At 32.8% G+C, this 125,538-nt stretch overlaps 1 protein-coding gene across 5 annotated transcripts; it reads right to left on the reverse strand.

Annotated features, from left to right (window-relative positions):
* Positions 1–27,450: 27,450 nt before the first annotated feature.
* On the reverse strand, positions 27,451–121,200 carry LOC146539062 (transcription factor hamlet-like). 5 transcript variants are annotated; one of them, XM_085185705.1, is made up of 9 exons: positions 120,832–121,200; positions 89,987–90,034; positions 58,402–58,832; positions 44,456–44,584; positions 43,565–43,664; positions 35,738–35,855; positions 30,834–30,990; positions 30,381–30,524; positions 27,451–30,166 (listed from the first exon to the last, which is right to left on the reverse strand). In XM_085185705.1, exons 1-9 carry the CDS (start codon positions 120,869–120,871, stop codon positions 28,466–28,468), a joined length of 2,868 nt encoding a protein of 955 aa, XP_085041831.1. In that variant the 5' UTR covers positions 120,872–121,200; the 3' UTR covers positions 27,451–28,465. The 5 variants fall into 5 exon arrangements, with proteins under 5 accessions (XP_085041831.1, XP_085041830.1, XP_085041834.1 ...); XM_085185704.1 differs by having other exon boundaries at positions 30,381–30,551; positions 120,832–121,199; XM_085185708.1 differs by lacking the exons at positions 89,987–90,034; positions 120,832–121,200 and adding an exon at positions 87,071–87,195 and having other exon boundaries at positions 30,381–30,551.
* Positions 121,201–125,538: the final 4,338 nt, after the last annotated feature.

A 125,538-nucleotide genomic window follows, 5' to 3' on the forward strand; every position in this document is an offset into this window, starting at 1 on the left:
CGTAACTGTACCATATTTATAGCTGACGACAGCTTAAACAAACAATATATTATAATAGATACAAACGTTTAATTAGCTGACAAAATAAATAGTTATCTAATCTAATTAATAATTTCTGAAACTTCTAAGTATATTTATAAGATTATAAATTTATTTATCGAATATTTTTATACTAAATAAATATAAGCCCAGAAACTAATATAGATGTTTAAGATCACAAACGCCCTAAACATATCGCTCAGATACTAGAATGACTCGTAAAAACGACCTAATTAGGAAGTAATAACATTGTAATTCTATCCAAATTGAATATCGACTGGCTGTTCTGTACAAGTAAATTGAATTCGTTCCGAATGTACTCAAGGTCAGTGGGCATACTATAGATAGCACCTAGCGCAGGTTGCCAACAGCTATATATCCATATAATGATAACAGATATCGCTGTCACCGACAGGGCGGTGGCTGGCTCTAAATATCGGCAGTGATATAGAGTCCACGCTTGCGAAATTAGAGCGGCTGCGCGCGCGCACCGAGCTGCGCGTGCGCGTGCGTACGCCACTAATAAATCCAATAACGAGAACATAATGAAATGATGCTCGAACGATCTCGTTCTGAAGCAATTTATCAAAATCCGCACAGCACTGTTATAAGATAATTTGTAATATTAACCTATCAATCAAGCGAAACAAGAATTTTAATGAGCTTGCCGAATTTGAAACTGCATTTGGGTATACATTTAAGTTACTTTTTCATATGTCAACGAAACTAAAACTATCTTTTTACATTTTGGGTTTTTTTTATGAAGCTAGATATTTTATTAAATGTTTCCTAAAAGAAATACGTTAAAAAGAACATGATATTTCTGCAAAGATAATATTTTTGCTGCCTTTAAAAATGCTCTTCCCAAAATTAATAATTTCCAACAATGTGCAATTACGTACAAATGTTAATTAACATGAATTGATGAAACTAAAGGTTAGGACACACAAAACAATTAATGCTATAAAAACGCGGGGATAAAGGATTGAGGTCAATCGGATCGGACCTTTCACATCAGTTTATGAACAAGTGATTTAAGTACCGTCGTTCGACAACGCAAGGCTTCTTACGTTGCTTTTTGCAAGGTGACCCGACCTCAGGCTCAAAAAAATTTACAAACTCGTTTTATTTTGATAGCCGCTTGTTTATATGTATGTTTATGTTTAGAAATTGTGAAGTTCACCATACTTTTTTAACTGCATTTTTTAACTGCCACATATGGCATACATATATAAATACTTATGTAAATACTCTGTTTTTTAGTATCTACCCAATCTTCTCAATATTACGAGCTGACAGGCAGAACTGAACGTCGAGCTTTGTCTTATCACCAGAACGAGGCAGTGAAATGAACTCATTCTTCAAATAGTGACAAATGTCATAATTATATGTCTATGGGAAGTGTACATTTTGATGTCATGAAAAGCAATAACGATGTACAATTTACATAATATATATGTATCTATCTTTTGATTGTATTGACTATAAAGCTTAATTTGTTCTGTGCTCTAAGGGATTGGCTGACAGATAACACAATGTTCCTTTAAGGGTTGCGTCGTTCTATTGAGATACACAACCCTCTCTCCACTAATATTTTCGGAATTTTCTCCACTATTATTTTTCTCAAATATCCTGAAATATTTTATAATAAGCATTTATTTATGTACATAGTAAATTTTCTTACTTTTTGCTACATTTTTCATAGATGTCCTGCTCCTATTGATTATGATATTGCATTATTAATATTATAGCCTTTGCTACATTCTGACCATGCAGCCTTATACAGATGAAAAATTATCAAAATTAGGTAATTAATTTTAGAATTTATATATTACAAAAAAAAACCAATGTACATATACTTAAAAATTTTTACATCAATTAAAAATTCCAATTCACATGAATCATACGATTTTAGAATTCGAAAAGCAAAAACTATCACCGTACCACTGCTTTTACCAATAATTCTCCCCAAAAGACATACAAATGACTCATAGAACAGTCTATAGATTGCCAGAAAATTGCAATATTCTACTGAAGAGGCCGTAAGAGGTACGCTGCAGTGTACCATTACCGTAACATAACATAAGCCACTAAACGTCAAAGATAAACGAGCGTACGTACAAATTAAACACCCACGTTGATCGATCGGCTCTCCTCATTTTTGTGCTCATATTAATCATGTACGCGGTAATCTCGTGAAATTTATTACCTCTAAGCGAATCTTACTATAGATTTATCAACTAATTGTGTGGGCCAATAATTGGAGCTAGAAACGTCTGGACGGAAGCAATTTTGGTATATTTTAATTTAGATTAGCATTTTTGGGTAAGATGTGGATTGGAGGCTTAGCTATAAAATGTTTTAAGTACAGAAATAGGTTGTTATATGATAATTAATATGTATCTATATATATAAAATCGAAAGGTCACTCACTCATCGCGAAATCTCAGAAACTACATGTGCTAGAAATCTCAAACTTTGCATAGGAGTTATTTATAGGACGTAGGTGCTCGCTAAGACGGGAATTTGCAATATTCGACTTCTAAGGGGTGGTTTTTGGGGTTGAAAGTTTGTATGAAACTTCGTTACTACAAATTCTAGGAGTCTCAAATTTTGCATGGACGTCACTTATAGGACATAGGTACTCATGGAGACAGAAATTAATAAAAACGTAGTTCACGCAGGCGAAGCCGCGGGCGGGCCGCTAGTTATAGATAAAAACAACTATCAGTCGAACAAATTTTAAAATATTGATAATAATGATTATAAACTTATTTCAAAAACTCAGCCAATTTTTTGCCAAAATGATAGCTAAACTTATGCTGTTGCCATTAAGTTTTTGCTCTACGAAGACTTCCTGCCACTTCCAGACTAGCTACAAGTACTCTTGCAGCATAATAGACATGAGCGACCGACAATTAGCCTACGCGCATTAATTACAGAATAGGCACAAAATCGAGACGTCCGGCTTTCTAATTTAATTTAGAACATAAAACTGACGTCGCAAGAGTGATGACAGTGGGTGAGACTTTTTTTTTGCTATTTTTGCAACCTGTTAAAATTAATTTCTATGAAATATTACTCAGTTTTTTTTTGCTTCATATAGTAGGGTAGGCAGAGATTACGGTGTTTTGTCTTATATTTTATTTCAGCTTCTTCAGCTGGGAAGTAAAGATGGTTAATTAAATGATAACATTACTATTAAATCGAACGTAGTGAGTAATAAAAAAACTAATTAGATTCATCGTTTAAAACCTCATCAAAATCACTATAATAAACATTGAGAAATGAACGTTTTTTTAAAATTGTACAACCAATAATAGCATGAGACTAATACAATTTCCACGTTTATCAATTATGTAAGACACAAATTTGGCTAAATTTACAGCATTGAATTCATATAGCGGTAGAATCTACATAATTTGAGGCTTTATGGAGGATTTGGAATTGGAATTTGGAAATTCCCAATTTTCTTGGCCTCGTAAACACTTAGCAAGAAAAATGTTCATAATGATACATAGTATGCAATATTTCCAATTACTTAATAAAAAAGTGACAGAAAGAGAAAGAAAAAATTTACGATGACAAATATATACAGATACCTAAACTTGTCCTAGCTAGATATCGAACCCATGACCTCTGCCTCCACACCAGTCTCAAATCAACTAGTCCTACTTGCAAAATAATAATATAAACCATTGCACTAAACGATAGAGAATTAAATACATTTAATTTTAACTTGGCAGAGCTGGGGGCATCAGAGCAATCGTGGCTTAGGGTCGCCATTGTAACTGCATGTTAAGTTAGACTTAAGTTATTATTAAACTGTCGGTCATTCTATGTCATTATTTATATACCATAAAATGGCAACTGTAGAAAAGTGACACTATAATAACATGTGGGATTCGTTTTGAGGATGAAAACTAGAGTAGCTAGATCTATGTAAATGTGGATTTCTATTAAATGTCTATATAAATGGCTATAAGTTCACTTGTTTATATCTGGAATAGATGTTTAAAACTTCGATTTCTATGTTTTTAAAAATTATACATCTTGGATATTTTTTTCTAATATTTGACAACATGTGGATATTTTAGTATTCACTAGTGACGTGCGGCTTCGCTTGCTTGAAATACACATTTTCTTTTGATTTTTTAATTAACCTGGATTATTTACATGTTCAAATAACATTTCAGTTTAAAAGGAAAAAACGGCGCAGCGTTCCACTGTAAGCACGACGACTGTATACTCGGAGGAATGAATTATTTTCAAAATAATACAGATGTTAACTCCACTCAAAAACTGGGCTAGTTGAGCCCAAAAGCTGGTACTCAAAAAAAATAGAGAACAAAGTGTCTTAACGCATAAAAAATATAAAAATTATTTTTTATAGGCTATAGATATATTTTTAATTGAAATTAGTAATTAAATAAAAATATTATACGCATGGGAAATACTTCCAGTAAACGTAATCTCTAAAGAAGTGAGATGAAAAAATAGAAACCCAGTATGTCCAGAATATTTCTAATACTTTACAAATAAAATTGGCAAGATGCACCTAACATTCTACAACACAATTTCAATATATCCAAAAAACTGAATCAACTAAAACAAAAATCCAAAATAAACTTATATATTTAAAAATAAAAGATCTAAACGGCCTGGACCTGGACCTGGTAGTCCGCTACCTATACTCAGAGATGTGGTAGCATCAGATACCCCGCGCCATCAGATAGCCATAGATCGAACACTTGCAAGCGCTATCGCACCCGCTATCTCCCAGTTGGTTGTTTATTGTATGAAATCACCACTACCTGCTCTCCCAGTATGGCTTTCTAGTCATAACTTAAATATTATGTACATATTTCAGTATGTAATATTTAAAAGGTAAATAAAAAGATATGTAACTGAATTGTGAGTTGGGGCCAGGCGTGGCGCAGGGTTCGATTCCCACTCGAGGTAATAAACTATTTAATATTTCCGTTTTTTTGGCTTTGGTGTCAAGGCAAAGCAAGACTATGAGATTCTTCAGTCGACACGAAATGCCTCTGGAATTCGGCGGGAAATGGGTAACGCTAGGAACGAACACTAGGTTCCCTCTGCTTACTTTGCTGTGTATAAGATACAGTATGACGCTAAAAAAATTGTCAGCAAAAACCTTAAAAGGCATTTATTAATTAATTAATTTATTTATTTATAACTTTGTTTTTAAATATTTTTTATAAAAAATACATATGAATTCGATAAATTAATTCTAACATGTACATATCCAAAGATTTTAATTAAAAATGTAAATTAGATATTATGTAACACCAAATAAACGGTAAATTGGCATAAAATCCACTACGCAATTCTAAATTTAGGTTGATCGATCCGTTCAAGAGGGCCAGCTGATGATATAAATCTGTCAAACAAACGTAAGAAGGAAGGCTTCAATACCACTCTAACTAAGATAACATCTATTAAGCTACAGATGTTGTCCCTTGCTTAAATCACTATTTTTCTCCTACATTTCTTTAGGAAGTGTATAAATATAATGGTATTGCTATATAATATTAATATGAATAAGAAAATATATGACCAGTTAAGGCCAGTTGTGGTTCGCAATAGATAAATTGATATTTGCCGATTCAAAATGCGGTGTAGAGTTCCGCCACCCAACACGCAATTCCTCCAAAATTCGACGAAAAATGGGGCGAGTGTTATAACACTAGAATCCCTCTGCCTACACTCCTATATGCAAGATAGCGTGAAGCTGCTTATGTATTTTGAATAAATACCTTTACAAATGTGATTAAAATTCTGCATATTAAGTAAGTTCTGTTTATGACATTCAAATGATATCTCATGTTGATACACCCTGGTCTCCACTCTTAGCCTACTTTACGTATTCTAGATAAGTATATCACCATATAATTAAACAGTTCTTAACCCGCCATGACTAATAACCCTATCATCGATTTCATAACGTAAATAATGTATTTAAACCAACACAACAGAGTTTAAGCGAGAGGGATTTATCAAAGCCAGGAGCCGTGAAGAGGTTGAGAATTATTTATATTCTGTACAGCATACAGATGTGCGCCGCGGGACACTGCTCGGTGCGCACGCGCCGACGTCTGTGGACTGTGGATTGATTTAGGTCTTCTTTAAGGAAATGGTGATTTTTTTGTACTTAGTAAATACAAAAATTAACACAAAATAAATTATCATAATTCCATGATTATGGCTTTCATAATATTTTCGATTAAATGAGATAAACTGATAATTACATAATTATCATATATATCATATATCTTCACGCCGTATCCCGGACACAACAGGGTAGGCAGAGGGAACCCAGTGTTGAGACACTCCGTTGCCCACTTTCTGCCGAATTCTGGGGGCGAGAGACAGAGCGAAGAAATGAAAATAAATATTTAATCTCTAGTGGGGATCGAAGCCACATCCAGTAGGTTTAACAGTCACACTTTGGGACCCCCAGACCCCCGCGACTGGTGTTTTTTAATTTATTTTTCTTAGTACTTTCTATTTAACTATTTTATTTATCGAGTAATAATTTTACACAACTGCTTATAATAAAATTAAACAATTAAATCAATAAATTTCACAAAGTGACGTCAAAAAAATACTACACAAACCACACGACCTTCGCCATACAAATGCAAAACCACATTTTTCATTACAACTCTTACATAAATCCATCAAAATTCATCCGATATACGGGCGCCATAAATTGGCATCGATGTCTTTGAAACTTCTAATATATTTACAAGGAACAGTTCCCACATTCAATACACTCAGCTCGTTACATAGCCCACTTGGTTGATAAGTGATAACCCCAAGAATAAGCAATTACCTTAACCCCCACTTTTGTCCTGCTCTCCTGGTGCATCTGTCGCGTCCATACTAGGAAGTACCTAACTAACAATACCATAAACAACACACGAGTGGTACTTAAATAGTTTATCTGTGCGGTATTATAATAATACAAGGGAACAGTACCGCCGTATTTGTACAGTCTTTGTTGGGTTCTATTACTGTGCTATAAAAGATGTTTTCTCATTTTTTTTATTTTAAATTATATTTTAATATGAATTTTTATGAAGCGCTTGGAAATATTTTTCAAATGTCATAATTATATATTTTTTTAATTGTGATAGCTATGGTAACTAGAGAGAATAGAAGGTAATTTTAATTTTATCTCCTTTTGGAGTAGGCAACAAGAACTCAGAGTTAAAACACTGCTTTCCACAACTTCTGCTCATTTTTCGAGGCATTGCATCTTAAACGACAGAACATAACGTTGCATTTTGCCTTGTTTCCATAGCGAGGAAGTGAAAATATTAATAAATAATAAAACATTTCTCCAAGTAGGAATCGAACCTACAATCGTCGCGTTCACAGCCACTCGCTTGTACCACTGCACCACGACGGTTTCAATTATTCTTATTTAATTTCCCAATATGTGGTTCACTTGCCCATTAAATACGTCTATATCACTATTAACAAAGCTATAACTCGCGCTTAAAAGAAATTAAGAGAAGCCCACGCATCAAATTAAACTTGGCCAATATAAATTACGTAAAGTATGTTAGAAAGAAGATCTAAGAAGCAATATCACTAAGAAAGAAGAAGAGGAAGAAATACAAAGGCTAGTCGTGGCGAACACCACAAACTTATGACTGTAAAACACGACAAGTTATGGGTTCCCACTCGAGGAAATGAAATATAGAGTCAAGGCAAGAGCGCCTCGTTTAGTTCCACCACTCAACACGTGATGCTTCCAAAATTCTCCGGAAAGTAGGAGGCAGAGTGTCTTAAGTGTCGTGTCTTAGAGGCTCGCTCTACCTATACTGCTACATTCAAAATACAGCGTGAAGTTAAAACAAAAACAGAAACCGCCAACATACCACAATTGTCCAATATAAATTGCACAAGACAAGGCAAGAAGCTCCAAGAACCAATACAAACAAAACAAACAAGCTCTAAACGTCCCCAAAGAGACGGCACGAACGCGAGGCTATTGAGATGTTACCTGGAGCCCTACTGACGTGCGTATAGTACGAACACACCTTTCGCAGGCCTAAGTATGTAACCTACACATTGAATAGAATGTTAGTGATGTTCTCCAGACGAAACAAAGAACGGCCACAGACGTTGAACGGCCTACTGATATATTACATGATACAGTCGCCTATGGTGCGCGACTAAGAAACTTAAGTGAAAATATTGTTTGGAGGATGCTGATTTAATATTGCTTTTAATAGCTACGAAGGTAATCTTTTTTATTAATTTATCTAGCCTGTTACTCTTAATACAATGCTATATCTTTGTGATTTAATCGTAACAGGTTCGATTCCCACTCGAGGAAATGAAACAGTTTTTAGTATTTTTACCCAAGCTCTTGTTACGATGTAAAATCGAGGCGTTGAGTGCTGCTACTCAACACGCATTGCCTCCAGAATGCGGTAGAAAGTGAAATTGGGGAACAGAGTGTTTTAGCACTAGGTTCCCAAGTTCCCTCTGTCTGTCTTGCTATATGCGGCAACAGCGTAAAACTAAAAAATAATTACACAGATGAAAAAAAAATTGTACAATTCTTTAAACAAAAAATTAGAAGACGTTTTTCACGTTATTAAAAATTCAATATCATGTTTGGTCATTGTTGTTTAAGTACTGTACATAGTGACGCAGTATTCCTAATTTGGCAGAAAAGAATGATATGACAATAAATCATTAGATTTTCTATACAAAAATAAAAATATGTACTTAATAAATAATTCTATGATTCATAAAGTAAAATGATATATAACAAGAACTGGGATGTAGTGATCTCTACACGTTGTACAATACATTCCGCTACGGTTCTTTTTACAATACCGTATTTTAATTTTATATAAATATTTATATCACGTCAAAAGCTAATATATTGCCTTATACTTCCCACCTTATACTTCCCACAGTGACTTCTAGAGTAAAGCCATAAAAGAAAATGAAAATTATTATTTAGATATTCCTTTGACTGACAATATGTCACAATTTTCTCACGTTTGACTTATTTATGAGGCGGCTAATGGTTTTAATTGTATTAATTTTGCTTTTAACTAGGACCGATTTATTGTTGACTATAAGAAAATTGGCTTATGACATGGTGAATTTGTGAGTGTTCCTGCACTTCGGAGTTCGTTTTAATGACTAAGTTCTGTCATTATGTTTATTGTGATTCATATTATTCTACTGACTTTACGACAGAAACATAGATAAATAAAGAAATCTTAACATTATTTGTTTTGTTTTTGTTTTAGCTTTACGGTAGCTCCCAAAAAAAGTAGGGAAGGCAGATAGAACCTGAAAATCTAGTGTGAAGACCCTTAGTTACAACTTCTCCCCCACTTTTCGCCAAATTCTAGAGGCATTGAGTGAGAGAATTTAATGCTGCAAGAAAAGTTAACATTATTTATGATTGACTAAACTTATTGCCTGCCTCAGATATAATAGCTAGTTTTGGATTGAATGATTCAGGTCATTAATATACGCTGCATTTTATGTAGCATCGAAGGCAAGGACAATATAGTGTTTGAACACTGTTCTCCGCTTTCTGCCCGAATTTGAGATACTCATTAAAATATTTCATTCCTCCGAGTAGTATCGAACCATTGTTTTAGCAATCAGATTCTGTCCACTTTTCCACAAAAATTGATATATCTAAATAGATCTAATTAATTTATCACTGCTCTACCTAGTTGCAGGCTAAATTAATATGAACAACTCATGTTTAATGATAATGATTTATTTATAAAAACTCTGTGCAAACAACAAAAAAAACAACAAATTAAATGACTAACACATTTCATAATTGTACGAGCAGAATAAGCTTTGAGCATGACTGTTTGTAAATATCAAATAAGCTAATTTTATTAACACGAAGTTTAACACCAATAGAAACCAGGCCTTGAGACGCCAAGACAATCGGCACCTCATGTCAGATATTCGCTAATTTCCATAGCGTCACCTTTCACACTGATATCTACCGATGACACATCCAATCGAAATAGAATTCTTAGTACGAATCCTTCGTTGAGGAATTTGCACGTCTATTTGGGAAATGTAATATGCTATATCATAGGTCCTAAAGGTTATATTAAATTCCTATTTATGTTTAGTGATATAAAATGCTTTATCATGACTTATTTGAGAAATACCTGATGGTTCTGGTTACAAATCTTGTTTGGGGAAGTTTTTACAATAAAAATGTTATTCTTTAACTTGTTTCTCCATCTTTATAAAACTGGTCTGAAGCTATATTTACTAACCCCTAACTTATCATATAAAAATACTACTAATATATAAATATAAAGTATTATATGAATCTAGTACACATTAATACAAAATAGAATCTTTCATCAAACCGTCACACAGATTTATAGTCTAATGAAGTCACCCACTCAACAACATGCACCTCAGAGTACCTCCAGAGAAATGTCATCTTTATCATCATCCTGGCTCCATCCAAATCATATTGACGTGTTCTGGCGCTAAAGTTGACAATCGCGTCTCCAAACCCTAAAGAGCTGTCTTTAGATGCGTTAGAAATTTTGCATACAAAGAGATATAAATATTTCCTTACGACGGCTATGAGTTTTGAAATCCCGGGCGGATGGTACAGGCGGGTTGATACACTCTAAGATGGTTTATAACTCGAGGTATGCAAATGTGAAACAATGTCATCTTGTTGTGAAATATGTTTTAAGTTTGAGTACAATGATATTCAAGGCAGCACGGTAGCGCGGCTACTGAATTGTATGGGTTGAGTGGTGAATTGATAATCATATTTTTTACCGTCACGCTTCTCGTCCCGCTAACAGCAAGTTAGGCAGAGGGAACCTAGTGTTAAGACATTCCGTTCCCCCCTTTCCGCCGAATTCTGGAGGCATTACGTATTGAGTAGCAGCACTTTGCCATGTCACCAGAGTGAAGAAATGAAATTATTAAATATTTAATTTCTTCGTCAGGGAATCGAATCCACAACCTATTGTTTTCAAAACAAATTATAGCTTAAAAATATTTCCAGTTGCGATGTAAATATTTCTCGGTTTAAAGACCACGTTTACCTTAATTAATAATTTCTTAACTTAATTTATAATACTTACTAAAAATAAAATAAAAATTAAATAACCAAAATATACTTTATCTATCAAAAAAATATTTAACAAAAACATAAACATCCTTTACAGAATTTTTATTCACGACAAACCTAAATAATACCAACTTATGCACAAACCTTAATGCAAATGATCATTCTACAGGAGACAACGCCTGGCCCAGCAACCTGTCCACTCTAACATTAAAACAGCGTATATTCGTGTCCAGGGTGCCAGAAGGCAGGATTTAAAATTGATTTTAGCAACCAAAACACTTGCTCGATTTGACAAGTGATAGTGCACTAAAATATTGCCGTTTTCCTCTGTCGATACAGCGCGGGCGCAGCTGGAGCGATTGTTCACAGTAGGCGACAACGAGAAACTTACTTAAATATCATCTTGGAATACTATTTGTAATGCCTATATTTTGTATAGGAATATTTAATATATATAAGACTAGAGGACGCGCGCAGCTTCCCTTGCTTATTTAGGGGTGAATTCTAATAAACCACGAAACATGTGTTCAATGAAATATATTTAAGAGTCTAAATTTCAAATTTTATAAAAATCGGTGGCTATTTAAAGATTTTTTCATACAAACTTTCAACCCCTTATTTGCACCCTTAGAGGGAGAATTCTAGAAAACGATGAAACACGTGTTCAATTTAATACTATTAAAAATCTAAATTTTAAATTTTATAAAAATCGGTGCCGATTTAAATTTTTTTCCATACAAACTTTCAACCCCCATTTCACCCCTTTAGGGTTAAAATTTTTCAAAACCCCTTCTTAGTGAATGTCCAGATAACGAAAGTAAACATTTGTCCAAATTTCACGTTTCTACGCATAGCGGTTACGGCTGTGCGCGCGTCTTACCTCAGTCAGTGAGGACAAGTCCTTTTATATATATAGAAAAGAGTTTTTAGAACTCAATATAAAAGAACAGTTTTTTTCGTGTATTGTGGGTTTTAATTCGATCCTATCTGAGAAATAAATGAAAATTAATAAGATAGTTTTCCCTGTTTTGGTGTATGCCGAAATGTAAAGAGATTTTTAAAGTGTTACACGTGTACCTATGTGTAACCTAGCACTGAATATTAAACATTGTTCAATAATGATCGACAAATCACGGCGTTTAAATCCGCTAATCTACTCGACTTACCTATAAAATAAATGGCAAATGCAGAGAGATGTATCATGAGGTTCAACTTACCTGTCTTGCTTTACGTAAGAGATGAAAGAAGATCAAGTATACTTTAATTTCAACTTCACTCCATATCGAGTATCGTGGCATATAACAGTGTGACAGAGAAAACCTAGTGCCAAGAAACTCTGTTCTTCATTTACCGCGAATTTGATGGCGCATATTGTAAAAGTAAATATAACTTATACATATGTATATACCTAATATAAACTTTCATATTAAAATCAACACCTACTCAATACATACTAATTGCTGTTAGGTGACATCTACGCCTTTGGTTACTTATATGGTTTAAATTTGCAATTTTAATCACTCATTATGTCTTAAAATGTTCTAAAACAATCAAAAATGTCTTTCAATATAAATACAATTACCAAATTTATAAAGAATAATTATTTTTTTTAAAACAGACTTAAAATAAATGACTTCTAAAATTCACTTATCCACATATGCATTTTGTAATTTTAATTTATTTTAAATAAAATTACTTAACTATATTTATTTTACATAGATAAATTTTATTTTTAACTGGCATCCGTCTATTTTTTATGTTTCCCTAAATTAAAGTTCACTCCGGCAGAGTAATGTTATAACTACAACGGCGATTAAAAGTTTAAAGTGAGTCATTTAGCGTGAGAATTATAACACGGTATAAAGTTGATACGAGCAATAACGACAAAAATTAAATAAACTAAATTTTTTGATTAGTTCCTAAAGATAATAACAGCCAGGAGCAATTTGAAAGTTATTGCCCAATTTTCAAATTAATTTTAATAATAATAATAACAATAAATAATTTAAATAATACATTTTAATAAAGGAATTTTTCAAACATAGCACAATTTTTTTTCAGTATCGCACTTTATCGCTTGCATTTAGCAGAATTGGCAGAGATAACGTTGTGTTAAGACACTCCGCTTTCCACTACAAATATAAAAATGCCTACTGACCGGAACCAACGCAGCGCTTGGTCTTGCCAAGGGGGTGAAGTAATGCCTATCAATCATTGCTCTTCATCACGCTGCATCACGCACACAGCAGGGTAGGCAGAAGGAACCTCGTATTAAGAGACTCCGTTCCCCACTTTCCGCCGAACTCTGGAGGCATTGCATATGGAATGGCGGAACTCAACGAAAATTGCCTCGAGTGGGGATCGAATCCACAACCAATCGATTTAGAGTCACGTGATTGGCCTCTATTATAAATAAAACATGCTATAATAATAACATGAATGTATAAAAAATAATAATCAATAGAGAAGGTACATATTATTCACTTTAAAGCTGATGCATATAAGAGATCTTTAGACAGGTAAAAGTACGCGCACTGCTCCACAGCCCTAACAGGACTGGTTGGACCAGCGGTTCTCTAATTTAGAAGCACACCGTGTTAAGATTTCTCCTTTTCTTATGTTTCGCCAGCTCGTATAATTTGTATCGCAACAAGGGGCATTTTCGCAATGTTTCAATCGAATGGACCACTTAGTTAGATAAGTGAAATTTATTGTTACATTCACCGTCTTTCTATGTTATGTTATGGAGTTGAAGATGGTATTCAGGCACATCCTGGACTCTGCATTCTTCTAGTAATAAAAACTCTATTACTTGACTTTTCTGTTTTAGAACAATTAAATAACTATGCGTCAAATGAGACAGTTAATTTAAAGGATAAAATTGGCAGGAAGGAACCTGGGAACCTAGTGTTAAAACTCTCTGTTCCCATCAACACACATCTGTCCTCACTATCCGCTGAATTTTGAAGGCAATGTGTGTTGAATGGTAAAACTCAATGCCGTGTTTTGCCTCGTTAACGAAACGAGGAAAAGAAAATATTAATTTTCTCGAGTGGAAATGGAATCCAGAATCTGTCGTGTTTACATGCTTGTGCACCTGCTCCACAACAGGCCTACTGGTAACATAATAGGTAACGAGCATATAAAATTTTCCATAATTAGAGAATTAAAAAGACAATAATACTATCAAAGCTCACCTAAACATTAAAAAGTAATGATTTATCCATAGAAAATGGCGATCCTCAGCAAAATGTATCAAAAGTGCAATTTTTAAATTACCTGAGGCACATTCAGCCTCATATATCAATGGTGGACCAGTTTGGTCACGTCACATAGTTTATCGGTAGCTGCATTACGTGCTTTCGCGTTTATCTTAAAATGCTGTTCCAAATCAATTTTCTTTATTTATGTGGTCGTCTTAATTTGTAATACAAACTTATGTAATGCCATACCATAGACCAGTGATTTTGTTAGAAACGGCATAGACAAGAATTAAAATCTATAACTTACTATATTTATATACTTATTAGTTATTTTATTTAATATTTTATATGATTCTTGAAATATTTGAGTGAAAATGCCATTTCTATTTCAATACATGCTCTAACTAAGTTCAAATTGTTATTCTTATATCAATTTGACACATCACAGCGATCGATCACACGTTCTACAAGTATCGCATCGAATGTTTTAATGAAATATTAATGTACTACCATATTTGGGCATGCTGTTTTGCAATGCACTCGCCTTACCTTATACGTGAGGAGTACGAAGCAACAAGATTTTTTTCTTTAATGACACAAGCTTACCTCTTAATAAGAGTGTTTGTGAAGTAGAGCAGGTTAGAAAGAATGCCTTCATCTTGGTGATATTGTTTTTGTTTGTGTGTTTGTTTGTCTATATTTTGTTCGTAACTACTACTGAAAAAAATTCGATTAAGCTTTTTGTTTTATATTTAGTCTAGCACATTTAATGTAAAACTCCAAAATCTTAAAAGAATAGTAGGTGGACTGGCTCATGCAGCGGCTGTCTATAAATAGAGCAACCCCAATAAATAAAAAAATAAAAACATTAACTTTAAAATTTTTACTTGGCACAATAAAAGATACAATACTTCACTAGCATTTTTATTTATTTTGTAACTTTACGCACAAACGTTATAAATTGCATGTGAACGAAGTTGCAGACGACAACTAGTTCATTTATAAAACAATTAAGGTGAAAAGTTTTAAGTATGGTTTCAAATATTAACTCAAATCTGTCGTGGTATAGTCAGGATGTTGTTTCAAGCGGAATATTATTTAAATTATGGTTAGTTGAAAGTTCTTCTACCCAATAAACAACCACAAGTTTAATACAATAAATGGAGAACAGAGAGAATCAATTGTATATTGTATTTAGAAAAAGGAAACGGTGCATGCGAAGCCGATAGTCTAACATAAGGTTCCCTCAGCCCACCCTGCTAAATGCGGGATACAGTGTAATACTAAAAAAGATAAAAAATTTAACATACAAATATACTTCCTTAATAGTACCGTAATTAGCGGAAAAATAGTAATTATTAACATCCACAAGTTACGCAAATGAGACTCCGGCAAAGTAATTGCAATCAATTACAAGATTGTATATGACCATGTTTGGACCCTAGTAGGATCTTCCTCATTAAAGTAGAGCGAATGCTAGTTAGCTAAAATGTTTCCTTATTACATAATTTAAAAAATAATTAAAGCATTTTTTGTTGCTATTTTAAAGTGTTATTCCGGACTTAGGAGAGGAAAAAAGTTCCCCGAGAGGCGCGGGTTCAAATCCCGCTGCATTAATATTTTTACGCAGTTTTGATTAATGCAAAATTGAGACGTTCTCCGTTCTCCACTTATAAACATTATGTATAAAGTGCCAGAGATGACTTCATTTAAAGAAATCCAAACACTAAATTAGGCGGAAAGTGATGAATGTCTTAACACTAGTTTTTCGCGTGAATAAGCGTAAAAGTATTTTCTTATATTGTTGTGAGACAATAGTTAAATATTTCCACGTTTACTAATACAAGTGGCAGAACTTTTATGTTACCAGAACGACGAAATGAAAATATTAAATCTTTCATTTCCTCTAATGGGAATTGAATCCACAACCTGTCGCGTTACTGTCACATCCTCGTTCTCCTGCGCCAGAACTGGCCTAAACGTTTTATATAAGAGAGAAACGATAAATGTTTAAAAAATGCTGTATGCGGAGGATGTCACATACATACAAGAATCTCCTTACATATCAAAGGCAATGTGTAATTACACGCTGCCATGTTTATTTACATACATTTGGCTAATTAAAATAATATATTTAAAAAGGATTGATACTAATTAACTGTAATTGATAGTGAATGAGATATCTATAGAAAAACGTCTATTTTTATGTTGTTTTAGGATTTCAATAAAAAAATCAGTTTCTAGCGAAGATAAAAAAAATATAGATTTTTTTAGGAAAATCTATAATTTAAGTTCACATTTTTAGACCTCTTTGGGCTATTTTCAAGATACACTGGTTCAATTATCTCCAGATTTAAATTGTTAAATCTTTCTTAAAAAATATTTTTCATCATTCAGTATGTTTATGACTAATATTTTTATTAATTTATATAAAATATAGACCATTTAAGTTAAAATACTAGGAATAAAACACGATGATGTATGTATGTAGGTATTTCTTACGTGACGTTCAATGTCACTTTCGATGATGAATAAGATCCTAGGATGCCCGGAACTATACTGTACACTAATACCGACTCATATATATATTTTATAAAATAAAAAAAGCATATACAAAGTACTATATATAAAAAAATACAATATCTACTAATAGTACTATACTAATATCAGCGACATTTAGACAAATGTTCCTGATCTCGCTAATGGTGGGTGACCGGGATCTATGATCTCAAAGTTGGGAACCTCAACTGAACAAATATGCACATATTTTTTTTACCGTAGATAGAGGAAAGTAGTGTTAAGGCACTCTATTCGCCATTTTCCGGAGAATTCTGTAGGCATTGTATATTGAATTCAACTATACAAATCAGTTGAGTTAAAATAATATTTTTTACCTTAAAGTTAAATATTAGGTATACTGTAAATTACGTACGTAATACGACAAATTATTTATCGTTGTTATTCAATTGAAAATTATCAATCAATTAATAATTCTAATTAATAAAAAAAAGCATGAAAATTAATTATTTTAATTAATAAGACAAATATCTTATTTCTCAATGTCCATCTACCTCATACCTCGTATATTACAACATCTATTAGACAGACATGTTCCTCGACGAGACATTGCAAAAAACATAAATGTGCCATCGATTTTATAGAGCAAGTTTTTACATGCAGCGTGGATGTGGCATACCTGACATATCGGAGTGGTTACCAAGCTCGTGATGCTGCATCAACCATGTGTTCTCACCATTAAGAAAATTACGTTTTTCTAGCAATTCGTTCGAATATAATATGTATTAAAACAATGAATTTGTTAATAAATATTTGTTTTTAATAAAAAAATATGAATTTGTTAATAATACATATTGTTTTAATAGCAACAAGTATTTTAATTAATAAGTTCTAAATCGATGTTCTAAAATAGTATGAGCAACCTCATACTTTAAAATCTTCAACCTGATTGTTATTTCTCAAATCCATTCTGGTTTGATATTGCAATGTTATATAATTGCTAAATAAATCTATATATTAAACAAAAATTGTAAATACACTTATATTAATTATTATAATTGATGCAAATTATTCAATTCAAAGAATTCAGGTTAACGTATCATTCTTTAAAGAAGCCTTAATAGATCTAAAAATGCGAGGTTAATGTTGTGACATCGTTGAAAATGTCTTAAAAAGTTTAAGCTGCATTTTTGTCCATCCATCTATCCAAATCTCTTTGGAGACTATCCTCAATTAAGTAGTTTTTATGCATCCGTGCCAGTTAGTTTTTATTCACATTTCATTTGTAAATAGTAAATCGTCATCTGGTCCAATTACTCATTTATTTTGCAATATCAATTATTTTTACTTGCGCTATGTAAAAACCTATCATTTAGATTGTATAAGTCTTCAATTTGAATTTGTAAAATCTATGTAGAAATTCAACCCACTATCGATCACTCCCTTATTAATTTTCGAGTTAGTTTAAAATTATGCTGTTTATATAGAACATATACAGAAAGAGGTGATACCTATGGTTAATATTAGAATCAGCAGAGTAGGCAGAGGGAACCTAGTGCTAACACACAACACTAGGTTAACAACACAAAAAAAAAAACAGAATTATTTAGGTGTTTTTTATATAAAATTTAATAATCATTTTTAGATGCAGGTCGCTAGTTAATTTAATAACTCTTGACATTTAAATGACCCATTGCCGTCACGTACTGAGGTTTTATTTTATTTTTATTATGCAAATTAAGTTTTTAGTAATTTTTTTTTTCACACAGCTACCGGAGTGCAGTGGGTTGCACATTCCGCTTGCAAATTTCCTTAGTTACAGCAATTATCATTTTATGGAGCATTTTTACGAGCTCCAAATTGTATTGACTTTCACCTTCAAAACTGTCGAGGTCCTGAGAAGCATGTGACTCAAGTAGGAAGTTGTCTTTAGATATTAAATATTCAACATAAAATATTATTTATGTATAAAATATTATTAGATGTATTGAAATATTTCGTACATATTATAGTTTAGAGTTTTATTGAACTCTATACATGCACCTGTGTTCTTCTAATTACTAAATTTCTCAATTAAATGTAAAAAAAAAAATGCAAGCTGTCTTTTCTGCTGTCAAAAGACTAGTGTTACAACACTTCGCTCCCCATTTTCAGCGCAAAATGGGTAACGAAGTATCTTAACACTAGATTTCCTCTGCGTACTCTTCTGTGTGCGGGATATAGCGGAAGCTAAGAAAAAATGCCAACTTGTATTTTTTGTTTATATTTAATAGATTAATTTAGCAATAAGAAGAATATATTTTCACAACATTATATAAACGTTTACTTTTTATTAACAACCCTATGTTATTTAAATAAAAAAATATAAGCCTTATATATTTTTACCGGAATTCGGACTTAATATTAAATGTAGCTAACCTACATACTGTAACTATTTATCAATCAATTAAATAAGCCTGTTCTGGTCCACTGCTGGACATAGGCCTCGCCCAGGGTGCGCCAGAGCTCCCGATCCTCCGCCTTCTGCATCCAGCCGAAGCCAGCAACCTTCTCCAGATCGTCGGCCCAGCGAGCTGGACTATTTATACTATATGTATATTTAAATGTCATTTTAATGTAAAATAACTGCATTCATGTGCATAAAAGCCTGCTAGCATAAAAATTATGACATATAATAAAAATAAAATGTAACAATTGTAATATATTTTATAATAAAACAATTAAATAAAGATAAAATTATAATAATAAAACAGTTATGACCATATTCTCCGCGTATCATGTTTGCTCACAAGTGTACGGTAGAGAGGAATCATAAATCATAACTTTTGCTTTTCAAGGTTATAGAAAACACATATAAACTACACATATACTGTGGTTATTTCTTTTTTTATATATATAAGAATTACATTTTATTTTTGTAAAAAAATACACTATTATTCTTATATTTATTTTTTGTAAGGAGTTTAATGTATGTGTTGTTTTTTATTTTAGTTGACATTTATTTCCTAATGCATGTAAAATTGTCATACATTTTCTATAAATTTCCCAAAAATATCCTTTTATATATAAAAAATCTATTCACTTTAGAACAGAACAATAAAAAATTAATTAAGTAATTCATCAATATTGCCATAACATCTGATATCCTTTGAATGAACGATTCTCATAAAACTTTTAAGGTAAAAATAATTGCCTATAAAAATAACTTAGCGATTACCACACATCGGTCGCCCAAGAAGGCTATTTTCTTTGTAATCTATTGTCATTATGAAGTATCAATATCATAAACCTAGTTTATACGTATTAAATTGATCATTAGTACATTTGTTTTATCATTGGAATGTTTCTATGTTTTCTTGTTAATTATGTGATATTTGTATTTATATAATGAAATAACTATAAAAATGCTTACAATAGACAAGTAAGAATCTACGGAAGAGAAGAAATAAATAAGAAAACCCTGTACTCAGCAGGATATGGAAACCAAAACTAGTGTTAAGACACTCAGTTCTCCATTTTTCGTCGAATTCTGGAGACATTACGTGTTGAGTGCAAATTAAAAACAAGCACGAAACAATTCCAAAGTTTGAAGACAAATAATAAAAAGACCAAATAACCTTTACCTATTACATACCTATACTAACAATCATTGATCAGATATGAACCCACTACCAAAGATACCTACAAATACACACAAAGTAAGAATTACAACACGGAAAACTAAAATGGGAGCAAAAATGGTGGAAACAATTCGAGCACAATGACAAGATCGCAACAAGCTCGACTGCACACGAGTTCGCGTGCCCGGGTTGCGACATCGACCGCGCCCAGCTAGTGACGTGCCACACACTATCGCTTATATCGATATATAATCGATTTATATTCGACTTCCGGTAAAGCGTGACGGTGTACGTAACGATTGGGGTAGGTTGTATTGGATAGTGATGTAATTTCGATTTATTTGATTGTATGTGGTAAAAAGTAATGTAGTGTAAGTTTTGGTTGTTTATTATTATTACATTAGTGTTGAATAATATGTAGCCATACCTTTATCTTAGTAAGTGTAGTGTGAAATTAATTAGTGCATTTAATTATAAAATAAAAATAAACTACACATTTTAATATTAATAAGTATTAATATCAGTTACTAATGTAGAATATTTTATGTTGTAAAATAACAATTATCCTTTAAAAAGGATTTTATCCTAAATTCATAAAATTATTGCACTTGATTTTATCATCTGTAAGTGTTAACAAGAATAAATCTGAATAAACAGTAACAAAACAAAGAAAACTCTATTTAAAAGAAAATTATTGCGCAGTTGCACAAGAGTGTGACTGTAAACACGAAAGGTTGTGGGTTCGGTTCCTACGAGAGGAAAAGAAATATTTCATATTTTCATTTTCTCGTTCCAGTATCGCGGCAAGGTTTCTCGCTACTCAACACGCAATTCCTCCGAAATTCGGAGGTAAGGGTTACAGTAGGCTCTCAGGTTGTCCATACGTACCATAAAAAGTGCGATGTAAATTTAGCTTCATCTGCCTTAAAAAGCAAACAATAAGTTTTACTTAGAAATTTTACATACTAAAACTATTAATAATATGAACCTACTACCAAAACACTAACCTTCTAAAAACAATGTATAAATAAATAATGGTTATTTAATTATGCAAGCTAACATCGCATCACTGGTCGCGATAGCACAATTAGATGTTTGTATTCCAAAGCTAAGGCAGCGCACGCGCCGCTACACTAACTCACCTACAGCCCTATACTTACCTACTACTGACACAAAGAAGCTTATTTATAACTTACAGTTTTTTTCATTTTTTAACTTTCCAAACGATTTTTTTAAATATAAATATTATATATGTGTTATATAGATAATTTAGATACTTTATAAAAGTGTAGGCAAATATAATTTTGCGATTTAGGCATTATATATATTTGAATAGCCTATACATATATATAAAATAATATATAATTATCTTTATTTAACACATTTACTCTTTATCTAGGGAAATAAAAAAAATATACTAGAATTACCTTCGTAATGTAGGTTAAAAACACACGCAGGCACATAATCACATAAGAAAATATTTAGGCAATTTAATTTATTATCTTTTAACTTTTTAAAGTCTTTTTTCTTCCATACAAAGATTTTAGTCAAAAAGCACCAACTAACAGGATCACACCAATCCGCTTTCAACCACCTTTTTTAGAATACTTGCTAAACGGCATGATACTTAAGTACTTCTCTCAAGAAAATATATATAAATAAATATACATTGTGTATGAATCTTGTATCCATATACGAGATATCTATAGTAGTAGCCCAGTGGGAGTGATTGAATGTAAACACGATGCTTGTGGATTCAATTTCCATTCTACAGGTCATTTTGAATTGGTCCCTTCTGGAAAAAAAAAACGTGAAGTTCTAGTTCTGGCACAGATCACCGGAATTTCCTCTCAATTTTAAGACATTAACTTTAAGACATTACTGACTTAACACTAAATAACGTTTACTTTGTCTATCCTGCTATATGCGGGATACAGTGTTATGCTAGAAATAACTAAAATTAAGATTAAAGATCTAAATATATTAAAAAGCAAATATTCTTCTTGGTAGGTACGCATTGATTATTCTACATATGTAGGTATGTTAATTTTTTACTTCGACATCCGTGGGGACAACCCAATACAGACGTATCCTGATATAATTTAACGCATCCGTCTTTATAATTAAAGAAATATTTTTAGTTCTTTTAATCATGATTCATACAATTATTGTTAATAATAACAATGTAAAACCCTGTATATTCGATATTCATATGTAATTGACTTATTGACGCGTGTAAATGAGCTGTTGAGTCAATCAAAACGAATGAAAGCAGTTTTTTCGTCTGTCTTAATGTTATATTGAAGTATTTTTTGATAAATATATAACTTCAATCAATATATTTTTGTTTTATTCCCCGCTGTGTCCGACGAAATGACGAAAACTCGACGTTTTCGAGTTCCTTCTCTCAACACACATTTAAAATTAGTTAGAAAATAAGAAAAGAGTGTCTTATCACTAGATTCTCTCTACTTACCCTGCTTTGTGGATACAGTGTGAAGCTGATATATTGAATGATCAAAATCAATAATGCAATGTAAAAAATAAAGCAAAATAAAAAAATAAAAAAAATCAGCTTCACTCTGTATCCCGCACATAGCAGGGTAGGCAGAACGAACCTAATGTTTAGACACTCCGTTCCCCACTTTCTGCCGAATTCTGAAGGCATTGCGTGTTGAGTGGCAGAGCTCAACGCCGCGACAAAATAAAAATTTAATAAAATTTGAAACGTGTGTACAATTCTATTGAAATTAGGTACAATATAACATCCGCAATGTCATAGGTGACGTCACTAAAAACAGAACTAATTAAAACGGATATAGCTCTATCATTTCTGATTTATTTTATTGTCATAATAGTGGGTAGAGCCCAACGCTAGCTAGCATATCGTCCACCAATCGTACCGCACTTGGAAGCCGTTACCTAACTTCGTATTAAAATAACGTTAATAAATCATATATATATACTATGTTAAAATTTTAATACGATATCTATAGAGAGCGAGGTTATCAAAAATATTCAAATTAGATTAAACTTGTCTGTGAATAACATTAGGTATATTTTATATTTTGTAATATGATACTCGAATAGTGCCTCACTAAGTTATTATTTGTCGGAGGTGTTTATATTTATATTGATATAGGTAAGTGCAGTATATATTAATAATATATAATAAATAAATAATTTTAATGCCTTATAAAGTTTGTTGGTTAATCATGTGAATTTATAAGTGAATTACAATGTAAAGAAAATGACTGATATATACTTATGAAAAAATAACATGAAGTCAGTACATATAAAAAAACGTATAAGAAAGCAATTACTAAATATTACAATAATAAAAACTAAAGTAAAAATTAAGAGGCCGTAGTGGCGCAGTGACACAAGCTTTTAACGCGACGGTTGTGAGTTCGATTCCCACTGGGAGTAATAAAATATCATTCATTAATATATTCATTTCTTCGCTCTGGTAATAAGGCAAAACATGGCAGTGAGTTTTACCAATCAACTCGCAATGCCTCGAAAATTCGTCGGAAAGTGGGGAACGGAGTGTCATGACACACACATACAGTGTAAAGCTGGAATAAAGCTAAAAATTAAAAACTAACTAAAAGGTATGAGGCATAGCAAATATATTAGAATTGGCATTACATGCTTTTACGCAAGAAACACATCTACTCGTACTACGTCACTAAACAAGTATGAGTAACACGATTTAATTGCAAGAAACATTGACTTTTGTTCATTTCGCTACACATATGAATCAATTCTCTGACGTTTCATCACATAGCGATGTCGATATTAAAATTCCTCGAGTTCCCATTCTCATGGTAGCAATTTAAAAACCCAAGCGACACAAGAGTTAATAAAGTCCTTAACAACGACCAGAAAAGCAAGATTTATCGCACTAGTAATGACAACTGCGTAAATGAAAAAACACACGAAATACATTCAGAAATCGTATTTAATTATATGAAGTTCGTTCCATTCGTACAAGTCACGTAGTTTATAAAAAAGGGAAGGCGAAGGGAAGTGAGGCAATTGGTATCAACGGAATAATGGAATCCAAAAAAGAATATTTCCTCTTAAGCTTTCGTTCGGATCATATTTTGTTGACGATTTATGATGTTCGTAAATGGACACCGAATATGTGAATCAAAGAATGTGTTAATAACTTTATTTAAAATTTTTACATTACTAATTGAATGCATTACCCTAATTGTTTTGCAGATTGCTTTTGTTTATTATCAGCCAGATAATAAAATAGGGTGCCTTTATTAGAATATATGTAAATTATTATCATCACAGCATCGTAGACAGAGGGAACCTAGTATTAAGAATAAGACACTCCGTTCCCCATTATCCAATGAACTTTGGAGGCATTGTATCACCTTTCTTAGTGACGGAATTCAACGCCGCGCTTTGCCTCGTCTCCAGAGCAAAAAAATAACGATGAAAATATTAAATATTTAATTTCCTCGAGTGGGCATCGAATCCACAACCTCCCTGCGCCACGATAAGCCTCAATGCTATATTTTACACTTAATTAAAATTGCCTATTTAAATTCCTTTTCTAATATATGTTCATACTAACATATATTTACTAAGGCATATTTAGGGTACCATAAAGAACATAAAATATTATGTATTACATATACTACATGTCTATATTTACATGAGACCTCGTTTCATGTATGTTCGGACACGATGGCGGCTCCATGCATGGAACAACAATAATCTATTTCAAACTAGACTAAGGCTTTAACTAGAGTGTACAAGAGTTTATTGCGATATACGAAATATATTATTGAATTATATTAGGAAAATGTTTCATATATTCATTTCCAAAACACCGATTGGTCCTGTATAGGGCCTAGCTTCGGCCTCTTATGGATTACTGTTATCACTCCTGGGCTGGTGCAACCCAGTATCAGCTTGACCCATTTGGGGACCCAATGATCACTGAAAGGCTCGGCACTTTGGCTTTGCGTAGAGACGTCTCCTCGCTGTGCGTTCTCTACCACATTTACCATCAGGTGAGTTTTCTAAAGAATTGTTTCTGTTCACCGAACTGAACTGAACCTGTTTCTTATAGTTTTCACTTACAATTTCAAATAGGAGCATAATTATAATGCCGCTCTTTATAAGAAAATGCGTACGTTATATTCATCTATTGAGTCTAAGCTTGCACAAACAGATATCTGTAATAGCTTTTTTAAAATATAGATTAGGCACTAATATACATATTATTAATTTTGTGGAAACTTGATTAGTATGTATAAAAAAATATTTTTGGGTGTATGTTAATGTTTAATGTACCTATTACTCTAAGAAATAAATAGAGAAATAAATAATTATGTACATATTATGTGTATTTTGAAATATTTCTTCAGGTGGCTGGTATGAGTGGGCAGTATTGCACCAAGTCACGATATGTACCAGACGATGTATGTGGCACCTTCATATTCTTACTATGAATAAAAAATGTTAAAATCTTAATAATTTCGGCTATTGATCACGATTCCCCCCACAATCTAGCGGAAAGTGGGGGACATCCTGGACTCCCAGATTCCCTCTGCCTACTCTTTTGACCTGGTGAAAAATATTATCTTCTATAAATATAAAATATTAGCTTGCCACCACCACACTGTAATCCTCTATAAAGAAAATAATAAATAGACCTTAATAATATAAGCATATACATATTCAAAAATTTGTATTATATATATACCAATCTATTATTAAATAAAGTCAATTATAGTGTAATAAGCACAAATCGTTATATGACCACAAAAATGTCACATTGACGGACAATCACCGCAACGGCGTCTCAAGGCTATATAACATTTTCACAATACCGAATTAATTTGAAATTCGCAATAGGAGTTAAGGCATAAAGATGTCACAAACGAACACATAAATTAAGTTTATACCTACGTACCTACAAGAGGTTGGCCATTAGCCACGATCTGTCACGGAGCTCCATCGCCCACTTGGTCCGCCATTACACGGTAAGGATCCTATATTCTCAAATATTTGTACAAGCAAAGAGAATAATAAATAAAATATGTTGTTATTAATAATATTTATTGATTCTCTTAAACTTATTCTCAAACTTTACATACGTACATGATATCTCTCACTTTATGAGGACAAGACGGAAATAGCAAGCGCGGAGTTCAGTTCCGTTACAACACGCACTGCATAGAAAATTCGGCGGAAAGATTGGATCGAAAATCTTAAAACTAGGTTCCATCTGAAAAGTTATTCCCACCGAAAAGTTATTATTTAATGCATTATTAATATAAAATTAATATGAAATGCAGAAAGTTAAGTTAATTAAAATATGCTTCTCATGCATTAATAGAATTAAAAGATTTTATTTATCCTATAATTTACTATTTTTTGCAAATAACCCCCCCTTTGCCAACCCTGTCAAGTAGTAGCTGCTTAATAAGAGTTATAACAACTAACGCGTCCTTGCTTTCACTGATAAGAACCGTTAGCAACGGTTATCTCTTACGTAATTATTAATTTATTTAATGTTACTTGATTCGTTCTCTTTTGATTTAAGTATATCAGTTTATAGATTAATTGCATTCCTGTATGTTTTAAAATCTAATACTAAAATAGTAACTTATTCAAAAACCTTACTTAAAAGTAAAGGCCTTTTGTATTTTTTTCTTTTTTTATTTAATAATCTATATCTATTATCAAATGTTTTATTTTTTTTTACATCTGAAATATTTATTATTATTATAATGTTTTTCTCTTATTATTATATTTCTTTATATTTGACTGATGTTATATCATTATAATCATCGTTGTGGACCTATTATTTTGGCATGTCATTATTATTAGAGCAATCTAAGCTTTCGTAACAAAAGTTACAATGACATATATAACGACATAGAATAAATGAAACAATATATCAACAATAGAGGCATTTATTGATTGTGTGACAATTCTTATTATTACTAGTGCCACGAAGTGATATGATAACAGTAAAACTATCTATCTTGAAGTATTGCGTTGTCCAAACATATGTATATGTTTGTTTGTTTCTGTGACTTTATCTCCACAAACGAATAAATTTACATTTAAAATTTCTATTTTATGTTCATAGAAAGCCAGCAAAGTTAGGAAAATGTTAATATTTGAAAAATAGTTGATGTGTTCTGTAGCGTTATTAAATCAATACCAAAAAGATGTGGATATGTTTAAAATTTATTAACAAACGTGATATTTCTTAATAATTATTCTTAGACCAGACTTAATATTAAAATTTATTAATAATATAATTTTATATGCAGAAGATAAGAATTTATTTCAATAGCTAAATTTAGGATCTTATACAAACATTATGATATGTTCGCTTTTAATACATTTAATTATATTTACAGTAACGTAAATAACAAATTTAACACAATATTTTAAATCGCATAGTTACTTGTTACAAACGATTAAATAGCGCCAATTTATATTAATTTTTATACCAATATCATTTATCAATTCCGAACCTTATACGATTGCTTTGGTAGATTTTTGACTAACAAGAGATCGAGGATCTCCAATTTTAACTTTCGCCAATTATATATGTGACAAATTTACAAATGAACTTAATAATATAATTATTTTAACATATACTTCACTATTACTTTTTACAATTTACCTAGCTACGTGCAAAATATCGCTAAAGCGAAAATTAAATTACATCTAGTTACATTTACCTAAACTATTTTTAGAAACTACTTAATTTACAATATTACAATTTAAAATATGCAATGGATTATAAAAATTTATAGTAATATAATACGAACGAACTAATAATACTAGTTACTATTGCTATGAGTGTTACTTACGTACGTAACAAGCGATATCAGTTCACCCACAATTTTTTCAACTCACTAGAAATGCCATTGCGGATGGAACGAGGGCGCCCCGGGCTATGTAGATATAGCAAGTGGAGGTCGATGAGGGTGAGGGTGTGGTGGATGAGGGGAATTCCCTGACGGTGATCCAGCACTGGGAGAGCAAGTCACTTTTTCCATGAATGATCGAATATCATCGAAGCGTGTGTCTTGTTCAGTATCAGCTGAACTCGGGGAGTCCCCGCCCTCAGTGTCGTGTTTCTTCAAATGTCGATCAAGATTGGTTTGTTGGCCGAAGCATCTGTCACACAGGGTACACCGAAAGGGCCTCTCTTTATTATGAATGTTTCGTACATGACGTTGTAAATTGGATGATATAGAGAAAGAGCGCTCGCAGTACTTGCATTTGTAAGGTTGCTCTCCAGTGTGCGTCCGAAGATGACGTGTCAAGTTTGCGCTCCTCGGGAATACTTTACCACAAAACTTGCAAGCGTAACGATCACGAAGCTTTCCCGAAGCTGAACTGAGTTCCCGAAACTTTGCGTATGCGTTTGTCTGCCGATCTGGTCCATCAGTGCCGAGAAGAGGGGATAAAAAATTAAATGGACTAGGAACGTATGGGGAATGCGACGAGCTAAGAATTGATTCTGATGTGTGAAATTGAGGGAATCGTGGGCGGTACATTGCGTCGATTATGTTATTATGTTGTGGATGTACCGGCATCGGGAACGCAATTGGAGGCGAAACTAACGGTTGCGGAGAATCTTCAATTTCAACTGCTTCCACGTCAACATTAGTTGTCTCGTTCTCAGGGGTCTTGTTGTCCCGATCAATTGGACTTTCAGGAGGCGAATATGATTTTACTGATGAGTTACGAAGGGAATGATCGTCATTTTCCATGTCAGAATCTTTGTCGTGTTTTCGTGAAACAGATAAATCAAGTGGTTGGTCATTCTGATCTTTTACTGTGTCTTCCTCTAAATCTGAATATCTACATTTTTTCTCGATATCATCTAAATTTTTAGATATATCTTTCGACAGTGCAGGTGATACAGACTTGCTCCCTAATATGTCATTATGTTTCATTGAAAGATTGAAGGGAGAATTTTGTTTCATTTCATCCCTAACATAACTATAGGGTGGGACTGCAGTCGACATTGGCATAACTGGAGAAGGCCGTTGTTTTGAGGAAGCTTCTTCGGCAGATGGTGGAGATTGTTTTACATACAAACTCGATTGTTTCGGAGTAACTCTGTCTCCATCACCTTTTTCAATATCTAAATCTTTCTTCTTTATATCATCCAAAGATGTTGAGCTATCAATACTTTTAACAGACATACGTCCTTCTTGTTGTTTGGCTACTAAATTAGCGTTCATTGCCATGTCATGTTCCATAGCAAGTCTAGCTCCTTGAACGTTAAAAAGAAGAGGGCTAAGAAATTCTGGTGGACACGCTGCGGCTGCTGCTGAGAATATAGCTGGATAATGTGCGAAGGTGTTATAAGGCAGAGGCAATCCCGGTCCTCTGTACATTGGAAATGGATTTGTATTGTTTGGAGTATTCATGACGTTTGGTAGAGGCGGTATTTGAGGAAGACCTTGGGGCAATTGGCCACGTAAATTCACACTAGCTGTGGCAGTATCACAGAATCTCTTATGCTTCGTCAAAGAGGCATATGATGGGAAAGACTGACCGCATTTGACGCATTCCACTAACGCTCTACACGCCACGTGCATTCGCTTGTGGCGACACAAATTTGAAAATTGTGTGTAAGCCTGAAAAGAGAAAAGCAATGATTAATAAAATTTTAGCATATTTTGCAAATTATTTACATCATTAACTATATATACGAGTATTTACCATGATACTAAACCAGTCGTGAATTAAGTTACTCTATAATAATAAAAATTAAATCATTGTTATAAAATAAGAGAGATTCTAGATTTAAAATATAAAATAAAAACAAAAACAAAAGAAAGAGATACTCACTTTATAGCAAACTTTACACTGGAACGGCTTCACGCTGGAGTGTATGTGGGTGTGCTGCTTGAGGCCGGAGGACGTGGCGAAGGTCTTGCCGCACTCGGGGCAGGCGTGGCTGCGGGCGCCGACGTGCTGCGCGCGGATGTGGCGCTGGAGGTTGGAAGGATCGGTAAATACCTGAAAACATCAGGTTTCGAAGCACGTGGTAAATTTATATTGTTTTTATTGTGATCTCTAGTTTTATAGTGCTCTTATAATTGAATAGCTTTTGAGTTTGATTGAAATTGAACTCTATATTATTATTTTTTTTTAATAGAGAATAACATTAAAAAATTATAAAGCTTACGATTTTAAAAAGGCACGTAACTTTTTAAAACTATATTTTCCAAGAAAAATAATAAACCTAGTAAAATGTTATTCCTATCTTTAAACGAAATTTTTGACGAATCTTAAAAGTACCTTTGGACAATTTTCACAAGGATATTTCCTAATATCGGTGTGCGTTAGGGCACGGTGCCGCAGCAGCAGGGCTCGAGTACTATAGGCGCGATTGCAAAGCTCACAGTGAAACGCCGAAGCTGGCTGCGCGTGCGCTTGTATTAAGTGACGATCTAATCTGAAAAAAGAAGAGAAATATTTAACATTTTGGACTCACATACAATAAATATGAATTATTTGACGAAAAATAAAATAAAATACTTTACTATTTTTATTTCTTGTATAGTGAATACATAAAACCATTTATAATTTAATATACGCTTCGTTATTAACGCGTAACAAGTAAGTCATTTCGTGTAGAGCCATCTAATTCCGTCAATATCCATAATAGAAAGTGAAATTGTGAGCTTAACGAACTGGTATCTGTGTTGCATTAGGCGACGACTCGGATGCCAGTACAGGAAGACAAAATAATATCTATATCTAGAACCGAGATCGCCTACGCAGACAACTTATAGCCACTCGACCCATACATAATTCAAACGTGTTTAAGTTCCACACAGCGAATGTTCCAATTCATTTTTGCTATAAATTCTACATGTTCATGTCAAAGCAATATCATAAGCAGAATTACGATCATTTTTTATTCAAATATATAATATTTCCATTTTTTGAGGTAAAACGCGGCGTTAAGTTCCGCCACTCAACACGCAACTCAAAAGTGGGTTATAAATTAAATGAATCAAATGCCTTTTAAAAATCTATTCGGACACACTAACGGATCATTTGTGAGAACGATTTTAGTAACTGTGACTTTTAACTGGTTCACCGCACGCAACCCTTACCGCCTCTGGCTACTAGAAACGTTACACCTGTTCTCCATTACATAAGAGACATTTTGATTGACCAAATTACATTGCGGGCTGTACAAACATATATTTATTGTTGGCTTTAGAGAAAGGCCGTTCGACGTCGCTTGTACGATACCCTCGTGCTTGTCAATATGATAAGACAGCGTTTTCACTCTCGGCCGACCGCCCGCCGTATCTTTTAATTAATCTTAGAAATAAAATCTAACGTCAGTAATGGTTGTATCTCTTACATGTGAGCCGTAGATTGCGTAGTTTAGTCCTGTACTGGGCAGTCGTAAGAGCAACAGCAAATAGGTAATTTAACTGCTTGCTACCATTTACTTATCGCAATTATTTCTTGAGAGATTTATCTTCTTTCATTCGTCACTTTAGTATTTATGATTATATCATTTATGATGTAATATAAGGATATAAGTATAAATGTATGTAAAGTTTTAACCAGTAAAAAGTGCACATACAATTAAATTATTATTTTTAATAATGAAGAGACAAAGCGTCTGCCTGCAATGCCTTCAAAATTCGGCAGAAAATGGAGAACAGAGTGTTTTAACACTAGGTTACTTCTCCTTACCTGCTTTGTGCGGGAAACAGCTTGAAACTAAAAACAAAATAATAAAATTCTATATATTCTAATATTAGAATTAAATGGATTTCTCAGTTGCAAAAGCTCAACAACGCCATGACGTTTACAGAACGCACCGCTATAGCCGCGGGCACGCGTCTCTATCTGACCAGGCGATCTTCACCAGATGTTTTTATTACAACCTACCAACATCCGAGTAAATGTTCGAACAGATACCAATTGTGTTCTTCTTAATAGCATATTGCATAAGTTACTTTGAATTTGTGTTTTTTTTTAATGATTGTTTAGATAAAATATCTATAAGACGTCGGCTGGACGTGGTACTGTAGGGTGTGACTGTAATGGGGTTTGATTCCCACTCAAGGGAATTAAGCGCAGCGTTGAGTTACGCAAATCAGCACGGAATATCTCGAAAATTAGGCGGAAAGTTGGAGATAGAGTATTTTAACATGAAATTGATAAAAAAGAACAAAACTTCACGTAAAAATCGTTACATAGATGTTTTTTCTTTGTTTTCTTTCATAAAATGAAACATTAATGGAATTAGAAGCAATAAAAATATAGATAACGAGAAGATTTACGATCAAAATTTTAACTTGCAAAATAAATTATCTTTAAATATAGCTATTAATTAACTGTGTGATGCAAATTAGAGTTCAAATATACAATAGTCATTATAAGATGCAGATCTCAGCTATCTGCGTGTTCTCGAATTGATAACATCCAATGAACAACTTTCGTTCGGAGCTGGCCATTTAACTCCACCCACATACGCCACTGATTCTTGGCGAAGTGCTAAAATGTTACTAGCTTTACTGTATTTTCATATAAAAATATATATAGCTTATAGAAAATTAATATAAACTGATAAAATAATGATAAAAAAATCCAAGTATTTGTGAAATATCTATATCTTTTTTATTTTTGTCAATATAATTTACGTCTTTTGTTGTTAAAAAAGATAATCTTTAGATTATTTTCTATTTGAAACAACCAGACATTCAAAACAATTAAAAATTATCTATTTCTATTTAAATAATAACATTTTAGTGACTCGGTCACTTAATATCGCACTACCGACGCAAAGTTACATTTCAATAATCCATTGTCGACTATTAACGTTAAGTTATAATAAACAAAACAGATTTCATAAAGCAAACAATTCAACTTGGCCTTGGTCTCTATTTGTTGACAACTAATTATGACAATCTACGTTATCCTACGTTGATAGATTGAAGCTATTATTCATTAAAAAAAATGTACTAGGATGTTAGATTGGATAGATATTGAAATTAATTTTAGAGGTAGCAATTTATCAGGTAGGTATAATAAATAATAGGTAGGTTAGCTTTGAGGTATGGCGTCAAACAAAGTCTTTGTCTTTATTTACAAAATAAGTTTGTAGGACACTAACGATAATGACGTCTCTGTGGCTCAGTTGGCATTGTAAATAGTGGTTACAAGTTCGGATTTCTTTCAAAAAATTTTACAGCCAAGTTATTTTTAAGGACAAGTACTTTAAAAAGAATTATAAAAACTAAATGCTACGAAAAAAAGTGTTTTTTTATGTTTAAGTACTCTATGCTATGAGGTAAGAAAGATATATGACATAATATAATAATTATTTACGGTCATATTTCCATTTCTTCGCTCTAGTGTCGAGGCAAAGCGCGGTGTTGAATTCTGCCACTGCAGAAAGTGGAGAACGTAGTGTTTTAACACTAGATTCCCTCTGCCTACTCTGCTGTGTTTGGGATACAGCGTGAAGCTGATTTTTTTTTGATATAATAAATATTTATTTTTACATTACGTATTATTTAAAATACGTAGCTGGTATACAAATTATAGCTAGCACAGTTTATTTTACTTTATTGCCAATAATAGAAGTAAATCACGATTCCTTTTGATATTTCTTTCGCTATTAGTGACGAAACTGCGGTTTTGGGTAACTATTTTTTTATTAAATTGCATCGTTTTGTAATCTTTGATTTAAAAGTCCCAGTTAAGCAAAACTTTGGCAATGATTTTGAATAATATAAACTTTATTGTTATTTAATTAAAAAAAAAACTCTAATATTGTACTAAAATTATATTTTTAAATCTGTAATAACTTTAAACGTATAAACTAATTTCAAATAACTTTCAGTGATTAATTTAAAAAATATTTCATATAAGATCGCCTGTTTTTTTTAATTTCCAAGCTTTCTCCATACCAAATTTAGTCATACAAGAGCAACATACAAACATAAAGGAAGTTACTTTCACACCTACAATATTATATTTATCATATATTAACATAAATATTAATAGTTTAAAATCACATATAAATATCGATATTTTAAATGATAATAAAATGTTTTCTAACACACTATTAGGCACTGATAACACGATAACAGCAAGGATAGGTTAAAATGGTGCATGTCTATAATCTAGATCCTGCATTATTAATGACTGTGATAGCGCATCATATCACCTGTATGTGATGATACACGCCATTAGAACCATTGCTTGTTATTAAAATGATATTGTTTTTGTGGTATATTTTAGAGTTTTTTTATTCGTTGTTAGCTGGCGCCTTTTTTTAATGAAATTCTTGTATGAAAATTTAATTTCTATTAAAAGTTATATAACAAAAAAAGAAAAACGATCAAAAACTAAAGATAAATTAATTAAATTAAACAGAACATTAAGATCGTATCAAACTTCGTGCATTCAGAAGTAAAAACTAAAGAAATAAGTTGTATACATTTTTTTTACTTTAGTTACCTAAACCAAAGTTAAAAAATGATCTTACGACGTCGCGTGCCCAGAGCGAGTTACCGCGTGTCTTATCAACAGAACACATCTCGAGATAAATCTCAAGCAGACCTCGCCTTGGAAGACCAAATAGTAAATGATGCTGGATTAATGGATCTGAAGACGTTTGAAATTGATTGACTTCTGTTAGCTTTGAATGAATCGACCGAGCACAGATAAAATACAAACGAATAATTTGAATTTAATCGCTATTATCTGTTTTGTTGCGTTATTACAATAATTATGAACCGTTTTATTCTAATGAGATGCATTTATATCGATAAATAAGATTTAATAGGCATTTTGTTAGTCTCGAACATCGATTATTGTAGCGTCGCGCTGTGAGAAAGATTTCTAGATGATATTGCGTTTGATGAATTGGTTCATATATTTGCTGTGTAGAAAGCGGATAGGCGTAGAAAGCGGATGGTCCGTGCCCATCCCAGAATAGTCTGTTCCCATCCCAGAAATTTTACTAACAAGAAATGTGCCACGAAAAATAAAAAAGAAACTACGTTTACACGAACATCTATAGTATCTCCTCTAAAAATGAGAAGAGGAATATTTTTAGGGGAGCAATATTTAAGTTTAAATCTATGGTTCTGTTATTTATTATCTTCTGAAAATTATTTTGAGATATTTGCTAAAATATTTAAAATATTAAAGAAACTTACGCATCAATGTTGGGGTACGGCGCGTCGCAGAAGGAACAACGTGGTTCAGTATCTTCTCGTTCTTCGTCTTCGGTATGGGTTTGGGAGTTCGATGAGCTCAAGTTAGAGCTATCGCGACCTGTAAATGTAAGAAATATATGGTTATAAGTATGGAATTAAAATCATAGGACTTTTTTTATTTAATATCTATCGATGCACCTATAAATTCGCTTAGTCCAAAATATCGATTTTGACAAAATATATTTTTTATATAAGAAAAAAAAATGTTATGAAAGAAATAAATATTTGTTTCTTTTTCTATAAATATTATATTATATTTTATTTAAACACTTTTACACATAAAAAATACTTTAGCAACCCCATAAGCTATACTCAACGACCACTGTATTGACTTGTAAAACGATAAGAACACTTTATAACGCAAAAACAAAATCTAAATCTCGATTTTATCTATTCCATAGCCAATAACGTCATGTAAATCAAGCTTGTAGGTACTAGGAGAGCAGCAATTAATAGGAGACTTTCATAACAGGATGCATAAACCTCCGCAGACAGCCTATGCAGCATCCTGACACGAATTAATTTGTTTTATTAGGTGTTCCATTTAGAAAGCTATAAGTGCGATTACTTATATCTATTCAAATTAATAGGAATACGGTAGCAATATGAGGCTTTAAATTGAAATATTAAAATCAAAATACCTAATAGAATTTTTTTTTCATATTTTAGGCAAAAATTTCAAAAAAAAATACAGAAAAGTAGGTAAAAGGAACACCTCGGCCTCGACACCAGAACAAGCAAATTAAAATATTAATTTAAATAAATATTTCATTTCCTCGAGTGGGAATCGAATCCACAACCAAGTAACTTTTACAAACACACTTTTTTTACTTTTAACCCTGGGCCACGACTGACATCTATATAATAGAAAAAACCTAAAAAAACCCTATTTTTTAAACCTTTAAGACATTATAGAATAAGTTCGTGCCCTAATTGGCTGCTACAAAGACATCAACCAGCTACATCCAACATGATTCGAAGATCACGAGCTCGCGTCGGAAGTATGAAATATGTAACATTGACACATGCAGAATTAATTCAAGTCACGACAAGCGGAGCCACGCCTCGAGCATTGTATAACGAGACGTCCGCGATAAGCCCGCAAGTATAGTGATATCATCGGAATAAAATGAATAAGGAACAAAATAACTAATATTAATAAATAGTTTTACGTTTTCATAAATATTTATTTCAAATAGTTGAAATTAATTTTTCTTATTAGCGTCACACTATATAACGTATACCGGAATCTAATGTTGAAACACTCCGTTTTCCATTTTAAGCTGAATTCTAAAGTGTGTGTTAAGTGGCGGAACTTAACGCAGCGCTTTGCCTCGAAAATATAATATACTACAGTTCGTCAGGTGGGAATCGGGAATCCCCAACTTCTCTTGCGCCACGACTGGTCCTAATTTTATTATTATAATATCAAAATCTATACTTATTAAAGAATATTTATTAAAAAAATATCAAAATTTATATTGAAATAGACATTAAAGCTTTAAAGTTAAATAAAAAGTAAAACTCTTCAAAACTCACCTGTTCTAATTCGTCAATTATATTACTAGGCACTAGGATACCGAAGGTGAGAGGTCAACCGGACTGTATATGATGTCAACGCGATACTGAAGTGTTGGTACACTACCACCCCCACCCCGAGGGTAAATGCTTACCTGACCCATTCACATTGGAAATCATCTATGCGTGACACCGCGCGCTTTTATTAAATTTTAAATATGTAATTTCTGTTTTAATATGCTTTTTTTATGTTTCTTTGATAAATTAATTAATGTTTAATTAGTATGACACCTAAATATGATCCATTACATTTTTTTAGATGTGAGACAGTTATTAATTATAATTTCTTGAAAAAAATGTAGAAATCTAATTCTTCTATCTATCTATTTCTAATTCTTATGTTAAATGATTCTAATTCTTAAGTTAAATGATTCTAAGACAAATATAGTTTGAAATTTTTTAACTATTATAATATTATTTATTTGTAACTAACAGGTTAATATTTAAATATTATAGACGCGTATACAATGTATACTTTAAAAAATTCCATATATTTATTACGAATATATCAGCCATCACTAACGCAGCTATGCTTGGACTTAATTGGGACTACGACATAATAATAGTAAAATATCTAAAGCATTATTTGTTATTTGCTTAATAGTATTGCATTCCATAATATGCAATTATTAAAATATTTTTATTAGAAACTAGTGGCCCGCCCGCGGCTTCGCCTGCGTGAATTACGTTATTATTAATTTCTGTCTCCATGAGTACCTACGTCCTATAAGTGACGTCCATGCAAAATGTTAGACTCCTAGCATTTGTAGTAACGTAAGTTTCATACAAACTTTCGACCCCCAAAACAACCCCTTAGAAGTCGAATATTGCAAATTCCCGTCTTAGCGAGCACCTACGTCCTATAAGTAACTCCTATGCAAAATTTCAGATTCCTAGCACATGTAGTTTCTGAGATTTCGTGATGAGTGAGTGACCTTTCGATTTTATATATATAGATAGATTATCATACAATTGTACATGTGAATATTTATTTATTTTGTACCATTTGTCTTTAAAATGGTTTATAGTAATTATTTCTATTTATTAATATTTTAAAATTGAAGGTATTAATTGAAAATGATAATTTCTATATAGATTAGTACACTAGACAACTCTACTATAGAGATACTGTAGAGCGAAGACAAGTAAAGTCAGTGTATTCAGCTAGTCTTAGTATATATGGACCACACAGGGAAGCAATATATATTCGATATCCAAAGCAATAAAATGTTTACAGAATTTGCACATTAAGAATACCAGCCATACCAACAACCAATTGGCGATGGAATCAGGAAAGGACGTTTTTCATTCGTACCGCGGATAGAACGGGTTCAGCAAATTGTTTTTGTTATCTAAAAATTTATAGAATTCTTAACTTTATTTTTATTGTTATTTTATAGCAGTTACTTGGACAATAAGTTTAAATGGATTGCAGCAATGTATTGTGTTTTACTAATTCACTCTACATAATGTTTCTTTTATGCGTTGTTAGAGCAAAGTATAAACAAAGATGAGATTTGTAAGCTTTTTTTAATATTATGATTATTATAACAATAAATCTATCTATCTATCTATCTATCTATCTATCTATGGTTTTGATCTAGATCCTAGACCTTTAGTTAATATAGAACTTAATATGCTTAAATGTCTGAATGTATAGCAGTTTCAATATCTAAATGAATATCAGTTTTCTTTAAAACATACTGCACTAACGATATCTTAATTTTTATTTTAGTATATTTTATATTAATGCTAATATTCGAAACTCATTAGAGTAACCGTCCACAGGCAGCGGGTGCGTTAAGTTTTCCCACGACGTTACCCAAATGGCGCAAATCGGGGAGCGTGACGGTGACTTACCGATCTTTTGAATTAATTCCACTCCCCCCACAAAACCTCACCTGTTGTTTCAAGAGACTTATGGAAATGTGTGATGTGTGTTGTAAGTATTTATACTTTAAGTTACTTTCACTGTGGGAAAAATGTTTAACCTTCAAAAATCCCAAGGTTGTTTGTAACGTAAGTAGTTTTCATATACCCAAATGTTATAAATTATATTTTATTATTTGAAATCTTCCAAAATTCCATGAAACGTTCAATAAAATTGGTTGATTTACGTATAAGAGTTATTTAATTAATTTAATTGTTAAATATACTAGATCGTTATATGAAGCAGAGGTTTTTTCCTTTGAATCAATTTCTTAAGGTAAAAATTAAGCATCTAACTGAATGCAAAATTATTATTTCAGTAATTTTAGTCTCATTTATAAATGCAGATTGCAAACGCTAGAGCTGTCCCCGCTCGCGGCGTCTCTGAACGCGTCAGGTGCGTCGCCGCCGTTATTCCCCGCGGTGCGAGCGGACCTTTACCGTTGCACAGGATATCATATTAGATGGAATCTATAATAACTAGATTAATTCATACTGTTTCTGTAAACTGGTATCACTAAATAAATAAATATTATAACCTGGTATCACTAAATACATATTATTAATTTTTTTTTTTTTTAATTTCAGTATAATAATCTGTTAGATTAATAAAATAAGAAAAAATAAAATGAATAGAAATTATTTACATTATTATCTATAGTAGATTAAAATTGTTAAATTTTGCGTTTAATCTAGATAGCGAAATCACCGATTAATCTTCTAACAAAAGTCTCGGCAAATGCTCCTGTACCAGATTTAACCCTTCACCGGGGGCGGGAATATTAAATTGAAATATTTCTATTTTATTGTCCGTAATATTTATTTGATTGTTAAATAAATACGCGATGTGGGACGCTGAGCGATTGTACTGGGTTTAATGGAGGGTGAGAGACTATTGTCGTTAGTTAATTTTTTGATTAATCATTCAATTTGTGGGGGGATCGTTGCGTTTGTTAAAATTTTCGATCTTTGCACAATGATACGGATTTTAATAATTGTAGATATTACATATTTTGGAGTAAATATAACTTTTTGGTAGCAACATACGTTAACACAGTTTAAGATAATGAGCTAATTACTAATATCTTATTATTTTCAGAGGTATTTTTTTTAAATAATTACCTAATTTTAGATTATTATTTATTTCTAAATTTATTATTTTGACTATAATTATAACAAAATGTGTTTTCTTATATATATAAGATTCTTTATATAAGATTCTTTATTGCACTAAATAACACACATAATAAAACATACATTAAGAAAAGACATACACAACGGTGGACTTATCTCTAGAAGAGATCTCTTCCAGTCAACCCGTGGAAGTGGATAAGTGCAAAGTAGCGGGAAAGACAAGATAGTGCAGGGAAATTGAGAAAGACAAAAACAAAAAAAATCATAAAATAAAACTAATAGTAATAATAAATATAAGAAAATAAATAATTAGGCATGACATACATACACATAAATAAACATAAATATAGTTATACGAAATAAATAATATATTATAACATCTAAATATAAATACATATATACTATATAATAAATACATATTCTTTATAACTTAAATATATACCTATATAAAAAGGAACAAAAAGAAAATTAAGCTTCACTATATAAGATAAGGAAAGATTTTATAAGTAACCACTATATTAAAAAAAAAAGGTTAATTGTCTAACGATGCAAGAAGATGTAGTTTTAATTGGGATTTGAAGGACTTTATGGAAGGGCTTTTCTGGATAGTTTTAGGGAGTTGGTTCCAAAGGGATGCGGCGTATACAGAGAAGGATTTCTGAAGGAATTTGGTGTTGCTCTTAGGTACGTTAAGTGTCGGTATGACACCAGACCTCCTTGAGCGTGTAGGGATAGGGAGAACGTCAAAGCGGGATCGAAGATAACAAGGAAATAAATGTCAATAGTAGTGTCATATATAGTGTCATATATATATAAATGTCATAGGATTTCTTATCAGATTTACAAAAAGATTTGAATTCAACAGCGTGATAATACGCTTCTACCCATAACAATGGCGCATGCGCGGCGTTGGACAAAGCAACGTCATCAATTTTAATCTGCGCGACAATTGCACGATGACAAATGTCAACGCGCGCGACACTCATTCATTACTCGCACGAATGCACGCGGCCAATTTGAAAAAAAGAGAGTAATAAAGGGTTAACTTTACATTATTGTTATTACGATTAACGGCAACCAGATTATCATATTTTTTTTTATTTGACATAATTACTAAGACATTTTTTTCATATAATATGTATCGTAAAACTAAATAAGCTCAAGAGCAGGTTTCTTAATAAATTACCATTGAAAACTAGTTTACTATGCTAAATATAAGGATAGATGCGAGTAAATTGCTAACAAAAACAAAGATCAATCACCAGTTATCAAAAATCTGTCACTCCAGCTTTTACTTTCCGAGCGCAGGCATTTATCTTGAACAGATGACGTTGAATTTATTAATCCTTTAGCCAAAGTTTGTGTTATCGAATTATTGAATGAAAGGAGCTATAGGTGGCCTCTCCATCTCTCGTGGGCCTCATCAATCATGTCTTGCGCAAGAGCGCCCGCAGCATTATGACAAATGCTTCAATGGAGCCACTGCAAATCGATTCTAATTAGGGATCATATTTAAGAGTCATTGTGGAATTGTGTTGCAATATTGTAATACAAGAAATGGGTGCACACAATTTAGGGTGATTTGGGGAATTGTAAAATTTATAATTTTACGTACAGTATTTTATATAGCTTATAACATTATATACATACACATATATGCATCGAACTATGTAGATAATGAGGCCCATCAAAGATATCAACGTCACGTAAGTCAAAGGTGAATAATTTTATTTGAAGTCAGTAATTATGGATAATTTGAATAGCATAAATCACTAACAACGCCGGCTGCGTCGCCGTCTACCGGAAGCCTGTACAGGAAGCTTTGAAGACCCCGGTTTCATGACAATATAGTCGACTGGGTATGGCATTTTCAAAAATATGGTAATATTTTATACTTCATTAATTAATTTCTTTATATTATTTAATGTTTTTACAAGTTTTTTTTTATTTTATAAGTCAATATTTATGATATCGAAAATAGTTTATGTTTAGCGAATCTATTGACAGAATGATTGAAGTATGAAATAAACATACATAATCACAGGATATCTTATCTACATACAAACAAAATTTTCGTGACCAAAATTATAGAAAAACCATATTAAATATCTATCGCTTCCAGTAAAGCACTATCCAAGTATCCCACCCCTGTTATGGTAATATAACATATGCGTGATTTTTCACATCGGCCGTCGCACGTCGCGATTTATCTAAATTAAATATCGCAGGCGCGCGTGCCGCCGTGTGCTCGCGCCCTATCAGTTTTTACATACAGTGCGAGCGGGTTAACGTTGTCGTTGTGGATTACGAATATCCATATGAGCTCGTATATTAAGTTATTTGTCTTCATTTTGGATATTAGGTATAGAAAAGAAATAAGTATTTTTTTTTTTTTTCATATTAAATGAGCAAAAACAAATTTGAAACCGTTTATTTTTACTTGGAATAAACTCTACTAATTGGAAAAAAATATATAAATTAAATAATCAAATTATTAGATTATAATTATGTATATAGACGCTTATTACTTTTAAATCAAATGCATATACTTATGGGGGCAGGAGTCACACGTGGAGGGCAGGTGACTCCAACTAACTGAAGCAAGCGGAGCGTGACGAGACAGTGATTCAACTATATACAAATCCCCATAGCTATGTGTAATATCTTATGTACTATATTGGCATATAAACTACTCATGAATTAGAAAATAAAGCAACCCTATTGAAATTATTTGCTACGAACTAGAAAATGTGATCGATTCCTAGCTTTAGTTGCCAAATTACGATTTCAGTAAGCGTTAAGGAGAAATTACTATTTGAAACTAATGTTTACATCAGATAAAAATTTTATAATCTTATACAAAAACTGTATCAGGTAAAGAAAATATGAAATAAATATCTCAAAATTAAATTAAATATTCTATCTCAAATTGAAGAACATGCCAATCGTAACTCAGGAACACAAGCATAAAAGTAATTGCGGCAGGTTTTTCTTTCGATTCCCTTTCGAGGAAAAGAAATATTTAAATTTTTATTTGTCTACTATGCAGTCGAAAATGGGAAGCGGAAGAGTCTTAATGGGAACGGTGTGTCTTAACACTACAACGCTGTAAGAATTTAAACTTACCACTAGAAGCTGTAAAAACATCTTGTAACGGCAGTGGCGTCCGTGGACCTAACAGCAACTCTTGTCCTGACGGAATATCCCGCGTCACTTTGTACCAAATCTGAAAAATACCAGCGAAGCTTATAAGACATTTATCTTAAATATTACATTGTTTTTAAATGGTGAGCCTTACAAATAAAAGAAATCAAATAGAGATTTCAGTAGAAAAGTAAGATTTTACCTATCAATTCTATTATTAACCCTTAAATGCTTAATGAATGTGCATTTAAATACATGAAATCGAGATTTGGATATGTAATTCTTTATTTATAAAATAAAAACAAAACATGGCTGGCTGAATGTTAAAGATTTTACCAATATCTATACCTTTATTAAACCTAAATGTTTTTGTTTTTATAAATATATGTATAGTTTATACATCTCGACACAACAAATAACAGCTATTATTTAATATTTCCAAAGCGATCAGGAAATCTCAACCTTTTCAAGCAACAAACCCAATATTTTTATCAATAAAACAATAAGGCTATGGGGTCAAAATATCAAACGGTGTTTAACCTGGGGGATCTAATCACATCTGTTGCCTGACCGGAAGCGACAACTGTTCAACGATTTTCTGTCACCGGAACTTGCGAATGCTCCACATTTATTGGGGTTGCTCTGAGATGAGGGTTGTGATTCGTCAGTTACTACATATTTGTGGTTGATTTTGGACTTTTTTTTGCTTGTTAATTTGTTTTTTTTTTATTATGTTTGCTTCTATTATGCGTGATATATAGAAATTTGATTTTTTTTGTTCAAATCGTTTTGACGATATTTTTAGTTGATGTGGAAAGTTACTGTGGAATCTAATTAATTTTATAAAATTAGAAAATGTTAAAGTTTTCATACTTGTCCTGCCATCAGCAAATGTTGAACGTTGACGTCATGGGGATACGTGGTGGACCTGACGAACTTTAGCCAGTTTGACTTCTCTGTTGTTCCATCAAGCCATCCGCGAACGCCATTTTTTCCAAGAACCTAGAGATATAAAAAAATGAATAAAATTATTGTTATTATAGCTTTTTTTCTTTGCAATATTATCAGTAAAATAAAGCTAAAACTTGATATTTTTTCTATATAGCAAGGTAGACAGGTATAAAATAGTCCTACATTTTCAACCAATATGTTGCAGAATTCAACGCCGCGTAATGTCTTATTGAAGTGAGAAAATCAAAATTGTTTAAGTAAAAAAAAACTACGAGTGAGAATCGAACTCACGAACATCACGTACAATCAAATAAGTTATTGCGCAACTATAATGGTAACAAAAATCATCTATTTATTTTTATACAAAATAAAAATATAGTATGTCGCTTGTAGTATAATATAGAATGTACATAGTTGTAACATACATTACATACATTTTATATCAATTTATAGGAAAACTGTAAAAGCGCCATCTTATGGATCATAATGGAACTTCTTAGAAGTATTAAGTTAGCCCCAACTACAAGAAAAGTTTGTACATGCTTTATGAGAACTAATATAAACTTTTAAAAGATTTTTGACATATTTTTTCTTTTTTAAAAAATACCTAGACGGTGTAATGTTTTTATTCACTTATTTTCATTAAAAAAATTAAATAAAATGAAATATATATTTTTTTAAATTCGTTACTAATAAATATGTTTATTTTATTATTACCCACAATAATTAATAATTATAAAAAGTTAAATCTTTTATAATCTATAATATTATCCCAAAGCGTCATCTTCTGATACCAGCACGCACTGACACCAGCGGTTGCACTGGCCTCACGATAGATGGCACTATTAGTCCGTGTCAGATCGTCAGCTTGGACATTTATCATTGACCACCCCCCATAATTTAATTTTCACATGAGGATATTTATCATGTCACCATTGGTAACATGCGTTTAAAAAAATTATGAATTATATACATATAATATTTGTCATAATTTTCTTTACAAAACATTTTTTTTAATTTTTTGTTTTGGACGTAGTCGTTAAAAATATATTTTACCTATACCTATATATAATTTTAATTGAATAGTTATGAGAATCCTTGTATTTAAATATATGTTTATTATCTAGTTTGTTTAAGTTAGTGCCAGTATTAATGCAAAAAGTAGAATATCAATGACTCTTTTCGAGATATCCATTGAAAAATTATAAACCCGATTATACAAAGAGCATTGCTCTAACTAAACTTAATTTATCCCCATAGAAAAACAAAGGGCCTATTTTACTCGCTATGAAAACGAGGGGTTCTAACCTACAATTTTTATCAGACAATTTTTATTATAATACTGCGAAAGGCCTACGTTAAAAATGAAATTCAAGCAATTTATGAACCTATAATAAAGATATTAGAAGTCAAATTTGATATGGCGTGTAGATTGTTTACTGATAGGTAGTCGATTGAGTCATAATAGTGAAGTAATATTTTACGAAGATGTGTGTTTTCATGTTAAAGTGGGATCTAAATTAGGGTAATTCGGCTTGATCTATTGCTGGTATAGCTTGGTCAATACATTAAGGTCCTTTAAGTATTTGTTTATTATATAATTAAAGCCTAAGCTAAGCTTATTTCTATTTTATACGCACTAAAATATAAATAATAAATTAAATATAACCTTTAAAATTGTATAAAAGAAGCAACATCTTGAAGTAATTGAGATACCATCGTCTAAAGTATCATAATTTATCTATAAGGGCCCGCAAAAGGAGGGAAAGAAATCATCATCTAATAGCGTCAGCAAAACAAGGTGCATCTAATCGCGTGTGAAATTAAAATAGATCCCCAAAAACGCGAAGAAAATTGTATGAAAAAATATAAAAAGCATCTGTTGCACCAAGTAAGGAGAACAAGTAACAAGTACATTATTAATCAAAACTAAGTGAACCCTCCTTCCGCGTCACCGGCAAGCTTTCAGCATTTATCACGGTATTAGAACTGCGTCGGGTGCGTTCAGTAAAAAAGATAATTATCTTAGCAACCCTCGTCTTAGGCAGGGTTGTTTGCTCAATTTGTTCTAACGTACGATTTGGCACTTCAAGTGTTTATAGCTCTTTGTGTGGGGTTTTTTTTAAACAATTATCTGGTATATTTTGCTTGCGACTAATGAGATTTAAAAAATAGGTGTTTTTTTAATAAATTGACTATATTCGTTAGATTATGTATATGCGAGACAATTTTATTAATATATTTTTATACTTTATTATGTTCAAAATAGTTACGAGAAATTATCTCTATTTTATTATTTTTTAATAGGAAATCCTTTAATTTAAACTATAATTTAAAGACGGCGTAGGAGCTATATTAAAATAAGATATTAACTACTCCATCCTAGCAACCCTATCAGGGGTCCAGAACAGCACATGTTCGCAATCACTCATCGATGTACTGCCCAGTGAAGGATGCGAATTGAACATATTATACAAGGGCCACTTTTGAGATATATATATGTAGGTATATTGTTATAGAAGATATTATATTTTCAAACAAGTTTCTATCTCCTCTCTTCTCTCTCTTCTATTCGATTTATTGGGAAAAAAATATTATCGTCATCTTACGAGCATAATTTTCTTTTAAGCATGATTATCTCGTATTTAGAAGATTAAACAGTGTAAATAGGTATATACATTATACAATAGTACCAATAAAAATTAAAATCTTTACACATATTTAGGCACTCTACACACGCCCTATTTATTCCACGGAATATACGAATAAAGAACGAAATAAACAGATTATTCCGTTGATTTCTTCAATAATGCAGTATATTAAGCAGAAGTAGGCACTAAGATATGAGTGGTTCCATGAAATACTAGAATGAAATGAAAACGTTCCACTCACAATAAAAAATAATGCTCTAAAAACAGAATGCTATAGAAATGTAAAGCTAAAAATCATTTTTACAGGTGAAAGGAAAATGTAAACCCATCTTTATTTGAAAAAAATTCCAGGCAGATATTTATTCGAAATTTTCGGTAAAAGCGAAGCAAAACGACCGCAGTGCAGATTATTATAAAATTGTGTGTTTGTAATTTAAGCGAACTGCGGCAGATCTCATATTTTTCAGCGCAGAGATCGCAATTTCCCGGTACACTCGGAAAAGCTACAAATGTTCGCGAGCTAGCGTCGGAAAATTACATTTCAGAAATTTTAGTGATGTACGACTGGTTTATCGAGGGTTTATACTGTCACAAATTCAAATTCAAAATATTCTTTATTCAAATAAAATAAACTATAAAATCACCTTTGAATCGTCGAATGTACATGTCAACAAAAAGCTACCACCGGTTCGGAAGGCAGTTCTGCTGAGAAGAGCCGGAAAGAAACTCAACAGTTGCTCTTTATTTGCACAAATATCCCTAGTAGTGGTTTACCTTTTGGTTGCTGTATAGAGTATGTTCTTTTTTATTAACCACTAATAGACTTAGTTTTAATGATATTAGGTAAAGTTGATTTCTACTTCTTTCATTAAAACATTTATTCTTTCAATAATTTGTAGAATTTGAAATTATAAGTCAACACTTAAATCATAAAAGCAAGAGTAAACTTTAAAACATATTTTCAGAACTTAACTTCCAAATTATTTTTATAATATAAAAACACTATAAGGCCACTATATGAGGCCATTATATAAAAAAAATAAAAACTAAATATCGATATATTAGTATAAGTCCGATACATTCCACCACTATCCCCTGAAGAGCGCTCCGCACCGCAGTAGCGGCGAGCACGCGTCGTTGCTCGAATCACACGTCTCGTTTCACAAGATAACAATTTGCGCGGTTATTTACCCATAGCTGGCAACCCTGCGCCAAATTGGAACGTATGCTTTAGTATACATGTTTTAGTAAATGTCTTATGTAATGTTGTATTTAGTTACTGGAATTGTATGTATTATAGTAGTTTATTTAGTATCCCGCACACAGCAGGGTAAGCAGATCGAACCTTGTGTTAAGACACTTCGTTCCCAACTTTCTGCTGAATTCTGGAAGCATTGCGTGTTCAGTGACAGAACTCAACGACACCCTTTGCTTCGATACCGGAGCGAAGAAATGCGAAGAAATATAAACGTAAATAAATATTTAATTTCCTCGAATGGGGATTGAACTCACAACCGTCGTGTTACAGTCACACCCTTGTGCCGCTGCGCCACGAGGGCCTTGGAATTTTCAGTTCAAATATTCAGTTTCGGTTATGAGTAACGGAATATAACGCTAGATCTATCAGGACGATAAAATGAAATTAATTAAATATCATTTTTGGTCTTGAACCCATAATCGTCACGCTGTCAGTTCAGACTATGCGCCACTGTGCCAATACGACCAGAAAATAAATAAATGAATTCGCCATTACCATTCCTCTATTTCGTTGTAAATAAAAAAATGTACAAATCGATATCAATAAATTTTCAATAAATATTCCTTACTAAATACTAACTAATTACTGAAAGAAACATACAGGCTGTTATCAAAGAAAAACACCTAAGGAATTAACTATTCTTTTAACACGAATTTTCACTTATAAAACTGACCGCCCCATACTTGCCATATTTCTTTTATTTCAGGCTCTGAAGAACACTTCCTAGTGCTGTCTTCGCTATCAGCAGGAAAAAGAACGACTTCCGCCGCTGTCAGCAGATACTACCGCACTTTTATAGGGAAATTTTGTTTTTTATTGCCTCTTTATTGGATAGTCGAGGGTATCAACAGATTGTTTATTCATTTAAGTGATTTTCCTGGCGTGTGTTGCTTTTAGTGTTTGGAGGAATATATTATAATAATCTACCCACATACATGTTATATATAAATATATGCATATAAATACGTTTTAAAAAGTATTATTTAATTTAATTGTATATTTCATCGCTCTGGTGTTGAGGCAAAAAGTCAATGTTGAATTCTACCACTCAACACACGCAATGCTTTCAGAATTCGGCGGAAAATGGAAAACGAAGTGTCTTAACACTAAGTTTCCTCTGCCTACTCTACTGTGTGTTGTATTTTTTTATATAACATTAAAATATGGCATCTTCTAGCTATAATTTTTTTGCTGCTTTGCTCGCCTTGTGATTCTACATGCCGTTTTAATATTTTTTTCTAATATTTCAATAAAAAACATCACTTATCGCACATATATATATATAAAGGAGAACATTAATCTTTGAGTTCCCATAAATTATGTTAAGCAGTTATATCTGAATAGAGTCCGTCTGTTCATTGTCACCGCATCTCGAACAAAAATAATTTATACAGAAATTAGGATATCGGCCTTCGGTCACGTTTGGACCATTAAACGGAGACAAAACGGCTTAATTCCTGACGCGACGGAATATTCACGAACCGGGCGGTGGTGGTATCATTGCGCAAAAAACACGAAAACTAACTTTATTTTGCTGTTGATTTTGTTTATATTTCTGCATTTTCAACCTTATTCTTATGCTATTAAGGATAAAATATGATTTATTGGCTCCTTTTGAAGCGTAATTGGGTGTAACTCGATGTCGCATTGGTCTAGTATTAACGGCACCCCATTGATTGGTACAAAGAATCGGCTATCGTTTGTTTAGTGATCGATGAACAATTGTGCCACGTTTGCTGCACTTTTTGTGATGGCGTTTAGACATCTATTACGTTATTTAGATTGAGTGAATTAAAATCGGCTTCACGCTGTATCCCGCATATAACAGGGTAGATAGAGGGAACCTAGTGTTAGTACACTCCGTTCTCCACTTTCGCCGAATATTTCAAGACAGCGTGCTGAGTGGAAGAACTTACATTTTACTTTTTTGCCAGAACGAAAAAATCCAATCTAACCCACAAACGTCGCGTTACAGTATATATAATTTCTTAAAAATATAATTAGTTTCATAATTGCAACCAAACCCATAACTTTTCATCAACCCAAAACATAAATAATCATTATTATAACGCTATAGAGTTATACTCATATCGATACAGCATTCAACAATCAAATGTCTCAAAATGCAGTCTCACATCTGGTTGCATTAAAAGAGATTAGCTGAAGATTACAAGAGAAGCAACAAAGACACCGGCGGCTGTCAGCGTGACAATTGCCGGGATCCGGAATTATTCGGTTGCTTACAAGCTTTTTTTTGGTGGTTTTTTTTTGGTGGAATTTAGAGGAATGGGGTGAACGTTTGTTTTGGTAAATTTTTGTGTTGTGTTGTTTTTTGATACTACTTATGAGGCCGTGGCGCAGCGTCATAAGGGGGTGACTGTAACGCGATGGTTGTGGGTTCGATTCCCACTCGAGGAAGTTAAATATTTATTTACGTTTATATTTCCCTTTCTTCGCTCCGGTGTCGAAGCAAAGGGTGTCGTTGAGTTCTGCTACTCAACACGCAATGCCTCCAGAATTTGGCAGAAAGTGGGGAACGAGGTGTCTAAACACTAGGTTCCCTCTACCTACCTTGCTGTGTGCGGGATACAGCGTGAAGCTGATTTATTTTATTTACTTATGATAAATTCTTTCTTCATAACCATTATTTTTCACAGGCGTATACAGCGTGCGAGTGTAAGAGCGCGACAAATTGTGAGTTCGATTCTCACTTAATGAAATCGATTATATAATATTTTCCTTTCCTCGCTCTGGTTATCAGAGTAGTATTTGTTAGATCAAGCGCGGCGTTTAATTCTGCCACTCAACACGCAATTAATTAGAATAATTTTAGCATCTTTATATCATGTTTACTTTGTTTCCTCTAAATTAATATACGATAGTAATCCACAATACACCTACATACTAGCTACCGGAAATTACAGAGATGCTTCAACCACTTGTAACCGAAATATAGTTTATGGCAACCGCACGTTCTGGTCTCAAAACATTTTGACATTCAATAGGAACCTCGCGATGCTTATTTAAAAGCTTTACACCAACAAAGTTAGCCTCTTGGCATCTGACGCATCAACACTCACCTCTCCTGACTTCTCTTTGAAAACAACACATAACCTAACCCAATATCGTATTGCTTTCGGAGTATTCCAATATTTTGTCTACATGGATGCTGTCGATGGTATATGGGCAACCATTTAAAATTGAGCTCGTTCATGTTAACTTTTAGTATTTAGTTACAAGAAATTTGGTGAGAAAGGAGAGGTCATCTTAGAACGGTGGTGGTCAACATTGTGGGGCGAACGTGCCGTGGCTTCCACTCCAAGAGCTATTATTGTTCTGGCCAGCTAAGATGAAATATTGCAGTACTGTGCACGCCCGCACTGTTTTTGCTAATGCGAATTGTTGTTGAAAATATTGGTTGGAATAAGATGCTGGGAGACACGTTGTGAGTAAACTTTTTGAAATATAGCTGATGAATAAAAGTTAATGTAGTTAGAAAATAAACTGTAAAAGCGACAAGTTCTGGGTTCGATTCCCACTGGACAAATGAAATATTTAGTATTTTTATTTCTTTGCTCTGGTGTAAGTCAAAACACGGTGTTTACTCCCGACTCCCAACACGCGTTGCCTCGAAAAAATCCGCGGAAAGTAGGCATCGGAGTATGCGGGATACAGCGTAAAGCTTTTGTAAGTTAGAAAACAAACTAATAATCACATTTTATAAGTATATCGTATAAAAACATATCTTAAGATAAGACACTTAATAAAACATACAAAAATAACACCCCAAATCGCCAAATATTTCTCAAACAACCGCTGGAGGGGCGAAGTGACAATGAATGTGATACCGAAGATAAATTTCTATCACGCCTGGAGATTAGCTGCTATTGTGGAACGGTGTAAGATTAACTGATAAGTGTCTCATAGTTAATAATAAAAATGTTTGGATAGTATCCCCCAAAAAAGGGGGAGAGGCCCCTCGTTTAATATTATTTATACTAGCGGTTTATCGATACGATATATTGCAGTAGTCGGTGCTTGATTTAATTAGTAAGTACTTAGATAGGATGTCAAATATCTTATAATATACGTAGGAATGTAGGTAGGTATATATATCTAAGGTTTAGTTTGTGAAATGATTGAAAGAGATATAATTTGGAGATTTAACTAACAATTAATATCACTTTTAGCATTTTTTAATATAAGAAAATACGAAAATATTCATATATACTTTAATCTCTACGAATTTATAAATAGTAGGGTAAAGGTACCCTACCATTTATAATTAAATAAAAACAAAATATAAGTTTGCGTACTTACCTACATACCTACTTCCTTTTAAGTCATTGGACTTAATTAAAAAAAAAACATGTTTAATGTCACTAACAAAATCCTTATAAATATGTAATTTGTATAACATTTGCCTTTCATATTGAAACAATACACGACATTAAATTACCTTTCATAATTGATAAGGCATAATTAACCATGGCCGATATTTGTAGAATAAATTTTGGTATATTGGAGCTAAAAGTGATATAGCAGGGTAGGCTGAGGGAACCTAGTGTTAAGACCCCAACCTATCCCCCCCTCCCCCCCCCCCTTCATTCCATGGAACTTTATGAGACATCGCGTGATGAGTGGCGGAATTCAACACCGGACTATTACACAACGGTTTCACGGCACTTACATTGCTATATTACAGCTTAATATAGAATTTATATTACATTGCTATACTAACAAAAAAAAACCTGTATTTATAAATGTCAGACAGCCGATGTCATATCGACGGCACATCTGCACTGTAAAAGGAGATGCGCGGATCGTATAAATAGTATCAATCGCTATAAACGTTACAACAATAAAAAATATTATTATTATTAATATTATAATACACAATAGAGTGACAGCCGCCTACCGTAATGAAGATGTAATAGGGCCAAGTTAATCCTTTGCCCGGGACAAGGGGGGGACAAGGGGGTGGCCATTTGTAAAGATGTCACGCGAATATGACAGATATTTTGACATTAATGCAACGGATTTGAAGCTTTGTAAAGTATAAACACAATTAGCACTATTCTAAATTAAATTTTAAAATATGACGATGTAACGTTTTTCTCATATTATAACTGTATAAATATAACACAGCAGGGTAGGTAGAGGGAATGTAGTGTTAACACACTCCGTTCCCCACGTTCTACCGAAATCTGGAGGCATTTCGTGTTGAATGGCTTTAACTCGACACCAGAGCGAAGAAATGGAAATATAAATTTTTCACTTTCTCAAGTGGAGATTGAACCCATAGTCGTCGCGTTACAGTCACAGCCTCGCACCGCACGACGGCTGTGTAAAAAATATATATATCCTCAGATATACTACTTTAATATATCTAAAAATTAATATTACACAAAAATACCTAATTTGTCGTTCTTATAGTCGTCTTTATTTAATATTCACAAAGTTTTTATTATCCTCGCGCGGTATCGTATTTACATTCAATAGACATTTCAATAAACAATAAAAGTCCGTACTTATTTATTTGATAGAGTCAAACCAAAGGTCGATAGAACATTAAAACTCAGCTAAAATCGCATCGCACAAACGTGAACGCCCTCGAAACGTGTTTAAAATATTGTTATTTTAAAAATTAATAATAAATATTACAAATATATTAAACAAGCTTCGACGCTTCGCGATGAAAAATAAACAGACGGCCATAAAACATTCATATTGGGTTCCCTTTGTCAAGCCCAACGCTACGTTCCCGATGTCACGATGTGAAATTCATTTTTTTAAAAGTTCTACTAAAATTGCAATCACAATTAGTGGAATCCATTACGTGCCAATTCGGCGTCAATTTTGCTATCACCCTAGCTATAATAGATTTTGCATATTAAAAAATGATATTTTTGATTGACATTTGTCGAATCTATCCTATTGTACTGGAACTGGTTGGTGTCATTAGATATTCATCCACTGGATGAGCTTTCCCAGAGAATTAAATAAATAATTCGTTATCTAATTATAATAATTTATTACTATGAGTCGTACCTACTGCATTTAAGTTGTCTACTTTTTAAGTTAAGATGGTAAAATGGGTACCCATGCTCTTATGAAAATAAGCATAATATACTGGAACATGTACGAATCAGAAATAACCTTTAGATACGCCTTTTTATTTGTATCTTAATAAGATTATATTATTACTATTAATTATTATTATTAACTTCCAGGTTAACTTTTAAATCGGTGAGAACCATTTCGATTTTAACGTAATTTTACTAAAAAAGGGAATCTTTCTCTTCAATTCTCAATACGAATTGTAAAGATAGAGACATCCGATTCAAGAGATTCCTTGACAATTTTATTCAATAAACTTGCCAATCAAGTTTTAATTTTTAAGTACGAGCGCCCATTGTTAAAAAGTAACGGTAGAAGTTACTTTCGTTTTTTTCTTCAAAAAAAGTGTAAAATTTTGATTAAAAAAAAATTGTTGACGGGGGTCACGCCTAAACCAAAATTAGGATTTATTTGTACGTCACCTTTTATTGCACTTTGACACAGGATGATAATATAAAGAATTTCTTGATTACCCCGATAGGTTTTTTTGGGTGAAGATTTTTATTGAGATATCAAAATTGTTGAAACGGTGGTTTGATACAAGCATGTCTTCAATAACACAATAACATCACCCTTTTAGTTTACGTAGACATGTGAACACGGAGTTCAGGCTGATCCTTTTATATTATACCGCATTTTGGAAACCCTAACGCGAATTTGCCAGAAACGTCAAGAAATGACAAAAATAAAATGAAATGTCCTTACATTACCTACATAAATAATGTTGAAAATTAAGATTATTCAAGTATAGGATTTGTATTTTTTGTAGAGCCTGTGTGAAATATCCCACTGAAATATATGCTTATATTTTATTTTTTTTAATATTTACTTACAAGGCGGCAAAAAAGATGAGGACCTTATAGAATTTATGCTCGATAGCGCGGAAGTAGCGCGGTCAGCGTTTAAGCTTTGTCTTAATGACGTGCCCGAATTGGCACTTTTACCCTGATGTCACGTACTGTGGTTTAAGATCAAACAACAATAAATTGCTCTATTATTTACTATATGTAGTAGTAAGAACAATAAAGGTTCCCATTATCTTCTTGATGTCTATTTGATTTTTTTTCATAGTGACAATTTATTCTTTTTTTTCTCTACCCAGAAATATAGGCAAAATTTTCAACTTCTATAGCTAATATATCATTAATACCCATATAAATATTAAAGATATGAAACAATAAAATAATAAAGAGAAATTTGACATAACATATCAAATAACGTATAGTAATCCTCCATTTTAAGGCCAAATAAAGAAAAAAATGAAAAGGACATCCATCAACCAGTGTCATCGTCTATCACTACAATATTTGTACATCCCAACACTGGAGGACCGGAACTGATCGCCTGGTCGGATCACAATAGCATGGTTTGACTGTAACTTGACACCCACGATATTGGTAAGATCTCTTTCTCTCTCTCTCTCTCTCTCTCTCTTGATATGTTGGTAAGATCTCTGAATATACTTTTTGTAATTGACAATATTTTTGGTGATTTTAGAAGCTTTATAAGTATTAAATAATATGTAGGTATAAGATGAAATAACTAGTGTAATAAATAAATAAATAATAGTAAAAAAGTAGTTAAGATAATTGATAAGGATTTTTTTTTTGTAAATTTTGAACTCGATAATTTTGTAAATGAAGTATATTTTGCATTACCATTTAAATATATATTTGCTTTAATAATTTAACGTTACAACGTTTAATTTAGTCTCTCAATTGATTTTTTTTTTCATATCCTATATCTTATAAAACAAAGTCGCTTTTCGTGTCTGTCTGTTGTTTCTAACTCTTCTTCTTCTAAACCACCCAACGGATTTTGTTGCGGTTTTCACCATTAGGTCGAGTATTTTTCGTAGAAGGTTTATATATAGTTTATTATTTGTACATTCTTATGTAAATTAACATAAATACGATAAATATGAATAAAGTCCTACCCGTTGAGACACTTTCGCGCATGCGCTGCTTTAATGGTAAGTACTACATGAAAAAAATGTACTGGAGTATTGTTCCTCTTAATAAGATCTACAAAAAAGTCCGTGAGAGCATATTTTTATCTTTTAAGGATAACGTGTAGTGATCATTTTTCTAAAAATAATAATTTCAATATATTTTTTATTGTGAGGGATATTTTTCCATAATGGTATTAATCCTTATCCTTTAAAATACTTTATTAACTTTCTACGTTAAAGGAAGATAACATTTGCTTTTTACACAATTTCGAAATTGCGAATAGTTTTACAGAAAAACGCATTTAATTGTTGACACCTCCCGCCGTTGACACATCAGCTGTATGTTACTCAAGTTTCACTTATTCCTTACTCTCAGCATATAAATAAGTATATTAGTTACGTTGGCCATTTAATGTAGATCAAAACTGTCTTTTCTGTTTTTCATTTTAATAAGTACTTTAGAAGTTGTTACAATATCAAAAAATCCTTGCTGGGAAACGGCTCGCCACTCGCCATGCGTCCGCCGCGCCCGCCTACCTTACATGCATCGGTGGTTCAGTGGTAGAATGCTCGCCTGCCACGCGGGCGGCCCGGGTTCGATTCCCGGCCGATGCATTCTATTTAATTTTCCACCAATTTTCCAATAAGCCACGTAGTGCTTGCTTTTCATCAGGGACAGAATACCCTCTTCATCATTAACCACAAGGAAAAAAAACCCGCCTGCCTTTATAGCAACGAAGATTTAGATGCGTTTGCACGTATTGGATAATTGAAGTTGAATGTATTATTTCAGCGCGATATATTTTTTGTAGTAGTTATTAGTAGGTAGGCTTTTGTTTATAATTTCTTCCGTTTAAAAATAGTCATTTAACTATCTAAAAATAGTCATTTAAATATATTTTAATAAGTACTTGAAAAGATTAGTAGCACAGATTTAAAATTACGGTACCTACTAAAAAATCCTTGCTTTGTAAAACAATTGGAAAATCCTTATTGAAAATGCGGGTTGCATTAGGGTTTAATTAATTTTCACATTATCTTAAGTGCTTTGCAAACATACATTATATGAATAATCCAGTAGTAAAAGCGGGCGAAGCCGCAAGGGGGTCGCTAGTTTTAAATAAGTATAAGTAATATTTAATTTCTCTAAGTAGGTAATGTATGAATCGCAAAAAAAACTAAAAAGAAGATACCCACACAAATCTACGGATTTTGCAAGAAATCTGATATTTTCTGTGCGTCGATCAAATTCGATGTAACCCAGAAATTGCGACAGACAATTGATTTCCGTTTCCTATGGGCAGATAACGCCACACCCCGCTTTCCGAATTTTAAAATGCATTCATCCATTGCACTGATGTCCTCATTCATAATATAAAGATTGCGAATCTTTAGTTGAAAACTTTTGTGCAAATTAAAATTTACAAAAACACGTTTAATAAGTAAGAATATTAAATTCTCATACTTTAATTTATATTTTTTCAATCTACTTTCTTTATACAAATTACTTAAGTGGTTAGTTATTTACGAATTCTGTCTGAGAGCTTTAATAACGTTTAAGAATACAAAAGGTATATTTGTTCGAACTTAATGAAGTGTGACACGGCCAAGAAAAAAATGTCACTTAAAACAGAAGACGAAAAAACACCAGACCTCAATAAAATAAATACTTTACGGCTAACGTTGACACTTGTTCCAATGCTTCAATATTGGGCGATTATTTATTATCACATCCGTTGATGTTTACCACTTAAGAATAATATACAAGAGGTTTTTTCAATCCTCAAACGCCACCCCAATTTAGATATCATACCTTATTGGTAGATGTCAACACAACATTAGAATAAATTATGAAAATTAAAAAGTATGTGAAAATATTTAAACTTACCTCCCAGGCATATCTCCTATCCAAAGGATGCGTTTCCCATTTGCCGTTGAAAGGACCATATTTAGTTCCAATAGGAATGCTAGCTCGTGCGTATACACCACCTGACTTCAGTGTCAGATCAGATGGCACATTAAAATCTATTTTATCAATATCATCTTTACAATCATCGTCGTTTCTGTCTGGACTTTTGGAATCTAGGAACCTTTGGTTTGGTAATTCAAGTGGCCTGGATAAGTAGTTCCGTTCATAATCGTAGCTTGATAGTAAATATGGATCAGAAATACCAAAATCTAAAGCATTATAGTATTCCTTCATATCTGTTCCGGGGGCCATAGTTTCTTGTTTGATGTGAACTAGGGTGGGCGCTGATTCTGATGCTGCAGAGTCAGTCGGGCTGAGTGGGGGACTGCCTGATTCCTGGCTGTCGGCTGCTGTGAAAACAAAACAATGAATATATATAGGTCCATGTACAAATGCAAAGAAATGACTTATCTTGATTTCTGACCATCAAACAAGACTTTCCAGGCAAAATTTAAAAAAATCTAGAATCAATGTAAATAATACTAATAACGTGATATTAAATTAAGTTTTAAACACTGTAAGTAGGTATTTTACAAAAATTAAATTCGCTTCTGTGCCTTGACAACGCGAACCTGTCTTATTTAAAGACATAAAAAAATGATGGAATGCAAGATGGTGATCGCATTATGCCTGGTTTCCGCTCACCACAAAGAACTTCCGCTTGTCTCTCGTCTCTCAGAGCATCCCTCCGAAATGCAAATCGACGTGAAGATATGTCTTTGTTTCTTTTATTTTAAATTCATTTGCTCTACAGAGTATTAGAGGAGAAAAGGTAAAAATACATATAATATGTGTAGAATGATAAAAAAATATTTTTTAACAAATACTGTATCCCGAACACGGCAGGGTAGGCGAAGGGAACCTAGTGTTAAAACACTTCCTTCCCCACTTTCTGCCAAATTCTGGAGACAGACTGTCAGAAAACAACACCGCGCTTTGCCTCAACACACTCAAATAATAAAAAAAATATTATTAACCAAATTAAATAATAAATCGAATTATCACTACATATTTATGATAATTTATCACTAACTTCCACTATAATAAAGTAGAAAGACAAATAGCTAACAATAGTGTTTAGCGAAGGAAACAAATTCATTACAAACTACGCAACGTACGCGTGTCATCAATAAACTGCATCCCCCAGGCAAATACAGCTGAAAGAGACACTCCATAAATCATAACCACCCCATCACTACTAATATAGTTGTTAAAACAACCCCTATCTTGTCCATTCGTCTTCCAGCACGTGGCAGTGAAAAAACTCTCTTTAAAATTAGACGCTTCATCAAACTCTAATACAATGAGATCGCGAGAGAGGAATGATAACTTCTTAGCATTATAAAAGTGCAGTTTCGATTAACAAAACGCAGGATGTGCGTAACGTGTCTAAAGGATCCCTTTTGTGAACCGGGTTTGGCGAGGACTGCGTTCCTTAGCGCGGTTGCTATGCCGGTTCCACCTGTCTTCGTCATAAAAAAATCAGCTTCACGCTGTATCCCGCACGGAACGTAGTGTTAAGACAGTGGGGAACGAAGGTTCTCCACTTTCCGCCGAATTTTGGAGGTTTTGCGTGTTGATTGGCGGCACTCAACGCCGCTCTTTGCCTCGACACCAGAGCGAAGAAATAAAAATATAAATGTAATTAGATATTTTATTTCTTCGAGTGGGAATCGAATCCACAACCGTCACGTTACATTCTCACCCTTGTGCCGCTTCATCATTTGTAATAAATTATTTGAATATTTCGACTATTTTTAATTGAGAACGACACAGTTTATGTTGTTGACCGACGGGGACGGGACCGCGACGGGACGGGACGGGACGGGACGGGACGTCGTAAAACGCGTCGGATATCGAATTCAAATTAGCCATCATGAGCTTCATTTGAGGTTTTAAAAGTGTGGTTGGTTCGTCAACCGATAACTGTGATAAATGTTTGATTTTTTTATAAATCTTTATTTTAGACCTAATATTAAAAAAATCTTATCACCATTTTCTTCATATTTTGGCTATAGATATGTATAATTTAAGAAAGAATAATTCGGCCAAATTAATTACTAGCTTATTGGAATAGCGAAATCTAACCGGCACTATGTGTAACTAGACCAGAAAAAAAAATATATATAAGAAAGTCAATTCTGAACGCACAATCACCGCGTTTTAAGCTCATAGAGTATAGAGAGGGAAGTTGGGAACCTAGTGCTAAAACATTTCCGTTCCTCACTTTCCGCCGAATTGAGTGACACCAGAGCGATAAAATAAAAATATTATAGATTGAAATCTATAATTCTATCAAGTGGAAATCGAACCTGCAACACGCTCGAACCTCTACGCCACGAGGCCTCACTCATTAATTACTAATTCATATTTAGTAACTTACCTATACATTTAAATGCAAAACAAAATCTAAATATATGCGCACATCAAAATTCACATTCGAGGACCCCACGGAAAGTCAATTTCACGTGTTAGCTACGCCGACTGACAATAACCATGTCTTACGTGGCTGTGTCACTTCACGCGGCCTGTACCATCATAAAACACACTTAACGTGACAAAGAGACTCGCTATAATAAACGTAGCTTTGAAGCTTTGAAATAAGATTCAATATGGCGTAAGCGGAGAGCGGAGAATTAAGCAGGCGTGCAAACTGCATGCCTCATCGTCGTTGCAAAATAGGTATTCATTTGAAGACTGACCGATGTTTCGTGGAAAGCTTGGGTTTCTGATGTTAAAATATCTATAAGCTTCATTAAAGAATTTAATAGGTGTTTGCAATATTACAGCTTATTTTTTTTTTTTCCATCGAGATAAAATCTGGCAACGGTGGTAGGTACCTACCTAATTCTCATACCCACATTAAGTATGTACTATGTACGTTTCTATTATTTATAAAAAATAAACATGATTTGATATAAAGTTATTTGTTTAAACTTTTACCATACATAGGTATATAATTAAATTGTAATCGAGCGTTGTCTGTGAATGGAAGTTCTTTGAGAATTATTGGGGATAGGTATATACCAATATAAAGGAGTAGAACAAAAAAACGATAATTTTTAAAATGCAATGCAAAAATATGCAACAAAGGAAATCTTAGAAACGGCTCAGCTGATTTAACTGCAGTTTTCACTATTGTATTTTAGCAGACTTTTTTAACAGTTAGTGTTTATTTTATTTTAATCGGTTCTAAAATCAAAAAAATATATGTTGTTATATGTTGTCAATATAAAATGTTTGTGTATTCGACAAAAGGACTAAAAAATATGTGTTTTATTGAATTAGCTGGAACTTTAATAATCAGTGTATAGATATATATTGCCTTAAAAAAATAATTTTGTTGGACATCAAAAATAATTCATATTAGTAAATAAATAATTATGTAGTTCAAGCTGGCGAAGCCGCGAACGGACCGCTAGTTTTATGATAAAACAAAACCTAATTTTTGTTTAGCACCCATAACTTTAAGCATCTTGACTATTTTTTGGAAAAAAAAAAACTAAATAATATAAAACATTATTGACACAGGTCCCAAACCACAGAAAAAAATTATTTATCATGTCAATCACGAAAACAAAAACTTAACAACTTAAGCTGTTTCAAACAAGAAATGTAAACAGTTCCAAGCCGGCGGCGCCCGCCAAAAGACCACACCGCTATATAACCACAGATAAATAATACAATCTATTTGAACTATATTTCGCACACCCTTAACATTTTTAGATAACACTTGATTAGTTGACAAAAAAATTATAACCTTTAAAAAAAATATATGACAGTTATTTTTTTTAATTTATTTATTGTGTTATTTTAAAATCGATTTGTTTATGACAAATAAATTTTAATCGAAATTTAATCGAATCGAATCGAATTGCATTCGATGCTTTATTCATAAATTTTATATTGTAATATCTGGTTTGAGGAAAATTTTACATATCGGTATTATGATATGCGGTATATCAAATGAGCACATTTTAATCATTCAATATATTAATTTAATAAACACATTTACTATGTGCTAATTAATAAATATGTTATATAAAACTGCTAGTATATACCTATTTATAGTTGTTTATAAGATTCCTAATTTATAATTTCTTCTAAAAATTATAAAATATTTTTTTTTTATTTTTGAAATATTTAAGCAGCATTTTTCTATAGGTATTAAAAATTTAATATGACATATTAAATAATAGTAAATTTCCTATTTAGCTACTATTTTAATAATTTTCCCTATAAATGTAATTTTCATACGGTATATAAATATCGGTATTAGAAACAAAAAATATTTATTTGATAAAAAAAGAAATATATATGTGAGTTATATATAACTTTGAATAGATAAAAATTACCATAAGGTATGTAATAAACTCACCGGACATCTTCATTATAGGTCACCCAAATATTAACAGCATTCAATTTACGTTTCTAGTCCAAAAACACATTATAAAATTAAAGAGAAAAAAAACATATTTAATTCACTTAAAAAATAAACATAAAATCCTCTATTATAACAATTGCAAATATTAAATCACAGCACGAATAGAGATAAGATCGCGTTACAATTATGCGGTGTTAAGATACGTAACGCCGAGCTACGCGCGGTTGTCAGCTCGGGAACGTCGAGATATGTGCGTCGGCCGCGACGTACGCTCCCAGAATAACGAGAGGAGGCGAGAGCTCATCCCTAGAATCCCGAATCATACCCTCGCCCGGGCCGCCCCACCCCCCTCACACCCCGCCTTGTCTTTTTACCGCACCCTTCTCTTTCATGCCGGCTTCGGGGACGTTTGCACAAGGTTCCCATCTAAAATATCATATATATGTTTTGATGGCTTCATTTTGATATTTTCTTAGAAATTCAGGTGCCGTTTATTTTGTACTAAGATTTCCTTTGTTCGTTTTGATACGCAAAGTATATAAACGTTACTATATAATGTCAATCAATGTTTCTTCGACGTAAGCTATAAACACCATTACAGTATTTTATATCGCGACGCTCAAACAATGGCCCCACAGTTATCGACAACGCTTATAAGAAATTAGTTGCGCTCGTACCCATGTTTAGTTGACCTGTAAGAGCTGGAGATATGATCCTTTTATGAGTTCAACGGCTTCTGGTTATGGGTAGAGTGGCTTAAAGCAAATGCTTAGATATCTTGTATCAACAGGCAGCTTGTCTTATCGTGTAGGGTTTCATTATACGAACCGTAGCTACCTACCTAATTTATATTAGCCAATCAATGAAAGAAAACACATTGAGACATTAAAATGTAACTTTTAATTTAACAAAAAGGTTCAAAGATCATTTACGTTAAATAAATTAAATACAAAATGTTACAAGACAAACACAAGAGCCATATTAGAAATAAATAAAAGTTCTATCGTTTATAGTTCAGCATTTAATATTGTCTGAAAATAGCTATTGTGGCAAGTGAGACGGCAGATAACTAGATAATATTAAAGATCTGCGAGCGAGACGGTGATTGGTCGTTGATTCGAGGGGGCGGGGTCTCGCGACGGATGCACCAATGGGATGCTCCTTATTATCTGCGTCTTTGTCTGTCAGCGGAGTCTGTGGTACAGGTGCCGCGCGCATCGTGGTCTGGTCGCTCTACCTAGACTATATCTACCTATAGGTAGGCTCTATCTACCTATAGGTAGACTCTAGCTACCGGTAGGTAGTCTGTAGGTAGGGAGATAGGTACTTGTGGAAATAAAAAATGCATTAGTTACGGTATTCGATTCACCTTTGATCTCGACTCTACATTTGCTCGTGGTTTTTCATTTCTCAGTATCAGTACTTACCTACTAATAGAATATTTTTCTATTTTATTCTCTTGAAATTTGCTTCTTGTTTTTTTAATATATTTTTTTTTAATATTTTTTTTTAACAATTGTTTGATTATGGAGTTGTTTAATTTGGTTTAATGATTATTTAGTTTATTTTGAGATAGAGTCTATGTCAGTAAAGGCGATGGGTGCAGGTTTGATTGCCACCCGAATAAACATTATTTTCGTTTCTTCACTCTGATAAAATAAATACGGCGTTGAGTTTCGCAAATTTCAAAAATTGAAATTTTACTAGATATTAATTCATAGCAAGCACTATCACGCTAGCAACAGAAAATTTATTGAAAAATTAATTTCAAATCCATTTTTCTGTATCATTCGTGAAGGCGACAATCGCAATTGATTTGCACAGACACGTTTGATAATCGATTCAAATAGATGCAATAATCGATTTCACACTACGTACATTTCAAATCGTAAAACTGTTGAAATGTGCGAACAACGACGTTAAAATTTTGTTTTTTAATGGGATTTTATAGGCACTTGGATGGTTTCCAATTAGATGAATGCAGGTTTGAATCTTGCTATGTTGAAATTTTAATACGTTTTAACCTAATTTGTGTTTCTAATTTTGAAGCAAAGTAAGGACAGGGAACCTGGAAACCTAGTATTAAAACACTCCGTTCCTATTAAGATATATTGTTGCGAAATTCTACAGGCATTGCTTGTTTAATGGCGGAACTTAACGCTGTAGTTTACTTCGACACCAGGCCGAAGAATTAATAATATAATTATTAAGTTTAATATCATTGAGTGGGAATCGAACCAATAGCCTTAGCGTTTAAAGTCACAAGCTTGTGCATCTATGCCACGACTGGCTTCATTGATGCAATCTGTGGATTGATGCAATTGTATATAAAATTTTATTACATCATACGTCGTGCGATTGTAAATACGACAGGTAGTGGGTTCGATTTCGGTTCGAGTACGATTGGGATTGAAGCTGAGAATAAAAATATAAGTAGGTATATCATACGTATGTGGTACCTATTTCTCTATAATGTTCGAAATATTTTTTTAATACAATGAATTACAGTAAAATCATGGCCGCGTATTTACAAGAGGTAAACTAATTACCGTCTACATAGAACAATAATTTACCAACTAAAATTAACATAGTCTATTTCCAGTCAGAATGTGGCAACATTCATATGCAACATGTCTGCATACATATAACATATATATATATATATATGTATATGTATATGTAATATGAAAATTTATTCCTAGTAATATCGCTCTACCGAAATTAGTCTGTGACACAGCACTGCAGCTAAATTATTTAAAATAGCTGTTTGGTGCCATCGTATATCATCATTTGCAACATAATATAGGAGGAACGTAACTACAGTAGTATGTTACGTTGATTCGTGAAGTTTATTACTATAGGTTTTTGGAACAATAATGTATATTTATAGTTTGTATCGTGGTTTATTTGAAAAATGTCTGATATAAATATAAATTATGCAATGTCTCAAAAAAACTGATAATAGAATGTCTCATCTATAAGTTTTCTGTATAGAAAATACGGTACGAAAAATAACGTATTTTTGAGCTTTCATGAATTTCTTTGTAAGTAATGGTAATGTCTCTACAATTCCATTCAATTCTATCGACAAAATAGAAAACCAACCAATTAAAAGTTTCCATAATAATCACAATTTATTACAAAAGAACTCACATAATTATAGCAACGACTCACCTATAATATAACGTTAGTTTATAATGTAGAGAAATCTCATCATGATAAGCGAATTTGCACACCGTGAAGCCATTGCCGTGGTCCGCCATCTTAGGCGGACAAAGGAGTGGCCGGTGGCTGGTTTCTCAATAGAGGTATATCAGCACGTTAGACGTGAATGTAGGACTATAGTTATATATAAGTATCTTGATATAGCACACCTTTTGTTAATATTTAGGTATATATGTAGATTATAGTGTGAATTAATGGTTTTTTTTCTCTTATAACAGGGTAGGCACAAAGACATCCCCATTTTTCGACGCATTTTTGAAGCAATGCGTGTTGGGTGGTGGAACTGAACGTCGCGCCTTTTTACCTTGATACCAGTAGGTACCAGGGCAAAGAAATTAAAGTATTCATAAATAATAATTTATTTTCCCGAGTAGTACCGAATCCACAATCGTCGCATTACAGTCACACGCTTGTGCCCCTACGCCACGATAGAAATTTCCGCTTCACGCTGTAACCCGCACATAGCAGGTTCCCTCTGCCTGCACTATTACGTGCGAAATATAGCCTTATCCTGAAATTAAACATTTACGAGTACCTACTATGAAGTTAATTTCTTTTTTAACAAATTATTTCAAATTATAATCACAACAAAGTCATTGCAGCAATAGATTAATACCTTAAAATAACACCAATCTCAAGACCAATACACCAACATATATAATATATATACTCGTATACCAATACAAATACTTAGCAACCACCCTAAATAAATCCTCTATCGAAACAAACTTAAGGCGTACGAGCAAAGGGATCCCGTTCTGAATTCACAATGACCAGGTACCTACGTGACATATAACTTCGCGGCGACAATTTTATTTGCGGACTTCCCCCCATTTGGCACCTCCTTTTGTTGGGAATTCGTGATAGTCTACCTCTTAGAACAGTACCAATGTGGCAGAAATGCTATCTGAACTTTTATTTTTTTTGTGAGAGACTCACTCAATGCTTCACTCTCTTTTTGTGGATATCAAAAAGTATTTAAGAGTTATAAATGATAGATGGTAATAATAAGCAAAAATAAAAATTGTTTTTTTAGCTTCACGCTGTATCCCGCGCATAACAGGGTAAGCAAAAGGAGTCTGGGAACCTAGTGCCAAAACAAGTTCCTATTAAGGCACTTCTGAATTGAACACAATGAAAGTATTAAATATTTTATTTCCTTGAGTGGGAGTCGAATCCACACCCTTGCTCCAAAACCAGCCTCGATCATTAAATATTATTGAAACTTGCTATGTACGAAAATGTTATCTAATCTAATCTTTATCTCTACACTAGCGGCCCGCTTGCGGTTTCACCCGCGTGAACTATGTTATTATTAATTTCTGTCTCCATGACTACATCCTAGTGACGTCTATGCAAAATTTGAGACTCCTAGCATTTGTAGTAACGAAGTTTCATACAAACTTTCGACCCCAAGACAACCCCTTAGAAGTCGAATATTGCAAATTCCCGTCTTAGCGAGCACCTACGTCCTATAAGTAACTCCTATGCAAAATTTGAGATTCCTAGCACTTGTAGTTTCTGAGATTTCATGATGAGTGAGTGACCTTTCGATTTTATATATATATAGACAATTATCTTATTACTTTACAATTACAAACTAAAATAAAATAAACTGGAAATAACACAAGAAAATCTCAAAAAAAAAACTAAATAAAAAAATACTACATTTGGGTCTTCCATATAACATTTCCTCATCAGAGTTTCCACTACGTAGGTGGAATTCCTGAACAAAAAAGTTCCGCCGAGTTGGTTGGACGTGGCTGTTTATGTTGCCTATTACACTGTAATTCACAATTTAACTGGGTCTCTTGCATGCTAACTAAACTGACTACAACTTTGTGTTGTGTAGAGTTTTTATTAAGTTTTTTAAAGTGTCTTTACTCTCTGTGTACGTAATTAATCTAGTTAGGTATACATATAGCTTGTAGTGACAGATTTTTTTATTAAACTACAGGAAAATTCGGTTATTCCTAGAAGCACTATGTTTTCGTATAGCAATTGAATTAAATAATAAATTAAAAAGAATAATTACCACTTTTAAAACATGATGATGTTTCCGAGATTAGAACGATCGAAAATTTAATTACTCAACCTTGGAGAATGATTGTTGAAAGTGTATTGCAAAATAATTTTTATTCGTTTGATTTCTTGTTCCAGATAATGTAGGAACTTTTTTTAGTTCGATATAACATACAATAAATATATAATTCTTAATATGTAAATTACCCAAAATAAATAGCAACTCTATAGAATGGTCCATAAACAGACATTCAGATTTAACCATTTAACCCACCCCTTTCAATCCCGTTTAAAGAATCGTGTTTAAAATGTCCAATTTAAATTGTTACGATAAAGGGCGTCTAAATCGAAGTGCGATAGCCAGTCCGTGAGCGCCTCCTGGGGCGATCCATCGAATTTATAGAGGTAATAAAATAGCATTAGAGAAACGCGTTCACTCTTCAACATCAAGCACTTATGAGATATCTTTAAATCTATGCTTTTTTACATATACCTATACAATAGCTACATGCGAAATAATAAATTTCAAGAATATTTTTAACACTAAAAAAAATTATGTTTTTGCGCTATATTTCGCACATAGCATGGTAAACAGAGGAACCTAGTGTTAAGACACTATGTTTCCCGATTTCCATCTAATTCTGCAGGAATTGCATGTTGATTTGCGTAACTGAGTGCCGCGTCTTGCGTCGTCACCAGAGCGAGGAATTGGCATATCAAATATTTTATATTCTTGACTGGAAATCGAATCCACGAATGCGGGATTTATCCGGTTAAAATTCTCAACGAAACAGTCAAAGAATAAGACAATAGCTATTTTATTAAAAACAATCCTGAACGTTTTCGTGCCTTAATCAATTTAGAATAACAAAAGCTAACATCAAAATTAAGACTCGATAAGCGTCAGCTAAGACTAGTAAAGTATCATGTCAAATTAAGTAATCGCTATGTAATTGAGCCGGCTATCAGGCCGGGGCTCATCAATCAACCACCCCTTAGCCGGCGCAAGGGATGAGAGGGAACCTTAAATTAATTATTAATTTATTTTTGTAGATATACTGTATACAGTTCTAATGTTAATTTTATTTAGTTCTGTTTATTGATTGTATTGAAAATGTATTATTATTAAATAATTTAATATTTAATTGGGAGCGGTGTGTCATATCGGTTGTTCCCTCTGCCGACATGGAGAAGAAAGAAAGATGCGTGCTTTTACTTGACTTATTATTTAAAGGTATAGAATCGCTAGACTCTACTAACTTGTAGTTCTACGAATAAACCACTTATAGAGTTATCCTGGTTTCTATTTCAGTAATCATTTCCTCGGGTGAGAATCAAATCCAAAACCTACTCCTGCGCCACAATGGAGTTAAATATCTCATTAAATATTCAATATTTAAGTATAAAAATATAATACGAAATATAAGTTGAAATCACAATTTTCAAACTTCAAACTCTACCAAATCAACATCGACAGAGCTTCCCAAACCTTATTAAAAGAATAAGTAGGTAAATATAGAACCGTTAGAGCATTTCCTTACAAAATACCAGTTGCCCCTAGCAAAAATCGAATTGATAACAAACAAAACGACCGGCCTCCACTCAACACAATGGTCCTTCGCAAATTACACGCCACGCCGGCAATTACGCGCGCAACAACAGATACATTTGTATGACAATGATGGAGTTTTTCTGTGAAATATGATATGCTACGTTTATTATAGTGTGTGACTTTACTTATAATAATAATAATAATAATACTTTATTGCACATGAAAAGAAAATATATACATATAATATTTACACAGAAAAAAAAAGAAAGAAAAGAAAAAGAAAAAGAAGGATACATAGGTACTTAAATTAACATGTGCAATGGCGGCCTTATCACTGCAAGTGATCTCTTACAGGCAACCATTAAAAGTGCAGGACTTATGCAAGAAATTATAGTAGTAAGTAGTAGCGCAAAAAGTATTACTTAACAAAGTAAAAAAATATATATAATTAAATAAATAATATATATATATTTATTTAATACAAATACATACAAATATAAAAACATATACACACAAACTACATACATACATACATACATACACATACATACATACATACATAGACACACACATACATACATATTAAAATAATAAGGAAATGTATACATACGTACATATTATGATACTTTATTTTAAATATTGTTCTAAGTAGTAATTTTAGAGCCTACGCTTAAAAATATTTACTGACGGAGATCGTCTAACTTCACCTGGCAGAGCATTCCAGAGTTTTACTGTTTGGACAGTAAAAGAGTCCCCATAGCATTTAGTGTGACATGAGGGGATTTCTAGGAGGTTGTTGTTGCGGGAACGAAGGTGTTGGGAGTGGAGGGCGTTCGACCCCAAGAACTTAAACCGTTCTTTGAGGTACGAAGGAGTGACAGGGTGGTAAAGGATTGTGAAAAGGAGAGTGAGAGAGTGTAATTGTCGTCGGTCTTTTACAGTGAGCCATTTAAGCTGAGTACGGTACTGTGTTACGTGATTAAACTTTCGCAATCCAAAGATAAATCGGATTATAAGATTCTGCATCCGTTCAAGCTTATTTAGTAGTTGTTGAGATAAATCTAAGTAACACGAGTCGGCATAATCAAGTATAGGGAGAAGAAGAGTTTGAGCCAATGAGATTTTAGTCTTTAATGGTAGTAGGTTCTTCCATCTTCTCAAACTTCTTATAGCACAGAAGATCTTACGGCTGAGCTCGGCAATTTGAGGCGACCAAGAAAATGTGCTGTCCATTCTGACTCCTAAGTTCTTGACACTATCACTAACCTCTAAGCAGACATTGTCAAAAAGGATTTGAGGGAGATTTGGTTTTATTTTAAATAACTGCTTAGGATGCCCAAACATACATACATTAGATTTACTTGGGTTAATAGATAGTCCGAACGATTTACTCCAAGAACTAATTAATTGTAAATTGGAATTAATTTCATCTATCGCTCTGGGTGTGTCATTAGCAGGTACCGTCTTATAAATTTGTAAATCGTCGGCGTAGAGATGATAAGGCTTATATTGGAATATGTTTTTTTTTTTGCATTTGTTTTTAAATATTTAATTAGCCATTTTTAGATTTCTCTAGTAGCCATATTATATTTTCAAAATAATAAATATTGTTCATTTATGTTAGATATAAATCCTAAAACCAATACTGCTAATAAAATTAATTCTTCTTAGAGTAAATAATTAAGTTAAAACGTTAATACACACACTAAAACGATATCAATGTGCTTAAAATATTCTAAGTCATTTAAAATAAAAACAAATTATGCAATAAAAAGTTGCATCTTTCTATAACAACACTATTTTTATCTATTTGATAATGCCATATCTGTCAACAACAGCTATGACCTTGTGTCCGGTCTCTCTTAGAATTGATAGCAGCGCGTCCGACCTCACCACCTCGCTTCCTACCGCTTCACGGAATATGAATTTTACAACCGATTCGTGTTAATTTATTAAAAAATAATAATTAATCTATCGTATTGGATGTTATTTCTGTGTATATCGTCATTTCCAGGTTAAAGGTGATGTATTATCGTTGCTTATTAGTAGAATATTTCTACATACATCCCGTTTTATGTCGATCTAAATATCTTATAGTATGCTGTACTCGTAAATCACATAACATGGCTGATTCTAAATAATTTTCATTATTACATTTTGAATTATCCTAAATAAAGGAAGTACTCTGATATTTGATGCAATAGTTTATTTTGCAATAGTTATTAGTAAAATATTATTATTTAATTGATATTTACTATAATCGACTAATAAATTAAATTAGGAAAATATGATAGTATTTTCCTCTGTGTCTGTTTTGGAGGCCGTCTGAACTCTTTTTTCAAAATTAAAAAAAATATGCAACTCAACACACTATGCCACGAAAATTGCGACAGAAAGTGGAGATCACAGTGTATTAACACTAGATTTCCTCTGCCTACCCTGTTGTGCGGGATACAGCGTGAAGCGAAAAAAAACACATTTTCCTCTCAACATATGTTCTTCCTGTTCAATAATACAAAGCACTTTTCAGTTGCAATCCACACTGATAATGGGACCGTCAACCCTGGAAGCGCCCGACTGCGATCTGTCAGCTACGAGAGCGTCAAAGGGGTTTTTGTAAGGCGCGAATTAAATCGATCAGCGGGAGACTTCAGAGGTGACTCGTAATTGTTTGGGAACCGGTTCCATCCTGTTCTTATTTTGTATGTCCAATGAACAGAAGGTATAGCATATATATTGCATATATATAGGTACCTATATAGGTATATATTATATAGTTGCATAAAATAAGCGTTAAAATTGAATGGTGGAAGTTTTACTAATCTGTGCGATGAGTGTGATCAGAACTTTAAAAATCCGGGGGTGATTTTAGTTGTAAGCAAAATAAAAAAATAAATAATTTAGTAATAATTCTTATTCTTATCTTACAGGTTCACGCTGTATCCGTGTTAAGATACACCGTTCCCATAAAGACACTTCCGTTCCTCACTTTCCGCCGGATTTTCGAGGCATTGCGTGTTGAGTAGACGAACTAAACACGTATAAAGTTTCCAAATATAACAAATGGTATATCAATAGTATAATATTGAAGTAGATTTACTAAATTGAAAACTTGATCTTTTGTTTCATTAAAAATCATTCGTAAACAAAATTTCTCTCACGTAAATTGTTTTATTTCGATTTAAATTACAAATCCTCTAAGGGTGTCGGTCTCGTATTGCCCCCGTGCAATCATATAATTACCTTTTCGATAAAATATTGGCAATACAGAAACATGACGTATTTTCCCTTCGTACTTCGTCTCGTCGGGTTCCCGAGAGCCACAACTGTCGATGTCACCTTAATTTACGACTTCCAATTACAAAACTCTCATCCTCCTCAAGTTCCGAAGAAATGAGCTTTATTATCAACGCAATAGAATGTGCAAACAAATTATAAATCAATATTATTTGAATTATTAACCAATTTATAATCGAAACCGTCATGGCGCAGTGGAATATCGTTGAATGTAACGCTAAAACGTAGCGTTACATTCAAACGTTATATTATGGGTTCCATCTTCACGAGGGTATGATTACATTTGGGTAAGAGAGGGGATGATAGACAAAAGGCAGTGACGAGCTCCTCCATTTTAGGTACAATATATAAAAACTAATTAAAACAAAAACGACAACATTTAAAAACAATATTTTAGAACAAAACTAAGATCGTAAAAACAACTATAAAAGTGAACTACTAAATGATAATATATTTAATGACAGCACCCAGTTTCCCGTAATTAAAACTGTTTGTGCATACAAAAAAGTGATGATTGTAAGCCAGTGCCGTTTCCTGGTGGGTGACCCCTGACTCGTGATACTAGTGTAATCCCACTAATTAAATATAAAACAGGCTATTGTTATCAATTATATATGTGCGTTGTTTTACTATAAATATAACACTTGAAAGTCTAATTATGTTTATACTGTCATTATATTAAAATAATTCCTGAATAAATCATTACATTCGAAATTTTGCTTTGCGTAAAACGTACTTCAAGCAGAGGGAACCTAGTACTAAGAAACTTTGCTCCCCTCTTTCCGCGGATTTCTTGAGGTGTCTAGAGTTAACGCCGGCTTTGCCTCGACACCAGAGTAAGAAATGAAGATATGAAATACTTAATTTCGAGTGGAGATCGAACCCATTACCTGTCACGTTTACATTCCCACTCTGAGCCATTACTGGCCTCAATTTGGATATAATTAAAATTATTTGATAAAGACAGTGCTCGCTCAGCACAAAGATATTATTAAACTGCCAGAGACCGGTTTTATTTGTAAAATAAAAATGACTTGACGAGGGTTTGCCATTAATTTCGGCGACAATGTGATAAATAATAAGAGAGGTGTAATGCGGGGGCGGCGCCCCTCTAAAGCGTTGCTCTGATGGGCTGGTTTTGAAGTTTTGACGGCTCACATCCTAATTTTCTTTCTGACGGCGTTATCCCCGACACGATTCCATAAGTTTCGCTTTGTGGCGATATTTTCAATTTCAAACTTTTTTTTTATAAATATAAGTATGGAGCTTTAAAAGAAAGAATAAGGAAAAGAGGGGAAAGCTCAATTGCTTATAGCTTCTTTCTCATAGACAGGTACGAACTAAATATACCTATCTACCAATATTGCTTTAGTAAAATATTAATTTCCAACAACCAAATTAGATTTAAATCTTAATATTAAGACAGATATTTCTAACTAAAATTATTTAATACAAAATGGCATATTACTATACATCTATTCGTATATACATTTCGTTCTGTAAACAAAGCTATTGATCCCAATAATTCAATTAGAGCCAGAATATCAAAGCGACAGTTCGATTGTACAATATCAAAGAACGTCAACCGCACACACGAATCGACGTAACAAGATTTGTGGGACATGCATTCAATATGGTCAAAATACCCACCATTTTACCTATAATAATATACATATAATAGTTTACTATTTTATAACTTTAAAATTGTGTTCATCAGCTTCACGCTGAATCCCGCACATTAGGCAGAGGGAACCTAGTGTTAATACACTCCGTTCCCAATTGCGTGTTGAGTGCCAGAGCGAAGACATGAAAATATTAATGAATATTTTATTCCCTCGAATGAGAATCGAACCCACTACTTACGCGTTACAGTGACACCCTTGTGCCCCTATGCCACGACAGCATAATTAATTTCATTAAATGACATTACAATTTAGAGCTACTATTTTACAAATTCCTTCTTGCATAATAGATTATATGTTATCTTATTTCAGTATTTTTCTTTCCATGAGAGAATAAAACACATTATTTTTCTTTGTCGTCTTAACAGAGATATCAATATTTATAATATGGGTTCGATTCCTGCTGCATTATTATGAAATTATAGAACTTTAATATAGTTCCCGGCGTTTTGACGACGATAAAGTGCGAAAATAATTAAAAATTATTGCAAATTATTTGGTCTTGTCTACAGTCGTACAAATAACCTATTGCGAAATTAAAGGAACATACCAATTTACACTTCCGTAAGATAAATGTCGACAATATTAAAAAATAAAACTCCTTAAACCTTTTAAAAATCAATAAATAACAACTAAACGCAAAATCAATAAGCAGAAGAGATATTGAAACACATTTGGCATACAGTAAATCAAATTTAAATTGAACTTGGCGATTCATGGCGGCGCGTGATCCGTGAAAAATTGCTTATTTTAAAACGATATTTCGACGCTCTTTCCATAGGGTGGCATCGTGTCAGGGCACTGTGCTGCATGGAAATTAAATTGTTATTTTTAAAAAAAAACGAGGCCGTCGCGGCACAGCGGTTCAAGGGTGTGAATGTAACGCGACGGTTGTGGGTTCGATCCCCACTCGAGGAAGTGAAATATTTATTTACGTTTACATTTCCATTTCTTCGCTCTGATTTCGAGCAATGCCTCTAGAATTCGACAGAAAGTGGAGAACGGAGTGTCACAGTAGGTTCCGTATTTCTACCCTGCAGTGTGCGGGATACAGCGTGAAGCTGATAAAAAAAACAGGAACAAGGCCCAGACTATGCGTTGATATTACATATGTTATACTAAAAGTATGTTAGTCGGTTACCATTAAACTTTATTATCTCTAAAATATTATAAAATAAATAAGTAAAATTTGGTGTAACTCTTAGTTTCAAGATAAATAGATAATTGAAAATATTAATTATTGTATAAATATTATCATATATTTCAAGTTATTTAACATGAACTGTCGTAAATAGTATTTATTTATAGACCAAACAATTTAAATAAAAAACCGACGAAAAACTAAACTTTTTCTCATATGTACCTATATAAAGGTAAACTATGAGCAATGTTAGAACTAAGAATTGATATTTAAAAGTAAGTAATATAAAATTATCTTCAGGACTATAAATAAAGTAAATTGGTTATGGGGAATCCCATTCGTCACATCTACATAATAAACACCCAGATAAAACCAGTTACAATTTATCAATTACCTAGTACAAATTACATATCTATAGGTATATTAAATAAAATTTACTAATCTGATAATACAATATTTATCATAATTTGAAATACCCATCACGTTATATTTGTTATGATATTATCTTTATTTATACGTAGCAAAAAATCCAAAGATAAATTAAGTTTATTAAATTGATTATTATAATTTATCTTGTTCAAATTATTTATTTAAATACAATAATCTATCAAAATAAACAGGTATAGGTATAACAAGAAATTTATTATAATATTTTTAATAATATTATAGTATAACAAGAAATTTATTATAAAATTTATTATTTTTAAAGTAAGGACAAAGTATGGACAATTTCATTAAATTTAAAAAAAAATTTAGACCTGTCATCTATCGTATGCAAAAATTACAACTGTAGGTACCCTACATAAATGTGACGTCACAGTTTCTTGTGTTTTCTTATTATCTATATAGATTAAAAACGGATATTCGTACATATTATGCAAATCATGTTAGATTTTAAAGTTATGAAAGTTTTTATATATAAAATATAACTAAAAAAAAGTATTATTAATTTCTATAAGTAAAAATAATATTTATAAAATCTTAAGTTTGCTATGAATCGATATTATCGACCCCAAGCATAGTTATCGTCATCTGCCTTCAAATTATCGTAATTATAAACCACGGGCCTACTTCAAAACTCTCAGGTTGCTGTCCAAATATACGTTGGGGTCCGTTACGATTCTTGCAATCAAAAGAATTCAATCCACGAACTTGGGTTCCATATCTATTCTTTACTTCCCCTGCTTTGGAAAAAAAATGTCACACGAAATTCTATCTTATGAAAGGATAATAGAGTCGTATTTGTTTAATATGTTTCAAAAACATTATTGAAAGTCGAGAGTTTAGCAAAGAAAATCATCAATAAACAAAAGTATATTTAAATTAATGCCCCACATCTCAGTTGTGTCCGATTCAACAGAGTGTTCTCTAAACAGTTTACTATTATTTATTATATTATATATTTGTAAATAATTAAAATAATTAAAAATATTTGCAGTAAAAGTACTACGGAAATATAAACTTTAGAAAATTTTGTAGATATAATAAAATAAATTAATTTAAATAACAAATGAATTATAAAATTATTAGGTAATTGTATTACGCTGAATTAATTTCCCAATCAAAATTAACTCGATTTATATCCTTTAAAGTTAGAACACCGTTTACATTGCTAAACAATACAAAACTTGATAAAGTCCTTGAAGTAATAAAAGCGAGCAGACATTTGTGCGAGGTCGCGACGGAGAATCGAATCCGCTTTCACAATTGTTCTTACTCTTACTATTTGTTCTTGCCAACCAGGGGAGTTACACAAAGGATGTCCTGATAAAAATATTCGATAACAGTTCATTTATTAAATTGGTCCATTTCTCTTGGGAAGCTGCTTCAAGTTTTATTAAATGTTTTAGTATTAGTTTGATTTTTATTCTTATTAAATATATGAATATTATATTTGGGTTGGCTATGTTAAATTAATTACAAGGGCATGTATCATTGACAAATATTATAATTTTATGCGTGTAAAATCTTAGCAAAAAAACCGTTAACCTACGCCTTTTTTTTTACATATACCCACATTTATAAAAATTTCATTTCTTTCATTTTTTTTTTATGGAAAAAATTTTTTTTTTCGGAATCTGCGAATTTACGCAAGTCTTTGTGATGAATTTCGCACGGTTCGTTATGACAATCGGGGTGTCAAAGTTTATTTGAATGCTTTACTAATTTCGGTTTCTAAGGCCCTTCCAATGACAATGTCATTGGCATCTCAGAAAAAATGTATCTCCGTCTACCTGTCTCTATTGAGACATCAAAAGGGTTGATCCCTTTCCTTGACCTTTGACTCGAAGGGTTATTTTTTCTGTAAAATGTATGAAATTCACAGATATATCTAATTAAAGCCAATTGTTGAAATTTAACTCATCTCTATCTTTTTTAAAAATTGTTATAAGATTTATTGAGTATTATAGCGACGCTATCGCAACGTCGTTGATATTATTTATTTCTGAGAACGAATAATTAATTTTCCATTTTATAATATAAAAAAGAAGAAAACTACTAACAATAGTATATGGTACTGTAACAAATATATAATAAAATATATACACTATACATATGTATGTTTCGCTGGTCTTTGTGTATAGAAAAATCTTTGAATACATCTAAAGGTTAAGAATTATATTATTCTTCACGGACTTGTTGACTGCCCAAATAACATAGACATTAAAGGCATAAGTTGAAAGCACACCCACTGAGATCCATAGGTGTTCTGATTTCATATTTAAACTATTATAGAGGTACAGAAAAATAAACCTTACTTATAATAAAATACAGTGGAATTTACAACGGTTGAAAATGGCAAATTTTGAAGCCGCAGGGCGTATCTGTTTTGTCAAACTAGTCATGTGAATAATTCTTCACAAATCCTTTTAGTGATTATCATTTAAATGATAATAAAAGTCAAGATCTAAGGGGCTGCGAGAATGCCGGGAATATAATAACCTCTCATAAGTATATACATACATGATCAAGCCTTTGTTTGCCAGAGAAATGATTATGGATTCGAAAATGATTGGATTCAATTCATATTTAACGCGGTCGTTAGTGGTTGTGTTAGAATTTAATATAATGACATATGGACCGTTTATTTTGAGAGTGGTGTAAGTCCATTTTCTTTTGTTTCGAAAAAAATAAAGGTTAGTATGTCGATGATTATGCAATTTCATTTACCGACCGATTTTAAGTTGTTCAAAACATGAGTTTTTTTTGAGAAATTAAACACGGACAGCTATATATACAAAAATGACATTAAATTAAGCATGAATTACGTGATAGCTCATTTTTCTCAAAAATGGACTTACACCACTTTCAAAATAAACGGTCCATATAATATTAAACCTAATTTGGTATATAATTTAATATTTAATCAGCTTCACGCTGTATCTCGCATATAGCAGGGTAGGTACAGGCCTATTGCTAAAACACTGTATTTCCCACTTTTCAACGATTTTTTCGAGGCATTGAGTGTTGAGTGGCGAAACTCTACGCCGCATTTTTGCCTTGGTACCAGAGCGATTAAATCAAAATATTAATAAATAATAATTTATTCCTCCGAGTGGGGATCGAACTAACGACCTCGCTCTACAGTCACCGCGACAGCCCATTTAAAATTAATTAATTTAAAATTTAATTAAAATTAATTTAAAATTTTACCCTAAAATACTAAAATATTTACCATTCTTTAAATAGGCACGTTTAATTATATAGCGAGGTTAGTACTAGCAGATATCAAAGATCAACTCCCACCGCCCACTCGCGTAGACACAGATCGATTTGTGGCTACAAGTGACAAAGTTTTTCAAGATGGCGCAGGGGGTTGGGGGGTAAGTAGGGGGTTGGGGGTTGGGATGCTCATATTTTTTACTGTCGTCAGGGTGAGCAGTGGAGCCGATCGCTACAGAGCTCTCCACTTGGCCTCTTAAAAGCAGTCTCTAAGGGACGGTTCTGATATGCGCCTATATGGGTAGGTAAGTGTCTGTAAAGTTAAGGGTAGGCTTTGACTTCTTGCCTTGGTTGAGTATGGGGGGAAAGCATGCGCGTTTGATGTTACATATGTAATGTTTTCTTATTTAATTGTGGAAATTCATATATCAATGATTATATGAGTGTTTCAAGTAACGTAGACTTTAAAAAAATATTTAGAAAAATATGCCAATCAAAAAAAACTAAGCGAAGTTGACGCTTGTTGAAGCTGATGCCGATTATTGCGGAAACATATAATTAAAGGTAAAAGGCAGAATAAATAATATTTAGAATATATATGTGTAAAGGTGCTCCCAATAGAAAATAGTCTCTATGAAACTAGAAAGTAAAGTTATATTTAATTAAAAAAATACTTGAAATAAAAAATTAATGATAAGAACATAGAAAATATATAAATTTATTTAATATACTAGAATTACTATGTACATATTTGCGTATTTTCAATTTCTATGTAATTTGAATCGCATATAAAATGCATCGCTTAATAACTTTTGCAGTACTGAGTCAACATGTATATAGAATATAGATAATGTGTATCTGTTTGTATTACGGCGAGTCGAAGGTAAACTTCCTATGGCCGTGTTTACTGCGAGATAAACGGTTGTAATTGAAAAATATGTACATGTTTTTTTAATAATAAGGAATTAAATTATATAATTAGGTATATCCATATATGTATGGGATCCACCCATGCATCATCCTATTATATGTACCTATGGGAAAATATCATTTTTGTAACGTTTTTCCATACAAATAATAGGATATATGGGAAATATTTTATTTATTATCGTTCGTATTGTCAGTTTTTCTTTTCAATTACCGTTATTCCAATCGTTTTTTTCTTTAATTTCACAAAAGCATTTTTTAAAGGGTAACAAATTAAAACATTTAGAAATTATATTGTGTAGAGTATTGAGCAGATTAAATTAAACACATACCTATATACAAAAATATCAACTAAAACTTAGTAGATATTTCCACGATAAAAAGTTACCTTTAAAGTTAATTAAAAATTTAAACACCAAAAACGAACTTGCGACCTTCTACCAGTGGCTCCCAAATATAGCTATGTACACAATCCGTAGCGTACTTGAAATTAATTTCACATAGCCCCGAGGTATATGGGGTGCGGTACATCCCGGTACACCAGCAGTGGTCAGACACGTGCTCTGATAATCATATTTAACTTAATATTAATAGCTAAAGGCTGATTAAATGTATTCTTGGGATAATATTAAAAAATATATGTTTAAAATTTTTAATTAAGCTAAATTTATCATCGTAAGCTTATTACTTTTTCTAACTCTCTTATTAAACTTATTATTGAAAATCATTTACTCAAGTGCATAACCATATCGGCCAATTGCTAGATTTTTTTATAGCCTACATAGAAAGGTAGGCAATGGGAACCTAGTGTTAGGACACTCCGTTCTCCTTTTTTGAGGCACTGTGTGTTGCAAAACTCAACGCCGCGCTTTTGCCTTGCACCAGAGGGAAGAAATGGAAATATAAAAAAAATATCTTAATAATTAGATTCAAAATAGTCTCTAATTAATATTTTTTTCTGAAAACGCCTTATTATTAGACAATATCATAGACAAAGGTACCAAGAAGCTCGTATCAATATGCAAGCATTACTCGTCACAATTTAATATCTTGATTAATACCCAGGTTTTACCAATCACTTCGTAAAAAGATTCTAGGCCGCTAATATTTTATTAATAATTGATTTAGTTTTTTACTTTTGTTTAAGGGAAATTTGATTAAAGCTGACGCGTTTAATTATTATTTCATAGTTTTTATCCATTATTTGTTTAATATGAGTTGAGAAAGTCCCCTCATAGTTATATAGTACAAAAAGTCATTATATAATAATGACTTTTTGTTAATGTTATTTAAAATATTATCTTTACTTGTAAATAAAATTGAAGTGTATATCTGTGTTTTGAAAATAACCATGTTTTTGTCAGTGCCTGTAATTATTTCCACCATACTAAAAGTTTTTGAAATATGAAGTACTATTGGTTAATTAAAAAAAATATAATTTTAATTATGGGATATAAAGTGAATTTATACAACTTTAACTATCTATAAAATAGAATAGAATATACTTTATTGCACACATATAAAGAAATATATAGAAAGAACAACATAAATAAAAATTAAAGTAAAACACATATGCAAAGGCAGTCTTATTGCTAAGCAATCTCTACCAGACAACCTTTGAAACATTACGGATAAATTGTAATGAGGAGATGTGGGGCAACGCAATGAACGGAACGGAATATCTATATATTAATTGACACTTGAAAATTATTAACATCATTCCATATAATAATATCCTATTCTGAACAACAAGCTACCAACCAAGCTTATCAAAAAATATCTTATCAGATTGGAAAAGCCCTATAATTAATAAACATTTCCTTCCAACTTCCATGATTGTATACATATAACACTTATATAAGATAAGTGGCACACTTAGCACAGCTTCTAACATTATTCAATGTTTCAAAGAAATACAATAATATCGTTTGTTTATACGTTTGTTTGAACGAACGATTGCGCAAACATCGACCTAATAATAATAGTGAATTATAGAAAATAGAATATTATCACTCTCCATGCACTCGAACACTACAAAGGGGGTCTAAAACAAAAAGAACAAAAGGAGAAAACAATAGTCACAGTTTAATATGAGAGTTTTCCATTGTCCGGACATGGGAAGACCTCTTGTGCAAATGAAATCATTGAAATAGAAGCGTATTTTTATTTAAACGATTCATAGTATTTCTGTATAGTTGGTTATTGTTTACTGGTTATATAAAATCGGTAATAACCAGGTGATAAAGTTGTTCTTGCAATATTTTCTCACTAAAAAACATAAAATAGTATAACGTCTTTAGAAAGTGTGATAGAATTTGTTTAGAATTTTATTTAGGATAAAATATATATTAGTAAAATGTTTTTTTATTTGTCTGTTCCGATAAATGTAATAGTTTTTTTTATACAGTAGGTAAACATAGTAAATTTTACTCATAGCAAAGAATGCTTATATACACAGTATTTTGTTTTTCGATAGTAAGTAAAGTACAATATGTGTAGCTCAAATTCATATGATAATATCAAAATAATGTATACTTATCTTTAAAAATAAATTAAAAATCAACTTCACGCTGTATCCCGCACACATCAAAGAAGGCAGAGGGAGGAGTGTTAAGACACTCTGTTCCTCACTTTCTACCGAACCCTGGAGGCATTGCATGTTGAGTGGCAGACAACGTCGCCCTTTGTCTCGACACCAGAGCGAAGAAATGAAAATATAGATTAGTGGAGACCTTCTCTTCTCTTCTTCGAAATCTTTGCAAACATCTTTAATGCAATTTCATAGTAGAATATTACCTCGAATTAGTCAAAGAGTGCAACAAGCATAAATGCATTCATAGCGACATCAAACGCCTACGGAGGATATCTAAATATGCGAATCCTATTAAATCAAATATAGCCATCCAATCAGTGGTTGAATGTTTCAATGCATTTATGCAGTTGTTATGACGGCTGAGAGCAGATTTGCAAACTACATTCTTATATTTACTGCCATAAGCTAATTAAACTGTAAGGTTTTCTTAAAATAGTCTTTTAAGCCCTCTTAGGATTAATATATTTATTTTTAGAGTTTAAGGTTACGTTGTGATCGAATGACACCAGAGAAAGAAAACGAGAAGAGAGAAAACGAATGCCAGAATATTGTGCAAGTAATGTGCCGTCAATTTTCCGGGAAAGCTGTCAAAATGGATCCGGTTCCCCTTCGAATTGATAAAATAGCTCGCCCACAAAACGCCAAAACGATATAAAAATTTACAAAAGGCGCTCTCAACGGCTCTCGACGTAAACGCTTTAACTATGTCCCAACCCCATACTTCAGGATTGCTCACTCCACTTGTCTCCAAAAACCCGTGAATATTCCATTGGATTCTGTATCCAATGACGGGGCAGAAAGAACCAGCTTCGCGTGGAACGATCGAGATAATGATGGCACTTGAACCGATGGCTCAGTATAGCTTCTAATTGGTGGTAGTCCTCATGCAAAACTGTTGCACGCGCCACCCCTATATACAAACATTGAGTGGATTTTTAAATACATTACCTAAGCTTTAAAACCATATTATGGAATCATTTACATTTATATAATTTGTTTAAAGCAGATAATTCAATTTTTCCCCAGCTTGAACTATTTTCATAACCACATCAAAGAACATGACTGTCGAAATAAACGTCACATTTTTATACTTATAATTACTAGTTGACCCGAACGCGGCTACGCCCGCTTGAACTATACGAATATTTATTAATTATATTTATGAAATTATTTAGCAGTTTTCAATAGAGAGATGCGTTAAGCAAGCTCATTTTGGGTGACATTTTCTAATAACAAACTTTTGCAAATCGTTGCTTAGCAACGGTCGCATAGTGACGGTTATTAACATGGCGGAATAAATTACATGTCAAATTAATAAATATTTTAATATATTGGAATATATCGATAATATATGAGAAAAATAGGTATCCTATGTTCATCCCGAGACCCTCAAGTAACTCTATATGAGTATTTTATCACAATTAAATTAGCGATTTGGCCCTGATTGCGTAAAAGACAGACAGACAGAGTAACTTTCGAATTTATAATATAGGTATAGATTAATTTTATCATAATATTTTGGGAGATTCCAGTGGGCTTTCCAAAGAAAAAATCCCAAAACTATCTTATCATAACAATGAAGGTTAATTCAATAAAATCAATTAAGTCATTCTCAAGTAATCATCCTTTCAACATGCGACAATTGATTTGTATTTATATAGATAGCGATACACTAACAGGAATATCGATCGATTTTTTATCGCACGATTGTCACTTGTATCTACGCCGATATCTTGTATTTGTAGTGTAGAGAAATTGTGAAGTTTAAGGAAATTTAGTACACTCTTTGTATAATTTTTACGCGGGTTTTTACAATGTCGGCCTTTTTTTTGACTCTCCTACTACCTTCCTGGAGTGCCTCTGAGATTTTATATAGAAGAATACACCGATATCTGTTTTTTTAATTTTGCCTTACTTAAAAAAAATAATAAAATATTTCTAAATAACATTTTTAATAATGACTACAAAAAATACCGAATCAATGGTTTTTTTGGCAAAGTCATCATTAAAAACATTATTGCGAAATATATTTGTGGTGATATATGAAGATAGACATAGGTATAAGGCTGAGGAATTGTATTCGAAAACATAACTTTTTTATTACAAAAAAATCTTCAAATATATATATTCTTTTCCTTTTGCTCTAAGCTCGTTGAATTACCGGGAAAGAAGCTAAAGATATGAGAATAAGCAATTTCTGCTACTAACATTTAAAACAAAAATGTATTTCAGAATAAAAAACAACTACACTACAAACACAACAAAATCTAACAAAAAGCAAAAAATATAATAAATTCTAAAGACAATTCCTTCCATCTAAAGATATTCCGTTTGCCATCGCACTCAATCAGTTTATCGACACCAGGCGTGCCGCGCGGCGCATTCCGGCCGCGCCGACCCGCGACCGCGCTTTACGACACCATTAATGACATACGAGTACGTAACGACCGGGAAGAGAATCGATTCTAGACCCGTTTTACTATCGAATACCAACGTCGATATCGATATTTACATAGTGCAACCATATTTCATTTATAACTACCGATCACCGACTAGTGGGAAAGTGGGGAACGGAGTGTGGAACCTAGGAACCTGGTGTTAAAACACTTCGTTCTCATTAAGAGAACGAAGTTGTGTGAACGAACGAACATGTGTGTTGATTGGCGGAACGTTACCAGAGGTCCTTATCGAATTTGAAGTAGATATCGTCATATGACAAAATACATTTTATCAGTACGTAGAAGCTCAATAACAAATAATTATGGCTTCACCTGCCGCTACGTCACTTATCTATTTATCGAAAGATTACAAGGATATTCCCAGATAGGGAATTCCGTTCTAGATATTACACATATCTAAATTTGACATAAAGAGATGATATAACTGTATAGAAAACAATCCAATTTGTACAGAAATCCGATTATAGGCATTGATTGATTTAGAGCACTGCACAGCACATAGAATTTTATTAAGAATAAAATTCAGGAAACTTAATTATAATTAAACCCTGACAATCTAATAAAGTAATTGTTTTGATTTGATTGTTTTTTTTCTATTATTACAAAATATCATATTATTACAGTTAGTTGACGGCTGCCAAATAGCCTAAAGAAGCGATTATCTGAACTTTCAAAAGATAATTTATCTTTTCCTTAAGGTAGTGCTAGAGTCGAAGCTTCCGAAACCATTTTAGTGTCAGGCCACTGTCCTCAAGCGGATATCCGTAAAGAAATATAAACTCTATACTACAACGTAGGATATATTAACTAATGATTCCTAGATAATCCCTAGTGAATGTGAGACGTGTGTGACAACCGAAGAAGCAATGAGCATTTGAAAGAACCTGAGATAAATTACGCTCTTGACGTGTTTCATAGTATGACAATAATGTAACACGGTGTTTTACGCTGTATTTTACGGAACCCTTATAAATAAGAAGCAAGGAACCCGGGACATAGACTGTTCGGCTATAGGTACTATATATAGGTACGCGTCTTAGCGTTACGATAACGTCAGAATAATGATTGTGTAAATGACTAAATGATTAATAGGAATGTCATATAATATGTCTTTGATTTTAATATGTAGAGTTATTATAATTATACATTTTAATTTAATTTAATTTAGATAATGTAATTTTTTTTATTTGATTTATATTTATTATTTATAATAATAATTCCTAAAAGGATATTTTTTTTCTTCTATACTAGCTGAAACTAATCGAACTCATTTGATTTTGCTAAGGGCGAAAGAGAATTAGTCTAAATTTCAACATTTAATATGTTAGAAGCACAATTTAATTTCATATTTTAATGTTAAAATTATCGACTTTTACTGTAAATTTACAGCTTCCGGCTTCAACATTAACATAAGAAGGACGATGTGATCATAAAACTCTCGTAATATCGAGATAAAATTAAAAATATTCGTTTTCATAAATAAACAATTAAAAATTATATTATTTTCACTAGACATATCAGTAAAGTAGATAATTTTAATTGGTCATAAAATAAAAAATACATATAAAAAATTAAGGCTAAAAATGCATAGGTCATAACAGAAATTATGTTATCTGATACTGAAATGAGATATGAGGACTTACCCCCCAGGTTTCTATTTTTAGCACTAGCAACTCGTTAATAATTAATATCCATAACAAACGAAAAAGACGTTCACTGTATTGGACACCGACACCCACGGCTATGTCCATTTGATTGTTCTCCACCAGCCCAAAAATGTAACTATCTGGAAGATATGACAATATGATAACACCTATCAGTTTTTTTTTACATTTTTAAATAAGTCATTCGATTCGTAGATAAGAATGTTCTATAGAACAATCGATGATAGTAATCTTAAATAGATAAATATAGTAACATAAATCAGATACAGGTATTTAAATAATAAATAATTAATTAATTAACATATACATGAATTAATTATATCAGTAAAAAATTATAAGAAAACATGAATTTTATATTATTTTAAATTTACCTAAATAATGTTAAAAATCAAGTTCACTCTGTATCCCGCATATAACAGGGTAGGCAGACGGAACCCCACTTCCCGCCGCATTCTTGGAAGCGTTGCGTGTTGATTGAAATTAAAATTAGTTCCCACGAGTGGGGATTGAACCCACAACCGTCGCGTTACAGTCACACCTTTGTGCCCCTGCACCACCACGGCCTAAATAATTTTACTGTAAATTTTATAAGTAGGTACGAGGATAATAGATTATGAAAAACCTAATGATTAGTCAAGTTCTTCAGAAATTCCATATTTCAAATTCAAATAGAGTATTTAATTTAATCTATTCTATCTAATACAAAGTGCAAAAACATATTGTTAATGCTTATTAATAGTCTTGGTATCGCAAGTACTTTCAGAGATAAAAAAAATCAACAAAAAAACCCTGCAACGGATATCTGCCCATTAAAAGATACAAAAATATAGAACAAAATATATAAAAGCCATCAGTTTATGCAATCTACTACGATGTATGATGATATTGAAATTATTTTTATTTGTCCACTCATGAAAGACAAGGTGTGGTGTGGAATTCCGCCAGACATTTGGGAGTTCAGAAAGGGGATAACGAAGTAAGTTCATAATAGATTCCCTCTTCCAACCTTGCTATGGAGGATGCTATGAAAAATATAATAACAAAAACCTTAATCCATTTTGTGTAAGTGGTATACGTAGCTAGAAAGTCTAGGAACAACAAAATATTTAAGAAGTGTTTATTGTCTACATTTTGAAAAACTTAACCCACGATGACTAAACCGTATTTATTAGCAATTTGTTAAAAACTTAACTTAAACTTCCATTTATTATAAGCTACATACATCCACAAAAAAATAATAGGTAATAAACCTGGTACATATCAAAAAAATAAGATCATGGCTAAGTTGAGAAATAATTGTAGCCAATAGCCGTAGGTTCGATTCCTACTCGGACGACTATTTAGATTCTCCGGATTTGGCTAGCAAAGATATGCAGTGTCAAAATTTGCTATATCTAAGAAATTGGTGAATTATTTAAACATATAAAATAGTAATAATAGCCTACATCCTATATGGATAAATAAAAGCAAATGTTTAATATTTTAATAATATATATAAAAGGACTTGTCCTCACTGACTGAGGTAAGACGCACGCACAGCCGTAACCGCTGATGGTAGAAACGTTAAATTTGGACAAAAGTTTACTTTTGTAATCTGGACATCCACTTAGAAGGGATTTTGAAAAATTTTAACTCTAAAGGGGTGAAATAGGGGTTCAAATTTTGTATGGAAAAAAATTTAAATCAGCACCGATTTTTATAAAATTTGAAATTTTGATTTTTAAAAGTATTTAATTGAACACGTGTTTCATCGTTTTCTAGAATTCTTCCCCTAAGGGTGCAAATAAGGGGTTGAAAGTTTGTATAGGTTTTTTTTAAATCGTCACCAATTTTTATAAAATTTGAAATTCAGACTCTTAAACGTATATAATTAAACACATGTTTCATGGTTTTTTAGAATTCACCCCCTAAGGGTGCAAATAAGGGGTTGAAAGTTTGTATGGGAAAATTCTCAAATCGCCACCGATTTTTATAAAATTTAATATTTAGACTCTTAAAAATATTTAATTGAACATATGTTTCATGGTTTTCTAGATTTCACCCCCTAAGGCTGTAAATAAGGGGTTGAAAATTTGTATGGAAAAATCTTTAAATCGCCACCGATTTTTATAAAATTTGAAATCTAGACTCTTAAAAATATTTCATTGAACACATGTTTCATGGGTTATTAGAATTCACCCTTAAATACGCAAGCGAAGCTGCGCGCGTCCGCTAGTATTTTAATACTTTGACAGGAAATTGATAGTATATCATAAAAATATTTTTTTTATCATAAGTATAATAATATAATTAATTCGTCTGGAAATTAGCATTAATCTCTCTTTATATATCGATATGTAATTACATTAACATAATTAATACGAGCATGTATGTTTTTATCTGATATAAAATATCTCTATGCTGTAAGACATATCAGTAAAAAAACCGGTCAAGTGCGAGTTGGACTTCTCCACCGAAGAACTACAATTAAATGTTTGAAATATTTTTAACTGTAGGTATGTACCTAATTCTCTCCTAATATTCTTTCATTTCTCACTGCAAGTTCTCACTTCTTGCCAAATTTCATAATTATGGATATACCCCACAGGTTTTGATAACGCGGAGAATAAAGTTGACAAACTTAAGTATTTAGTCGTATGCATGTATTTTGTGTGAAATTAACTAGAAATATATGATCGTTTGTTATTTATTTTTTTGGATGAAATACCTATAAACTTTCACTTTTAGGGTTTTCTTCCTTTATTTGTATTGTAAGCTCTCATTTACGCAAATGGCAGAGTAAGTAGAGGGAAGCTAGTATGGTTACCCATACACTGCACAATTTTTGATTTGAGGCGAAATTTAACGCCGCTCTCTTGTTACCGAAGATTCAAATAAACGAAAATTTCACTCTACCTGGATTCTCGTCACTGCCTGGCAAAGGATCTCCATCTTCTTCCTTCCCTGAAAGTAAAAATTCAAATGTTTTGAAAAAATATTTCTCTGTCCTCTATAAAAATATAATATTCGCTTAAGGATTTACCGGCGTTTTATAACCGTCGTTGATAACGAATAATCTACTTAATTATAATATTTATTTTAGTTTAAATGAATTTAATTCATTAAAAATTATTTATTCCTTAAATTATCTAGACAAATTGCTGCAAAGATGTTAAAGTTTTAAAACTTTTAAACCAGTCTTTCGCTAAAAACGACACGATGACTTCATAGTAGGTACTCGTATAATCGCTAAAATTATCTGGCACCCTTCAAGTTGCGCAAAACAAACAATTAACCTATGATCGTGTAACGCGTGAGAGCTGGCACCGACAAGCACTGAAGAGGGTCGTACCTTCAAATTGATCTAATTATTAATTGCACGCATCATCTAATGTAACCGGTAAGACTTAATAGAGTATTGGCTCCTATAAGAAAATGGCGTTAAATTAGAATTTTAAGAAGGAACTATTCTTAATTTGTCACCTTATAATTTTTAATGATGGCAAATTAAATACTAGAATATCAGCTTCACGCTGTATCCCGCACACAGCAGGGTAGGCAGAGGGAACCTAGTGTTAAAACACTCCGTTCCCCACTTTCTACCGAATTCTGAAAAAACTAGAATATTATCAAGAAAATCGCTGAGAATGTCATTTGAATGATATAATTTTTTGGTTTTGCTAAATTACAACACCGGCAGAAGGGTGATTTCGGAACCCTCGCGGATATCGCGTTTTAGCCATCTGAAGTCTAGCCCAAGAACATCTTGAGTAACGGCAGTTACACCCAAACACCTTTTCACCTACTAAGTTTCAACAATATCGAGGCACGCGACAGGACACCGGAACAAAGGCGTGCTGCATTGCAAACCATCATTACCAAATCGAAGAAAAAGAAGTCAGCCAGCTGCCTTCCTACTTCCTCTCCTTACAAATTGTGTAATACAAGATGATCGCTTTGTATGGCCGTTTATTTTAGAGCTCATTCATTATGGTACTCATTTTGGCGCGTGTTCTTATCTGGTTGTGTTCGTGGACTATGTGTGTACATACTTCATGTGTGTTATGTGTGTGTGGGGGCGCAGACGCGTGCCGACGCGACGTATGCTCTATGATAAGCGGAAACGAGTTCGAAATTATATTAGGGGATCAGTTTATTAAATGGATGAAGTTGTTTTATCATAATAATTAGAATACAACTAAAATTATACGTTGTACACCTACTCAAAGACACTATTTTATTATGATAAATTATTAAAAAAAAAAGAACCACAATCGACTAAAATATTTAAAATATATAATAGCCAGATCATAAGATTGTACCACAGAACTATATGGCACGATTATTGAGGCGGACAGGAACTCTTACTTCCATAATTTCGCATCTCAAGTACGTAAGCTGCTTTTATCAATGACAAAGAACAAAAAAGATTAAATTCTTATGATTATTTCAGAAAAAAATCCATTAAAGCTGAGGTCAATAAAACAGCGTTCATGGAAACCAGTTTCAAGATGGTAGAAGACGGCACCATCTGCCGAGGGCGGCGCGAGGCGTCTTCCGCTGCATTGTGAAGGAACACCCGTCCTGCGCACGCGCCGACATTGCAATTCCTTACCGCTCTATAGGGTCTCCGTCTTTATGAGGTCAATACGACCTCATATCAGGTCACATAACTTGTAATATAACGAAGAAAGCTTTGCGCTACTATAATTTAGTCTAGAATGTTAATTGTCCCGCAAATGTCACGGAAACACGCCACAGCCGACAGTAAGTGACGCACGGCTTATTCAATATTAGTGGCATATTGGTAATAAACGGTGTTAACCCTCAAACGCGAGGTGTCATTCGACAGTCCCTTGTTTGTTCGGAAGCTAAGCCGCTGTAACGGTGTTTGTCCTCACAAATTTATGTGTGTCGTTACCGTGCTGTCACAAATCTACTTATCTACTGGGACCACGCCTACGATTATTATGTTTTTTTTTGTCCGTTGGACATTTATGAGCAATAAAAAACATTTATAAAACAGAAATCAATTATTTTTATTTCAGTTAGCAAGATAGGCATAGGGAGCCTAGTGTAAAGACACTCTTCACTTTCCATTGAACTCTAACCGCCTTCGCCCTCCCTCGAGTGAGAATCGAATCTATAACCTGTTTCGCCTGTGTCCCTGCACCATGACTAACCTTCAAATTATTTGAGATAGCTTCAATTATTTTTATATCCTTAGCGTTACATAATCCAATTAAAGGTTGTAATAAAAGACTTAATAATTTGCATACATTTCCTATCCAAATCATCATACCTACATGGTAATTAAGTTTTAAGGAAGTCTAAGCACACCATATTTGCAATATAATATAGTACATACTAGAACAAACAGACAACCTAGATGGCTATAATTATAGCTAAACTGTGCCTTTGTCCACTATGTGGACGCTATAGTCCATTGTTTCCGGCTCTGGCGACCACATCGATCGATTTATTGTATAATACGTACGTTCTTGAGACTAAGAGTACTGACCTCTGCGTTATGTAGGATTATTTGAAACATGTCAGTTTAAAAGTAATTTCTCTATTAATATTTTAAAAATAAGCTTTAATTTGATATATAATTTATAAAAAAAACACATGAGTGCAAATTATTAACATTTGGTGACATGTTTAAACCAGGCAACCCTAGACTTGCGGCAGACTGAGAGCTGGCAACCCTTAATTTTCCTATTCCTTATGCGATTATCTTTCAAATGATGTGCGATTCATATAAAAAACGTATGAGTGCAATTTTCTCCAAAAACGAGTTATGAAAAAATGTAATTAAAGGTGATTGCGGCAGGATTCTTCCAGGCAACCCAGGTGTAATCTGTACTACTAAACATGTATTATTCATTTCATTAATATAGGTTTAATTAAGAAAACTGGTATATGCATGATTCAACGGTGGGATCTCAGGGTATAAGTAAGTATGGCTTTTTTATTTTTTCGCTCTGGTAACAAAACAAAGAACGGCGTTGGATTCCGCCATTCAACAATGATGTCTTGAAATTTTTACGGCGCGTGGCACACAGTGTCTTAACACTAGGCGGCCTCTGCCTGTCTTGCTATGCAGGATAAAATGGGAAGCTAAAAAAAAGGTATAACAATTATTTTCGCTACAAGAGTAAATAAAATAAAATAAAATTATTTACAAATACTAATAAGATATATGAAAAAAAAAATTTTTTCTTATTCTAACGCTTAACAAATAAAAAGATTTCAAAGAGAAATAACTTCTTAGGAACAACGAAATCTACCTAACTCTAACCAATTTTTAATATACTCATAAATCTTTATATAGGAGTAATTCTTGTAATAACCACGTGTAGCTGTCATTTGAACATTGTAAATCCACCCATAGCAGATATGGTCGTAGCCAGAACTCGCGTTTCGTCCAAATTAGATGATTTATTGTAAAAACGAATCAAGGGAGGTCCACACAGGGAGATTTGCAGCTTAAAATATTCATTTAATTTAACTTATGTTTATTGAAAACTACGTTTCATAATGATACTAGAAAATGTTTTTTCAATAAATGTTATTTAAAACCTACTTTTCCTATAATTAAGTAGAGTTAATACGTGATAATATAACATGATAAAATTTATGTACATTTTTTTTTTCATTTTTCATTTGAAATTGCAAAATGAAAATTGTATAATTACCGTTCGAAGCTTAACGCCCACTAGACTTCGTGACTAAATTAAATCTAGAATATTCGTTATAAAAATTTTTCGTTATAAGTATGAAATCGCATAGTGTTAAATGTGGATCGAGGGGGCAAATGGGAGCAATATGGAACGAAAATATTACAATAAACTATAACGGTATTGTGAACGTGACAGTCGGCGTGTCGCGCCCCGCGTTAAGGGTTAATCGAGTGAGGGACTTCCTTGTAAATGGCGTTGAAACTATTAATTTTTGTTCTGTCCTTCATTCATTATTGTCTAAAATAATTTAATTGAAATGAAATTTTATTAATACTTGTTAATTAATTTATCTTAATGTCTTTGTCGATATTTTTTGGATGTAGAAATTTAACGCTAGGTGTATGTCAGACGAGGGAAAGAAAACATTTGAATCCATACCTATATTATAAATTCGAAAGTAACTCTGTCTGTCTTTCTGTCTGTCTGTCTTTTACGCAATCAGGGCCAAACCGATAATTTAATTGTGATAAAATACTCATATAGAGATATTTAAGGGTCTCGGGATGAACATAGGATACTTTTTTTACTCATATTTGTAATATTTTGGATATATACCAATATACTAAAACACTTATTAATTTGACATGCAATTTATTTCGCCATGTTAATAACCGTTGCTAAGCAACGATTTGCAAAGATAACGTCACCCAAAATGACCTTGCTTAACGCATCTCTCTATTGAAAACTTAAAATAATTTCATAAATATATTTAATAAATATTCGTATAATTCAAGCGGGCGTAGCCGCGTTCGGGTCCACTAGTTATACATAATTTATTGATTAAGAATCGATCACCCAGTTCTCTTCGCTTTCCAATATTTTTAACCATCTTAAATAAAAGTAAATATAGTAGATCTGACATAACCAAAAGAATATTTGACAAACCATTATTCTTTAAGATCAAAAGAAAAGAATTTTTTCAGACGTCCCTCTGTTAAGGAGAAAACTGCATTTACGCCAACACGTAATAAAGCGACTGTATTGACAACTAACATGAATTAACTTTCAACGACAACCCTCCCTTACTATCAATCTTAAAGCTCTCCGTCCACGAAGTAAATATCGCCGTCTTTTTCTTATCGCATCCGTTTTGCCTGAATTTACATATAAGTGATAAAAATAATAGGAAAATTTTTGTATAAAATTAGAAGAAATTTTAGAAATAAAAACATACTTTATTTATTGCTAGAATTTTTTATTTTCTAAGATTGCAGGAAGAAATTAATTTTCTTACATTTATCAATCACCAACGTAAAAATAACTACTTCCTCTTCAAATGTGACATACTATTGACAAAAAAAATTCAAAACAAAAAAAATCGATACAAAAAAAGCTAATTTTCATGAACCATAAACCCTCCACCTCTGTAAGCAAAACCTAATGGCATTTAAGTGGTCACGGAGGTTCAACGTTCACTTCTCACGCAGTGGGTTGCTTAGGGGATTACCCGCCACGCGACGTTACAGATATTGTCGATTTAGTGAGATCCGAGGAAGTAATGATGCCATCGTAATTGTAGGGGATTTCTAAAGTCGCTAAATCCATTTAGATTGATTAATTCGTCTGAATTGTAAGGCGGTATTAATTTACCGCAATAACAATTTCTGGATGGATTTTATCTTAGTTTAATTAATAGAGTGCCTTGTAGTAGGTATATTATTTAATATAGTAAATATTTATACTAAATACTCATATGACTGATAAATTCCAATTGTAGAAGACCTGAGTGCTGAGTGACAGAACTCTACTTATATTGCTAGCTTTTCATTTAAAAATAATTTTAAAGTACAAATCTTAATACAATAAAAAAAAAACATCAGCAAACAATATAAATCATTAAAAGACATTTAACGCTGAACGAACACGCGCTATTATAGAGACGTCATATTTTTTGTCTGGCCCTCACTACCGTGCTACGCGGATCTATTCACTAAATCGCCCCTACATACACTAAATTAGCGGAACATTGAAATATTTAAATGATATTGCCTATGCCAAAAAGGCCGGCGTTGAACTCCGTCACTCAACACGCGTTGCCTTGAAAAATTCGTTGGAAATGGAAAACGGATTGTCTTAACACTAGGTTCCCTCTGCCTACTACGTACTGCTATATTGCCTATTTAATTTTGTTCCTAGTGGTATGTCAAATAATCTTAAAAAATAGTTGTTTTGTTTTGAAATCTTAATGAGTACAAAATTAATGGGTAAAGTAATATTAATGTATAAATTACATGACAAAAATCATCAATCGAGGCCAGTCACAGTGCAGGTAATTAATGACAACGAAGTATCTTAACACTAGCTTCCCAGGTTCCCTCCACCTACCTTATTACGTGCGGGATACAGAGTGATTCCAAAACAAAAAAAAAACTAAATTCATGCCCACATTTGTTCTACATCAAGCACTGTGACTAAATCGCGCGTCAAAACGTGGGGTTCCACTGCATATGTCATGGACCTCACCCACAGATAATATTTCACGCGATTGTAAGCCAAATCCCTAACACAAAGAAATTATAGAGCTACACATGTCCCCCTCGACCTCCGGTTGCGCAAATATAGATATGGATAGAATAAATGATATTTTACTTTTAGATATCTATATCTGTAATGACCCCATTAGCGGTCGAGGTGTTAACATTCATTTTATTGTAAGCAATAAAAAAGAATAAAATAATGTTTTAGGTTCATGCCTTTTTATTGTTATTTATTATCTGTAATACAGACAGCAAACGGTAAAAATTGAGTTGATTTATTTTATACATATATTTTGTATAATTTAATGATATCGATTATTATCGACATATTGATATAGGTAATTGTAAATTGATTTAGTTATATTTTTAGATCCAAATGAACACATAGGCAATATTTTTTCATTCATTCCCTATCCTTCGAAATAACCATGAAGCTGGAAAATTTATTAATCTGTGAATTTGTTCATTTTTTTAATATTATTTTTTAATATAATAAAAAAATATATATACTATAAAAATAAGATGAAAAGGACTGTAAATCTTTATTTTACTACGTTATATAATTTAAAAAAAAACAACAAATATACATAAAAATACACCTATTCCCAAATAAAATAAAATAAAACACAATTACTAACGAAATAACAATATTATTTACAAAGGCGTGACAAAAGGCGTCGCGAAGCCTTCCCAATACGCTAGAGATAAAACAAAAGTGCGTTTGATCTGTCGCCCTCGCCACTTGCGGGGTGTCTCTTCACTCCGCTTGTTTACTCGGTCGGGCACTTGAGACAAGTGAGCATTGTCAAAATAATTATTACGTAACGATTTAAGGGCTTCGTGTTTGTCAATTTGGAAAGTAATTACCTAATTGTAATGAAAATTATGGGTTGATTTACTAAATTTGTGAGTACCCTCTTTTCTTTTTGAAAAAATAACAACATATATAAATTTTGAATCTTTGAATATATTGATTTTGAATCTGTGTCTTCGACAATTAAGTATATTCGTAGCTAAAATATCTCCAATAAGAAAACGACGATATGGAAGTCTAATTAGAAACAATACTCTTAAACGACTTCCGTTTCAAATAAGTATAAGGTTCCGTTTTCTCTTCAATAATAATACCTAAAATAATAGAAGTTTCATTTTCATGAAGCGCTTTTATAGCAGCGACATCTGGCGGATCTCACAAGTGGAATTGGAGTTATTGTTATTAATTAGAGCCCTTGGATTAATTAAGCAGGCGCCGATCACGTCGTCATCCGTCCCGATTCTTGCCAGTCTTGCCGAACGTCTTTGTTAACATCGCTGCCATAGAGCTTGGAAATGTGCAAACTTGCCAACATGTAAAAATAATAAGTTGTTTAAAAGTTTTTTTTTATTGTTGAAGGCCAGTTGCGCAGGGGCACCAGGGGGACCGGCGTGTGATTGTAAACGCTACAGCTTGTGGGTTCGATTCTCATTGGAGGAAATAAAATATTTAATATTTCCCATCCTCGCTCTGGTGTCGCGCGGCGTAGAGTTCCGCCACTCTATACGCATTGCCTCCAAAATTCGACTGAAAATGGGGACCGGAGTGTCTTAACACAAGTTTCTATTTGCCTACCCTGCTATAATAAAGATTCCAGTCAACCCTCTATCTTCTGATTTAACTACCACTTGTTGTAGCAAGATTTACAATATCAAATTTAAAATATCTATATATATAAAAGGACTTGTCCTCACTGACTGAGGTAAGACGCACGCACAGCCGTAACCGCTGATGGTAAGAACGTGAAACTTGGATAGATGTTTACTTTCGTAATCTGGACATCCACTAAGAAGGGATTTTGTAAAATTTTTACCCTAAAGGGGTGAGATAGGGGTTGAAAGTTTGTATGGAAAAAAATTTAAATCGGCACTGATTCTTATAAAACTTGAAATTTAGATTTTTAACAGTATTTAATTGAACACGTGTTTCATCGTTTTCTAGAATTCTCCCCCTAAGGGTGCAAATAAGGGGTTGAAAGTTTGTATGGAAAAATTCTTAAATCGCCACCGATTTTTATAAAATTTGATATTTAGACTCTTAAAAATATTTAATTGAACATATGTTTCATGGTTTTCTAGAATTCACCCCCTAAGGGTGCAAATAAGGGGTTGAAAGTTTGTATGGAAAAATCTTTAAATCGCCACCGATTTTTATAAAATTTGAATTTTACACTCTTAAAAATATTTCATTGAACACATGTTTCATGGGTTATTAGAATTCACCCTTAAATACGCAAGCGAAGCTGCGCGCGTCCGCTAGTCTCTCTATAATTGTTTAAAAAGGAAATTTACAAAAAAATATTTAAAAAAATATAATAGTTTTAGTTAAGTAAAATCCTTCAATAAATAGTGTCTATTCTAAACTTCCCTCGACACTGTCTCACTGCCAGGCGATAATGAAGTGGTATAATTTTAATCATGCGCGAATTGCCGGCCTAATGTCTCAGCCACGTGACGCTGATATCCGTTACTTGGCTTGATCGTCTTTAGAAAAGTTAACTTAATTTAGTATATTAAGTTTAGTTCTAATTGTGACATTGATGGTAGAGAACTCTTCGTATTACTTACAGTAACTTAATAATTATGTCAGAAGAAGAGGAAATTATTGTGTTAGATTATTTTTTTGTTATCATAAACGTGTGTATATTTCTGAGAGAAGCTAATTAATAAATAAAATATTCAATGTCATAGTTAGCCTTTATATAATAGTAATTTTTATCTTTCTTTTTCTTTTTAACTTAAGATAACTGAGGTTTTCTCCGTTTGTTTAAATAGAAAGAATTGAGACAAGACAAATCTGGGGAACGGAGTGTCTTAACACTAGGTTCCTTCTGTTTGTCCTACTATATACAGGATAAAGCGTGAAGCTAAATTTTACTTACAAGACAAACTAACCAATATTTTAAGTAGGTACCCAAGTAGGTATTTTTTCAGTTCAGGCCAGTAGTAGTTCCTGAGATTAGTGCGTTCAACGAAACAAACTTTAAAAGCTTATAATATTGATATAGATTTATTCTAAACATAAAACTTATTCATATTATATCAAGTAAACAACAGTAAATATTATAACAAACTTTCCACCCCACTTACACATTACTACGGCTATAACCTTAAAATTAAAACAAACAACAAACGCAACGTCAAGAAAACTCCTAGGCACAACTGTAGCGTACTTTACAATAATTGTTGGATCCCGCTTCCCGCCGTACATCAGGGCGTCCCATTAAGAATGAAAATTCTTTAATTCCTCGCGCAATTAACAGCCAGACTTGAGTTGAGCAACGCCAAGTGTCATCGTAAGTTTCAGAACGCGTCATTAACGGCATCTGCAGCGCGGTAAATAACGAAAAAACTCCACTAGGGGGGGGATTAAGGGGGAGGTAGGGGGTGAGATGAGAGATTTTATTTAACAAAGTCTATATTAACCCGATGCAATTAGAGAACGTTAACGAGCTGCCCGTAATGACGGAGGCCTACTCTCAAAGCGTGTGCTAAAACAAAACAGTCATCTGCTGTGCGAATGTTGGAAAGTTATGTAAAAATAAATATGAAGAAAATTAGTCTATATGTTGCAGAAAATAGGTCTGTATAAGTGGCTAGTTTAATACATTGTATATTTTAAGCTCTTAATATTAATATGAAAAATATTATGGAATAACATTGATCAAGTAAATTATTTATTATTAAATAGTATTAAGTTTATTTTTTACGTTTCTACAGTAACATAATAAAAACGAATATAAAAATACAATAGAAAGAAACATATTATTTTATTACTAAATAAAATATCGAATACTTTACATTTGCACAAACAGAAAAAGTAGAGTTCGAAAATACGCCCCCCCAGGTCCACGTTGACACATTACCAGAGAGTGATGAGAATTCAAAGCGAATTTTAAATATAATATTCGTTAGGTCGCTATTTATTGTTTAATTAACCCCGTCCACGCCGTTACCGACCCTCGGATATTGTTTATATCGTTTTACTCCAAGACGGAGGAATTAGAAAACTTATTCTATCCAATTCCATTTGGTTCCTTCATCTCTGGGTTTTCGAGCATTAAAAATATAAGTGTAGATGTAATATTTTTATTTATTCAACAATAAAAATAACCCCCCTATGGTAATATCCATGTAGAATAGGAACTGTGATATACATATAAGGATTATTATACTTTTAAAAAAATCTCTTCTTCTTAGACAAAGTCCAGCACTTGTCTTTAAAATGAATGGATTTGGAGATATATAAGCGTTTTCTTTTTTCAAATAAACATGATGCAGCTATAGTATTTGTATGGTTTTTTTATTTAGGTAACCATACGTGTATTGTAAACTATACCTAGTTGTTAAACAAGCTGCGGCTGTCTCTAAATGGAGAGTAGAGAATGGTGGCATCACCAAATACTCTCTGTCTATTATGATACAACAAAAGATTGATATTATTTGAAATAGGGTAAATGTCAAAAGCAAATTAGTAAATAAAAAAATAAGATATTTGAAGACGATTATTAAGTAATTTTAAGTACCTAAAATCTAGACGATTAAGTCTAAGAAAATAACAGATATCCAATAACATTCAAAACAGTAGAGCTTTATCAAGTTAGTGCTTCTTTTCCGGACTTTTTTAAATTACAGAAGAAATTATATTGACACAAATAAGATGAAGAAATATCTTACAAATTCATTTAGGTGTACTAAATTAGGTTCTCTCGGCCATTGATAAACATTTTCTAGTAGTAGTCCGTGTTAGCAGATACCAGGAATCACGTAAGAACCAGCAATTTACTATTCCTGAAATAAGCGAAATATTTCGAGCTAGGAAGCACTGCTACGGTGTCATTAGGTAAATTGTTCAGATAGCGGCACGCTACATAAATTGCCTTGTTACTTACTAACAGGAACGAATATCTTACAATTGTTTTTTGTTTTATTTTTTCAGATGTATTATTTAGTTAATTTAATAGTAAGAAAAGTATATAAAATACAGATGCAAATAACTCTTGTTTTGTCGTATCAAAAGTAATAAATGATAAATACTAAAATATTTTTTAAAATAATAAAAAAACAACTATCAAATTCTAGACGAACTCCAATCCGTTCCGTACCAATTTTAGGATTATATGCCAACAAGAAATACAATTCATAAAAATTGACAAACTAAAATTTGCGGATGTATGCATTCTTTTTTTATGAAATGAACTACAATTATAAGTTTGCAATGAATTATTTTTTTTTAAATATCTATAATTTTTTACTATTCGATTTTTTTCTTGTCAAATTCATAATTGAATTTCATACATCGATCCTAATGATCAATACAACATTTTTCTAAATCTTGTAAGAGTTTCTTAAAAAGTTTATTAAGATATTTTAACTCAGCTATCCAATAAAATAGGTCTACAAATAAAGAAAGGTAAGTGAAAGATGATATTGTTATAGCAAGCCATTTATTAGGAAAATTATTGATATTGCACAACGTCCCAGATTTACTTGACATCTGACCTTTGATAGAGCGCTCCCATTATCTACAGACCCCTGTGTTATGTTCTTGTCGGTAATATCTATGAAATATATACAAATAGTTATATTATTTTAGCAAAAATCATTATTATTTCTATTAAATTTATGAACGTTAGGTTTAAAATTTTTCAATAAATACTAAACAATAATTTTTAGCAACAAATGTACATATTTCAACATATAAATATAAATATCACGTAAGTAGGTATATCCTAATTAGTGAAGTAGACAGAAGCACCTGGTGCTAGGACACCTCATTCTCCAGTTCCCACTAATTTTAGAGGCGTTCTTCTGGATGTTGAGTGGAACTGTTGAGTTTCTTGCCGGCTCTTCTCAGTAGAACAGCCTGTACCGGTGGTAGCTTTTTGTTCATATGTTTATTCGACGATTCAAAAGTGCTTATAATAACTGCCTATTTGATAAAAGAATATTTTGAATTTGAATTTGGATGACCATTTGACTTATGCTAGATTATATTTATTGCATTAAATTTGATCATATAGAAGATTCAACTGTTATACAATAGTATACTTATACATGAGTTGAGAGATCAGAATCGATGGTCACAAGAAATCAGGGTCCAAAGAAAGTTTGGAGATGTGGGTGCACTAAATGACATGCGCCAGCTGTTGCTGCTCATAAAACTACCCTCGGCTATCAAGGGTGTGTACTCTTATGTTATATGTAAGTGTGGGAATATTACAACAGTATATATTCTTTAAGTTTCAGTATATATATTGGATATTTTTTCTTAAATAAAATAAACGCTTTTGTTAAAAAAAAACCATATATATTTTGTTAAAAAGAATTGTTAAAATAAGTCTAAAACATCAACAATATAAATACTAGAATCAACAAGTATAAAAGCTTTCTTAAAACAAATTGAAAAAGTAAACATTTTAAACTAAATAAACAATCACTTAAAACCCCCTTGGAAATAATTAAAACTCGATACGTAGTGTTGCGTGATAGTTATCTGTGAGTCAATTAAGGAGTTCAGAATACATAAAATTGCTGTCTTGTTTTCCATAGGTGCTATCAACGTATTCAATCTGACTGCGCGGTCAGAAATTACCCCCTTTTATGAACATTTTCACCCCCCGGGGGGACACTTGACCTCCCTATCTGATACATCATCTACCCCTGAAATGAACTAATGGCGAAAACGTGGATATAAAATTATGAAGTGGTTTATTTTAGAAGTTTAGTAGAAAATAACATTTTATATTTGTGATACTTTTTTTACCGCTTTTTCATTCGTTTTTGAGAGGGAACCTGGAAACCTAGTGTTAAGGCACCTCGTTCCCATTAAGACACTTCTCCCAATTTAAGCCGAATTCTGGAGGCGTTGCGTGTTGAATGGCGGAAGTCGGGCTTTGCCTCGTTACCAGAATGAGGATATTAAATATTTCACTTCCTGGAGTAAGAATCGAACCTGTTGCGTTTACAGACGCACGCAGTTGATATATTTATTTTATTAATAAATATTCTCTGTGAATTCATTTTTTTGTAGCCACTTCTAGCTGATCTTTGTATATGGTTTATTACAACAACTGCAACAATATGAGTATGATTTGCGAATAATATTCAATTGTAATAAATGGTTGAATCCATTATGACGTTAACATTAAAATTACCCATTCCATAAAAATAAACGAAAATATTCACTTTTAGGGTAAAAATTATATAATAGTATTGACAAATAAATTTATGGTAGCATGTTTATAAGTTAAATAAATAAAATAAATCAATTCAGCATTCCACACAAAGCGAGGTAGGCAGAGGGGGTTCCCTCTAGGTTTAATGTTAAGGCACTCCGTTCTCCATCTTCCGCCGAATTTTTCGAGGCATTGTGTGTTGAGAGCGAGGACATGAAAATAATAATAAACATTAATTCATTTCCTCGAACGGGGATCGAACCCACAAAGTTAGAGTTTAGAGTCACACTCTTTACCCCTGCGACAAAACGGCCCTTTTAAAAGTGTTATAGATCAATTTTTATTAAAATAAATAATCTTGTAGACAAAGAATGGTACAATTTAAATAGTTATTATATTTTTAACTTATTAAAATATCTTTATTACACGAGTAGGACCAGGAAAACTGTCCAAAGCACTCGCGTCAAAAACACCCCCCCTCATGAATTTATTGTATCTTGTAAAGTAGCCAGCCATGTGCCTTTTATTCTTTAACGATAAAAATACGTGGTCCTAATAAGTAAGTTGAAAAGTGTGCTTCGTAAAAATTAAATATCAAAGAAACGCTGAAGTCGTTTTTGTAGGAAGGATTGTATAGTTCTTGAAAATAGCTTATAGCGTTCATTAGTTTGGTTTTTTTGGATTTTATTATATTTCTTTTATTAATATATGGAAAATCTAATTACTTTTTTATTGTTTTAATGTATCTATCAGATGTTGTGATGTTAGAGCAAAGTAAAAACTCGTAGTTGAAATTAGGTTATGAGAAAAAATATTAATGAGTAGGTATATTCTTTCAAGATATCATCAAAAGATATTAAGATTTATCATGTTATTGTCATTGACGTTGCCTTTAAAGTATATATCAGGGTAGGCAGGGAACCTAATGATAAGACACTCCGTTACCCACTTTCCGCAGAATTTTCGAAGCCACTATAAATACGATTACTGTATGCTAAACAGAAGAAAGTCTTTCGTCTTGGTAGACGATCGATTTTATAATTCTAGAACGTTCTAACTAAATAAGTACCCACATATACCTATTTGTATTCGTATGTACCAGCCTCTACGTTTATTTACAGTGATATATTTATTTTCATTATTTTTTTATTTCTTAACTACACGCTGTATCCCGTACATAGCAGGATTAGTAAGGGGATCCCGGGAAAAAGTGTTAAAACACTCCGTTCCCATTAAGACATTTCAGTTTCCCACTTTCTGTCAATTTGAACATTATAGGTACAATTAACCGTATTTGATTTAATTTATTCACAGATATTTGAATGTTTTTAAAAACTCCACATAGTAGAGAACAGTAATTTAAAACACCAGTAGGCGGAGGCTAGAATCTCAAAGTATATAGGTTAAGCGTTCGATATAAAAGTCGCCATGTAATCTTGGCCTATAAACCTCCTCCTCCTCGTGATACCTCGTCCGATAGTAAAGCAATTTCTGAACGACACTATAATGACAGCTATTAGTGGACCGCCGTACTGTCGCGAAGGCTGTATGCCGTGGACATGTTTTTTATACTTCTTTTACTTTGAAATTATATTGTTGATAAGAAAGTAAATTTTTATTTATGAAAATTTGATTTCCTTTTCCCAATTTCAGCTTGAACGGAAAACACGTGACAATTACTTACTAATTCGTGATTAAAACATCGAATTGACAAATTACTATTTGCATCGTACGTTACGAGAAATTATTAATTGTATCTATATATATAAAATCGAAAGGTCACTCACTCATCACGAAATCTCAGAAACTACATGTGCTAGGAATCTCAAATTTTGCATAGGAGTTATTTATAGGACGTAGGTGCTCGCTAAGACGGGAATTTGTAATATTCGACTTCTAAAGGGATGTTTTTGGGGTTGAAAGTTTTTATAAAACTTCGATGTTACAAATTCTAGGAGTATAAAATTTTGCATGGTCGTCACGTATAGGACGTAGGTACCCTTGGAGACAGAAATTAATAATAACGTTGTTCACGCAGCCGAAGCCGCGGGCGGGCCGCTTGTATTTTAATATAACTGATACATTATCGACAGTAATTTGACAATTTTATATCTACCTATATCAGTAAAAAATAATTTTATCAAAGTGACAACAGGTAGATGAAAAATTTCTAAAGATATATAATCGGCTACATGGCAAATACTTATGACTTGACAAATTTTGTGTAGAATTATTAAAAAACAAAATCAAAAATCAGCTTCACGCTGATCCCGCACTTCCCCACTTTCTGCCGAATTCTAGGGGCATTGCGTGTTTAATGGCGGAACTCTTTGACTCGCCACCAGCACGAAATATAAATTTAAATAAATATTTTATTCGCTCGAGTGGGAATCGAACCCATAACCAGTCGATTTAACCGTCACACTTTTTGCCCCTGGACCCGACTGGCCTAAACTGCTTTATAAAGGATATTAATAAGCTATGCATACATTTCTCATATTCACGCTCCACCAATCTTAGATGACGTGAGACTGGTCAAGCGTGAACCATCCAAACCTTAATCATCTATTTAACATTATACCACAATTAATCTCACGAAAGAAACGCCCAGTAGCTGGTCTAGACCACAATCTAAGGCCAGATCTACTTGGAAATAACTTCGTAATTAGAGTTCGGACAATAAAAGTTGAATCCGCATGATGTCGTGTGAGGGTCGCGTGACATTCTGTCGTGTCGCCTTCCTCCGACAGTAAAATTATAAGTCGACCACAGTGACAATCCAGTGATTTACGCCGGCATACACGCGAATATTCTAATATGAAAAGACCTTAAGCTTTTTACAGGTTCGTGAAACGAAGGTGGACAGGTTAATGAGGAAAATATGTACTGAGATATCTATGTACCGATCGTATGCGTGACCGCCACCTCATTAACCAGGCTGCCCTTTGATTTGATGATAAATTTTTCTTTATTCTTAGAGATATAATAAAAATTAAATTATGATTCGAAGTTCGGGCTTCGTTAAAGGTTGATAGCATCTGTTGTAAAAATGTACCGATTAACCTGTTTACCTATTGCTTATAATTTTTCCAAATTATTATTTTTGAGGTTAATCCAAAATTTAATTTATATAGTTTTTTTATTTTTGTATTGGCAGTTTTTCTACAATTTTGTTAAATAATAAAGACATTATATAGTTGAAATGTTTATCAGTTAATGACATGGTAAAAATATATGTCAAATTAATGATGTTTGAGAGAGTGCTGAGATAAATTTTGTAGTGACTTCACTTTTATCACTTTTAATACTTTTAATACTTATGGTATTATGGATTTTAAACCACATGAAACTTTTTCAAGTTGATTATAACAATCTTTTATTCAATCTGCTGTCAAAAAAAAAAAATTGATTCGGCGTTGAGTTCTGCCACTCAACACACAATTCCTCCAGAATTCGGCAGAAAACGGGGAACGGAGTGTCTTATCACTACTCTGCCTACCATGCTCTGTGCGGGATATAGCGTGAAGCTGTGAAGCTAATCTACTATCAATAAGCAATAACCCTTCAACAATTTAACATACGGAAAGTTAGACCCAAACCTTAAAAATTTTAACTATCATAATCTACACAAAAACTGTAGGGTAAAACCGGGATAGATGCCCTACTTTTTGAAATGTCCACCTAATTAGATAAAATATATTTTTTATAGGAATCATTTTTATTTATTTAGCTAGCTCAATCCTTTGTGATGAATTACTTATATTTTTTTTTAACAAATCAAATATAGATTTTGCAAAAAATAGCTTTTCGTGAAACACTAATTTTGAGGATAGATGCCCACCTATATGGATAGTTGCCCCACTATGAAAATGCTGGGGAGGATAGATGCCTGCAGAGTAATGTAGGTGCACTTTATACCGATTAAATGAAAAAACCAAACCAATTGTTAAATAATTCTAATTTTAAAACAGCAATTTTGTTTCCAACAAACATAATCATAATAATGAAAAGTTATATAGTGTTTTTTTAAAATCTTATTAAAATTTTAAAACATTTGTGTAACTAAAATATTAATTCTTTCAACATCCATTATCATATTTTTTAAGTTAAATTTTACAACAAAATTACAATTCTTAATATTTTTTCTTGTAAAACACTAATATTATAAATTAAAATATTATAATATCATAAATACTAACATCCACATTGCACAATTATACATTTTTATATTAAAAAGAACAAAATATAATTTTTAGTTATCTATTCTAATCATCTATTCTAATTCTCTAATTATCTCAAATAATAATTATTCGTTATTCCAATTTAATTAAAATTTAGCCAAATAGCGTTTTTATTTTTCCACATCTTACGCAATAATTTCTGAAAAGTGTACAGGTTTCATGTAGCTAGTTCTGACACATTACACATTGAATCCAGTCGGATTGCGACTTCGTATTTTTATAGTTTTCAAAACATTCTAAACATTCTAATGAAACAGTCTAACTTAGTTATCAATTGTTTTTGCTTTCTCTTAGCTATATATATATATATCTTTCTTGTGTTTAAAAAATGCTAATTTAATAAATACTTTAAAAAATATTTTAAAAATATATACCTAACTCCATATACTGAGTAGAAAGGGATAGATGCCCCTAAGGGCACCTATACCTCGAAAAATCAGGGCAACTATCCTTTTTGATAGGGATAGATGCCAAGGAATTTTTTTAGTAAATTATAAAGAAAATAGAATCTATAAGCACTTAGATACAGTCTTAATGAACCAGTACATCGACGTAATAAAAAATATAGCGTAATTGATTACAAATTATAAAGTTATACAACGCAAAATATTAACCTTTAAATCTTTGACGCGTTCGCGACTTTCGCCGCGGAGATATTTATTAAAATGTGCTAAACGCGTCCTCATTGCACGAATATCCGTGAATAACTTTGGTGCGGGAAGACTGTGGCTCCTGCTTGTACAATTATTTTTTTGTCGCGAGTTCGGGAAGTTAGGTATTTTGAAAATGGGGCATCTATCCCACTGCGGCATCTATCCCGGTTTTACCCTATACCTAAAATATGACGATGATAAGCAGTATTGCTGATTGGGGGTGATTATTAAAAGCTATCCGTTGTAAACATTCGCCTAACGATCGGAATGACCATAAGAAGCGTTTCCTTTCGTGTAGCCAATACGCAATCATTTCGAGTGGTCTACATGGAAATAGTACGAATACCATCACGAAAACGGAAAGTGGCACGAATGAGTCAGCAGATAAGGTTCCCTGGTGTAAGAAACAACCCCTTCATGACATATCTCATATCTTGTATATATGAAATTATATTGCAATGTTACTTGTATTGCTTCTACGGACCGAAATTTAAATATATATGTACTTGTTTAAAATAATCCATTATCATAAACTAAATGTAAATTTACTCTAATTTCTTCTTGTTCTCCACGCTTATTTCATCAAGAATTGAGTAGTGTAAAATCATAACCAATTTATAAGTAGGTATAAGTAAAAATATCTACATATAATTAATAAATGTAGACATTATAAAAGTTGTATTTCGTCGTTTTCTCATACTTCTCTTTAACCTGTCCAATATAAAATATATGAAATTTTCTTAACTCATTTGTAATTAAAATTTTGTATTAGCAACTTCTTATTGTCATCTTTCAGCATTACCAATAACTTAACTTCACGCTTTATCCCTAGCGGGGTAGCCAGAGAGAAAGGAGCGCCAAACGCTACGGTCTCTACATACCTCTTTCGCCTCGTCCAGTCATCAACCTCTTCATACATGCCCTCCGAGTGATCCTCATGCTTTTTACGTGACCTACCTCCAGTATCTATAATATTGTGTTTTCGAATAGGCACATAATTATTATTTTCCAAATACAAATTGATATTATTTTCACTTTTTCACTTATAATATAATCAAAAATTAATAACCGGTTCTCTTTGATTTCATAATAAGCTACAACATTTACTTATTAAGTTGTTTCACGTTAATTTCTCTGACATGCTCTGATTGAATTAACTCCTCAATCAAAATTAAGACAAACAAAGAAAACTTCCATTACTATTTTCCTTTGTTTAACGGTTGATTTGCACAAATTGAATTTTAATTGCGGCTCACCACATTCAGCAAATAGTTAGTTAGCTACAGCTATTAAACCTCGGCGATTCTTGGTCCCATAACTACTCTTAAACACGTAACCCGCACTAATAAATAATAAATGCCTATTTCGTCTATCTTACAGCAGAGTAGGCAGAGGGAACCTAGTGTTAGGACACTCCTTATTTTTTCATTTACTTAGTAAATTATCAAAATTATATGCACTTGTAGTTTAGCTTCCTTTGTGTAATCGTTGTTTAAAACATATGAGGACAAATATAGTATGATTTTTTTAATATTAATACGATTTTTATAACGTACTTACTGAAAGCATACATACTTAAAGAAAGTATATTTTCTTTCAGTAGAGAACGGAGGTGTTTTAAAGGGGACGCAGTGTTTTAATACTAGGTTCCCAGGTTCCCTCTACCTACCTTGCTATGTGCGTGGTACAGCATAATGCTAAACATCTTTTAAACAGATAATCTAGACCCCGTTTTAAAATTGCCTGGTTGGTATCTACTTAGAATATAATAAATACATATTTCACTACAATTTTACTTGAAAATAACCATACCAAAAATTATAAAGAAAATTATAATGAAATAATTATTTATCACTTTCAATTGACCTTTCGTAATTAGTGAACTCCTTAAATAATATTTTGTTATCGTCATATCTGGAGTTACAGTTCGTAATTAAGGACATAGTCTTGTTTATCGTTTAGTGCCCATACCTCGAGGTCTGATCGTATCGTGGAAATGGTTAGAATGACCACGCATCGAAGATCGTTCAGCCATAAGTAGTCACGAAAGTTCGAGGTCCCGGTCAGCATGCCTCTATAATATTTTTTATATTATCAAAATGTAATTTATTTATTATTTTTTGTTGATATTGTTTGTTTTAAAAAGATTTTTTTTCAGTACAAATTTATTATGGTCGTGTGGGCATAATTTCATACAATTACGTTAAGTAGCTAGTGTATGATGATGTTATTAAAATTTGCAGAAAGAAGTCGACTAAGGAAAGGGCATGGTAATCAAGAAAATAATATGTACAGGTAATGATTAAAACAAAGTTAGCGATACTCTCGCTTATGTGCAGTATATAAGATATAATTGATAATATCGGAATATATTTAAGTTAAACTAAAAGACTTTAATTAAGTTAGACCTATTTAAGTTAGGCTAAAGACTTAGACTAAAAATCTATTTGGAACTTAACTTTCACTTTTAGAATAGATTATTATTTGGGAAAGAAGCAGCTTCACGCTTTTTCTCGAATACAGAATAGAGAGAGAGGGATCCAAGTGACACTTCACTCCCTTACCGCATATATAATTTATTTATTACTTAATTATAAGAATGGAAACTCTCTTCTATACCTACTAAATATTTCATGTAATAATGGATATAGTATGAAATGAAAAATTTAAAATACTTTTAATTGGCCGTATGTCGATAGGTATAGTACCTACTTACAGCTTTTTTTTTAAAATAAAAGGAAAATTAAGTCGAGTGACAGGATAAAGACATAAACAAACAGGCATAAATATAAAAAAAATGCACAAAATTAATGAAATTAATATCTTTCCAAACAAAAAACCAGGAAGAACTCCACAAATCCACATCCAGGCGTACCTGGAGCGGAACATGGTGAATGTTCGTGTAATAAAATGAGAGTAAAATCGGTTATCGGTGAAGGGAATGGAGGTATGGGAGTTTTGTTTCATTAGTGCGCGAGCGCCGATAGCCGCGTCCAATTAGCTCGCTTTATCACCAATTAGCTCTTTACGATGCTCTGCGGTGCTGTAGTACGGGAACGATTGTTTATGTACTTGTAACATATATATTTGTAACAAGTATCTATATATATATGTAACTAGTACCTATATATATATGTACATTTACATTACATATAATTATTATTTACTAAGCTAAAATAAATAAATACAACGTAGAAAAGAAACAATAAAAAAGATACGTAGGCTACTCGTATATGTTGTTTTATATACAATCCTAAACAAAGATTTGAAATTGAAAATTAAATCTGTTCCAAAATATAATTATGCAGGTATACATTCAAATTCAAATTCAAATTCAAAATATTCTTTATTCAAATAGGCTATTATTATAAGCACTTTTGAATCGTCGAATGAACATATGAACAAAAACCTACCACCGGATCGGAAGGCAGTTCTGCTGAGAAGAGCCGGCAAGAAACTCAACAGTTGCTCTTTTCTAAGTCAATGGTACAATCTATTACATTAGCTGGCAGCTATCCTGCATTACATTCAATAGATATTAATTCCATACATGCTTATCCTCTAAATATTCATAAATAATAATTAGTTCCCCCAAAGCTAGAATCTACAAATCTGAATCCCCATCAATAAAGTTTGAACCCGTTTACAGTCATGCACTTGTTCCACTGCGCCACAATTGACATTAATTATAATAATATTTTATTCATCTACATATATAAAATCGAAAGGTCACTCACTCATCATGAAATCTCAGAAACTACATGTGCTAGGAATCTGAAATTTTGCATAGGAGTTATTTACAGGACATAGGTGCTCGCTAAGACGGGAATTTGCAATATTCGACTTCTAAGGGGTTGTTTTGGGGGTTGAAAGTTTGTATGAAACTTCGTTACTACAAATGCTAGGAGCCTCAAATTTTGCATAGACGTCACTAGGACGTAGTCATGGAGACAGAAATTAATAATAACATAGCTCACGCGGGTGAAACCGCGAGCGGGCCGCTAGTATATTATAAAAATGCCATTTAGTAGGTATTTACTATTATCAATACTAAAAACAAATGTAACTGTATATGGCTAACAAAAAAAATATGTAACCGTAAGCCCCCCCCCATCTAAAATACGTTCGTGAGAAATGTACAAACAAAAATGTTTAGACTTTCGGTGTCAAAATGAGCTTATTATGACTACTGGAATATAATTATTATTGTTTAATATACGAAACTTCCTTAACTGTAAATATATATTTAGTTTCGATATTTTTTTTTTCTTTTTCGTTAAAATAAATTTTGCAATCAATAAAGTTGGTTTTTGATAGAGTTCGCAGAGAAAAATGATGTCACAGTCCATTTTCTAACTTTAAGTTAGAAATTACACATTTAGTAAAACAAATCAAAATCCATATTTAAATACACATTTCATCTCCTCGAGTGGGATTTGAACCCACAATCAGTGCAGTTACAGACACACTTTAACAAACATTTTAACAAAAAAACTGAAAAACATATGAAATTTCCAATTTAAAGATTTTCTTAAATTGGAAAATTCAACTATATTTTCACTAACTTTCTACGAACTTTTCACTATAATCTCGAGAGGACATTCGATCTGTCGAACAATAGTGCACTATCAATAACGTTATCACTGATAGATGGGGGACGTCTTTGTGCTGGTGAGGGATTGACTTTTCACGCTATTAATCTTAATAGTTTCATTCAGTAAAAATCTTATTGGATATATCGTTTAAGGTGGACAAAAGGATGCTTCTTTAACATTTATTCGTTTTAGATTGCTGGTAGGACTTATTACTTTTTCAGTTAGGAAATTAAAATCGTCAATATTGTATTTTTTTAATATTAGTTTGTATGAATCGAATATGAAAATCACCTCGTTGAATTATCATTTTATTTATACGTCTAAAAAATTATATCATTAAATAAGCAACAAGGAATAATATATATATATTAGTTACTTTAGTTAAGCTTAGTTTAAAAATATATATATAGGTACTTAAGTTAGTGTAAGCAAGAATCATTTTCAACCCCAAATTCGATGTACCCATTATTTATATGACATAATGAAGGAAAAACTGATTGATCACAAAATACCTGCTTTCATAATAAAGTTCGTGTCTTAAAGCTATTATCATAATATAGCGGCGCGACGCTCGGAAGCTAGATAGCATCGGATCGCGCGCGCTGGACAATAACCCTCACCGACGTTCATTTATTATAATTAGCATAAAATATAAAGTTGATATAATTTTTGATATTTTTCTGCGACTAATGAGCACATTTTGACCTAAAAGTGTCTGATTTATAATTATTATTAAATTTTATCATGGATTTGTCGTAGCGACCCGCTGTGGGGCCGCCGTAACCAGGTCAGCTCTCTAAACGTAAATAGTGTTTCACGAAATGTTACCGAATGTTGGATGAATGTCCTCGTTTTTTCATTAATACGAATATTAAAGCCGGCTGTAATATATTTATCTGTTTTTTATTGTATTATATGCTAAAAGTTCTCATTATGGACAAAAAAGATAAGAAAGACAGGAGTCTCATTTAAATAAGTACTTCTTTTGCTGCCATCTGATATTTTGCGAAATATAGATATAGAAAAAAAATCTATTTTAATTTCTTAAAAAGGAAAACCACCAAATCTTATCTATGTATTATCTAACATAAAAGATTCCACACAAAGTTTTCCTTTTATCAGTGTTTACGCAACCTATTCAAGAGCTACGTATGTAACCAGTCAGCACCACGTGTCCTATTCACTGATTATATGAGCAACATATTGTTTACAGAAATCGTAATCAACGCACCGATTGAAACAGAACTAACTTAAAACTTAGAAGTACTTGGTTAAGTACGATTCTATAAGTTTGAGGTCACTTATAGATTAGAGATTTAAGTTATACCTAATATGTATTATGTAATATGTTGGTTTATTCCGTCTTTAGGAATAATGTATATTTAGGGTTCTGTACCTCAAACGAGACGGAACCCTTATAGAGTCACTTTATTGACTCTCTGTCTGCCTGTCAAGACCATTTATCTCGAGGTTGCGTGGAGGTATCAAGCTGAAATTAATGTCAAATATTCTACACCATGACAGGTAAAATAAAGCATCTAAGTAAGAACTTGCAGTAAAAATATAGGAAAAAAATCCAAATAGTTAAATATTATACATATTTCTAAAAAAAAATTATTACAAACTTGTATTTCATTTCATACAAAATGAACCCATACGTCCGGAAAGTTAAATTTCTCAACTTTTATGTAGGTACTTCATCAAACAATCCTGATATTGGTACAGTGCCCTCGATATGCGAGTCCGACTTGCATTTGACCAGACATTTTTCTTTCAATTGAATAGGAAAAATAGATAGATAAGATTTACCTGTAAATACATTTCCCTGTTTTCTTTTTTTTTTATTTCGAAAGAAACTTATTCCATGTTTTCATTATAGCAAATCTGCTGAAGTTGTGAATAGGAAATGACTTCTAGCTACCACTTACTTAAAGCAATGAATAAATGTCAAGGACTCGGAGACTATTTGGAAAAACGTTACATTTTATTCCAGTACTGTAGTATAATTACCTTATGAGTGTGTGTACATTAGAATATATCTATAGATATAAAAATTAGGATATATTTATAGTACAAATATTAGTAGGCCGAGCAGATCCAGTCTGGGTTAGAATCGACGTTACTAAACTAAAACTAACAGCAAAATATATGTGAGATATAATAAATAATGTTTTAAATATTTATATAATAAATTATATTCAAAAGAGAAATTAACACTGTTCTTTCTTTCTCTCTTCTTCAATTTTAATTTTGAAACACTTTACTATCAGTCAGTGAGTACTTTTTATATAATTACAGATTTTTTTTATTATTAAGAATTGTATTTGTATATTAACGACTTAGCCTTCTTAGCTTTTGGTCATAGAATTATATAGGAAACTCCTATAACACTCATAGCGGAATGGACCATCTCGCTGCAGGTATGACCTTACTTAGAGAAATATACACTTTCGGTACTATTTCTTAATGTCAAGGTTAACATTTTTGTTATGGATATCTATACAATTTCTATATAATTATATTGTTGTTTTAGATATTGAAAAGCTAAGCTAGCTATCTAAAGGAAATATACTTTAGTGATAAAATATTTTTCTTTAATCATGCTGAAAATATGGCTTTTATATATATATACTTACATCGAAATTAAGGCAATTGTGATATATCATGTTTGTTGAGTGACGAAACTCAACGCCGCGCTTTGCCTTACTTATATATATTATTGTATCCATACCTATATTATAAATTCAAAAGTAACTGTCTGTCTGTCTATCTGTCTGTCTTTTACGCAATCAGGGCCAAACCGCTAATTCAATAGTGATAAAATACTCATATAGAGATACTTGAGGGTCTCGGGATGAACATAGAATACTTTTTCTCATATTTGTAATATTTTCGATATATACCAAAATATTAAAATACTTATTAATTTGTCATGCAATTTATTCCGCCATGTTAATAACAACTGTCTACTGCTATGCGACCGTTGCTGAGCAACGACTTGCAAAGTTTGTTGTTAGAAAACGTCACCCAAAATGAGCTTCCTTAATGCATCTCTCTATTGAAAACTGCTAAATAATTTCATAAATATATTTAATAAACATTCATATAGTTCAAGCGGGCGTAGCCGCGTTCGGGTCCACTAGTGTGATTATAAACAGAATTAAACAAATTTATATAACAAATAATATATAACAAATAATATATAACAAATAATATACAGGCACTAAGCTATAAACTGCACACCTATAAGAAAAGTATGAAACAACAGAGGTATGAGTCAGAGATAAGAGTATCTGGCTGAAATCACCTCGTTGCTACTATCGACTGTATAACATTTCGTTTCCCATTGTCTTTGAAGTTATGCGTTTTTAATTTTTAACCTAACAAAGACTTGAGTTTTAGCCTTTGTTAAGAAAAAAGGAATTGTGTTTAAATATTTTGACTTCATCTAGTACAATTGTAGTCTTACTTTCATATGAGCTAGGTACTTACGTAAACGCCGAAAGTTGAAATTCTTGCATAACACTATATTTACTGTCAGGGAAAACATTTTACTATCATCTCTCTTTCTCTACTTTTAACTAAATTAATAATAAATAAATTATTACACATAAAAATTTTCGTTTTATGCTTCCGCAGGGTAGGCAGAGGAAGCGTAAACTTAAGACACTCCGCTTTCCACTTTCCGCCAAATTGTTATACAGTAAACTATTATATTTATTTTCATAAGAATGAATATCAAATTATAGAAATCATCTAATTTTTGTTAATGTATACAAATCTATATCTATAGTACCTATATATCAACACGGACTTTTTTGAACAATATTTAAGGGACAATATTTTTGTAGAATATTGTTTTTGTATCTCATAAGGTTGAGTAGGCGCACCATATACGCGTCAAGCAAACTCATTTTGGGTGACGTTTTCTAACAACAAACTTTGCAAATCGTTGCTTAGCAACGGCGGTTGTTATAAACATGGCGGAATAAATTGCATATCAATTTAATAAGTATTTTAATATACTAATATATATCGACAATATTACAAATATAAGAAAAAAAAGTATCCTATGTTCATCCCGGTACCCTCATGTGTCTCTATATGAGTATTTTATCACAATAAAATTAGCGGTTTGGCCCTGATTGCGTAAAAGACAGACAGACAGACAGACAGACAGACAGACAGAGTTACTTTCGAATTTATAATATAGGTATGGATAGATAAGACATTTTATGTAATAGTAGAGCACAAATATATACCTGTCTCCAGTTATACAACAAACCGTGGAAGCCCGTGAAGTGGCCCCGTTCCCTTGACTCCGTGTAATTTTAGCTCGCCTTCGCACACATTTCCTTCAGAAAATAAAGTTTATTTTGCGATATTGTCTAAGTTTCTTGTGGGCCATAAACTTCTCCGTTTATTAGTTAGGAATATGTAATAAAATGGAGAATTGATTGAATGTTTTTTAATAAGTTTGTTTCAAGCTGGGATGTTAATTTTAGCATATTTTTTAACTTCTCGCTATATTTCGCTCATAGAAAGGTACGCATGGGAACCTGTGAACCTAATTTTCAATAACAATTTCGTTCCCATCTTTCCACTGATTTCTGAAGGCATTGCGTGTTGAAAGGCGAAGCTGAAGTCACTCGGAAATTAAAATATTATATATTTCATTTCCCAAGTGGGAATCGAACCCACAACCTTCGCGTTTACTGTCACACTTTTCTGCCACTGCATCACGAAAATTACACGTAATTTTATAATATTTGTTCTATATAAGTACCTTTATGATAGGTATTCAAAATCGAATCGAATTACGCAATAAGTTTAAACAAAATGTTAAACCTTTACTGAAAAAGGCAGTTATTGTTACTAAACAAACATCTGTCAAATATACCTTAACTTGGAGAACATAATGCTTTCACCTGTTATTTCATGTTTTACATTCGATCGATTGAACAAACACGCGGCCAAAGTGCCCATTGACTATTGACCATTGAAATTCAATCTTAATTGTGGCGGAAAACAATTTGCCACTACAATACCTTACCTACCTTCGAGGAAAGCATTTTATCACGGTAGTATACGCTATGTTAATATAAACAACTGTTGATTGAGAGCTTTTCGCTACGAGCAAATCGCAACAAAGGAAGTGAAACGTAAAAGGAAGGCAACTCTGGCCCTATAATTTCTACGATGCATAAAATAAAGCTGAAAAGAACGTTGAGACGTTTCTTAATTTACGAGGGTGTAGTGTGGCGAGAGGCTCGTATCCGAGCGCCATCTGCAGGGCAGGTACGTACCGACGGCCCTAGGAGCACGCACGGCGCACACTTGCGCGCGCGCACGCACACCACGCCTCGCCGACTGTCCACCGGCCGCGGCCGAACAATCGATCGTAAATCAGCTTCGATAAAATTATAGGAGGAAACACAATGGATGTCGCCGCGGCACATGCAACGCATTAGCAACCCTCCTCCCTCCTCACAGAGTCCTCTTTCACGCGTCGCGGCGCTCCAGCCGCCTCTCCTCGCCTCTCCTCCGAGCTCTGCGTCTCCGAGATAAAGTTCACATTCGCACCTATACTGACAACAAATGTTTATTTTAAGAAAGACTTGGCGCAGGACAATAGCATCTAGTGTTATCGCTTTTAAGGCAATATTCGCGTAACCCTCACGTTGCTCTCATAATTGCGAAATTCACGCTTCGCGGTGCGGTTCAAAAATAAGATTATGGATTCTGCTGAGTTCCAGCGTTATTGTGATTCGAGGATCCGTCCATAGGTATGTCTACGAACTTTACGACCGCTATTCCTGGAGGAATAAACCTCGGGCTTATTGAATATTGTTCAGGTTATTTATGGAAGACAGCGCGTTAGTCCTGAAAACGTACACTCTGAAACTTGATGCTTATACGACGACGATAAAGTAAAATTAAATATGCTTAAATAAGCCTTAAATAATCGAAACAGTTTACTTAAGAGTCAGCTTGAGTCAGTTGACTCACACAAAGGAGTCTGGAATCGAATTTCGCGACACTCGGATGAGATTTCGCCGGAGGACGTTTATGAGCGTCGTAAAGACGTGGCCAGATATTAAACGAGGTTGGGAGAGCTTTGTACATACATATATGTATGTAGGTTTCATTTATGCTTATAGAAATTTGTAATTTTACCAGTATTTCAATACAAAAACGAGTCAACAATTAATAATTGAAATTGAAATGTCTAATATATATAATATCTATATTTAACAATTAAGTTGTTATTAAAAAAATGTTATCTTATTTAATTTAAAATAACAATATAATAATATTAAAAGCAAGAAATATCTATAGGATAGGTAGATAAATATTACAAACCAATAATTTTCAAATAAAACAATATGAATAAAAACATAAACACGAATGAGTTTTCGCTCGCAGTATAAAACATATATAAATCACTATCGCGTTTCGAAAGAGGTATTCATGTTCCAGTTTAATGACAAACGATAAAACTGCTCAGATATGGCGTATATCAGTAGAATCATTGGATATAACATAAAAATATTATTTTTAGAGCACTTTTATATACATTTATATTGTATTTTACGTTGCTACCTTCAAAATATCTGATAGTGTTATGAACTGTCTATGTCTACATGTCTATGTCTAATATGATATGTATGTCTCTAAATCAGTAAGAAATGTTTTATAAAAGATACTTAGACATAGAGAAAGATAGAGACCAGTCATGTAGCAGGCGTGGGCAGTAAGCTAGTGACTGTACGCGATAGGTTGTGTGTTCGATTCCCGTTCGAGGTATCAAAATATTGAATATTTTTTATTTCTCAGCTCCGAAGCAAGTTTGGTGGAAAGTAGGGAGAGAACTGTCCTATCACTAGGCTCTCTTTGCCCACTCTTCTACCTGTGGGATACTGCGCGAAAAAAAGATATGCAAGTAGGTACCTACTAGAACACACGTAGGTATCTGCTGTAAGTTTCAACATAATGAAATAAACCATTCACATTGTCAAAATGCGAACAAAAGTCATTGTACGGTCAAGTGATTAATATTAAATCAGGTTAAAAAACGTAGACGTGATGATGTTACAATGTTGTTTTTGTTTATTTCTTGTCCACTTGTAATTTTTTTGATCGTTTGAATGTAGTTTAACCAAGCATTATATCTATAATTAGATATTTCAGTCTAATTAGGTATACTTACATATAAGAGGTAAATATTTTTTTATGTCTCTGTAAAATAATAGGTATAATTTTTTTGTCTATTTTCAGTTTGGAAATCTTTTTTTAGTATGGCAAACCCACATTAATGAAAATGGTAGAGACTATTATGAAAACGCTTATATGAAAATTTTCAATATATTTGACATTCAAATTCTAAAACATAATTTTTCTTAATTATAATATAAAACGGCCGAAATTACTTATGCATATAAATAAAATAATTCATATATGTATATAAAACGGAAGCACGATTGACATTTACAAAGCATATAAAGTAAATAAATAATGAAATTCCTCCGTGCTCATCCAATGACAAGTGACAACAGAGGGCTCGTCCCTCCCAACGGCGAGCCATTGAAAAATAAACTCTATTATATGATAATGCGGTACGTTATAGCGTGATAGCGCGCGGAGGATGGCCCTTGCTATCTTGTCAGGCGGGGGAGGCGCCCACCAATGGCGGCGCGCGCTGAGCGCATCGCACTGTCTGTCTTTTATACCTACTGCGCATCCTTTCAGGCTGAAGAACAGCTACATAATTTTTTTCTATATAGTTATATTTATTTAGATATTTTTGTTTAAAGTTAGAGTATTTTAATCATGCAACTAACCTTGCGCCTGAAGCCGCCTCGCCACCGCCTTGGACCGCATCGCCTCCACCTCTTCGACAAAAAAGATACTGGCCGTAATTACAAATCGATGGTCCGACTAAATGAGTTATTAAAAAGTTAGCAATTTAAATTTGGAACGTTGGGGGTGCGCGCGCGAGTTTCGGCGGAGAGGGCGCAGTGTGGGCCGGGCGGGCGTCGGGAGCGCCGGTCCCGCGGGATGGTGCGAGTGCGGCGCGAGGAGCGCGGCGTGTCACGCGAGCGGTCGACGGGACACTGCGTTCACGTGCTCGGCGCACGGCGACCGCGGGGAAAGCGATTTTCACGCGGGAAAGGCGATACTGACCGCGCTGTCTCGACCGCGGCCGCCACCACCCACACGCGAGCCGCGACTCATTACTGCTACCTTCGCAACCATTTCTTTTACATTGCGTGACATGTTTTATTGAAATTATTATAGCCAATGAGGATCGAGACGCGAATATTGTCTCCACAGAACACTCTCTCTTTCTTTTACTCTCCACCCAATGGCAGATACGACTCGCCGCTATGACTAGCATGTCCACATAATAAAACAAAACAGTTTACAGTTCTAGATAAGACTAACAAATGCCAACAATTGCAAAATTTCATACATTTTATGCCTTATAAAGTCTTTCATCGTTCATTTTTATTAGATTTTTTGTTACTTTGAAAACACATAATGTGCCTTACAGTATATTTACGCGATAAACATAGGTCTAGTAAGTTTAGTCAGTTAACTCAGGGGCAAGGAGCGTGACTATAAACGTGACAGGTTGTGGATTCGATTCCCACACGAAGAAATGAAATATTTATATTGAAACAAGATAACATGTTTGCTTAAAAGGAGTCTAATATTCCTTTTTTATTTGCAAAGTAAACATTCTAGAAAATGAAGCTATTGAGGAAAATGAAACAAAAATTTAATAATTAGGTACATACTTTCTCACAAGGTAAATAAAAAAACAATTAGGCATTTACTATTAATTTCAGGAGTAGGCTGTGCCAACCATTTAGAGCCGTAGGTACCTACGTTGTGCCCCAGCGTGGGTCCGATTTCCACTATATGCAGGTTATAGCGCGAAGCTAAAGAAGCCACTTCAGGACCATTAATAAAAATATGCTTTTCAATAATATATATAACATAACAATTGTTTTTATTAACTTGACCGAGAGGGTCACTTGTCCTTACAGATAACAAGAATAGGTAAAGGGAACCTCGGAACGTAGTGCTAAGACACTACGTTGTTCATTAAAAAGCTTCTGTGCCCCACTTTCCGCCAAATTCTGGAGTCATTGCGTGTTGAGCAGCTCGTAACGAGGTTAAGCGCCGCGTTTTGCCTCGTTATGAAAACGAGCAAATGAAAATATTAAATATTATATTCCCCCGAGTGGGAATCGACTCGCAACCGTTGCTTTTATAGCCGTACGCTATAACAATATTTATAACTTATTACATAAAAAAAATATTAGATTAACGAAAGGTTACTAAGAGCACGATTATGCCTTTACCTTTACTTTCCAGTAGTGTGCGCCGCTCTAACAGTATTATATTAAATCATGATGTGGAAAATGAAAATAAATAAAATAAAATTATTTACAAGATTTTTTATATTCTTCATTATATTTAATTTTGTAATTTGACGAAAAAAATCATGACCAAAAAGGCATAGGTACACCAGAACCTCTTATGTACTAGGAGAGGCACCCGTAACCTACCTTTATGTCAAATTTCTATGTCCAGTAGTTTAGTCTCTAACGTAGAAAAATTTAAATCAAGAAAAATAAAAAGCAACTCAAATCTACAATTACTATATCAGACAACTATTTATAAAAAAAACATAGCGACCAACGGACTTATGCACACAAATTGTTCCGAGAAGCCAGGAAGGCTGTCGAGGAAGCTCCCCCCGGGCTCCCCCCGAGGCTAGGGGGTAGCCGTAAATATGATTATCAGAGGGGAGGCGACACAACTAATCATATTCTCCGCAATTTACATAAATATTAGCGTGTTACGTGACACGGACGGTCATTAAGAAGCCTTGGCCATTTTTTAATGAACCCCGATGTAGATATGAGCAGTGCGGCTTTGTCTTTTTTATGAGTGATTAATGTCTGCATGAATATTCAAAAATGTATGTTTTTTAGTTAATATTTTATATCTCATATGTATTTTTAAGTGTCATAAAAGTATTTATTTAAATAATGGAGAATACGATTATTCATATTGAAATTACATTTTTCCATTAACTTAAACTTAACTTACCTTCACCCTTAGCGAGGTATTCAAAGACAACGAAGCGCCAAGCTACGGTCTAAAAAACGATTTCTAGAAAATATTTTAGGTTCGGTTGTCTTCTTCTATATGGAGATAGTCACGGCTTTTATACCTAGGGTATACTTTCTGACTTAATCTAGTCCACTTTGCGCGTTCTGAAACACCGCTGCCGAACAAAAGGATCTACCGGTCGGAGGATACTCTTGTATATAAACTCCTTGAGCTCGGACGGTATTCTGTAATCGCAGACCACACCAGTGACCCGCCGCATTTGACCCGGGCCTGCTTATCCAAGCTTGGACTCCGTGAGCGATTTTCCGGACTCGTGCATAACGTATCCAAGGTAACTGAGCATTTCCAACTTAACAGCTAGTTCAGTTAACTGGATAGTGCTCGAATCCTGGCTCCCGCCCGGTATAGCATCGTTCCTATGTACAACATATGGTTAATCAGGACAGTATGCATGAGCACATCAAGAGAGTCCAACAATTTCCAAAAACACTGCGATATCTTGCGTCGCTTTATTGTGAACAGGTGCCAGTCTCTATACGAGCTTTTGCTTCTCCACAGTTTCAAGTTTATTATATACCTACCTAATATTAAATAACAGTTTATCGCATAAGGGCGATTGATAGTCTTTTATTAAGCAATATACATATATACCTATGTATATTCTAAATCCCACCTTTATGAACTTAACGTACATTTTTAATTGACTATTATGTCTATTATCTACCTATTATAAAAGAAATAAAAATGTTACAAACCTATTCAATTTCCTTGTCATAACAAGTCTTGGCAAGCTTGTCCTGTAAGACAAAATCTAATACGCCCAAATCTCATTTAACTTATCTAAACGTACACACTGTATAACAAATTCAATCTCCGAATCGTACCCCATTCTAATTAGACCGCAAACAAGCCGAAACAAAAATAAATAATTAATTACAGCGACCTGAAGCGCAGACTTTACCCTTCCTATTTAAGGGGCCAGATGTTAACAGACTCCGAACAAACCCCAAATATCTTGTAAGCCACCCACCGAGTACCACCACATGCACAGGTGAGGTTTACACATAATCTCACAGCCTTGAGATAACACACTTTCCGACATAAACCCTCAACTATAAGGGTGATTTTGAGTCGGCAACATCAGCCCTTTTGTCTTTAACGACTGTAGAAACAGTTTCTTCCTTATATTACAGCGAAAGATTTACATCTACAACCAAAAAGTCAGTTAAATTTGGCCAAATTGGTGGAATTTGGACTTAATTCTGAACTGTTAAAGAGTATTTTTGCATGTTATCAGTAATACATAGGACTTTTTTGTTTTCAGTATGGTATGATATGATATCGAGGCGAGACAGAAAGGGATAGTAGAGCGCAGGCTCCTCGGCAGACGTCGCGGTCGCCATGGCAACACATCGATTCGCCGCACCCCTGATGCAGCCTCCACCCGTATCCAGGTCATTCCAAGTACTGAACACAACGTCACATCTAATTAATACCTTGACTTAGTTGAACATGTAATAAGTCTTTTGATTGATGTTTTAATATATTTAGTGATAAAAGATAAAGATAAAAGATATAGAGACACATACCTAAATCATTATTTACTTTTCAATCAAAGTTTTTCCTTTTCATAAATACAGCTTCTTAAATAAATTCTATCAAGCTTAAAGAGCTTCTGATTTTACGTTTATAGGACAACAATCTAAGATTAATATTTAAATAAAACGTACATTTCCTTTACCCAAACAATTACTCGCTCATTTTCTCAATTGTGTCCTCGAAAGGTAGATTGAGAGGCAAATTGCTATTTATTTTCATAAACGTAACTTTGATGTTTTAACGAAATCTCGACCCAATTCCTATCTCAAAGACACGCAAGGCTTGGTACCTCGACAAAGGCAAGAACTGGACCTAATAAGGCCACTCGAGGAAACATGGCCGACTCTCCTCCCGCCCTTTCGGCTTCCTTTGACGTTACTCACGAAATGAGGCCAATTTGAGAAACGGCAAAAGGTAACGTCAGCTGTATAAAGAAAAGGACGCGTTTGATAAACTTTTGTTTAGTCATCCGATTTAATATGGGGGTGTTAGTTTGAAAATGTGTTAAATTTTCACAAGTTTTCACGAATCTAGGTTGCCAGGATTCTATAGTGATACATTATGTAGGTACCTACCACCTATATAAAAAATTTAAAAACGCATGCTTTGACTTAAAGATTTTTTTTATTTGTTATGCATATAGACAAAATATATGGGAACGAAGTGTCTTAACATTATGTTCCCAGGTTCCCTCTACCCTGCTATATGCAGGATACAGCGTGATGCTAAAATAATTAAAAAAGTTAAAGTTAAGGGTACCTACTTAACTATAACTGTGTTACCTAATAACTTTAAAATTT

This window comes from Heliconius melpomene, chromosome 5 (assembly GCF_056956725.1).
Source record: "Heliconius melpomene rosina isolate 202511_hmr_F chromosome 5, ASM5695672v1, whole genome shotgun sequence".
Lineage (NCBI taxonomy): Eukaryota > Metazoa > Arthropoda > Insecta > Lepidoptera > Nymphalidae > Heliconius > Heliconius melpomene.

What these genes read in the sequence shown, in the direction of transcription:
- LOC146539062 (XM_085185704.1), bottom strand. Translation starts at nt 120,871, where the DNA reads ATGCGGTCCAAGGCGGTGGCGAGGCGGCTTCAGGCGCAAG. An exon ending in ATAGGAGATATGCCTGGGAG is followed by an intron (nt 44,585 to 58,401) that starts GTAAGTTTAAAT and finishes TTATATCTCTAG; the next exon opens with GTTCTTGGAAAAAATGGCGT. An exon ending in ATTTGCTGATGGCAGGACAA is followed by an intron (nt 43,665 to 44,455) that starts GTATGAAAACTT and finishes GGTATTTTTCAG; the next exon opens with ATTTGGTACAAAGTGACGCG.